The 120613-nt window shown below is 32.0% G+C and overlaps 4 protein-coding genes across 6 annotated transcripts; 2 read left to right on the top strand and 2 right to left on the bottom strand.

Annotated features, from left to right (window-relative positions):
• Window positions 1-18150: 18150 nt before the first annotated feature.
• Window positions 18151-109976, bottom strand: LOC139500052 (uncharacterized). 2 transcript variants are annotated; one of them, XM_071288763.1, is made up of 6 exons: window positions 109562-109976; window positions 107560-107715; window positions 105945-106068; window positions 21387-21575; window positions 20113-20361; window positions 18151-18492 (listed from the first exon to the last, which is right to left on the bottom strand). In XM_071288763.1, the coding sequence occupies exons 1-5, from the start codon at window positions 109951-109953 to the stop codon at window positions 20173-20175; spliced, it is 1050 nt and encodes a 349-aa protein (XP_071144864.1). In that variant the 5' UTR covers window positions 109954-109976; the 3' UTR covers window positions 18151-18492; window positions 20113-20172. The 2 variants fall into 2 exon arrangements, with proteins under 2 accessions (XP_071144864.1, XP_071144865.1); XM_071288764.1 differs by lacking the exons at window positions 18151-18492; window positions 20113-20361; window positions 21387-21575 and adding exons at window positions 101010-101040; window positions 103415-103663; window positions 104580-104768.
• LOC139500796 (uncharacterized) lies at window positions 43637-48695 on the bottom strand. The gene is made up of 2 exons (XM_071289657.1): window positions 48589-48695; window positions 43637-45203 (listed from the first exon to the last, which is right to left on the bottom strand). The coding sequence occupies exons 1-2, from the start codon at window positions 48599-48601 to the stop codon at window positions 43933-43935; spliced, it is 1284 nt and encodes a 427-aa protein (XP_071145758.1). The 5' UTR covers window positions 48602-48695; the 3' UTR covers window positions 43637-43932.
• Window positions 50288-56313, top strand: LOC139501180 (uncharacterized). Of its 2 annotated transcripts, none has more exons than XM_071290171.1 (3): window positions 50288-50385; window positions 52762-52960; window positions 55138-56313. In XM_071290171.1, exons 2-3 carry the CDS (start codon window positions 52777-52779, stop codon window positions 55845-55847), a joined length of 894 nt encoding a protein of 297 aa, XP_071146272.1. In that variant the 5' UTR covers window positions 50288-50385; window positions 52762-52776; the 3' UTR covers window positions 55848-56313. The 2 variants fall into 2 exon arrangements, with proteins under 2 accessions (XP_071146272.1, XP_071146273.1); XM_071290172.1 differs by having other exon boundaries at window positions 52765-52960.
• Window positions 72280-97203, top strand: LOC139500051 (uncharacterized). Its single transcript, XM_071288762.1, has 14 exons — window positions 72280-72430; window positions 73024-73077; window positions 74001-74199; window positions 76245-76547; window positions 78252-78312; window positions 80561-80631; window positions 81614-81655; window positions 82871-82921; window positions 83491-83730; window positions 88775-89374; window positions 89985-90094; window positions 93396-94610; window positions 95089-95125; window positions 96406-97203. Exons 2-14 carry the CDS (start codon window positions 73051-73053, stop codon window positions 97155-97157), a joined length of 3708 nt encoding a protein of 1235 aa, XP_071144863.1. The 5' UTR covers window positions 72280-72430; window positions 73024-73050; the 3' UTR covers window positions 97158-97203.
• Window positions 109977-120613: the final 10637 nt, after the last annotated feature.

Raw genomic sequence — 120613 nt, forward strand, 5'->3', positions numbered from 1 at the left:
AATCAAAGGAAGTATGCTAGCAGAAGTGGTATCATCGGACCAGAGAAATTTTTTGATAACAAAAGCTGATAGAAATGTTTACAGTATGTATAACCAAACAACATACTAGTATATTATATAAACAAGAGGCTGTCACAACGACAGCAAACCGGATTTATTAATATTTATTTGTGTCCTGGCAATATCACAAGAACCATTACTGATGAATGGTGAAAGTGAAAATCGTCAATATCAAATTTGACCTCCATTTTGTCATCAGTATCAACATCTTAAAATTTGAAAAGCTTTGATTGAATGGTTAATGAGTAAATGCAACAACGTGAATAGAAACGCCATTTCACAATCTTTCAAGAACCATAACTCCTGAACGGTAAAAGTCAAAATCGTCATTATTGAACTTGACCTCCATTTTGTCATCAGTAACAACATATTAAAATTTGGGAAGCTTAGGTAGAACAGTTCATGCGTAAATGCACGGACACGACTGGAAACTCCATTTTTCAATCTTTCAAGAACCATAACTCCTGAACGGTAAAAGTCAAAATCGCCATTAATGAACTTGACCTCCATTTTGTCATCAGTAACAACATATAAAAATTTGGGAAGCTTAGGTAGAACAGTTCATGCGTAAATGCACGGACACGACTGGAAACTCCATTTTTCAATCTTTCAAGAACCATAACTCCTGAACGGTAAAAGTCAAAATCGCCATTATTGAACTTGACCTTCATATAGTTGTCAGTAACAACATATTAAAATTTTAAAAGCTTTGTTTGAACGGTTCATGAGTTAATGCACGGACAACATTTGATTCCCGCCCGCCCGCCCGCCCGCCCGACCGACCGACCGCCCGCCCGCCGTACATCCCCAAATCAATAACCGACATTTTTGTTACAAAAATCCGGTTAAAAATCTTAAAGTTTTAAAGAAAATACTTTCATATGATCTTAAAACATATCACTGATATGATTTGAAAAATAGAAAAGACAGACCGCATGTGGCACCGGTAAAGGGGATGAAGATGGGAAGCATATACCATTCGTTTGAATGATATCATGTACATTACTGTTATATCATACACGTCATTTTAATATTGCATGCGCTTTCTTGATCACTGCATATTTGTATAATAATAACGTCATTGTGCCTGTTTGATATTTTTCAAACACCCGTCTTTATTTTTATTTATATATTGAAACCAAAGTAATAAACTAATTTTATCACTTAGCACCTGTATGTAATTAGCATCAGTGCAATTATCTTCCTTACAATATTCATCCCTACTCAACGTATTGACGTATATTTATGCTAAACATACAGTCACACAACTGACGTCAGATAAAGACATAATGATTTCATGATATCATATATTTTGAAAGAAAGTTACCGTAGATTTTATTCTTTTTTTTTTTTTATATTACAGTGGTTTCCACACCTTTTTAAATGCTTTCATGGATTGTAAAAAAAATTATAAATCAAAAATTTTTAATTTGTCCCGGTTAACACAGTGTTGTCAGAATGAATTGATCGGTTTTATTATTAGGATCGGGTATACACCTCGTTTTTCATCTTACTTCTGCATGTTTGTATTTAAAAAAGTAGACCTATTTTCTGCATATATTCATGTTCGTCATTTCTGCATGGAGTTATTCTGATGATTTGCACTCAATATATTCTACATCATAAACCTATTTCATCAGTCATTTTTACACACATGTTTGTGACTAACTCTGCAAAAAAATATTTAAATTTTGCAAAATTTCCAGTCGCGATCACTTTCCCTTTTCTTTAACTAATGACAAAGAATGATGTAATGTTTTCTGAATGGAGTTTCAGTAACATAAGAAAATATTTGTTAGTTCCATGCATTATTTGTTGAAAATACACAAATACGGATTTAAATAATAAGCATAATGCATACTATGGCTCTTCAACTATTTCCGATCGGTTCTTATACATCCATGGCTTTCAAATGTTCGGCCTTTAGTGTTCTATATCAAGGTTAATCCAGAAAAGCGCTTCGGAAGCTTGAAATTTAAAACATGTTGATTTCATTTAATATTCAGAATTTTTGAGGCCATAATGAGGTTAAAAAGAAGGACTCTCTAATACATTTTAACAAAATAGAAAAGATCAGAGTATTTGGTATAACTTCCCGTCGCATATATTTCAAACATATTCAAGATGAAAACATACACCTAATATGATACTTTTGAGATCGACTAACCTAGTGCAATTACGACAGGAACATACCCAGTACTGTTATATACAATAACATTGTGTATAGAGAAATGCTTTAAAATAGCAATGTATATAGTGTAATGCGTTTTATTAACTGGTGTAAAATTAATGATAAAGACTAAAGTACCAAAGGCGACCTTATGAGAATGTATCATGTTCGATGCTTTAAAAATTTACCTAATAAAATTTAATAAGAATTTACTCAGTGTAATACACGGCGATTATTCATAATGTATTGCTACACGGGTTTACCTATAGCGTAGTGCCGTACGAATATTGTCTCTGCATAATGCAAATGTATAGCTTCCCTACTAATATAATATAAAACAAATAAGGAGATGTGGTATGACTTCTAATGAGACAGCTATCCGCCACTGGTTAAATCAAGTCGATTTAAGCAAACACTATAAACAACCATACTGTTTTCAACTATTGAAGGAAAAAAAATAATGTGTAGGCCACAAAAGACTCAGCTGACAAAATCAACCGCTTCATATAAAAATATTTACAGAAAACAAATACCATGTTGTGAAGTAACAGAACTAAACCAAAGTGAATTACAACCAGCTCTATGCTTTCACCTAGTTCATGATCATACAATAATTGAGAAGCCTGTGGTTTACTTGTCCTATAATATAAGACTTTGGAGTTCATATCATTTACATTCAACGTTTTTTTATCGATTTGTTTTTTTTTGGGGGGGGGGGGGTTAAACATTGATAGTAAAAAAGAAATATTCATAAGTAACGTTATAAGACTAGTAAACCACAGGCTTCTCAATTCTTGATTGATAATGGACTATGTGAAAGCATAGAGCTGACCGAGTGCGAGATCCCTATGGATAATCATCGAGGTCGTTAAACATTCCTTGCAGTAAACTTTGGTTAAATTTAAAAAAAAAAAAAAAAATCTTTAAAATACTATCGAAATGTAATAGTTTGAACACATTTCACCTCTCATTCCACTAAATATTAAATTGCAGTTACAAGTGTCACAAAACTTTCTTGATCTCTTTTCTTTAACCGTAATAGAGGGAGGAGGATGGAGGGGTCCAGATCCCCAAATCCCGAGGTCCCGAATTTAAATAAATTTACATCCCGACATTTCGAAATTCGGAAATAGAATTCCCAGATCCCGAAAGGGTCAATCCCGAAATCCCGAGCTTAAAGACACCCGATCCCGGAGTTCCGATAAAGGTCCTATCCCTCCTCGTAATACTATATTCTTTTCATTCATAATCTTGAATTGAGACTTGTTACTTCAAAATAACATTCTCTAATTTTGAATGATGCACACAGGCACAATAAAAGAAAGCAGATTTCGCTACATATCTCTCCGAAATTGGAATTTGAGAAAGAAGAAATTAATGACATGTTATATTTCATCTTACATGTGTTCTTTCAATTTCAATTTGGTTCTAAATTTAGATTTAGTTATCTCATGAATTGCGGACGGAATAGAGGACACCTGTTTATTTTCTGCACATGTAGAAAAAAAAATCTTTAAAATGCTATCGAAATGTAAAAAAAATTGAAAACTGGGAGTTGAATGACATAGTTTATACTTATTCTAAGATAAATGTTAGAGTGAGACAACTTTTAAGTTACTGAGTAATTTTTTGGGCCTAATTTGTTTATTTTTTGTTTGTTTTCCGTCTTTGTCCTTCCGAATTGTAAGTGTTGCACTAGTGGTCAAATTATTCTCTTGGTATCGTCTTCTTTCTTATATGAATATAAATCATGTCCTTAAATTATCAATTGCACAAAATACGAACATGTCAACGTCTTTTTAATTCAACAATTAAATTTACACGTCTTTCATTAATTATTTGTAACCTATTATAAAACTTTACGTTGAGTACTGTGTTTTTCGTTCAAGACTACGGTTTTTTAAAACGATATTGTTGGGTCAATTCAGGTTTTATTTTAATTAATTTGATATCAAGAGATTGAAGTAAAATTGTTACATGTTTATTTGTTTATTTGTTTATAATTTTGTTGTGAGGCGTTTTTTCTTTCTGTTGATATCATAAACACGAAATGCCTTCTCCTACGCGTCTAAAAAAAAAAAAAAAAACAAAAAAAAACAGTGTTTTAAAGTCAGGCTGCACTTAGAACTAATTCAATCTGTTTAAACTAAACTAAAGTCAGGCTGCACACATAACAACGTAAAGAATGCTGTGATTTCTAATTGGAGAAAGTCTATATAGGAAAGATAGGTACGTCGATAGGCAAGTGTACCTTGCATCAACCGCACATGCGCATCAGAAGTCCGAGTAAATGTCGCAATCGAGGATACTTGAGTGACATAATCGGTTAAACTGTAAAGCAGGAATACCTTTTTTTCGTTTGAATGGTTTAACACTAGTAATTGTTTGGGGACCTTTATAGCTTGCTGTTTGGTGAAAGCCGCGGTTCCGTGTTGAAGACTGTACTTTTATCTTATAATTGTTTACTTGTATAAATTATGACTTGGATGGAGAGTTGTCTCATTAGCACTCATACCACATCTTCTAACATCTAATTAAATTCCTAAAAAAAAGTTATCTTTTTTTTTTAACTTGTTTTCGTAACATTTAACTCTAGTTAAGACTGACTATTATCCTGTGAAACCAGTAGCCAGTTGTATTTTTTTTCAGTCAAGACTTCAAAATATGAGTTATAGCTCACATTCTGATATATTTTTAATCCGCCGTATTCAGAACAATATTAACTGTTTTAAATTTACTGTACCATAACTTCCTCAAACATCGTTGGCTTCCAAATATTCGGCTTTGAGCGTTCGTGTAAATCTATAAAATCGCTTTGGACTCAACAATTTATAATATGTGTTTTTATAGTATTGAGTCGATACCACTGTTAGTAGACGATAACTTATCGATGTTGTCTTTAGTTTATTAGTCAGAACTAATTTATTACAAACCGTTGTAAAATTGTCCGTTTATAAATGAAAAAATTTTCATGAAACTTTTTTTTGTGTGGAATAGTGTTATATCAACTTGTTTTCGCATGTTTATGTTCATCTATTATATAGTGAAACCTGGCTAAACCGAATCTTGTATAAACCGAAAACCTGTACAGAACAAACATGTTCTTAAGCACTGTCATATCTATTTGTATGCGTTGTGAACCTGATAAAACCGAACATCGGCCAAAACCGAACACAATCTGAAATCCCAAAGCGGTTCGATTTAAACAGGTTTCACTGTATTTGCAACCTTGCATTTTATTTTCAATACTTTCTTATCGTTGTATCTTTCTGCTGATTATCCATCTACATAATCAATATATTGTGGAATAACAAGTAGAATGTATCAAAATAAATCCAACTCACTGACCTAGACTATCCAAGCTTTGAAATTCTTGAGCTTTTGATCTTAGAATGATGTCAAATCATTATTTAAAGTTTCAAATAGCATTTTATGCAAACTTGAAAAATTATCAAGCGTACTTTATTATTTTCTGGGTTTCGCACATGGTAATTAAAATTTTATTCTATCAGTTTTAGGTATTCTTTCATTAATAACCATGATTGATGTAGGTTTCAAAGAATATTTTAAATCGATAATTAATTAATTTTATATATATTGTTTTTGGATTGAAAGTTCCTAATACATTTTGGAAATCAGTCTTTTTTTCATATTGCCTTGCTGTTTTGTTACTTGTACAGATTTCAAATAAATTTCGATAACAAAAGACATTTCAAATATCGAACAAAAATTTTGACTGCTTTCAGCATCTTCAGTCTATATTTCTATTATATTTGCTGTACTTGTAATGTTCTTTAGCTTCATACTTTGGCCTGTTCATCTATAATTAATTAAAGCGTTACTGCTGAATTAATTGTATGAAAACAGCGCGACTAGCGTTCAACATTTTAATCTACTAGTATGTATGATTGATGCGTTTATTTAGATTTAATCAAGATACAGTATGGTTGACAAGTCCGTATGACATAAATCACATTGCTGAAGACGAATAAGGTTTGAAAAATAAAATTACAAAAAAAAAAAAAAAAAAAGACGAGGAAAATTCAAAATGGAAAGACCCAAATTAAACAAACAAAATCAAAAGCTGAAAGACTTCAAACGAATGGATGACAAATGTCATATTCCTGGCTTGGTGCAGGCATTTTTATGTCAAAATTGGTGGATGAAATATAGTTCCATAGCTCATGTAGCTACATTTTGTAGCTTCACCTCTCACTTGTATTGATGTCAAACAGTTGTAAAAATATAGTATTACAAATCACCAAAAGACATTTATTCTAAATTTGAATTACGAAAGAGGGGCGAAAGATACCAGAGGAACATCTAAACTCATAAATCGAATTTAAACTGACAACGCCATGGTTAAAAATGAATAAGACAAACAGACAACTAATAGTACACTAGACACAACATAGAAAACTAATGACTAAGCAATACGACCCCCCCCCCCTTTTAACAAAAAAAAACAAACTGTAGTAGTAAGAGATTATTTATAACAAACCATTCTGAAATTGTCCATTTATAAATTGCGAAGCGTTTATAAAACTAAAGTTTCAACCGCTTCAGACAAAGTTGACCATAGATGTATTTGTCTTTAATTATTAAGTTCTTTTGTGATAGTAAGTTCTTCAACTGTATCAATTCCTATCTATCACTAGCTTTAAAATATTCGATATATTTAACGTTCTCAAGCAGAGCGCATCTGATGCATTAATATTGAAAGTGTTGTTTTTACTGTTTCCGAACAAAACAGAACCGCTTGATAAATTAACCTTATCGTACTCTTCTATTCTTATGTTATTGAAACCAAACTTATCTTGAAAAAATGTAAAAGATAACAAATTGGCAGCCAAAAACAAAACCTACTGGGATTTTTCTTTCTTATAGTTTTTCAAACTCATAGATCGAAAATAAACTGACAGCGCCATGGCTCAAATAGAAAAAGACAAACTGACAAACAGACAAATATTAGTACACTAGACACACCATAGAAAACAAAAGACTAAGCAACCTATATTTCTATTACATTTGCTGTATTTGACGAGACCTTTCGGAATTTCTAATGCCCTTTACCTCGTTCTCTGTTAGGCCTATTCAACTTGTCTCTTAGCGTCATCGATGAGTATGTTGTAAACAAACCGTGCGTCTAGCGTTCAACATTTTAAGCTATGTATACTTGATGCGTTTTTTATAAAAATAATTCAAGCTCAGAGTTCTGTAAATGCAGCATTTCATTATAACGTAAAAAGTTTGTAATTTCTGTAAAATCAGCTACGATCAAGTGCTTCTTGTATGACATATTATTAATTTTGTCTAAAATTATTTGAACTTAATTGAAATAATTTTTTACTGTAACTTTGGAACACATTGTTTTTAAGGTTATCAAGGATTGCGATGGAAGTTATATTATCATGATCATTTTAAATTTTTGGTCTAACAAAACATGCGTGTCATTTATGAACATATGTATATACTATTTTATATATGTTTTTAAAAAAAATCGATTTCACTGCATTATTAACTAAACTCAACTGACACCATAAATTAAGCCTTGGCGTGAGGTAATAGTGAAAATTGTCGAGTAACCATAAAATATATCTGAAGCATTCAAAAATTGACGAATAACATTGAAAATATAAGTCACAATTCAGTTTTGCGATTATTTTTATTTTAAAGGTGATATAAAGGGTTTGAACCTTGTTTTCAATTTAGACTTGTTTAAATATATATATACGTAAGTAAAAAAATCGTTTGATATAAAGCAGTTTGACAAACACTAATTTTGATCAAAGAGAAGCTTAATATTTCCTTAACAATAGAATTGATTAAAACATTCAGCTGATAATTACAGAGTGATCTCCTTGTACTGTTATGTATATATAATACAAATGTACCAATTAAGAGGATTTTAGAACACAGTGTGTAAATATCACCAAGTTGAATACGTCTTATATTGTATTTGTTTATTTGTCCTTTTATAAACTAAATAGATTTTTGTAAAATTAAATATTCTTTTCATTCAGTAATATCCAATGATAACCGTCTATGCTTTGAAATTAACCAGTCCTTAAAATATTTTATAAGTGAATTCGCATTGAGTGCATACGTTTTTTTAATAAGATTTGCTATGAAGATTGCACTTCAAATATCATTTTTGCCAGTAGTTTTAATAATCATTTCAACTGGAAGTACAAAACGATTTACATTGACACATGATCAAAAATATTCAGAGACATTCATAAAAAATATTTCAGCAATCAACTATCGTCTGTGCTATGCAATGCATTGAAACAAGTGTGTGTAATGTTTATAGTTACAACAATGTTGGGGAGATTTGCTTGATCCATTCAACTGATAATAAAGTAACGCAGATATCGATGCAAACAGATTCAAAATGGGGAATATATGAGCCAGACAAAGGTATAAGACCTATGTATGCGTGTGCTAAAATGATTTCCGTATTTTTTAATAATTTATTAACACGATATTCATTAAAGGTAAATTTATTTTGAAATCTACACATATTTTCAATGGTATTGTATTCTACATTAGAAAACTATCCCTTTGGTATCTTTCGTCCCTCTTTTTAAGAGTAAATAGTAAAAATTGCTGATTGGTGTTTAATGCAAGTTTCAGCATTATTGTGCTATATTATGATGGCCAGTTTTTGTTGATGGAGGAAGCCGGAGTTCCAAGAGAAATCTACCTATCTTCGGTAAGAAAACTGACAATCTTAGTCAATCGAAATTTGAGTCACCTGCCAATATATGTATTTAATATTACAACTTCAGCGTTGACAAGCTAGTGATACTAAAACATCCCGACCTCTCTTTCCTGACGTGTTGATTATTTTTAGTTAATCAAAGTGTCGTTCGTTTTATCTCAGTTCTTCATTGGTCAAAACACTTCGGATTTTCTTTCCTTCCTCTAAATTTCTTATTGTGATGGCATGAAAAAAAGCGACCATGTTTGATGACGTCGCAAAGAAAGAACACATATTTTTGCAGATCATTTGAAAAGAAAGAATGAATTTGCGTGCATATTATTTAAAAAATTGAATAGAAATAGATCCCTAGTCCAACATTCGTGTAATACGATATTTATACACTCTCGAGAGTTAAATTTATATAATTAAAATTTGAAAATTTAACTGTCTCAAGTGGATAAATATTGTAACACACTAGATGCAATGGTAGAATCTATATATACATGCAACATCTAACTTATACCTTATATGTTAAGCAAAACCTGCTTTTCTTTCTAGCGCACCTGAGGACACCCAATATTTTGTGGCGGTTTGTGTTGCCTAATCTTTGTTTTCTAAGTTCAGTTTTGTATAACTTGTGTTCATGTTGTTTGTTTGTTTTTTCATTCTTTTTCTTTTTTTTACCTTGGTATTATGAGTTTGGTTTCTGCATATGAATATAACTTTTTATAAGTATCTATCGCTGTACAGTGAAATGTATTTGTTGTTAATGTCGTTGTCAGTTGTCTCTTGTAGAGAGGTGTATCCTTTGCAGTCATACCAAACCTTCTTTTCTATAATTGTAACACATTTTTGTTTAGTTTCCGTAAAATTATAAAATACCATATGAAGTCAAAGTCGCTCCTTAGCTTTATTCTATTCCAATTATTTCAGAATTTATATAGAAGTGTGAACTAGTAATGTCGGCATAAAGTTAAGGATAGAAAATTAATCTTTTTTTCAAATTTTTATTTTCTTTTGAAACGTACACTTATGAAATAAGACTACTCGCGGGAATCAAGTACTGAATCATTTCGAGCAGTAACATATTGAAAATGCATAACTTATTATGAAAAACCTGAAAAATTCGTTAATGCATATTTGATGGTTTTTATCAAATAACATGAATAAGACAAAATCTTATTATGTGGATTAATGTTTACATATTAGCTTCTTATCTGAACTAAGAAATAAGATTAATCCGGTAGTATTCTTATCTGAAGAACTCTACTTCGACAATGTAATGCTTCTTTTCGATTTTAAAAGCTTTGTACAATAGGGATTATGAAAACTTTGAACGATGGGAATTAACAAATGTTGAGTATAGAAAACTAATCTGACAAAACGCGAGAAAACAACTACAAAACAAACGGGAAATAGTAAGAAAAATATTTAAAATTCATGTCATTCTTGTCATTCAGGGAGATAGTCGTTTTGTATCAGCTTGCACGAAAGAAAAACATAGACAAAAGTTAGACAAATGCAGTCTGATGAAATCAGAAATATCCATCAACTTCATGACTTGTGTAATACCACCAAATCACTGTACGGTACATCCGGTTGCAGACGAAAAAAAGTCGAAAAAAAATATTCCCGTGAATATGACAGTTGTAGGAAATTAATCCTTCAGTTCATTGCAGTAAAACATTTCTCGGTCATCAGTATATATATTGGATCTTTCAAATCACCCTTATTACTTTTCTGTAGAACATTTTTGAAACTTGAGGTTACATGCATATTGTTTCTAAAGCTTTTACACAGGTAGGAAAGAGATAAAAATTTGTAAGGTTAATTTCCAGTGATGTTTTTTTTTCGTATATGCAAAAAGTAAAATCACAAAAATACTGATGACTCAGAGGAAAATCAAAGTCCCTAATCACATGACAAAATCAAATGACAAAACACATTAAAAACGAATGGACAAGAACTGTCATATTCCTGACTTGGTACAGGCATTTTCAAATGTAGAAAATGGTGGATTAAACCTGGTTGTATAGCGCTAAATCTCTCACTGTGTACGACAGTCTCATCAAATTTCGTTATATTTACAATGATGCGTGAACTAAACAGATATGATAAATGAAATAGTCAAAATGTTGGTACAGCAGTCATCACCGTGCTACAATTTTAAAAGAAATGCTATATGAAATTTTATCTACAGTACTGGACTGGTTAAAGTTTTTTTTACTCGTTCCAAGTATTACTTTATTTAAAACAAATATAAATTTGGCACAATTTATAACAAATGCAAATTTAACAATGACTATTAGAAAATAAATCAATGGCGGCGTTACTTTAATTCATATAAATTCTTAAAAAATCAATAAATTACTGTTGAAATATTTCTAAAACCAAACATTTGATGCATAATTCTTATTTGTAGTCTGTCCAAATGACTGGGACATATTTCAAAGCTTTTGCTACTACTTTAGCGCGGATGAGAGAAATTGGACTGATTCTAAGGTTTGGAAAATACTTTTATAGAAATTAGACTAAGGTAATGAAATTATGGCCGGCTTGTTGGGCATAACTCAATTTATCAAGCAATTTGAATATGGTAAAAATACCAATAAAACTATCAACTGTTACACTATTTTAAAATTCAGAAATAATATCCAAATTCTTAGCATTTTTTTACGCAAATTAGGTATTTTCCTGTTAACGTTTTAGTAAAGTTTACTACACTTCTATCAATAGCAGAATAAATGAATAAATAGTGCGAGATATAAACAGTGCCGAAGGAAACAGTAAAGATAATATTTGTTTCTGCATTAACAGGTCTGAAATGACATATTCTATAATTTATTACAGACATCGTGCCACAGTCAAGATAGTATGATGGCAGAAGTAGTCTCAATAGAACAGTTAGACTTTTTGACTGCAAAAGCTAGTGAATATGGATCGCGTATGTTAATTGCAAAATACTAGTAACACACAACACAATATCTTGAACTCCGCAAAAATTTCAAAACGGAAAGTCAATAATCAATTGGCAAACTCGTTTCGGGAATTTTCATAGCTGACTATTGGGTTTGCTCATTGTTGAAGGCCGTACGGTGACATATAGTGGTTAATTTCTGCGTCATTTGATCTCCTATGGAGAGTTGTTTCATTGGCAATCATATCATATTTTCTTTTTTTATATCAAAAGTTCAAACGTATCAAACGAATGATCAACAGGTGTACAGAATTAGCCCTGTATTACTGACTTGGTACAGATATTCTCGTATGCAGATAGTTAACAACAGATAGTAATCCAAGTAAATGGTCAAAAAAGTTATTCAACCAGTATGACACGCTACTGATGTAGATACTGAAGTTGCCATTTCGATACAAATTATCTTCAAGTTGATTAAAACTGTATCTACCACCCTCATATTGTTTCCTGTAGTATTATATAACTCTTATATTTTAGACACAAGATACAAACGCGATAATCAATATTCAACCGGTGCGACCGTCGACATCTCTGTTGTTTATTAAGGAGACAAACACAACAAAAACAATTCAAAGATCAGATATATCAACTACTGGAATACAAAAATATTTTTTCTATTTTACAAAATAGATAACTCTCAATTCGTTCACTTTAGAGTTTAATTCGTTTTGTTTTAGAATTCTATTTTTTGGGAGGATCTGACATTTTGACTGAAGGAAAATGGATATGGACAACCAGTCAAACGAATTTTACAGTGACAAACTGGATACCAGGCGAACCAAATAATGCTCAGGGAAATGAACATTGCCTTGCAATGAAAGGTGCTGGTTATCAATGGAATGATGTCAAATGCGCTATGATAGTTGCTTGTATCTGCCAAAGACCGTAAGTATCTAAACTTAGAAGCACATTTTCCATTCGGCAATCCTCGGTAGAATCCGCTACTCACCTAATGAGGGTACGGAATCAGCCGAGTTGAGACGAATGGCACATTTTTGTTGAAACTAAGGACTACTGTGGACTCATCTATGACAGATTAAAACATGCTTTTTGTGGATATTTGATTTCGCGGTTTTGCCAATCTCTGCATATAGATCATATTGAAAATAAGTAATTCGTTGACCATTTTAATTCGTCATTCGCCTGTACCTACGAAACCCACGAAATTTGGCATCCAACGAATAATAATGAATACACAGTAAGTTAATTTGGACCTTTAACCTCTTTTGATTTGTAACGTCGTTGTAAATGGAACTTATTATAAACCTATGGTCTTAACTTTTTTATATAGATATCAACAAATTGTTGAATCAGGGGTTATTCTGATAGTAAAATACAAATGCGAAAATTAAAATTGCAATTGTCAAATAAGTAAACTTTGCAAATCATTCAAAGTCAATGAACCATGATTATAAGTGCAGAGCCAAACAACCTTCATGAAAATGAGAACAGTCAATGCATGTAAAACTGCAACTCAAATATGATTGACGTAGCATTAAAATGCTTCCTTTAAAACTAACCTAAGTAACGTCACGGTAACCAAATTGCATCGAGTATCCAAATTGCACCTATTCAACACAAACAGCTGAGAAATTCTTAAAAGCTTTCATTGAGACTAAACAATTTGTATTTTGATTATTTGACATTATACACGTCTTACAAAATATGCGAATATATTCAATTATACACTAAACGTTCAAAGTTTATATCAACAGATGAATCTTTCACTGGAAAAGAAAAAAAATGTGCGAAAACGCCACCATGCGATGTTCACAAAAAGTCGTCTTTTAAAAATGAAAAAAAAAAAAAAAAAAACACGTTACATTCATCCATTTAAAAAAAAAAAGTGTGCATGTACTAATGTCAAATTGTTCTAAATATTTAAAAACTTAAAACAAAATATCTTTTATTTCATTTTTAATGGTGTTAATTTAAGCATGTATGCAATTTGGATACTCCTCATCACGGAATCATGGATTGTTTGGAGGTTGATTCAAAGCCATTTTTTATGACTCAATAGGGATTAAAAATCAAATTGGTTTACCCATATAATAAAGAAGGATACGACTACAAAATAAACATGGGATGTTTACCATAGTTCAACTATTTTAGAATTTGATCGGACCCGTGACTTTGGCAGTTCAACATTATATTCACAATATTTAACACGGTGGTATCATGATAGTTTATCAATATTTTATGACTTTTTTCCAGATTGCTTTAAGACTGGTAAAAGGACTTGATATTCAAAAATGAGGAGTACATCAGCATATGATTGTATAATTTAAAGATTGCTGCTTGTATGCTCATACAATTTATCTTAAAAACTATATTCAGTTTGTTTAATGAAAATAATTATAAAATTAAAGCTTATATTTGTAAATGGCTTGTTTAGATTTTTTTAATCTAATGTATAAGTTAAATATATTCCAAGAATTTGTCTGTATGCAGATTTTGAGAACATCTTTTTACGAGTAAAGAATGTAAAAGCTTGGAATGTTGATTTATCACTTGTATTATACATTAAGGTGGTACCTAACACTATAGGGAGATAACTCTGTAAAATCAGCAGAATATTAAGCATCTCAATGATCAAAATACGTGTTTGTCAAAATGCTATATAACCAGTGTATTTTTTCTGGATAAACGGTTGGTTCAAATTTTTTGATTTTTTTTATATTTTTGTTAAAGGGTCAAAGTAAATACTGTGTCAAAATTTTATGAAAATTAAACGAGCCAAATTAATTTTAGTGAAAGTGTTGGGTACCACCTTAAATAACTTATAATATAACTTTTGTTTATTGTTACAGTTGTAGCTTATGCTTAACAAATCTTTTGTGTAGTTTTTCTGAATTTGTTGAAGTACTGTCTTTATTTGATTAAATTGTACATTTTTGACATATGGTGAAGACTTATCTGATCACATTTACCGAAAATCATTTGCATTTTCAATGGCAGTTTCTACACATCCAGTATGGGGACATGGGGTCTGAAACCACTCTAGGTAACCATCACAAACAAGTGATGCAGCAATGTGTACGCCAGTTTTGCAGACTTTACAATTCCACTCTGCAATGTCCTTAATAGAGGTAAATAAAACTTTAAATGTCTTCCATACTTCAGGGGTAAATATTTGTTACTCTTGCAATGTTTATGTTTTTGTCTTATATTTTTGTTGGAAACATGCAAGGTCGTTTCATGTTTTTTCGTTTAAACATAATTGCTTTGCCGTTTTATTTTTTTTTACCAAAAAAAGTTTTGCAAATAGGAATCACTTCTTCAAATGTGTAAAGTATAATGACAGTAATAAGGGTAAGTGTGCAGTTATATAGATAGAAGTGAACACTTTTTCCTCTCACGTAGAACCATTGAACACCTGTTTATGTCTTTGGCACTACTAAACTGTAAAGGTATTTTGAAGAACATACAAACAACTAATAAAAATAATAAAAACAAGAGTTTACACTCTGAAATGTCTCGTATTCTTTACCAACCATTGAATTTGTTTATAGGCCTAAATATAAAACTTCATAACACTTTTCCCATAAACCTAACATGATCTAAGAAAATGAGGTCAAAGTTAGATAAACAACTGGAAATACATACACACCTTACAATCATTCCATACACCTAATATGCTTTAAATACAGTTAACATATTGCAAATATAACATAAGAAACAAAGCTAACCAGGAAAACTTAACATTGATCAATGAACCATGAAAATGACTCCACAGTCAGATGAACCCTGCCAGACAGACATTAACACCTTACAATCATCAAATGCTATAAATATAATTGATACATGTATATATTGCATATAGTATCTAAAAAACAAACTAAACAATAAACTCATAATGATTGAAATTTTATATTTACGCCAGACATGCATTTTCTACAAAAGACTCATCAGTGACGCCCAACTCAAGAAAAACTTAAGATTGACCAATAAATCATGAAAATAAGGTCATGGGCAATCATGCCATACACCAAATATGTTGACATTTTGCTTATAGTATGAGAAAAACCAACCAAATGCTTGACATTGAGTAATGAACTGTAAAATGTATGGCATTGTCAAATAAAACATGCCAGATTTACTTGTACATGGTTAAATATTTTCATACATTGTTGACCTATTGCATAGTGTTAGAAAAACAGACCATAATACAAAAAAAAAACTTTTACCATTGAACCATGAAGATGAGGTCAAGGTAAGATGACAGCTGCCAGTTGGACATGTAGACCTTACAATTATTCCATAAACCAAATATAAGATATTGCTTATAATATCTGAGATATGGACTTGACCCAAAAAAAAGTCAACATTGTTCACTGATCCATGAAATGAGGTTGAGGTCAAGTGAAAACTGTCTAATGGGCATGAGGACCTTGCAAGGAAAGCACATATAAAATATAGTTATCCTATTACTCATTTTAGGAGAGGAATTAAGATACTTAAACACTTAACTTGGCAAGTAGTCACTGAACCATTAATATGAGGTGAAATACAATGGAAATATGACACAAAGAAATGTCGTCACATAAGGCATCTATATACAAAAAATGCAGGATCAAGGTCTTCTACCTTCTGAAATACTAAGCTAAGCAGAAGTTAGTTAACGCATCGCCACCATGGGATCATTATCCCTATGTCAATCTGTCTGTGACAGATATCTCAGGCTTGACAATAATAATGATAATGATAATAATAACAAGAGTGCACAAACTTAAAAGTCTTGCCTTCTACTAACCTTTGATATTATGTTGATAGTCCTAAATGTAAAGTTTATTATAACTATCACATAATCTTAAAATGATCCAAAAAATAAGTTAAGGTCAGATAAATCAAATGAGAAATACATGTACACATTACAATTATTCAACACACTTAATATAGTTAATCTTTTGCTTATAGTTGTAGTACATGCACATTAAATAAATCCATACACCAAATATAGTTTACCTATTGCAAAAAGTATAGGGAAAAAAGACTAAAACACAAAAACTTTACCATAACAACTTAACCATGAAAATGAGGTAATGGTCAAATGAAAGCAGCCAGTTGGACATGTACACCTACAAGCATTCCATACACCAAATGTACTAGACCTATTGATTATAGCATGTATAGTATCTGAGATATGGACTTGATCACCAAATCTTAACCTTGTTCACTGATGCATGAAATGAGGTTGAAGTCAAGTGAGGACCTTACTAGTTACGCACATACTAAATATAGTTATCCTATAACTCATAATGAGAGAGAAAAAAAAACATTACAATAAAAAAAATGTTTGCACCCCTCACAAAATTGTGAAGGCCAATTGTAAATTTGAGATTTTTATTGTAACTAAGAAATTTGAAACATAACAGAACTTTAAAATCCTCTATTTTGTTAAGTTTTAAACTAGTTGTCCTTTGTTGTTGCAAATTCTGATACCTGTTTCTTGTCAAAATTTTTTTTATATTTCACACTTTCTCCTTGTTCGACTTCTGAGGTTATGACCCATTTGAAGATGCTTATCAAACTCAACCAGTAATTTAGTTTTCATTCTTGAGAAATCGGAGCTAAAAAAATAATGATGACCATGTCTGTTGTATTGTTGCTATAGCCTCCAGTGGCGGATCCAGCCATTTAAAAAAGGGGGGGGAGGTTCCCAACCCAGGACAAAGGGAGGGGGGTTCCAACTATATGTCCCCATTCAAATGCATTGATCGGTCAAAAAAAGGAGGGGTTCCAACCCACGGAACCCCCCCCCCCCCCCCCTGGATCCGCCAATGACCTCATCGACAATTCCAAATATCAGAAAAGTAATGACACCAGGTCTGCATACTTATTTTTTGTTGTTTGATTATCAATTTATTTCCTGATCACAGCTGATGTTGTTTTACTTGAAAATGTTGCTTCCGTCTTGTTATTTAATAATTTTTGTACTCATGAATCAATTTTGAGGACTTTTTGATATGATTATATAAATGGTCATTGTAATAAAAGTTTTTTTTTTCTTGTCAGCAGGCAACAAAGCCACAAACAAATATTTTGCCAGGTGTTAAATCTACAGTCAGGCATGATTGGCACAGTATTTCCACACCCCTACAATGCTACCAGTAGCTTTCTAGAAAAAAGCTTCTTAAATTTAAGCTATTTAGCAACCAGTTAAACATTTATCAATTCAAGTTAACTGTGAAGTGTGTAGATAACTTTAATAGAAAGTCTACTCAATGTAAAAAAATCTTTTTAGTACTTAATTCATCTTTCATTAAAACAAAAGATTACATGCACAAAAACATAACTTATCAATATTAAAAATTATTCACTGACAAAAGACTGGCAAAAATGTTCATATCAGTGTTCATCTTATTTGTTTTTAAATATGTGTATGATATATACATAAAAATCTCAGTTCCAAAACAAATTAGATGATATTAATGCATATCATGGATCATACTTCCAATGCACAAAATGGTACAACTTATTCATTCCGTTAGTAAGTTCTGTATTGTTTTGAACTATGTAGCACATTTCTATTCCTCAATGGCAGTATGCGTCTCTCTTAATCTTTAGATATCTTTTGACCTGGAAAATATCAAAGAAATACAAATATAATACATGTTATACTCAGTATGAGTTTAAAATCAAAACAATAAATAGGAGACCACAACCATATCAGGAGTTCAAATTTTTCTTCATGATCTAAATAAAAAAAAGGGTACAGGACAAATTTTTAAACTGATTTTTTTAGCAAGAGGTCCTCCATAAGAAATCAATGGTCATGTATAAAGAATCGTTGAATCAATGAATGATAGGTCCTGGACTTTTGATAATCATCTTTTGAAAGACCATTTTCTTAACAAAAGGTCAGAAATTTATTCTGATAAAGCTTGGTTTAAATTGTTTCAGAAAGTATCATGTTGAAAACTAATGCATGTCTATTGATTAAAAAAAAACATGGATATGCCATCTAACATCAGAAGTTGAAATCTTTCCCTTTCAATTGTCAACCAGGAAATTGCCTCACTTTAATGTTGCTTTGGTGTACAATATTTGTGAAATCTATTTACATGCTAAATATTTAGAAGTTGTACTCTTTAGGTTAGGTCAATAAGCAGAATGATTGATACGTCTTATATGCAAATGATCTCAGAACCAAATATTAGAGTCTTGAAAGGACATCCTCAAATATATATATTCCATTGGCATATATTCCAATAAAATCAATCACATCTATTCATCTATTTTAGCATTTAAAATATGATTTGGTTAATTAAAGAAGTTATGATTATTTCCCCTTAAGGATGTACTTAGGTGAGGTTAGGTGAAAATTAAGAAATTAGGAACTTAAAATTGATACTTATAGCTGCTAGAGCATTCGCTAAGGATAAAAATAAGCTAAAAATATTGATAGGTCATGGACCTCCTTTTCAAGATATATGAGATTTAAAATATGGCGGGAAAAGGCTGACTTGGACTTTCACCTTATGTTAGCATTGGTATTATTTGGGTTCCAAAACAAAAGAATGAAATTTAAGAATCTTCTAAAACTTTGTTAAATGACCTTTCATGAGCTATTTAGTTTTATATGAAAAAATAAATGGGTGTTATGGGGCAAAATATTGTACCTTGTTTTGTATGGAAAAACACCAAGGAGTCCGAAAATTTGACATGAATTCCAAAACCTCACCTAAGTACATCTTTAATACTTTTAATTTGAAATTAATGCATATTATGCTCAACCTTTATTATTGTAAATCACTGCTTCCTGGTTAAAAATAGAGATCTAATAAATGTGATTGCTAACATTTTGTTGAGAAAATCACTTTTTAAATTTTGAATACAAGTCTTTATCATTACAATCATGATACTGTCCCCTTTTTACCTTAATAAAACAATAATCTTAGATTTTACAGAACTAGAAAATCAAGAGAAACAGGCACTTTGCTCATTGTTGAAGGCCGTACGGTCACCTATAGTTGTTAATGTCTGTGTCATTTTGGTCTTTTGTGGATAGTTGTCTCATTGGCAATCATACCACATCTTCTTTTTTATACAATTGCATATTGTGTACATTATTTTGTACATATGAATGTCCATCAAACTCAAAGATTTTCTTTTACATCTATACTACTACTTTTCACAAAGGAAACACCGTAGTATTGAATGCATTAAAATATAAATTGTCTATATTAAAATATTTACTGGCAAAAGGCTGGCAAATATGTCCATCGAACTTGAAGATTATCTTTTACATCTGAACGACTACTTTTCACAAAGAAAGTCCATTAACTTTCCAATATCTAAGAATGTTTGCACCAGAAGTTTTCTGTCTTCTTTCCTTAGAATATTGTATTGTTCACTGTATGTTACAGACGCTTCTTTTTGATGCAAATATCCACTACATAAATTGTCATAATACCCATCATCTGCTTTTAAAGCTGTAAATGTCACCTGAAAAAATAAAATTTGTGTTTATTATATCTATGCATTTTCCATAAAGGAATTCCTATGTCCCCGTGCACATATTCTATATTTCAAAAAAGTCAATTGTCCATCATTATATAACTTATCTGAGATATTGCTGATAGTGCTGATATCAACGTATTGTTTCAGTTTTAAAAAAATCAGACAAGAATTGTACCTGTGAGAGCCCTAATGAGGGCATTTCCCATAAAATCTAATATTTCCAAGGGGCATAACCTCTTTTAAAAGAAGTTTATCTGCCACCTTTATAAAGGAGAAGGTTCAGTAAGACCCCTTTTTGGCCCCAAAATATAGCAGTTTTACAAAATTGGGAAAATGCGATCTTTTAGCTATTTATTTGAAAGTAGAATGCTTCTGCTACCCAAATATGGGCTGTTTTTGACAATACAATGCATATATATCTGATACTTTAACATCATTAAGTCATGCTAAACTACTGAAATCTTCACAATTTTAGCATTTTTGTTAAATCTTAGACGGTTTCCGTCTTAAATTAAAGTGGCCCCATTTGTGTTCATTCATAAAACTGAAATGTAAGTTGTATTTGATGATAATACATAACATATAAAGGTTGAGGATAAACACAGATGCGGCCACTTTCATTTTTGACAAAAACCATCTGAAAAGTGACTATTTTTTGCATATTTGATAGATTTTTCATATTTAAGCTTTAATCAGAGCATTTTTAATGACTTAATCAGTTAAAATCTTTCACATAAACTTATTGAATCAATTGAAATAGACACTTAAGTGTTTAAAAAGTGTCCAAAATATTTTGCGAGATGAACCTGAAATTTGAGGCCATAAATGGCCCTTACCAGACCTACTCCTTTGTCTGAATTATTGCTGATACTAACTTATTGTTTAAGTTTTATAAAAATATGGCAAGAATAGTAACTGTGAGAGTGGTAACAAGACAGGACAGACGTATGGACACACAGACAGATGGTATTTCATGGGTGATTCTGAGATGCTTTAAAAGGATTACTTACTTTTGTTCCTTGTACAATGAATCCAAACATTCCATTCTTTCCAAACACAGAATATGGTAATGTACACAAGAACTGTCCTGAATGTTGACCCTTGAGGTCGGATCCAATATGTTGAGCATTAGATCCTTTTGGGATATTTGTTGAATTTCTTGAGTGGTCACTGTATTCATCTTGCCTGCATCCTTTAACCTGAAAATACAAACCAATATAAATCAAGTGTAAATATGATAAAATATTAACTGGAGGCCCAAATTTTGTTAATATGTAATAAAAATTAAACATGCTAAATCAATTTAAGTCAAGGTGTTTGGTACCACACTAAATAAGTGGAGCTGAATAGTATCTTGCTAGTGATCACTTAATAGACAAACTTTTCAGACCACTTGGAAATTAATTGCAAGGAAGCTTCTAATGGACAGTCAATGAGTTGATTAGAACTCTGAGAAACCCATTATTAATTATATTCAATAATGTAAAATATTATTGCTGTCATGATTGTGACAAAGTCAAATTTTTTCAAGTTTTGTTTCATCAGATTTTCATTTCGGGGCCTTTTATAGCTGACTATGTGGTATGGGCTTTGCTCATTTTGAAGGCTGTACGTTGACCTATAGTGGTTAACTTCTGTGTCATTTTGGTCTCTTGTGGAGAGTTGTCTCATTGCCAATCATACCACATCTTCTTTTTTCATATTTAAGAAAATATTTTCACCCATTGATTATTACAAAAGTAGAGGGTTACCGACTGGTAACGCCAATGCTTGACCAAACCGGAAAAGTGAGTTTTGTGGTGTAAACTTCAATCTTAAAGAAAACAGATCTAGAACATTTGTTTTTCTTTACCTGTATTACAGCACAAATCTTGTCATCACCAGTTTCTGTAGGATGACATATGATAACATCAGGTATGGAAAAAAAGCCTTTCCATTTATTGCCATTGAGTATTTTTCAACACTTGGACTACTCCTGTAAAAAAAATATCTCCTTTTCTTTACTGATAATTTTATGATCCTGAATGACGCCAAAGAAAAAAAATATACATGAATCTGTGTATAGGGTTTTCTTTTCAAAAAATGAATGTATGTATAATTTTTACCAATTTTGCATTGAATGTCATGAGAGATACATATATTTTTGTCTAGATTCTCTACTACAATCAATATGAGTATTGTCTTAAAATATATATTTATTTCATTTGTAGACAAGCTTTTGAAAAACAAAAATTAGTGTGGCTTGCCTATTTCATAGTGAGTATAAATAGATTTTGTATTTTTGTTTTTATTTTACTCGAAGAAGTAAATATAAATATACTTAAGTAAATTGTTAGGATACTTGTACAAGTGTATTTAGGTAAATATTTTTTTGGCTCAGATATGTCCCTTAGACAATCAGATTTTTTATACTTACACAGGTAATAAAGTCATCCTATCCTTTTTTCTTGAATTCTTATGACTTGTTGCTCTAATATAATTTGTAATTGTCTGTCCTTTGCAAATCTATGTCTTTACTAAATCATTAAAGTGTAATTTTGTGGACAATGAAAATCTTATTTGTCTGTTTTCTTCAGAACAATGCTCATTTACAAGACCCCAAGAGGCATTTTTGAAGGCCTTGCACAAACACATTAGATCACGCAATCACTTTCTTTGTTGAATTAATGAAATGAAACATTGAATTTAATAAAAAATTATGAGCTTACCTGAGAAAAATAGTTAAAGACATGTGACCAGAACTCAAAACTTGAGATTTTTCTTGGGATTGTAAAAATATTTTTTTACACTATTTACAAATATTTTTTTTAGAAAATTAAGGGGAGATTATTCAAACATTATAATTTAAAACTTATATAAGTCTATTTCCTTAACTTATTCAATTATAAAATAAGGATTACTTGCAGTACCTGACTGCATGTATAAACAAAAAATATACATTTGTACTTACACAATATTTAAGCCAAATGTTCTAGCAAAAGCAACAAAGAGTTCCTGAAACATTCCTTCTGACAATTCTTGTGATGTGTTTCCTTTTACTCTTCGGTGCATGTATAAAAGTTGCCACAAAAATGTCTTCAGACTTGTTGACAGTTCTCTGCAAATTCTACAAAATAGACAACATAAATACATGACATTGATAATTGTATACTCTTTTTTCCAATCAACAACATGTACAAAGTTCATGAGCCTTAGGATACACACTATTTATACATTTTATTAAAAATAAATCCAGGAAAGAGCTTCAAAAATCTACACTCTTTTAATTTATTTCATGTACTAGCAGTGGGTTAAAAAAAATAATTGCTGGTTGACTTTTTGTCTTTGTTAGAAGTTTTTTTGCTGACATGAATTTTAACATGCTTTTTTTTATAACTTAAGTCCTCTTTGATAAATCAAGAAATCAAGGATAGTTCTAGTATGGTCATTAAATAAATTCATGCAGTTAGGTTTTTTTTGCTTGAGAGAGAATTTCTGACATTTTTCATTTCTAGTCCTTTTATCATGTTTATAGCTGACGATGCAGTATGGGCTTTGCTCATAGTTGAAGGCCAAACAGTATGTGACCTTTAGGTGTTGACTTCTATGTCATTTGGTCTCTTGTGAAGAGTTATCTCATTGGCAATTATTTTTGACATTTTTCATTTCTGGTCCTTTTATAGCTGACTATGCAGTATGGGCTTTGCTCATTGTTAAAAGGCTACACAGTGACCTTTAGTTGTTGACTTCTACAATGTATGTCACTCTAGTGAAGAGTTGTCTCATTGGAAATCCCAACACATCTTCTTTTTATAAGTTATGCAAAATTGACCTTACTCAACAATGCACACGGATATATGAATTTGGCTATTGGCTATTCTTTTTATTTCCCTGTTGATACATTTGTACATACATTTTATTGTACATTGCCATAATGTATATAGGCATATACATAAACTCCAAATGTTTCTACATGTATATATATATATATTTATTTATCCTTGGCTTTCAATTGTTTAGGCTTTTACTTTTAGTGTTTCTGATGGATGTTAATCCAGAAAAATGCTTCAGATACAATTTTGTTTAATATATATATGTATATATATGCAAGACTCAGAATTATGATGGTACTTCCAACCGCGATGGTCACACTGAAGTGAGATGGTTACATTTTGACATTTAGTAACCTTGTTGATAGCAATGCTGAATTGTATTAATGGTAAATGCTGAAGTGGCAAATATTGGTCTACATACACTATATTTTGAATGCTGTTCATATTGATGAATGTGATGTGTATAAGTCAACTCGTTTGTCCTCAGACAAAATTTTCATAAATACAGACTGAGCAATCACTGTTTAAGAATAGAAACTGGCAGACATGAACGATTTATCAATGTACATGTATGTGTAAGTATGAATATATGTTAATATTGTTATTCAAATTCTATTGAAAATGAAATGCAGTTTCTTCTGGAATGTCCTCTTTACATAATAACCTCAGAGGAAACATGACTGATTATATAAAAAAAATAGTATTATACCCCCAGTTTAGCTAATTTTAAAAACAGCAATGATCTTTTTACATGTATCATGAGAAATGAAGATAGCAGGTTTTTTTTATCTATTTTATGTGCAGATATACATTTGTACCTTGATAAAGGCCTGCAACTTACATGTAGAAAATCAGAAAATTAGTTCAATACTCTAATAGATAGCAAAATTATCTCCCCTTGACCACTGACCCTTTCCTCATGCATTTGAACTTTTATTTTATGTTTCTTTAATCACTCTGTAAAGTCTATGTCATGTTCGCGAATGCCACATTTCATCATGAAAAAAGATTCTTTTGTAGATTTCAAAACAAATCCGCTAAAGATGTTTATCCTCCCCCTGTACACGAATCCTGCAGTTTCTAGATCTATGTAATCTATGTAATACATTTTTATTTTTGAGGCTTAATTTGCCTCACCCGATATGATTTTAGTTGACATGATAATGGCAAAAAAGTGGTCAATACTTAGTATTGAACAGGCCAGCGATAATTACTGGGAAATTCTGGCAAATACCAGCAAATAATGGTTGATTGAATTTTTGGATGGACATTACTATAACAAGTTACAACCACTATCTACCTGGTCAATTACTGTCAGTAATGAAGTAATGAAATTCTTTAATGTGTGTACTATTGTTTTTCTGTTAGTCTTTTTCATTTTTAGCCATGGCGTTGTCACCCGTATGAAATTATAAGGCGTATTACGCCTGGAAATAAGGCGTAAACCAGGCGTAAGTGGTATTTACGTGTCTAGATCCAGGCGTAGAAAACGTAAATTTGTAGTCCTTACGGGCGTAGAAAAAAGCAGTAAACCTGGCGTAAATTGAAATAAGCAAGGCGTAAGTTTTCTTACGGGCGTAAATTGAAATAAGCAAGGCGTAAATTTTCTTACGGGCGTAAAACTGTTGGTATGGCGTAAATAGAAATACCCATAATGCTTTGTTTAAAGGATCATGGGATTTTTTTTCAAAATTTGGCTCTTTGGTTTTAGTTTGCAAGAGTTAGACACATGGCAGCTTCATATATTCAGGGATAATTAGCTTGTTTTGTGCTTTTTGGAAGAATTTTAAATTGGAAATACTGAATCAAATAAATTAGCTTCTTTAATGGTTGATATTTCAAGTTTTTTGTCAAACAATAAGAAATAAAATCAATAGTACAGAAGTTTGTATCAAATACACAAAAGTACATAGCTAGGTTAATACACTGAACTAAAATAAGTGTAGTATTATGTAAGGATATTACGCCTGGTTTATTTATTGACCAGGCATACTCATTTGCATATTACGCCTATTTTTTTGTGAACCAGGCGTACTCATTTAAATATTACGCCTAATTTTACGCCTGGTTTACGCCTAGTTTACGCCTCAGTTACGCCTGGTTTACGCCTGGTTGACGCCTGGACATGCATTTTGTAAACACTGCAATGCCGCCAGGATAAATATGATTTTTACGCCTGGTTTCCGTGTCGTATACGGGCGTCACAGTTCGTACAGGTAGATTGTTTTAGATTTATGAGTTTGACTGTCCCTTTGGTATCTTTCGTCCCTCTTTTAAAGTGATTCATTTTATTTTTATTGTAAATGCTTATAAATAAACAGATAAAGAGTGATTTACAATCATGACAATAACATTTTTGTACAAAAGATAAAAACTGTTTTGTCCCTGCCAAGGGAAATCATCAGTTGACTTTGACACTGACTATATATATCATTGCAATTATTACATTTTGCAATGGTTTTGTCGTTGTCTTTTTATTTATATGGTATAAAAGTTCCAAATATAATCTTCAGATTTCAGTTTGGAGTTAAAAGTTTATATGAACTGGTTATACAATGTGTATGTCCAAATTTATTGACTGTAAAAGTAAAATTTACAGCACATAATATATTTTTTTGTTTACACCATAAATTACAGCAAATGATCAATGATGATAAGAGAAAAGGTCCTTCAGCTCCATACTTATAACCTTTGACGTTTTTATAATGTTTTAAGAATATTCATTTATTTCACTTGTCTTCAGTACCTTTTCTGTTAAAGTTGTCCTGATTTATCATGTTTATGACAAGGTTTATAATTTCATTTGATATTCAGTGGGAGTCGGCCTTGCACAGGCCTCCAAATACTCGCCGGACTGTATCAGTCCACTCGAGTCTAGAGTTAGCCACCACTTCGGTGCAGTTCGCCAGAGTTAGTCACCCCTTTTGGTGCAATTTCTACTTTAAATACACAACGCGAAGCAAATTTACTTACTTTTAAGACTATAACTCTGGGAACACTTTAATTTTCATATTACATTTGAAATTACTCTATTTTTAACTTCATTTAAGAAAGATTTCTGACTCTTGTTTATATCGGACATTGTTTAATGCAATTATTGTACATTTGTGAATAAATATAGTTTCATTTGATTTATTGTCTGTTGTTCAGCCATAATCTGATATCAGGTATCCCGAGGATCGAATAGGGGCGAAGCACTGGCCACTACACGTCCCGGGAGGTGTCGTCACGGACCCCTTCGTTACACTTTCAATCCATGTTTTGTCAACATTTATCAGTAGGGGGCTGTTGTTTAAGTAATTAAAATTATCACACCTTGTAATGCCAGCTGATGTCATATATGACACCTGTAACTACATATACCTGTATTTTATACCTGTAAATATTATGCATTTTCAATAAAAATAATATCTGGATTTATAAATGTTGAAATAACTAATGATATGAATGTCTTAAATTATTTTTAGTATGCAATATCATAGTTAATATGGACTGAATTTGAAGGTATAAGTGTTAAGATGAATAAAACATATTAAATACATTCATTTATATCAGCTGAAACAGGCTTAAAGATAATTAATTCAATATACTTTACTTTTAATCATGATTTTTCTTCAATAAATAGAAATGAATAGTAAGAACCACCATGAAAATTTCAATTGACCAGTTTTCATGGTATTTGTCAGTATTGACCATTTCAGAAGAGTATTGTCATGATTGTCATGATTGTCCAGGGCGGTAAATACTGGTAAATACCGGGGGTGGTAAATACTGCCCAACCTTGCTGTATCATAACATTACGGTCAACGGTATACAATACAAGCATTGACAAGGAACTCATCATGCTCATAAAACATTTGTAAAATGAACAGAATAAAGATAAAAACTAATTTGAAGCCAATATCAGAAATTCAAATTATAAGGATAATAGCCAATATGTTTTTAACACATTTTATACGGCAATCAGCTATTTTACTATACAGATTAGAGCTATACATATAAACACTATCTTTATACGTCAATGACCTCAACTATATTCAAAATATCTTTAAAACAACAGAATGAAAATAATACATGTAATAAGGTAACCCAGGTGCTTTGGTGAGTAATTGAGCAGTTCTTTTAAAGCTTTTAAAAGAAGACAAAATTAGAACTGAAGGTACATGTAACCCAGGTGCTAGGGACTAGAAAGCAGTTCATATACAATGTATACTCTCCTGTTGAAACATATGATAAACATGATAAAGTGTATAAAACATGGCAAAATCCGTATCACATGCTGTATCACCCTCGACCAATATCATAAAGGCCTAAAGGCCCTCTGGCTGATATTGGTATCTCGGGATGATACAGCATATGAATGATACTGATTTTGCCATGTATTATTCTCTATATTATACATGAACAAAATATATAATATTTTAAATTTGTGATAAATCCTTCATTCCTTCATTTTCCTTTGTGAAATAAAAAAGTAATTAGCATTTTTTATTTGGGTCCTACATGTAGCAGTCTTTAGCGGTCCAGTCATAACTGTATCCCATAATAAATGTAATTTTGCCTCCAAATGACCTTAGATCTATTCTGTAACATGTTTTTGTTGTTGTGACATTGTATGTTTTGAATATGATGTCAAACATGTCAAAGTTTACAGTTACCATGGTTACCTGTGTGATTCTAAGTAATCAGTCAGGGGTGCTACTTAAACAAGTGATTTCATTATCACCTATTTCAGTGATTTTTTATATTCAGTTATCACCTATTTCAGTGATTCTTTATATTCAGTTATCACCTATTTAAGTGATTTTGGTGATCTTCAAATGCTAATTTCATTGATTTTCCATATTTTCACAAACTTTTCTATAATTTTCCTACATAAATCAATTATCCCTTTATCTTTGGGTATCAATTTCACCAGTGCCCTTGGGCAGTAAGTTAGTGCCTAAAGCTTTTAAAAGTACCCTTGGGAATTGTTCTGTAATCAAATATTCATTAATTATATAACTACTAATTACTATCAGACAAAGGTCAACAATATTAGGTGACCTGATTGGTTTTCTTTAGAATTAGAATGATTTATTTTAAGGTTATGTCCTGATCTACAAATTATTCCAGTTTAGCATATTCAAATAATCTGTAAAAACTGGCAGGCTTATCAAGCAAATGACAAATTCTGCATGTACATGATGTACATAGTTGTTTTTTCTATGGAATTCTGGTCTTTTTACCAATAAAAAAATCAAGCTTGTGGGAAAAATATCTAAAAAATGTTATAAACACTTATTGAAGTGATTAAATTTTAACTTTTCAAATTACTTGTTTCAGTGATTTTGAAAAGTCTGTGTGAAAATTTCAAATATTTCACAACCAAAATCACTCAAAGAAGTGATTTTGAAATCACTTGTTTAAGTACCACCCCTGACTGGTAATGGTGGAAAAAATTGCATACATTGAAGTGTAAATAAGTCTATACATGTATGTGTATATTACCTTTCTCTTGCAAAGCGTTGACATCTATCAGATCTTGTTACAAAGATATCAATCCAATTGGATTTCTCAATCTCCTTTATTTTCATAATGTCACTTATAGAAATATCGTCTATGTGATAACAATCAATGTCAAAAACATCCAGAACTGCATGTTGAAAACACTCTTTTTTCTCATCATCTTCTTCGCTTCGAAACCAAAATAGATTTACAACGTAAGAACGGATGGTCTCTTCAACAAAATGTAAAACACCCTTGGAGAAAACTGTGTTTATGGATTCTGGTGCACACGTGTCAAATTTTATTCCAATATTTGGTAGTACCATTTCTGTCCATTCTGATGTGTTTGTCCTCACTGTATCAAAGACACTAGTACTAGTTGCGACGTTAGACATAATAGAGGGGGGGGGCAAGGGGGGTCCCAATAACAGCAAAACAGCAAATTGATTTGGCTCATAACAGATAACAAGGAATTAAAATGGACAAAAACAGATAACAGTAAATGAAATATTAAAATAATTCGGTCGTTGACAAATCAGTATTTCTTATTACGGATATAATCCTTTGTAATGCATTCCATTTTTTATGACTATGTTTTTAGTATTAATTTATGTGTCTAGAATGTGTTTAAATTACTACTCAATATATTATAATATTTTTTACACGCTCGTTTACGGAACGTATTATGGTATATTGTTGTCCGTCTGTTGTCAACATGTCGGACATTAACTCAAAAACACTTTAACCATTTGCATTAAACTTTGGGAAATTGTTTATATCTATTGACGTGAGCTCCCGTTTTGGTTTTTTTTTTTTTATATATAAATTTTAGATTTTAAGTTTCTGGGTAATGGGTTTTTATTCAATAAAATTGGTGTTTTTTTCAGTTTTCTGATAATATCTCAAAAATGCTTTCACAAAGCAAGGAATTTTGGTGAATTGTTTATATCTATTAACATGAGGTAACTTTCAATTTTTATAAATTTTAGATTTTACGTTTCTGAGTTAACGGGTTTTATTAATTAAAAAGGGGTGATTTTCCAGTTTTCAGACATTAACACAAAAATGTTTTCAGCAGTTCTCATGAAACGTTGGTGTATTGTTTATACATATTGACTGAAGCTCCCTTTGTTGCTAATAAAAAAAGTGACCTAAAAGAGTTTGAATATTCAGACTTTTTCTAAATGACCATTTAATGAGGTGTGTGAATTTTTCTTAATAAAACTATGAGGCAAAGTGGTATATAGGGTAGAAAAATCAAAAGCACCAATTATAAGCATGCAATTTATCAAGTAATTCGAACGAATTTTGACACTCTAAAAGCAATTTATTCCACTATTTTCAAAGGCCTTATTTGAACAATTTTTTATCAGCTGAGGTTTTTGATTGTACCAAGTGTACTAGTAAGTAGAATACATAGTTTAGTAGGGAAACAATGGCTTGAAACGAAATAAATCTTTGTTTGTAATGAGTTATGTGCAGCTTCGGACCCAAGTACATGGTTGGAACTTTCATTGTACAATGCATTTGGTTCTGCTTTGAAAAGAATCACAGAGCTGAGTCTATGTACCATATAATATAAAAGGTTAAGTGGTTGTTAGGACCTAGTCCTTAATTGAGATCCTTGTAAGATATTCCTGGCCATATGTTTTCCTTTTTGTCATATTAAGAATTGTTTTAATTTAATATGTGCGTATGGAAAACAAGGAACATTATTTTCATACAAAAAATTAAGATAATTCTTAATACACATTCATAAAAAAAATGGAATTTATTACAAAGGATAATCATAAGATATACTTGAATTGTCCTGGACCTCACTTCTGTGATGTGTATATGTTAATGGAATCCTTCTCTGAATACGGGACAAACATATTAGTAGTGGTAGACCCCAATGGCCAATGATCTTCAATTTATACCGAATATTGACTGTCAAAAAAGAATGCTAACATTCCAATTTTCAATAACAGTTAACAGCAAATACATTATCACAATAACAGATAACAAAAAAACTAAAAGCTCAATAACAGCTAACAAAGAATAAGACAATAACAGCTAACAGCAAATATATTTTCAAAATAACAGATAACAAAGAATTAAATTGCCCCATAACAGCATAACAGTTAAACCCCTTGCCCACACCTCATAATAATTTTCGGGAACAAATATAGGGGAATAAAAGTCATGGGGAATGAAACCAATATGAAATGTGTGCATTTTGTTTATCCCTAGTATTAATTAGGAGAACCACCTTTAGGTATTATTTTTATAGAAGGATAATTAAACAAAAATTCCCTTGGCCACTGGGCCAGAGACATATAATACAATATTGTATTAAATGTCTCTGACTGGGCATATTAAATGAAATTTGCAGCAATAAGAACCTCCTATTTTTTTTTTAATGATCAAGTTGTTCTGATCAAACAGAACTTGTAGGATTACTGCATTCGGATATTTTGCGATGTCTAAACTCCTACAGTTTTGGATGCCAGCATCCAGCTTTTTCGGGATGCCAGCATCCCAGTAAAACGGGATGCCAGCATCCCAATATAACGGGATGCCAGCATCCCAATAAAACGGGATGCCCATGATGCCAGCATCTCAATAAAACGGGATGCCAGCATCCCAATATGACTGGATGCCAGCATCCCCATAAAACGGGATGCCAGCATCCCAATATGACTGGATGCCAGCATCCCAATAAAACGGGATGCCAGCATCCCAAAATAACGGGATGCCAGCATCTCAATAAAACGGGATGCCAGCATCCCAATATGACTGGATGCCAGCATTTCAATATATAGGAAATCCAGCATCCCCAAAAAATAAAAAAAAAATATTTAAAAAAAAATATATGCAAAACTAGCATTCCAGTAATCATGGTAATAGTAAGATGCTCCAGTACATTATTATTTTAACAACAGCATCTACATCAAATGTTAATGCTGGAAGCATATAAAATCAAACAGACAGCATATGTACTATAAAAAGATGCTACCTTATACAAAATATGAAAGCAATTAAAAAACTGAGAAATACTTTGACAAATTATTAAAAATTAGCATCTTTTCATTGACATATGCTCTTTCCTAGTTATTTCACGGAATGTATGAAAAAAACTGTACATGAGAATTTGAAATTTTAGTTGAGAACGCATTTTCACTGATCTTGATCTTAATCTCTCCACGGGGAACGAGTAACTATGTATGATACTTTTTTTCGACGATGAAGAAAGGACTTTAATTTCATGCAGCCGGTATATTTATATATCCCCACTATGGCAGTTACTGTGGAACTTATTCCCTATCTAGTAACATTAAAAGAATTAATCTAAGGCTCTTAGGTGCTATATATCGGGTTCCGGCAGAATAGCGATTTATATATCGATATATAGAGTTTTGCTATTTTGCCAGTCTTATTTCAGATTTTTATTCAAGAATATACGAAATATATTTTTTAAGGAAACTATTATTAAATGCATAAATGTATGTGAAAGATCTGTCAATAACTTTTTTGTTCGCCTTGCCTTCCTAGTCATTCAATTTTGGTGAACTGCACTCATTTAGGGACGACATAAAAAAAAACTATATGAATTACGTTTTTTAGTTTTTGTAAGATGTATGTTATTTCTATCCATCTGATGAGTAAATGCCTTTTTCAACTGATTTTTATAGTTCGTTCTTATGTTTTACTGTTACACCACTGTCCCGGGTTAAAGGGGGAAGGGGGGGGGGGGCGCTAATATGCCAATATCTGGCTATGCGGTATAGGCTTTGCTCATTGTCGAAGGCCATACGGTGATCTATAGTTGTTAATTTCCGTGTCAGTTGGTCTCTTGTGAAGAGTTGTCTACTTGGCAATCATACCACATCTTCTTTTTTATACCTACGTACGCAAATTTTTGTTGAACATTGAAGTTGGCGTTCGTAAATGGAAAACAACACATTTTTTATTACAAAAACTTGATTTTTGATGGATATGAAGAGCTACAGTTGGTTTTTGAGTACTTTCATACGTTAATTCGAAACAAGGACTATAAATTCATGAAAACCATACAAAACTTTGATAATGATCTATAGTCTATGGTGCAATAAAATACCATAAGATAAATATTAAACAAATATAATGTACACATGATGCATAGAAACCTAACTATTGACAGCATGTATTCTTTGAATCAACAGTGATGCAGACGCAAAATAATCCAATCATGTCCTAGATGTACCAAGATGTCGATATATCGACGATATCGGCAATGTCGACACGATATCAAAGTTTCATTTAAACACCCATGATATTCAAGACATACTCAGATGCCGATATCGTCGATATCGACAATGTAGACACGATATCAAATCGATATCTACAATGTCGACACGATATCGAATCGATATCGCTTTTTGTTAAAGACATCCATTAAAAATCCAGACATACCAGAGGTTGATGTCGGAGGCAGGGTAACATGTCGGATGTTACAACGGAAATTACGATGGAGTTTTCAGAAAACTTATTGGAATAAACTTAAAAGGAGTATAGGAACGCTAAGGAGAATACGAACACTATGTTGTTCCCTTCAAAGAAACAAAAAACATTTATAAATTGATAGTTTAGAGGGGAAAATATCTAATAACAAACATATATAATCATTTGTGTATTGATTTTAAACTTTTATTGTAGTCATTATATATGTTCAAGGTATATGAATACCAAACACGAAACAAAGCTATTTGATTGAAAAACAGAAAACTTAAATCTGTTACTAAACAGATTATTTAATTCATTCTCAATTCTGATATTGTAACATCGCTGGTTCCCTTTTTAAGGAAAAATGGGCAGGGTGGGGGGTCGGCGCCTTCAAACATACATTTCCCCTCCCGCATTATGTATGTGCCTACACCAAATAAGGAGCCTTTAATTTAGGGATTTAAGTTTGTTTATTTTTATGTTTTAAACATAAACTAGGCAGTTTGTTTTCACGTTCAAATTGATTTACATTACTTTTCTAATTTCTGGGCTGTTAATTATAGTTTACATGTACTATGCGCGATGCGTTATGAGTTTTTCTCAGTGTTAAAGGCCGTACGGTGACCTATAATTGGTAACTTCTATGTCATTTGATCTCTGGTAGAGAGTTGTAAATATATAAATGAATTTATGTACGGTATGCGGAAGGTATTTGAAAGATTACGCATTAATTTTATAAAGGAGATTTTGTATAAGTTGTATACTATTGCCGTTAACCGGTTTGGCGGTCAGTATAAAAGTAAATTACACGGGTTTTTAGTTATCGAGGACTGGGTAGTGACCACATACTCGCACGTCATATATATATAGGTAGAAGTTTATTTTCATCATGTCCGATATTGAGCCAGACAACTTATTGAATGATATTCAACCTGAAGTTCACATGCTGCGGTTCCTGATGAGGAGATTTCAAATGCTGATTTACTTTCTCTTATGCAAAACTACTTTGGTAAGAAATTGTCGGGGATTGAAAGAAATGTCGCTGGCACTACTCAGGATTTAGCCCATAAAGTCAAGAAGACCGAGAATAATTTACGATCTAAAGTTTGATCTAAATTCAGACATTTTAAACAATATTAGTGGCGCTTTAGACAACTTGCATCATAAGAGACATTCCAAGGCCGTTTCGTTGTTGGAGGAGTCTGAAAAGGTGCTAAAGAAGAGAAACAAATTGATCCGTATAGCGGACAAGTCAGAGTCAGGTTGGAAAACCGTTGACGAATATCTTTCTGACGAGGTAGCTAGCAATTCAGAAGATGAGAAGAAGATACGAGCTGCAGAGACAAGAGCCGTGAAGAAGATGAAAGTGACAAAGGGTAGTAGCGGTAACAGAAGTGTAAAGAAAAGACCCGCTGAAGCTGCAGGTGGCCCGTCTTCAGACGCTCGTGGAGCTGATGGTGTTGCAACTGTTTCACAGCCACCCTTTCGTATTGGCGGGGCATCGGGCCCTAATTCAAGATTCGTCAGATCAAAAGCCAGAGACATCTGCTACAAGTGTGGGTTGTATGGGCATTGGGCCAAGGAATGCAAGAATGGAGGGAACAGTAACTTCACAGCTTCCAGAGGATCTCCTGCATAAAAGAAATTAGGATATTTTACAGGTAAAAGTTTAGACAATTTTCAAACTTATTTTGAATATGAATCTGGTTCATTTTTGATTAATGTACATAATAGACTGAGGCATTCTATTTCTTTTTAGAAAAGCATCAATACTTCAGATTTTATTCTAGATGTAATTAATTCTGGTTATAAAATTCCTTTTATCAATGAACCTGAAAGTGTATTTTTGAATAATAATAAATCTGCATTTGATAATTCAGATTTTGTAGGGAAGGCTATACAGGATTTGTTAGATTCTAATTACAGTCGGAAACCAGGTTGAAATAGAACAAAAGAATCGAAGCTCTTTGTTAGAGAAGGCGATAACTGTTTACTGTATTGTTTACTATAGTGACAAATTTTTTAAAAGTTAATAGAAACAAACAAAATTGCAATTTTCTTCTCAATTACGAGGTGTTTCATTTTAAAAACACCATTTGCATAAGTTTTCAATTTATCTAGTACATAGTTAAGCAGATCAATTAGATATCAAGTCGACGACATGGGTATCTTTCAAGTTGGATGAAGAAAATGCATAACCTCCGATTTTTATGAAAAAATTACCACGGACGGAAAACATATCAATCTATTAGTTCAGTAATTTTCGTGTCTGCCCTTCCATTATGTGACTGAAGAAAAATTCCAAAACATGGGTAACAATTGTATCGAAAAGAGAAAATCGAGTGCACCTTTTTATGATAGGCCGTGTTTGATTTGAGTATTTTGTCTTGATATCGTACAAAGTAAGAATATTTCATACATCGTCTCGCTTCAGATTCTATCTTTTTATATATTAAAGCTACAGGTTGACTTTATAACACAAAAAAATCACAGTACTAAATATAAAAGATGAAATATATGGGTCAAGTGAAATACCTATCTAATGAGTCACAAAAACAGAGAAGATGTGTTCGAATAGCTATTTTTTTACTGAAAGTAATTGACGACAGTCTTTTAAGTTGGATGATGAAAATGCATATCTTCGAAAAATTCTAATTTTTTGTGTGTGATTACTAGGGTTTATAGTCTTCATACACTAAAAAAATCTAGTCTGCCCTTCCACGAAATATTTAATTAGAATTTTTAAAAATGTTTATGAATTTTCGAAAATTCCACCTGACAACCGATCAGACAATAGTTTTAAGTTGAATCAATGCAGACTAGATTTTTAACTGATGCTCATTAGCTAGTTAATACATTTGTCTTTTAAAATACAACTGACATATAAGGATCGTAATGGTGCAATGTGGATAAATTTATCGGTTTACAAGAGCAATATTGGTAGCGCGTCATCCCTACAATTGCTTCCATTTCTACGATTGTGAAATTGAACTGGCGTAATGGGGAGATAATTTTGACGAAGTAGACTCCTGACTGGGTACGTTATTGTAAGGTCAAGTTCGAGGGCTGGAAAACAGCTAGTCAATTTTTAACTTCGAATTGTTTTGGGTTCGTCTTTGATCTGAAATCTGGTTATCATCACATAAATATCTTTCCTAATCATCAAAAATATTTGGAATTTTCATGGAAGTTTGAGAATTCTGTAAAATATTACGTTTTTACTGTTTTGCCATTTGGGCTTTCATCAGTAGGGTACATTTTTACAAAGGTAGTTCGTCCTTTGGTAAAACATTGGCGTAAGGATGGGATTAAGATAACTGTTTATTTGGACGATGGCTTGGCGTTAGCAAAAGAAGAACAGGTATGTTCCCAACAAGCTATACGGGTGAAACATGACTTGATTTTGCCTGAATTTGTACCCAATAGAGATAAGTATATTTGGAGGCCTGTTCAGAATTTAGTCTTTCTTGGATTTATATGGGATTTGAAGCTTTGTCTATTTCAATTGCTTCCAGAGAAAGTGGCAAATCTTGTAGATTTAGCAGGAGTCATTTTAGAACAGCCTCACAAAGTGAAAATAAGGTTGCTGGCGAAATTTTGTGGTACAATAATTTCTTTTACCCCAGTTATAGGAAATGTCACACAGACAATGACTAGGTGCATTTTTCAGTGATGAACAGTAGAGATGAGTAGGATAAATTTGTAGATTTGAAGTTTTATTCAGGTTCTATACGAGAAATTTTATTTTGGAGACAAAATATCGTAAGTTTAAAGCCTGTGGCAATCTTGCGAGAAATTTCAGATTTTAAAGTGTTCACTGACGCCAGTGATGGTGCAGCTGCAGGTTTTGTAGCTAATTCTGATTATATCATGCATAAGCAGTGGTTAAAGCATGAAGCTAGTAAAAGTTCCACTTGGAGAAAATTGAAAGCTATTGAACTGTCTATAGATAGCTTTAAGCATTTACTTTCGAATAGTTTAGTTTCGGTTTTCACAGATAACCAAAAATGCTGTTGGCATTATTCAGAAAGGTAGCAAAGTACCAGAATTGCAAACGTTGGCTTTGTCAAATTTAGTATTTGTGTTTCTTTTAATATTTCGTTACATCCAGAATGGATCCCGAGGGAAGATAACGAAAAAGCAGACGCTTTGAGTAGGATCGTCGATATTAACGATTGGGGTATTTCGTTTGAATTTTCAACTTCATAGATAGATTATGGGGATTACATACAGTTGATAGATTCGCTAATATGAACAATGCGAAACTCCGGAGATTTAATTCTCTATTTTGGAATCCGGGTACGAGCGCAATTGATGCTTTACTTGTAATTGGAAGGGGGATAATAATTGGTTAGTCCCTCCTGTTAATTTAGTTGGCAAATGCATCAATCATTTAATTAATTGCACGGCAGTAGGAACATTAATCGTTCCGAAATGGCAATCGTCTGCGTTTTGGCCTCTTTTATTTAAGGAAAATTTAGAATATGCTTGGTTTGTCAGAGATGTTTTAGAATTTCATGATATTGACAGAATATTAGTTACAGGCAACAACAAGAATTATATGTTCGCTAATGGGACATTTAATGGGCTATTATCAGCTGTTCTTTTGGATGCTTCTCAGATGAATTAATATGCTGCTTATTATTTACAGATTGTGGATAAAGATGTTGCACCACTGGGTGTTATTTATGTACTGATTACACCGGACTGCCTTAACGGTTGCTGGACCATGTATGTGTTTAGAGGTCACTGGACCAAATGTTTAAGTGTCACTGGACATACATCTTCTAAGATGTGTTACCTATTTGCATTGTGTAGTGTTGGTCACAGGACCATATAGAAATCATAATGGTATATATTAGTTATATTATACATTTTTTATTGGAGTGTTTATTTGATTACAGAAAATATTTTCTACTGGATTCTGGTCTGAAAATGAAAAAGTGGCACATCCTGAGCTTTGTCTGCTTTTACATAATTTGCCAACAACTGTAACTGATGCTAGAGCTAAATCTACAGTAGACAAATATAGTGGTGGTTTTAAAAGATTTGTCAAATGGACAGAAAAGTACCGTGAAATAACTTGTATTTTACCATGCAAAGAAATTTATGTTTGTCTTTATCTGCAAAATTTAATAGAATCTGCAAATCATTTTAGTTTAATTGAGTCTGCATTTTATAGTATCAGATGGGCACACAATTTAGCTGGTGTAAAAAATCCTTGCGACTCAGATTTAATTTCTTCAATAGCTGACTCAGCAAGAAGAACACTTTCTAGACCTATTAAGAAAAAGGAACCTGTGACACTTGTTTGCTAGATATAATACTTCCAATAGCACACTCAAAGATTTACGTTTACTTACTATCTGTTCTTTAGCTTATACTGGTATTTTACGTTTTAATGAATTATGTAACATTAATGCCAAACATATCAGTTTTTGTGATGGTTATATAGATATTTTTGTCGAAAGAAGCAAACCAAATTGTTATAGAAAAGGCAACCATGTTTTCATATCAAAGCTATAGAAAGTCCACAATGTCCTGTTGCTTTACTTTCAAACTATTTAAATGTAGTCAATATAGATATGAAGTCCGATATGTATATTTTTAGATCGATCTCGTTTTTTAAGAGTCGTAATGTATTTTCATTAAGAAAGGAAAATGTATGTCTGTCGTACACTAGAACTAGAGAAATCGTATCTATGGCATTAGCTGATTTTGGCTGTAGTATAACTGATTTTGGTTTACATAGCTTCAGAGCTGGAGGGGCAACAGCCGCCGCTCAGAATGGTATATCTGATAGATTATTTAAAATGCACGGTCGCTGGAAATCAGATTTACATTACTTTTGTTATTTCTGGGCTTTTAATTATAGTTTACATGCACTATGCGCGATGCGTTATGAGTTTTTGTTCAGTGATAAAGGCCGTACGGTGACCTATAATTGGTAAATTCTATGTCATTCGATCTGAGGTAGAGAGTTGTAAATATACAATAATAACTGAAAACGACTAGTATATCAAAACATGTAAAAAGGTAAACTGGTAAAACATGTGTTAAATTTTTAACTGATGATTTGTTCATTGAGACTTATACATGGAGATTGAATGTATAATGACAATTTGGCCTAAATATCAATTATATCTTTATTGGTATACTGTTAATTTTCGTCGTCAACTTCTGAAGTGGAATTGTGTATTACCTTTAAACCATTGCTATCACATTTAGTGAACACTAGATGTTTCAGCTTTGAAGTTTGATATTTTGACAAATTAAATTTTCTATACCTGGGTCTCTAGAATTCTCAAGCCTGATATATCAGTGGCTGCTCTCCCTTTGGACTATTCCCAGTTGTTGTATGAATTTGTGGAGATATAGATCCAAGACACTGCTAAAAAATAAGACTTTTAACAAGACTTTCAATAAGTACCTCCTATAACTATTCTTTCTGACTATAGACATTTATCAATTACCTTCAATAACTATAGGACATTCACCAAGTACCATCTATGAATAAAGGACATACATTAATTATCTTGTCAAACTATATAACATTCACAAAATACTTCCTTTAACTATAAGACATTTATCAATTTACATGCTATAAAAATATTAGTTACGAGTTGGTTAAAATAAGGTACGACTTGGTTGAGTACGAGTTCGCGGAGTACCAGTTGTCTCTACCTGTGTGACGTTTACATTCTGGGGTCATGTCAAACACGCGATTCTACACTAGAGTTGATTTTAATCTAGCCATTCAAACACAGTAACTCCTTTATAGATTTATTAAGCATACATGCATACATACAAACAATAAGTAAGGAATGATCGTGGTTGTCAAATTTGATATATGCTTGATTGTGCTTCTTTGTTAAATAATCATTTGTTTGTTTTTGTTCTGATTGAGATTGTGACATGGTGAAGTTTGCTTTGTCCCTATTTTAACCATTTTACCTATAATGTCTGTTTCGTTCATGCATCATTGTCAATATAATGGGACTAATGGATTTTGATGCGACCAAATTCTATCCACCATTTTTCTACATAAGATAATGCCTGTACCAAGTCAGGAAAATGACAGTTGTTGTCCAATCATTTCATGTGATTTATCTTTTGATTCTGCCATTTGATTAGGAACTTTCCGTTTTGGATTTTCCTCGAAATTCAGTACTTTTGTGATTTTACAGGACATTTATCAAGTACCTACAATGACTATATATATGTTATTCATCAAATACCTACTATAACTATATGACGATGATCAAGTACCTGTTATAACTATAGGACGTTCATCGAGTACTTGCTATGACTGTAGGACATTTATCAAGTACCTGATATATCTATAGGACATTTATCAAGTACCTGATATATCTTTGGGACATTATCAGGTACCTGATATAACTATAGGACATTTAACAAATACCTCTAATAACTATATATATGTTATTCATCAAGTACCTGCTATTACTATATGACGATGATCAGGTACTTGCTATGACTATAGGACATTCATCAATTGCCTGCTATAACAATGGAATATTTATGAAGTACCTGCTATGACTATAGGACATTCATCAAGTACTTGCTATGAATATAGGACATTTACCAAGTACCTGCTATGTACATGATGAATGCCCTATAGTCATAGCAGGTACTTGATAAATGTCCTATAGTTGTAGCAGGTACTTGATAAATGTCATATAGTCGTATCAGGTACTTGATGAATGTCCTACAGTCATAGCAGGTACTTGATAAATGTTCCATAGTCATAGCAGGTACTTGATAAATGTCCTATAGTCATAGCAAGTACTTGATAAATGTCCTATAGTTATAGCAGGTATTTGATGAATATCATATATATAGTTATTAGAGTTACATGATAAAGGTCATATAGTTGTATCAGGGACTTGATAAATGTCTAATAGATATAGCAGGTACTTAATAAATGTCTTATAGTCATAGCAGGTACTTGATAAATGTTCCATAGTTATAGCAGCTACTTGATGAATGTTCTATATATAGTCATAGCAAGTACTTGATGAATGTCCTATATATAGTCATAGCAAGTACTTGATAAATGTCATATAGTCCTAGCAAGTACTTGATAAATGTCATATAGTCATAGCAGGTACTTGATGAATGTCATATATCCATAGCAGGCACTTGATGAATGTCCTATTATATATTTATCAAGTACCTGATACAACTGTATGACATTTATCAAGTACCTACAATAACTATGTATATGTTATTCATCAAGTACCTGCTGTAACTATATGACGTTGATCAAGTACCTGCTATGACCATATGACATTCATCAAGTACCTGATACGACTAGAAGACATTACTCAAGTACTTGCTATGACTGCTGGACATTCATCAAGAACCTGCTATGAGTATAGGACATTCAGCAATCATATACATTAAGATAAACAACTGGAAATAATTTTACAAATTAGAGCGCTACCAAGACCATACAGAACGACTGACGCCCTGTATTTGCATGTATTTGCATCGGGTTGCACGTAGGACAAAAAGGAAAATAAAGAGAAAAAGTCTGAATATGATTGCACTTCTCAGGTAAAAGGTGCATTGTTAGGTTAAACAAGACAAATACCATCGTCGTGTTTTCCTAATAGTCTTTGTGAAAATGGCGCAAAAGAAACACACAAAAAAAAAAGAAAAATGGTGCTTTTAAAGATAAAAGATATAGCTAACTTAATGGATTCGATATTTTTTCTGAAATGCACTATAATAGAGTCGTACGTGTGTCGAAGACAAGGTACAAAAAAAAAAAACAACGTTCGGTTCTATTTCTATATGTGAATGCTAGCTATTTTAGTCACAGACGCAATAAAAAGAAACAGAGATGCAAATATATCCAATAGGTGCATTTATGTTATGTACACTTGAAACACAACATTTGGTAACAAATATTATTGCATAGAATAAAAGAATGTTTGATGCTCCCACAGGGTACCCCCCGCTGGTCGCAAGGTCGCTTTTAAATTCGTCGAGAGGTCGTTTTTAAGGGAAATGTACAGGTCGCAGGTCGTTTTCCCAACACAGAGGACGGAAGTCGGTCAGAGGTCGTTTTTTCCAAATTTTACAGGTCGCAGGTCGATTTTAGAAGGCCCTCAGGTCGGAAGTCGCCTCTAAAAAACCCAGAGGTCGCAGGTCATTTTTGACCCTGCGGGATCCTCAGGTTTCACTAGGAGCTGCTTACTATGAAGCAGGAGTCAACCGTAAACATTTTTGAGAAGGCTTGAACATTAATTTCAAGCTTGAAACATCTCTGATTTGAACTATGATTTTATTATTTGACGCAGCATAGGTGTCTTATATTGGATGATTGTGATCAAAGGACTTTTGCCTACTATAGTTCAGTTTCCAAAATATAGATTCACGGCAAGATTTAAGTACACAAATGGCTCAGATTATATACTTTTAATGGACAGTTTTAATAAAATATATATATATAATAACTATGAATTCTACAAATTGATTAATATATATTAACAAACAACCATCCACGAAGTTCTTCAAATTATTTCCAATAAAAAAGGAAAAGAATCAATTTCAAAATTATCATTCCTAATTTACACAAAGTCTCTTAAAATCTGTAAATCGTATACCGTTTATCATATGTGAAGTATCAAATAATGTCCAGAAATGTTTGTTTTAGGAAAATAGATAAAACTCCCTCCACCGAAGTTTAATGTTCATTTTCCTATTCGACCGAAAAAACACAAGAAAATCCCGGTCGTAGACATAGGAAATAGACAATACATAATCAAGATGCTGCAAATGTGAGAAACCATTCGGTATGATCAGGAAAAGTCCCCCGTCTTTGCGGATGTTGTCCAGCAGCGCTCAACACATTTGTTATTTTATTATTCACACATAGATTTTTAAGAGTTCCTTTTCTCCAAACAAATATTGTATCGTGAATCACAAAATTTCGTACGGTTTTAATTGAAACCGACTGGTTACTTTTAAATCTTTCAAATATTACTGGAGCAACATCTTCGTCTTTCTGACCATTCCTCAGATTCATCTTTTGTCCTTTTTTCGAAATCAAAAAGTCTGAAAGTGCAAAACATGTTGGGTTCTGCGTACCTGCGTTCATGGCCTCCTTCATTACCTCCAAACCTTTCTCGTGGCAGGATATAAAGATCATATGGTATAAACGAGTATTATATATGTTTCTCATTTCAAATGACAGAGCAAATGCTTCGGTACCGCAATGTTCTTTTAATATATCCTTATACAAGGCCATTCCATTATCTAGCCTGTCGGATGTGTATGGTAACAACCGTGATTCTATATCGGCTTTAGCCATTCCGAAAAGCTTTTGCACCCCTTCTTCATCAACATTAAAAAATCTGTTGACGAACTGACTCATATAATTGATGTATATTTCTTTTCGCAAACCTACGAATTTTGAGACATGACTCATTGGTATATGTTTGTAGCCAAATGGATCAATGAATGCTACAAGGCGATCACTTGCAAATATATGTGGTGGATCAACATTTTCGAATTTTTCGTGCGAAACACGACAACTAATAGATATACTATCATCAGCACTGAATATTTCTACACAGTCTGTGGATCTTTTTTTGCGGATAAATTTAATGGCATATAAATCAAAAATTATGCCAACATTTTTAACGAGCTTGTTAAAGTTCGAAATATTTCCTTCTACAAGATAAACTCGGATGCTGTAGTTAGTCATGCGATAATCTGCGACTCCGTCATTTGGACCCACCTCAATTGACGCACGTGCATTAAATCTGTTAATTAATTTCCCCTTAGTGATAAAGTGCTCGATTGATACTCTTATGGCAATGAGAGGAGAACCATATTTTGCAATATCCTCATCCCATGCATTAGAATACACACCAGCACCAGCAAATCCGTCATAGATTATTGTATTTAATTGACAACTTTGGGTCTTTCCAACAAACGCTTGCAGATGTCGCATCCACATAAACCGTTTGGCATATCCATGCGGAGTGTCATTTTCAAAGAAATCAACAGCGAGATCAGGAACATTTATATCTGAAAGTAAATAAAGCGTAATGTAATAAAGATCAAACCAGAGACTTTGTTTAGTCACAACGGTGAGATACCTAGCTCGAAAAACAAATTCAATCATGCATGTTGAATAGGAACAAAAAATAGAACATTATGAAAATGAAAATCTCATCGTTGAATACGTTTAAACGGCTGTCACTATGACATAAATTGTTCCACTAGGCGAAGCTTGATACAACAGAGGAGGAACAAGCATAAACAGTTGAAGCAAGGGGATACAGTATTAAACATAAGAAAGGTTGCTAGTACTGAATGAATGTGTTGTAAGAATGTTACTATTTAAATTTTACTTTTACTTATGTGGTCAAATCTTCAAAATCTAATTTTATGATTAGATTCCGCATATCAAAGGGCCCAAAGAATTTTTAATAGTTTTGAACCCTTTGGAACTCTGAGTTTGATAACGGGTCCATTAATCTAAAAGAGGTCGAAACATTATTATTTGGGGCAAGTATGGACACTACATTCAAACTTGATAAAGGTCTGAATTTGGATAATGGTAAGATAATTGACACTTTACAAATTTCTGATACAGAATGAATAGGATATCAACAACACAAACATATCGATGCTAAAAAAAAAAGATTTTTTTTAGAAAACATTTATTTGAAGGTTAAATCAAATTCTATAAAAAAAACTTTTAGTATGACATTAATGAAATTCGAAACGGATAAATTCTAGGTTGTAAATAATCATTTCAGCCATAGAACGTTTTTTCGTCTTCCTTAATGAAACAATTAAAGGATGGGGATTTATATGACTAATGATTGTGATATAAAAATCGTTCTATTTATATTATTGGGAAATAGTGATACTCTATTTATAGACTGATTAATGTACATTGTTTCAATCTTACGGAAACATTGAAAGGATGAATTGTATGACTAATAGACATTTTCGAGAAGTCGTCAACACATAGAATAAGAATAAGAATAAGAATACTTTATTAATCCAATCATGGACCCTTGCGGGTTTTCAATTTCATACAATGATTACAATGATTTGTGTTATAACAATGAAATAATAAAATGAAATACATGACAATAGAACATTGAACAGTTATTGCATGCACATGGAAGAGAAAGTAATATGGGAGACAGGTTCTTCCCTCGACGGGATTCGAACCCATGCTACTGAGATATTATGACACCAAATCGCCTGCACTGTTACCGGTGCGCTAGACCACACGACCCCCTGGAATTCATATTTATAAAGCCTGTGTATTTTGTACACATTGAGATGACCCCTTCTCGAAAATGTTACCTGCTGGCAAATATATAGTTAACATCATTGGTTTGAAAATGACTTATAATCGATAGTTTGCTTTTTATAATGATTGCAAAAACGTATAATATTATTATGTCAAGAGTACTTTTTTATAAAGATTTTTGAAAATACCTTATGGAAACAGAAAGTAGAAGTACATTAGGTTACAATACACAGGCACTCGTCTCAGATTCCCCCCTATATACCTTTATATAACACAAGGTACTTAACTCGCGATTTTGAAAAATGTTATGCGGTGACGAAATTCCATTAAAAATGCCGTGTCTCCTCTGTCAACCCACTAAAACTTGTTATGCCGTAAATCTAAATTGATTGATCTTCACAATGGTGTATAACACGCCTACTGTTGTTGTCGGAATCATCCGTAGCAATCCTACCCAAGTATGCCAATCGTAATTATTTCGTCAACCTACACACAATTGACAATACAAGTCTCGCAGTAAACATGGTAAATGATTAATTATAAAAATTGTTTCAGAAAAAACTGTAAGTTTTCGTATGAATAGAACTTATCATACAGTTAGTAAAATTGTATAATATACTGTGAAAAAATCTAACAAGTGTTGTCTGTGGGATGTCTAATAAGTTACAAATTTTCTCATGACGTCAATGTCATGCAGACTTTCTCTTGACTTTACGTATGAAATGAAACAAGATCAGATAACTCCGAGAATCATTTAGACTTTCCCATAGAATTGACCAATCGGAAACAGAGATATACAAGGAGACGTGACGCGTTTTTTGCCAATTCTTCAGCGGTTTGCAAAATTATTACGATTGACATACTTTGATAGGATTGCTACGGATGATTCCGACAACAAATGTAGGCATGTTATACACCATTGTAAAAACAAATCAATTTAATTAGATTTACGATATAACAAGTTTTAGTGGGGTTGACAGCCTATAAAGCGGCATATAACGGATCTTCGTCACCACCTGACATTTTTTTCTAAAATGCAAGTTAAGTACCTTGTGTTATATAAAGGTATATACGGAAAAAAAAATTCTGAGACGAGTGCCTGTGTTACATTAGGGTCAATTACTTACAGTACATATTACAGTACATATTACATAAAGTACCTTGTCTGTTTGAACATGTTGAATCTTTATACTTTAAAAGTGCATTAATAAAAACGAAATTGATGTAAAAATATGCATTTTTATTATTATTTTATACTGCTTATATTTGAAAAAATAGAAAAAAATAGTTTGCTAGCAGTTGTTGTTTACTCATCCATAATCCATTCTTAATATTGAAACAGCAAATGTTCAGTCAATTTATTCCAACATGAAACAATAATACAGACACTCTCGAATACAATATAACAAATTGTTCTTATTTTAACACATACATGCAATTAGATGACTGATCTAACACAAAATAAACAAATTCAAAACCACAAGTTGTAAAAGTAAACTATCATAAGTCAAAGTACGGTTTTCATAATGGAGCCTTGTGTTACACCAAACAGAAAGATATGAATGGATACCACCATTCAAACAGAAATCCAACGATATAATCTAATAAAAAAACGAAAAATTATAAACACTTATGAACAACATCACACAAACGACAACCACTGAACATCAAATTCCTGACTTGGGACAGGTGCAAACAAATACAACGGGTTTAAACGTTTTAATCGCCCTTACTATTTCTTAAACCTGAAAAAATATTCATCTGGGCACAGATTAATAGTACCGTAGAGTCGAACCATGCACACATTGGCCATGCACAAATACTACATTTAACGACAAAGGTTTCTGACATAAAATGAATTAATGAGCATGGTCAAAGAACCTATTATTTTGGCAGTTTTTTCTACGATTATAAACAAACGATAAAGATTTGTCAATTAACAGTTTTATATTATCCCAATGTAATTTTAACAGGACATAGAAAAGTAGACACATACTCGATGACCATAATACCATCAATCGTCTATCCGAAACGGTTGCATAATAAAAAAAAAAAAAAAGTGTTTCTATACTTAATGAATATGTGTGAAGAAAAATAAGATATATCTTCATGTATCATGTTTATATATAAGTAACTCACCTCTTTCAGCCATGGCGCGTCATATATCTCCCATGCACATTAGCGAACAGTTTAAAGATGTGTTGTGATATGACGAATTATTTTGACAGATGTCTATTTATGATTATGATACTAATTGTAAAATACTGCTATACTATTTTTATATTAACGGTAAAATTATTTCTATTTATATTCATGATAATGATTGTGAAATACTGTAGTTATGCTATTTTTAGGTCAACGGTTAACATGGTTAACTATGATAACATTATCTCTATTTATAAGTACGATAATGTTATGGTATTTTTAGAACAACGGCTAATCATTGAAAGTATAACTATAATACACTTTTGACATTTCTAAAAAGCTATGGACTGCTTCGCTCTATCCTAATTTAAGGTTACGTAATATGTGTGCATGTAGCTGTTGATTTAGTATTAGAAATGTGGTATTTTTAGATATTGATTGATATGAAATGGAGTACATGTTATAAGTAAGAGTGTGGGTTATACACCCATGGTTTTAAAATTTTTAAATAACTTGTTCGAATTAAAACAATTACAAATAGGCACGACTCTAGAGGTGTGCTTAGATTGTCAGAAGTAATATAGCCCATACAAATACATTAGACATGAATCAAATACAGGATATAAACTATGAACAAGTGAAGAGTTAATTCATTCTCAAAAGATATTAAAAAAAGAACTAAGCGATAGCTTTGAAAAATTAAAATTAACTAATGAAACCAGTAAAATGTTCTTGTACAGTAAAATAAAAACATGAAATAGACAAATACATTTCTAAAAATAGTTTTGAAAATAGAAAATTAGTATGCGCTTCATACAAAATGTACTTCGGTCAACGCTTTTACACCCCAATGAAGTTACAAAAAGAAGCATTTAATTATTAAATAAATTGTTGTAAAGCTGAAACTTTTTTGTTTAAATGTAATCATATTCTAAAAATATAGTTTTGAGATAAAACAAAATAAATAAATCTCTTTCAAAATTTCTAATTTTTAACTTTATAAATATATAGATTTACAAATTAAAGTGCACATATGGTCAGTCTTGGTCGATGTGGTGAACTTATTTTGTTGTACAAGTCAGCATGAGGTATCAAAACTAGTGAAATTTTGTTACGTTTCAATATTTTGGATAAAAGGAGGACATGCTGGCATCCAAAATTTTTGCAAACAAAAATTTGTTGTTATTGTATTGCAATAAAGCTGTCCATTGTATTATACCTTGAATCCTGAAATTAAAAATATGGCTGATTTACTATGTTGGTATATAGATTTTAAATTAAAGTGCACGTATGGTCAGTTTTGGTCGATGTAGTCAAATAATTTTGCTGTACAAGTCAGCATGACATGCATGAGGTATCAAAACTACTGAACTTTTGGTAGGTATCAATATTTTGAATAAAAGGAGGACATGCTGGCACCCTAAATTTATGCGAACAAAAATTTGTTGTTATTGTATTGCAATATTGCTGTCTATTGTATTATACATTGAATCCTGACATAAAAAAATATGGCTGATTTACTATGTGGGTATATATAGATTTACAAATTAAAGTGCACATATGATCAGTTTTGGTCGATGCGGTCAAATATTGTGTTGTACAAATCAGCATGAGGTATCAAATTAAAGATATTTATATAAATAGTGCCGAAGATCTATTTATAGACGATTTTATCATTCAACGAAATAAATGTGTTGAAGTTTGATAAAGACACTTCCTGGTTGATATCTCTTTTTCCGTCCACAGAAAAGATTTGTGATTAAGGGATTACATAGGTGAAAATCAATTAAGGTAATTAAGAATATACATGTTACTATACGACTCTTTAAAAGTCGGCAAAAGTACAAATTTTGTAAGAATTTATCAATGCTTACTATAGGATTTGTTTTAAATCCTCGACTTGTTCTACGTGAATAATTAATAGTTATTCCCCACTGACACACCTAGGTCCGAGTGGGATAACTATTTTACATCCCAGCTGTTTTAGATTAGACGAAAAACTATTTACAATTAATAAAATCTAGTTTAGAACGCCACACAACCATTATAATATACTTTATATACTACTATATGATGCATACTCTTTATGCGCATGTTTGCGCCTGTCCCTCTGGCCTTTCTTATATTGTATTATTTTATTTTAGTTTCTTGTGTACAATTTGGAAATTAGTATGGCGTTCATTATCACTGAACTAGTATATATTTGTTTAAGGGCCAGCTGGAGGACGCCTCCGGGTGCGGGAATTTCTCGCTACATTGAAGACCTGTTGGTGACCTTCTGCTGTTGTGTTTTTTTCTATGGTCGGGTTGTTGTCTCTTTGGCACATTCCCCATTTCTATTCTCAATTTTATCTTTATGACCCCCGAACAGGATGAATAGATATCAAACAATGTCAACTCGCCCCACTTGCCAATCGACCCATACTTTATCGTCACTTTATAAAAAAAATCGCCCCACTCTTGTTTACCGACTCGCCCCACTTTTGAAAAGTGTAAAATCAAATTGAACACTCAGTCTGACAATTATTAATGAAAAAGGTTTAAACCCCACTTATAAAAAGATCTTGCTTCCTTTAAGTATGTTTAATTACTGTTAGTTCGTATCCAGTCGTCCTGGTGTAGTGGTATGTGTTGTGACTTGATATGCTAAAGGTCTTGAGTTCAATTCCCAGCATATGCACTGGATTTTTTCTACGTAAATTTTGATAGATAGTTTTTTCCGTATAATTAATTATTAAGTTTTATAGTGAATTTTACATTCCCGCCAAAATGTTACAGAACAAAGGAAAGCATGCATAACAAAGAAACTCAAACTGGGGTGATCTGGTAGGGGTGATTCGGCTCAGATCACCCCTGTTAGAACAAAGGAGCTGGGATGTAATATTTATTGAAACACTGTCGCATTATCAGTTGTGTGTATCTTGTTCCTGATTTTGTATACTATTAGTTCTGCACATTGTCAAGCGTTCTGGAATGAAAGAATCTGCTACTTTGCAGTAAACGGAAAGGCAGAAGATACCAAAGGGATATTCCAACTCATGAGTCAAAAACAAACTAACAAATGAATGCCATTGTAAAACAAAAACCAATCAAACCCACACAATAAAACACAACATATCAACTCTACTAGAATGGACATCAACGCCACCTTGTTCACCTCCCCCGAAAGAAAAATAAATAAATAAACAAAACAACCTTTGTATAATCAGTGAAAACCTTTTATATGCGTATTTACATTGTCTTGGAAAATCTGACAGTGAACATAATTATTATAACCTTTTTATACAACTTTTTAAAGGAGCATCATTATCTGCCAGAAAAAAAACCCCACATATCAGTGAAATTGTTTCCTTCTATTTCGATATTTTTCGGAATGATGCAAATAAGTAAAAGCATTAAATTGTTTGTAAATTATTACCTTTACTGTTTATTTTTGATAATATTCATTTGACGTGCATGGCTCGGTACTTATACATCCCGTTATTGTGTTATTGTGCTATGGTAAATTGTGGTATTCTTGTCTTTAGGTTTTGCTTAATTTATGTACTTTAATTTGTCTATATGCCTTTTTGTTTTTCTTTGTTACATGACTTGGCTCTGTACTTATTCATCCCGTCATTGTATTATTATGCTACTGTTAATGTTTGTATTCTTGTCTTTCCTTTTAGCTAATGTGCTTTGTCTATAGGCCTTTTTGTTTTTCTTGGTTGACATGTTTGTATGTTTTATAGTGATTTAGATAATAACAACGTTAACTGCTGTACCCCTATTATTTTCACCTATAATGTCTGTGTGTTTTGTTCACACATCGTTGTCTAGACAATGGAATTTGATCACTGTCATAAAAGTAAGAGGTTTAGCAAGCTTCTACATAAGAAAATGCCTGTACCAAATTATTAATATGACAGTTGCTATCCATTTATTTAATGTGTTCGAGCTTTTGATTTTGCAATTTGCTTAGGAAATTTCTGTTTATAATTTTCCTTGGACTTCGGTATTTTTGTTAATTTACTTTGCACGAGATTTTCTTTCCCTACCTAAATATTGCTATAAAGTTTTCCGGTACTTCTCCTCTTTTATATCATCTTTTTTTATTTTTTTGTCACTACAGTTGAACGCAGAGCATATGATTTTTGTGTTACAAAACTGTACTTTTTCGTATTTTAGCAGTGGTTAAATTTCATGTCAAAATATCCAAGAATGGAAGGCACATATCAGAAAATGCTGTCGTTGGTCAGTAAGTTTGGGGATGAGAATTATACAGATGCTCTTGAGTTGCATGTTTCGAGTCCAAATCAGACCAAGGAATTTTACAAGAAAAATAAAGAAGTGAAGGATTTCCTTCAGCAGATTGATCAAATTCAAGGTAAGATATAGTATAAAGAGTTAATCTACACTACGGGTGCCACATGTAGAGCAGAATCTGTTTACCTTTCGGGAGCACTAAGACCACCCCTAGTTTTTAGTTGTATTCGTATGGCTTAGTCTTTATTTTTCAATGTTTTGTTTTGTGTACCTTTGTCTTTTTCTTTTTTAGCCATAGCGTTGTCAGTTTATTTTCGAGTTATAAGTTTGAATGTCCCTTCAATATATTTCGCCCCTCTCTTATAAATAGTCTATGGAAATTAATCAAACTACGATGCAGAAACTAATTGCGCGTATGGAAGCAGGTTAAACTACTTAAGGTAGATTAATTGTATACCGCCATGTATGATTGTAAAATACCAGTTCACAATTGGTCTAGTTTTGTGTCTAAATTTGCAAATTTTAAGACAGCTTGGCAAATAATGTGAAAGACTGGTTTTTATTATTAAAGAAAAAGTAAGACTATTTTGAATTATTGGTACTGTTTAAACATATTACAAATATTTGGTGTTGTTTGAATCATTTTTAAAAACTTATTCATTAACGGGATAACTTTTATAGTAAAAACTATATAAAAGAATATTAAAGGCAATTTTTGTTTCTTTCTTGTAGTAAGAAAACACGATTGGTGGCATCATTTTTAATTTTTTTTTTCTAACAGCAAGCTATAAAACCTTTGATTTGTGTGTAATGTCCCTCGCATAGAGTTTTTTGCTCACGAATGATGTTTTTTTGTTTTTAATAATTTATCATGCAAAACTGGGCCATATTGCACGCATTGTAGCTTGAAAAATAACACGCTGACCCATTTGTTTTTAGTTTTTAAATTTGAAAAAAAAACATAGCTAAATATGCGTTTTCGAAAAGTTTAGAAAAAAAATGATCTGATGAAATTTTTTCAATTTGTCCACCTAAACATGTTAATTTGTTTGAAATAATGTGAACGGTTGATATTTAAGGATTTGTCTTGAAGATTTAAATAGTCGTGTTTAAACTTAAACAGTATTTTTTTCAATAAATGCATTGCAACAATTTCAATTTTTTGGGTGAAATGGAATTTTCGTTGGCCACTCTATCAGTAAGAAATGCATGTTTCCTAACTCGTTCGCCATGTCAATGTCAGAATTGGTGCGTTAGATTTCAGTGAACGTAATTTGTAAATTATTGAGAAATTATTATGTCAGAGAGTTTGTTTACATAATCAAACTGAATTTCCTTACCTAATCATGTCTTTGATAAACAGATTGATATAAAAAGAAGATGTGGTATGATTGTCAATGAGACAACTATCCAACAACGACCAAAATGACACAGACATTAACAACTTTAGGTCACCGTACGGCCTTCAACAATGAGCAAAGCCCATACCGCATAGCGAGCTATAAAAGGCCCCGATAAGACAATGTAAAACAATTCAAACGAGAAAACTAACGGCCTTATTTATGTAAAAAATGAACGAAAAACAAATATGTGAGTTTATAGTAGGCTTTATGTCAGCTCTAGTTATTGCATTTACTCATAATTTTTTGTTCTTCAAATACACACTGTGATATAATAGAAAATGTGGTACACACAAATTCATTTCTTTTTATGTCTGTGAGAAAACTTGTATGGAGATTTTTTAAATTTCAAACGGTCAAATGTTATATCTGAGTTTGTGATTTTTAACGTTTATAAACAATACATGTTTCAACGAATTTTTCATGAGTTAAACAATATTCTTTTTTCACAAGATTTGAAAATGACCGAGGTTGCCAAATTTTAGATTTTCCAATAACTTTAAATCGTGTATTTACATTCGTGCTACAATTATAGCATGACCTATCAACATGCCTTTGCAATATGTTTCTACTACGCATTTTAACCATCATAGGTATTTCTATAGAGAACAAGTGCACAAGAATACAATAAAATATGTCTGCTAGTGTTTACGATCCTTTTTTAATGGTATCCCAAGCTTATCACATTTGATATACCCGAAACAAAAATTCAACTTTGAATTTCAATAATATTTGGCAGATGATATGTTGTACTTTGTATCTTGTTCTCCTTGTAATTTGTATATGGGTTTATGACCGATCTGAAAATTAAAGCTTAGTTCAATTAATATTAAGAATAATTAATAATTACAAATTTCTACATGCTTTGCAAGTATCATATATTCTCTTTACATTACAGAAACATTTGAGCTTGTCAATTTCTATCATTATCCTTTTGGAGTACCACAGGATTACCCAAACGCTACAGAAATCAGAGATATTCTGCGGATAAGTTTTTACATGCAACATGTTTTAGAAGCTGAAAATGCTTGTGGTAAAGTATGTTTACTGCTGCATAAATGTTTTGAGTCTATAGGTGTAAGTCATAGGGTTGCCTACGGTGTATTCGAATGCGCAGGGCTTAAGAATGCTCATGTTTGGTTGTATGTTGGAGATCATTTGGTGGATAACACATACGTTAGTTTGACATCAATTGAAGATTTTGTGACAGTGAAAATGGCAATGAAATATATGGAAATCGATCCAGATACAGTTACGGATCTTTTCCTTGGCGACGAAGACACTCGAAAAGTAGGCATCACTGACCACACCACCAGAGCTTTTAAATGGGAATTACAAAATTCAGATAAAAGTCTTGCAATAATGAAAAATAAAATTCAGCTTAAACACTATTTTAGTGTCATGAAAGAATTTATGGCTAACAGTTATAAAGTAACAATTGATATATCTCCAATAGTTTTTGAAACATGTTGGAACTGCAATGACAAGTCCGATAAATTATTGAAGTGTGGAAAATGTAAAGTCGCCTTGTATTGTTGTAAAGAATGTCAGAAACTAGATTGGAAAAGCATACATAAAGTAATTTGTTTACCACCGAATACATTTTAGACATTATTTGAAAAATGGATCTACTCAAAACAATTTTTTTATGTCATTATTACATCATATATCCTCTGCGGCTACAGCTTACATTGCATACCACTTAAAGATGGAGATTCTTTGTGATAAACTTGTTTTTCTTTTCTATGAGAAATACAACCTTATAAATGCTTATAATAGACGTACATGATATATTACATGCATAATGAATATGTTATAATGTTTTGCCTATGTGTGCTGGACCTGCACCAATAACATATACATTGTATTCATTCACGCTTTAATAGAGTATTACACATATAGTTAATAAACGTATAAGATGAACTATTTTTTTTTGTATTTTAACCTGTTCGAACATTTGTCTAAATCTGGTTTAATAAGTCAGTTATAATGCTTGTATCACAAAGGTTTATTAAATATGTGTCGATATTGGTGGTTTTATTTTGTACAAAAAATAGTAAGATTTTTCGTTGTAGTTGTTAAATAGTTGTACGCATAAATATTGTAAATGTTTACATGAATAAAATCATTTCAAATGACAGATTTGTTTTTTGACTTGTCTCTTAAAATCATACATATTTTATTTACAATTTTAAAAGATAACATCACCTTTTTTATTTTGAGATGTGAGTCCGGTTTCAACCATATCCTGGATGTTATTATTAATGTTATAATATTTTAGTTTTCATAGTCTTTTTGTAGTCCCAATATTTTGCTTGTTTTTTATGTTGGTGATTCGTTTATTCATGATATAATAAGGACATGGAAGAAATTTTTTATTGTTATAATTAACTAAAAGGCACACAACAAAGAACAACATTTAATGAAAGCCTATACTAAATTCTTGTAAACTTTCAACGGTCCTGGCATGAAAAATGTAAAATGTTGTATGGTCATTACAGAACATCTTCTGACTAACAATAAAACCAAGGCCTACAAAGAGGCGTCCGTTTTGCTGTGTGGTCTGTACAAATACGTACCCTCGTCCTGTCAGATAGGGAAAGTTACATCCCGTGTACGGTGTTTATATAGAAAATGCCACGATTTACATGTTTACTAAGAACAAAACGGAAATAATAAAATTCATGATATTAGTTGTCTGTTAATCTTTATCATTGTCTTTTCAACAATAAATGTCTTCTGGTGTATATATTTGGTGTGTATCTGAAGTTTTGATTTTCCAGCCTGGCCTGCTATGATTTCAAATAAACCTCTTACATTTGATGTTGATAAAGCCAACTGTATGAAATAATACCATGCAGATAGTTTTCTGTATGAAAAGTGATGAGAATCGTTGATCTTTTTGATGAGGGAATTATGGGAACAATATTTTAAAAAATTTGCTTTGAAAGAATAAAATGTTTACATCAATATGTGTTCTCGTCAATAACTGCACTTTGAATGTTGATAATATAATAAGTTTAAGATGATATTGATTAATAATTGCAACTAAAACTTTAAACTAAATATATCGGTTGTGTATTTTTTTTTCATGAACCTCTCTGGACTAAATATTTGTAAATGTGTATTTCGGTGACGTATACATCCATTAAAACTTATAGGCTGTCATATGGATACTATTTGCAGACCCGTGTAAACTGGTGTTTTGAATACTTGCTATATTTACGGAATTGACTAGTTTCATAGCATTGTCAATTTAGTCCAGGTTTTTTAAAAAGATATTGACAGGTTTTCAAATCAACGGTAGGACATTATGTACTGAGTCATGTAAGAACAACTAAAATAAGTCAAACTACAGGACTTATACATGTTATAAATCGCTGCAATTTTGGAAGAACTAAATGTTTTTCGATTATTTTGTTAAGTATAGAAACATACAACTGTTTCGATACATTTTTCCACAAATTGCACCGACTGTTAGCTTAATTTTACTTGTTTAAGTTTATCTTTCTTGGCCGAGTAAAATAATGTTGTACCACAGATTAGACAACCTGTCAAAATAGTTATACATAGAGTCGTAGGTAATATGAAAACTTGACTCGGCATACCATCTAAGGGTCAATCACAGATGATGACATCATCGTCTGTGCGAGGCATGACGTATATGGTATCACCGATATATTAATGGCAAAACGTCCAGATACTGAACGGGCAGCCGCGTCATTAAAATGAATGTTCTGTAGAAAAAGCATGTTTGTGTTGTTCTTCTTGTTCCAATAATAACTATAAGAAGAAATGCCACGCATTGACACCATTCACTACAAACTGCTCAGAGTCTGATTTGACCAGTTTTTGTGCTCGACCAGTAAAATCGAGCACACATTTTACTCGACTAGTCTCGACATTGTCTCGACTGTACATAACTGTACTTAGTGTACTCGACTAGGTCTCTACTTTACTTAATTAGTCTGATTCAGTACTTGATGATCTTGGTGTAGTCTGAAATGGTCTTGACCAAGGCTCGACCTATCTGGACCTGTCTCGACTAGTCTCGACCTTTCTCGACCAGTCTTGACCTTCAAATTTAGTTTTGACTGATGTAAATCAGCCCATCTAACTAAATGAAATATTCATCTTACAAAATTCAAGCTTATTTGGTAGTTTGATTTATCATGTTTATTGCTGTGAAATGAAAGAATTTAATTTTACAAAAGGTAAAAATAAAAATTGTTATATAAATTCAGATAGGCATCTTTAATTTTTTTTATAACTTTTTCAAATCAACTTGGATTTTCATCAAGCTATGCAGCTATCTTAGATATTTTTTGTTGTTGTATTGCTGTAAATACACTGTGTCTAAACCACACCGGCAAAATTTATTCGGACTCGATGGTATCTAACATCGGGCACAATGACGGAACATCAATAGACAGAAGAAAGATAGATTTCTCCTTATTTTCTTATTATTTTATGATATCAAAGAATATATATATATATATACAACTATTTTCTATTGTGATATGCAATATTTTCTATAACCGTTCTATATTAACGGAGAAATAAGTAAAAATGCATGTCAAAATGACGAATTGAGTGAACCTTGCCTCGAAATTGTTTAATTTCTCGTTAAATTGTTCACATTGTACGAAAAGAAAGGTACGGGAAGATAGATACTGACACGTAGATTGCAAATTAAGTTATTATGAGCATCTCAATACTTGTATTTCTGTGTATGGAACGAAAGAAAAGGGTCATGTCAAATCAAAATAAACCGGTTTCGTCAATGTTGTTTACTTCACAATCACCCGGTTTCGTCTAAATATATCACCCGGTTTTTTTGTTTTTTTTAAACAAACAAATTTATAAAAAGCAACGTTGACACAGATCTGAACATTGTTTTTTCGAGAATTTTAATATATATTTATTGTAAAGTAAACTTGTCGTGTTTAAACAATCTATTTTAAACAGGCAAGTTTGGACATAGGTAATAATGGTTATACACATTTTCTAATGAAATGTGTATCCCTTATTTCACTTAATTTCAAACTAATTTTAAATTGTCAAAGAGGGAAATTTTGTACCATTATTGGCAATAAACAGCTGCGCCATAATACGCCCGTCTTGTGAGTGAAGTTGTATGCAATAATCAGAAATAGTTTCTGAGATAGGGCGCACCATGTGAAAACCTCTATTCTTTTTTACAAAAAACTCAATAACTCTAAAATAAAAGTTTGAATCATCACCAAAAAGTATAGAGATCTGAATATTAATATTAATAAGAAGTGAGTAAAATTTAAACAATAATCAAAAATAGGTTTTGAGATACATAGCAATAAGTGACCCCCTTTTTTGTTTACCAAAAACAATCAATCACTCTAAACCAAAATTTTAAACATCCCCAAAAACACCGAAGTTTAAAAGATTTATATAACTAAGAAGTATGTAAAGTTTGATGCAGTTATAATACTTCGTTTTTGAGATAAGGCGCGACATGTTAAAAAAACCCACATTCCTGTTTCACTTACATTTCCTGTAACTCAAACAGATTTAATTTGATTTTCACTAAAAGGTTTACAGATCGTTCGACCATTATAAGAAAAAAACTATGTTAAATTCTAAGAAATAAGATAAGCTGTCCTCATGTTACGGTGCGACATGTTTATGCTGGACAGACGGATAGACGAATAGATAGACGGACGGACGGACCAAATGACTGATAGATGGAGGAACGGATGGATGAAAGGACAGACGGCAGACAGGTGGGCGGACAGTCGGACAGACGGATGTATACAATAATACGCCCTGTCAAAATTGTGACGGGCGTGTAAAAACGCAAAAAAATTTAAAAAAAAACTCGTAATTAAAAGTCAATAAGTTTTATTAGGATGTCGGCCAAGTCGACTTAATTGTATATTGTGTCTTCCTTATCTTTTTTGCTATATAACTTATCTCCCCAAACACTGTTTTTCTTGTGGCCACTACTTCTTTGCAACCGTAAAAGATTACGACAAATTTATTTTACCAAATTGCTCATTACATCTTCAGGATTCGGAGTTTAGTTTCGACCGAAGCTATCCGGAGACTCCATATGAGAGTTATTCCCCCATATGTATTTGATATAAGTGATTTGCATTTCTAACTGGTAAACCATAAGTGATAGAGATCTAGACCTAGGGTCTTTTGATTTGAGATCCTTGGTCCAAAAAAATTAAAATAAGGTCAAGGTCAAAGGTCAAGGTCATATTCTAAATTTTTATTTTGGCTTATTTTTACTAACTTTCAAAACCGTATAACATATCAACATCCTATTTTCAATAAATTGTTAGTTGCGACATGCCATTACTTATAAATTTTAGTTGAAAGGGTGCGTAAACAATAAATAGGAGTTTTCGCCAATCTTATATTTAGAATTATGAGTAAAGTGATATAACTAATTAACCATACATAATAAAGACCTAGGGTCTTTTGATTTGAGATCCTTGGTTTATGACCTTGAAATCAAGGTCAAGGTCATAGGTAATTTGCACGTTCTAGATTTTGACCTTTGCTTTAAATTCATATTTATACATTATAAAGCCATAGGAACTGACATTTTAGATTGATTTTTAATATTTTGATAATAAATTAGATCTTTACTTGTGGAAAGACCTTCAATTGTTCTTCGAACAATTGGTTTTTAATTATTATTGAATTATGTCGATGACCTGAGACTATTATACTAATTTGTACATAGCAGTATAGTTACAATTAGTGATAAATAAATTATATTTTAATGCATGGTAGTTGTAGTCCTACATTCATTTTCTATGTCGATTATGCATGCATATACATTTGTCTTAATATCAACGTTTATCCTTTAGAAGATTTAATTTTAACGATGATAGAAAAGATTACACGCATAGAATGATTAGATTACTTATAAAGGTGCCCATCCTTTTGTGCGAGAAAATCACATATCAATTGTGTGTTTCGAGTTTTAAGACCGTAAAGTTTAATTTCAAGTTTAAACATGTTCAACATATTTTCCCATAACTCATATAGACAACGCATATTTAGAAAGTTTTAACCTCAATCTCCTGTTAAAAAATTTCGGAATACAAAGTAAAATTAAAATATTTGTGTTCTATAAGAGTAGGAATTCAAGTGTTTGCTTATTATTTATTTGAATCTGAGACTCTTATAAATAATAAGCCGTTGTCCGGTGAAAGAAGTTGTTTTCCAACGACCCACAAAACTCCTTTTCAACGCTGAAGTTAAATAATCAATTATAATGTAATGCGATTATGATTTTTGTATTTGACCAAACCGGGTTATACATGACGAAACCGGTTGGTGAACATTGACGAAACTGGCCAGTTCCATTTTGACATGACCTATTTCTTTCGTTCCATACACAGAGATACAAGTATTGCGATGCTCATAATGACTGGTTTTGCAATCTTCTTGTCAGTATCTATCTTCCCGTACCTTTCTTTTCGTACAATGTGAACAATTTAACGAGAAATTAAACAATTTCGAGGCAAGTTCACTCAATTCGTCATTTTGACATGCATTTTTACTTATTTCTCCGTTAATATAGAACAGTTGTAGAAAAAATTGCATATCACAATATAAAATAGTTGTATGTATATATATTCTTTGATATGAACAAAATAAGAAAATAAGGAGAAATCTATCTTTCTTCTGTCTATTGATGTTCCGTCATTGTGCCCGATGTTAGATACCATCGAGTCCGAACAAATTTTGCCGGTGTGGTTTAGACACAGTGAAATAGTGCGGTGACGGAAGAGAAAAAAGTCAATTATTAAAAGAGTTTAATTTCACTTCATGGTACACGGCTAAAAATTACCACAGTCATAGAAAATTGATTTTACTTGAATTTAAGTTGGTCGTCAAAAAGTCGTATGGTGCAGTTTTTTTTTTATTTTATCTATTAGTCAGCAAGTTTGACTTCAAATATAACTCACTAATGGCATGCAGTTTGGCTTTTTATTTAAAAGCTGCCCTAAAATATCTTTCTTGCTTGTTTTATTCAAACATCAGACATAATGCTCCATGCATTAGGCGAACAAGATAATCCTAAAAGCTTTTTGATGACAAATTATGAAGGTAAAAACTACTGTTAACAGGGACATTTTGTATTTAACCTGATTTCAACATCATGCAATAAGGCGCTGATGAATGGATTTTATCGAATCTACTATAAAGTCATAAAACTGCCATTTCTCTTTTCATGTACACATATTTTTATGAGGTGAGATTGTTTAAAACGACATTTTTAAAACTTTTAAAAATATCTGCTATTCAATTAATAACTTATAAAAATTCCGAATAGTTGTGTCCCGTCCATGATTGGGCTGCATACATAGTTTTCATGTAATATTTTGGACTTGATATTTCTTGTTTTTGCTGATGAGTTATTGTTTCGTTTAATTATTTGGGTGTCCGTAATTCTTTTTAAGGTTGTGTTAATATAATTTTATTCATAGAAGAGAAAAGTTATTCGGTTGTTTATTTAAGAAATAGGGATCCGACAAAATCCCAAAATGATAACAAAACTAGAAAGTCCGTTGAAACTTGGCTTTAACATTTCAAAGAAGCAAACATTCAGTTTAATTCTTTAAAAAATAGTTTTATTTCTTAAATGTGGAAGTGGAAAAATTAATCCTTTTTTCACCACTTACAGTAAATCGAGGTATTTTGACACAGTTGATTGGTGTGATGATAAAATTTCCCGAAACTGCGCGGATGATTGTTACTTAAGTTCATTCATAAATTTACATCTATGGCTCATGCTATTCGGTTAAAAAAATGTTTATAAATAAAGTGGATTCAAATGATGATCAAGTCTCATAACATAGTGGTATTTACAGTTTGCACTACAATTTGAAATGCAGCACCTTGTCAAAGACCTCAAGAAAACCATTTCGCTTAGTTCTTTGATTTCAAATTCAGATATATTGAAGATTTCCTGTGTCTCTTTTACCCACACACCAGTCAGTCAGTACTAACATTTCCCAGTTAGCTTGTGATAAGGGATACTACAAAAACTAGAATTTTTGCTTCATATCTTGACCTTTTTTTTAATTTTGAGACAGATTGACGTAAATGACAAATTAAAACAAATTTACAAAACTCTACATAGACCATCAAAGATCAACACGAAACATACTGAAAACTTGGGGTTATCTCGTGTGCCCCTGGAAGGTTTAGCAGATTCTGTTTCAATTGAGACACCTGAGTGTCAGAGTGGAAATTTGGTGACATGAAGTTAATTATGAAGAACTGGCGACTGAAATATACACAAAATAAGTTTTCATATCCCTGTATCACGAAAAATGTAATCTTTAAGCTCAGTCGTGACCCAGCTCACTAGCAACATATTTGTGCGGTTTAAGATTTTTAGATATTAAGTATCGAATCAGATTTGAAAATTATCAAATAATTTGTGTTCCATTCCTGTTTGTAACATATGATACTTTTGATTCGCATGACACGGGTTACATTTTGTTGACACAATCGAACTCATCTCTTTTTGAAGTTTTGAAATTCCCCTAGCTTTTGTTTAAAAACATAAACATCGGTGAAATACTGTTGCCTCTAATGTTTCTTTGAGACATACAGATAAAAGCAGCCGGCTCAAGTCAAATAATCGAAGTAACGACTATCTAGGATTGTGCTATGTGTACTATTGTTTGTCTTTGAGTGTTTTCCTTTATTTGGCCATGGCGTTGTCAGTTTATTTTCTACTTATAACTTTTATCTTTCGTCTCTCTTTCATATGCTTGCATTTGCTGTAAAAAAAAACTACAACGGAATTTCTTTCTCTAAAACAGAACATTTACATAAAGGCTGTTTAATGTTAATTTGTCATACAGCCACTATAAACCTTTACTTGGACAGAAGTCAAACTGTATTCTGAATTACATGAACATTCACAAAAGAATTTGTTTTACCATCCGCAGAGCGATATATAAAAACTGTGATATAAATGCTAACCCTAGTTCAGATATCAAATCAATTATACAGACCAGTCTGAAGGGCATAACGACGACGACAATTGGAAACATTCCGCAGATTATAGTAATGTGATTATAGCTAGTGTATTCTGTCGATCAAAGATGGGTTTTGTTCAGATATATTTTAAGTTGCAAGCAGCAGATTCTTTCAATACAGGGTACTTTCGACGTTTGTCCTAGCGGTGCACTGATGTTTCAGTGTTTTAAGTCCCCCATTTATAGATTGATATTGCTAAAGTGTATTTTCCAATGACGAAATGCTTTGATATTGATTTCCAATTATGCTTGATAAAAATTCGCACATTTGAACACCACTATATTGCAATGCACATCACGTTTCATGTCCAAAGTCTAACATTTATATCCACAATATTATTATAGAATTGGTGGCATAATAATTTTGTCGTGTTCTTTAAACACTATGGACCAATACTGACATTCGAGATTTGATCATCATAATAACGTTCCCACATTACAAAAGTCATTTGAGGTATGCATTACTGATTAATGTTACGTATATTTAGTGATATGTTAAACTATTCTGCATATAATTTCTTTTATCTTGCGTCACTTAGCTTGGGGTTGAATAACCGAAACTTTCTCTATTTTCAAACGAATAAATTTCTGTCATTAAACATATCTTTTTTAAAGTTGTTAGTTTGTCTTAAAATGATTTATATTCCTATTAGGGACTTATCATTTTTTACCTGGGAGAGGGGGCTGGTCATTTTGAAATCAAACATACAAAATTTCTTGATCCCCTCTATAACATGTCACTATTTTTATTTGACCCCCTCTATTTAACATGCCAAGATTTTAACATGCAACACAGGTTCTTTCACGAAAATGTTGAAAGTGAAAAAACATATTTGAGAGAAATTGTCTTGAAATAAGGCTCTTCATGCGGCCTCTTCCATGAAAATCAGTAGGTAGTACAAGCCAGTGCATTGAGTAGTTATTTCTGATTATTATTTTTCTAATTTCCTACATTGTGCTATTGAAGAAACTTGATCCTAAGTAACTCTAAAAAAAATACTTACAGTAACAAAACATTATTTACTAACAGGAATTTTGTATATGTCCCTCTCTTGAACACCGCGTAAGCTTAAGTTTTACGTAAGGCCTTATTGAAACGTCAATTGAGTCGCTAAAATTTTATATGGATAAGTTATGGGGGGTCTAATTAAAAAAGGGGGGTTCTGATCCCGGATCCCACTTACCATTTTATCAGATTCCCGTATCCCGCTTACACTAGGTACGTAAGCAATTCCATTTTTTGTAATTTCCTGCGTCCCGCTAGACTTCATTTCCCGTTTTCACGGCAAAATAATTTGACTTTCACGTGTGACTCTTACAAAAAAGGCAATCCAGTGTCACGCTTAGACCCCAATGAGACCCATTTTATGCTATCAGCTTGAACAATTCAGTTACTCATTTATTGTCACATTTCATTCATTAATGTGTGATAGTAATATCAAAATTTTGATTAATTAGCCTAAAAAGTACAAATTTTGCGGGAGTGAGAGGAATAAATTGACCCAAAGGGATCTTGTAATGAAAACAAAAAGATACATTAGTTGTGTTCATCATCTAATAATCATCTTGTGTATCAATATTCAACTGTTTGTATGCAGATTATATGAATATTTAATCATTTATTGGATAATTTATTGCTTTACACTATATTCTTTCATGATTTGGTATGCTTTGTATTTTTGGACAAAATTTTGCACAAATAACTGTAGAAATCGCTTTAATTTATACTTAATTCTCTTGAACAATTAAGCTTATTAAAACAAAACTTGGCAGTACTGCTTGTTTTAATTTAGTGATCATAGTGAGTGAAATACATCTATAACGACTGAATTATTTGGATTATGAAACACATATGCAGCTTCCTGTAATATTACCAAAATCTTGTGATGTTTTACTGATAATTAATTGTATATGAATGGTGCTAAAAATGTTTTTCGATTTGACTGTTGTAATGTTCTTCTTGACATGTTATCTCTTGAAGTATGTGAAATACTTATTTCCATGTGTAAAAAATATTGATCCTCCCACTTTGAATTTATTAAAAAAACTGAACCCCCTTTTATCAGATAGAGACAAAAACCTGAACCCCCCCCTGTATTGTGACCAACCCCCTCCCAGATAAGTCCCTTAATGCAAATGTATTTCATAGAAATCTGCATGACATTGTAAAAACTCAATTATAAGTTTTGAATTATTTTTTGTTGTCCGTTTTCCATGTACCGAATTCAACCTATATGGCTTAAACTTAACTTCCACTTTCATTGATGTATATTAAGTGGTTATATTAATAAATACATATGTGTTAATAATTTTTGATAAATTTTGTTAAGTTTTGACGGACGTTGTTCTCATTACTTGAAAAAATATACAGCATTTAAAAATGAAAACTACCCCCCTTTTTGTAAAGTCGCTGACGTGTCTTATAAAATCTCATTTAATGATGGGTTTCCACATTTTTGAGGTAAAATTTAATAAGGAAGAAAATAGATTCAAGTTTTTAATCATTTTACTGTAAAAGGGTATTTGAATTGGAGTTAGGTATTCCATTTTGTTTTTCTTTGAAAACAACATGTGACCTTTGCTCAAAATTTATGAAAAACTGCATCATATTTTCTTTTGACGACCAGAAGAACCTCAAAGTAGACATATTTCCGAATCAAATGATATATGATATAGCCGTGTACCATTTTTGACGAATAAAATTTCATAATTCCGACTTCGGTCACCGGCCTGAAAATTTAAGAATTATATTAATCTAGGTCAAAAGAGTTAGAATTTGCAGTTCAAACAAAATAGAGATAGTACACTTTAATTTTTTAATAACCTTTTCAAATCAACTTGGATTTTCATCAAACTATACAGCTACCTTGGTTATGTATTAATCTTACTGAATCCCGGGTTGTTATGAAGTTTGGTGTATTTCTGTCAAATTTAAGAATTAATTAAAACAAGGTAAAAAAAAGCTTGGTTTTGCAGTTTGGACAAAATAGAGATATACTGACTGGTTTTAAAAACGCAACACTCATTTTGTAGATTTTTTTTTTTTACCAATTCATCTTTGATCCTTATAAAACTACTATTCTTGCTTATCACAATTCTTTCTCTTTCGAAAAAAATCATCATCTGACTTGCCTCTGGTTATTAAACCTACGGAATTGTTGAGATCGCACGAATTTCAGAAAACGAAATTTCGATCCAATGAAAGACTTTTTCGTTATTTTTTCTTGGTGAAATAATTTTTTCAATCCTTGGCTACACTTAAATCAGTTAAAACATGTTGCATCTCCATATTGCCAAGACTGAGGAAAAAAAAAAAAGAATCAACTCATTAGAATACTGCAAACAGTAAAACGTGAAAGTGCTGCAACCAGACAATTTGCATCAGAAACTCGTTTTACTGTCCTTTCAACAATGATACCTGTAGGTACAATCACATGAGACTTTGTAATATACATTTCAACTCCTTTATAAATAGTTAACCTAGTTGTGCGTTCATCCGTGTATATAAAGTAAGTTTCAACGAATATGTTCAAAAATTATGAATGGGAGAAAGAGGGAAAAAAAGGTGTATTAAAAAGATACCAGAGGAACAGTCAAACTCATAGATCGGAAATAAATTGACAATGCCGTGGCTGAAAAAGAAAAAAAAAGACAAACATATAACTAGAGGCTCTAAAGAGCCTGTGTCGCTCACCTTGGTATATGTGAATATTAAACAAAAGAAACAGATGGATTCATGACAAAATTGTGTTTGGTGATGGTGATGTGTTTGTACATCTTACTTTACTGAACATTCTTGCTGCTTACAATTATCTCTATCTATAATGAACTTGGCCCAATGAAAATTGTTAAAAATTGACTATAAAGGACATTAACTCCTTAGGGGTCAATTGACCATTTCAGTCATGTTGACTTATTTGTAAATCTTACTTTGCTGAATATTATTGCTTTTTATAGGTTATCTCTATCTATAATAGTATTCAAGATAATAAAAAATTTCCTTAAAATTACCATTTTAGGGGCAGCAACCCAACAACGGGTTGTCCGATTCATCTGAAAATTTACGGCCAGATAGATCTTGACATAATAAACAATTTTAACCTTTTTCAGATTTGTTCTAAATGCTTTGGTTTTTGAGTTATAAGCCAAAAACTGCATTTTACCCCTATGTTCTATTTTTAGCTGTGGCGGCCATCTTGGTTAAATGGCCGGGTCATCGGACACATTTTTCAAACTAGATACCCCAATGATGATTGTGGACAAGTTTGGATTAATTTGGCCCAGTAGTTTCAAAGGAGAAGATTTTTGTAAAAGATTACTAAGATTTAAGAAAAATGGTTAAAAATTGACTATTAAAGGCAATAACTCCTAAAGAGGTCAACTGACCATTTCGGTCATGGTGACTTATTTGTAAATCTTACTTTGCTGAACATTTTTGCTGTTTACAGTTTATCTATATCTATATATATATTCAAGATAATAACCAAAAACAGTAAAATTTCCATAAAATTACCAATTCAGGGGCAGCAACCCAACAACGGGTTGTCCAATTCATCTGAAAATTTCAGGGCAGATGAATTTTGACCTGATGAACGATTTAACCTCCGTTAGATTTGCTCTAAATGCTTTGGTTTTTGAGTTATAAGCCAAAAACTGTATTTTACCCTTATGTTCTATTTTTAGCCATGGCGGCCATTTTGGTTGGTTGGCCAGGTCATCGGACACATTTTTTAAACTAGATACCCCAATGATAATTGTGGACAAGTTTGGCCTAATTTGGCCAAGTAGTTTCAGAGGAGAAGATTTTTGTAAAAGATTACTAAGATTTACGAAAAATGGTTCAAAATTGACTATACAGGGCAATAACTCCTAAAGGGGTCAACTGACCATTTCGGTCATGTTGACTTATTTGTAAATCTTACTTTGCTGAACATTTTTGCTGTTTACAGTTTATCTCTATCTATAATAATATACAAGATAATAACCAAAAACAGTAAAATTTCCATAAAACTACCAATTCAGGGGCAGCAACCCAACGATTCATCTGAAAATTTCAGGGCAGATAGATCTTGACCTGACGAACGATTTAGCCCCATGTCAGATTTGCTGTAAATGCTTTGGTTTTTTGAGTTATAAGCCAAAAACCGTATTTTACCCCTATGTTCTATTTTTAGCCCTGGTGGCCATCTTGTTTGGTTGACCGGGTCACCGGACACATTTTTAAAACTAGATACCCCAATGATGATTGTGGCCAAGTTTGGTTAAATTTGGCCAAGTAATTTCAGAGAAGAAGATTTTTGTAAAAGCTAACGACGGACGACGACGACGACGACGGACGACGGACGCCAAGTGATGAGAAAAGCTCACTTGGCCCTTTGGGCCAGGTGAGCTAAAAAATAGTACACAAGACACAACAAAACTAAAGACTAAGCAACATGAACCCGAACAAAACTAGGAGTGATTTCCTGTGCTCCGGAATTGTAACAGATCCTGCTCCACAACTTTTGTCAATTCTTTTGTCGATTTTTGTAAGCAGACTCAAAAATAACGGATAGCATCAATTCATTAATTTTTACACGCCATGGAACAATGCATTTTATGCTCTCTGTCATATAGGAATTTTGGTAAAGAATCTTTTGATCGTTTATGTATTCTTTACTTTCTAAAGTTCTTTTCTCTCAATGCTTTAGATTTTTTCTCATTAATTCCTAAGCATTCAATTTTTCTCGAATCTCTATTTTTTGGCCTTTTTGTCTCTTACCTTTATATTTTTGGCCATTATTCTGCACTGTTAACCCACAATTACATATACTGTACTGTCTGATACAAACATGATACAAAACTTACCAGCTGGATCTGAAAAATATGTTAGAAGATCTTTTCGGATCTCAGTTCAATTAAAATATGAACATTATTTGTGTATTTATAAAACCGAATAACTGTACGTTATTCCAAGTATTAGATTTTGCTATTTCATCATCAGTTTCTGTTCATCTTACCTACAAGGCATTTAAAGTAAGACATACGGCAGTTGCGATAAAGTCTTATTTATCCCAACATGAACATTACTATTATATATGTTTTTCTCTTATCATGACAGTTTGAATAGTCTGTTATACTTCTGTAGAAATGACATTGGTGTTGTTATAACAACAAAAAGACAAGGGAATTATATTACTTAACATGTTACTAATAAATAGTTATCAAAGGTACCAGGATTATAATCCTTATTTTTTCGAAAAATTCAAAGTTTTGTAAACAGGAAATTTATAAAAATGACCACATTATAAATATTCATGTCTACTGGGCTGGTATTACGCTCGTTGACGAAACGTCCACCAGCAATGGCATCGACCCAGTGATGTAAATAGTTATCAAAGATACCATGATTATAATGTAGTACGCCAGACGCGCGTTTCGTCTACATAAGACTCATCAGTGACGCTCATATTAAAATATTTAAAAAGCCAAACAAGTACAAAGTTCAAAAGCATTGAGAATCCAAAATTCAAAAAAGTTGTGCCATATACAGCTATGGTAATCTATAATCCTTCGTTTTTCGAAAAATTCAAAGATTTGTAAACAAGAAATTTATAAAAATGACCACATTATTGATATTCATGTCAACACCGAAGTGTTGACTACTGAACTGGTGATACCCTCGGGGACAAACGTCCACCAGAAGTGGCATCGACCCAGTGGTGTAAATAGTTATCAAAGGTACCAGGATTATACTTTAGTACGCCAGAGGCTGGCTTCGTCTACATAAGACTCATCAGTAACGCTCATATCAAAAATAGATATACTTACAATAACATTCGGTGAAGTTTTGGGGTTAGATAACTACATACGTCACCTTGTATTTTGTCTAATTGTTAGAGAAGAGACCCTAACCTGATTTATATTGTTGAGTTATTACCGATTAACAATGATTAAGTCATGTAAAAATAACATTAATGGGACAACATGTTGTTTATCAAGGCGCATAGGTCAATTCACGGTTCACGAAAGGTATCGTATACCTTTTTAGTATAACATAGTCACTGATAGTGTGGTCTGATCACTTCAACTGATTTAATCAAATGTCATTAAATGAAACCATGACTGTCTAATTACAACTACATACTACTCTATCGTGATTCTTTCTAATGGTATGTGTGTATGATTTAGATATATATATAACATGTATAATGTCATGTATTGTTGGTTTGATTGTTTGTGTCGTCATTCTATATTAACAACTTTTTTTTATAAACATATGCTACATGTATAAGTAATGGAAAGACACTAGGATACGGATTCGGTACTTATACATTTTCGGATTTCAAATGTTTGGCTTTGAGCGTTCCTGATGAAGGGGCATCCAGAAAAGCGCTTCGGACGCATGAAATTAATTATTAAACGTGTTGTTTTCCATTTTTGAACACGGTCAGCTGTGTTCAACTTAATTTTTATAAAACGTTTTCCTCACAATGAGACAGTTTCGAAATTATTGTTCAAGCTTGTTTTTAGAAAAAGTATATATACTTCTTTAAGTGAAAGTAAAACGAAATGTTACTGAAAAGCAATATTAAATATAGTCTAAACAAAAAAACAAAAAAATAGATAATAAGTCGTTTCAACATACATATAAAGGAAACAAATTGAACCATTATCTGTAATAAAAGGTCTTGAAACTTAATGTTTAACTAATACTTTTCACAATGACACGGTTTCGAAATATGTTTCAACCTTGTTTTAAGAAAATGTTTTCTTTTTTTATAAAATGAAAGTAAAACTGAAAGTAAAGAATATATTTTTACGATTATTCTATCAATTAAAAAAATTCAAATGTTAAATGAAGCTCAGGCAAACATTTTGTCATAATGAAATATATGGAACGAAAATATATTCCGCTAGAGTGAATCAATTCAGAAATGGGGTCATGTTGTTATCACGGTTATCTATTTTTAAATCTCTAGTAAAACATGTAAAAACGTGTTTAACACAAGTGTATGTGTATTATTGATTGTTACACAACATGTTTAACTGAAGTGTGTCTTATTTAATTTATGCAGCAATTGAGTTTCTTTGTTTTGAGATGAATTTAAACCAAATCATTTGTTTTTGGAATAATCAATATGGGCAACTGAAAAGGTAAGAGAAAATAAACCTTACATTTTATTTCCAATAATTAAATAGTGTTTGAAATTTTTAAGTTGATGATTTCATGAACCTACATGCATGCATGGTATGTTCTTGCATTGGCGTATACATTAATGTTAACACAGAAGAATTTATATTTACATTTAAGGCCACAGTCGACGGTTCTCACGATACGATCGTTTAGTACGATCGATGCGAGCTCAAAGAAGATCGGTTATATAGATATTTTGATTTGCTATGATTGCCATAGAGCCACTTATCGGTCAAGCAACAAAATATAAGAGTATCAACAATTAGTTTGGTGCATGTAGTGTTAAACAATGAGCAACACCTATCTAGTATGATACAACAAATCGACAACAAAATATACACACAGGACTGTATAAGGAAATACGACGCATAATTGCAACGAATAACGATCGATAATACTAATATGATAGACATGATACATTATATCAAAAACAAAAAGTCGGATATAACTGAAATTTGACAAGTTTTGTCGTCAACCTCAATGTCATTGAAGTGAAAAAATCCTATAGATGTAGTAATGTTTTACATTTTAAACATATACATTTCATCTTTAGGTAAAATTGTAAAAGAGAGATATCTTAATGATGTCAAGGCTATGGGTACTTCAGGTAAGCTTTCTCATTTTCTGGAAATGAACTTATTGATGGTTATGAACATGATGCAGTGTCGGATCCAGGTCCAGGGTTGGAACCCCCTTTTTTCAACGATCAATGCATTAGAATGAGAACATGTAGTTGGAACTCCCCTTTACTCTGGGTTGGGAGCCCCCTTTTTTTAAATGACTGGATCCGCCTATGATAACAAACGTTAAACAATCTTCCACGTGAAAAAATAAACAAAGTAAAGAAATTTTCACTTTGTATTTAATATTCAATTTTAATTATATTTTAATATATTCTTTTTACCACTTTCTGTAATTCTGTATTCAGTTTCTGCGACAAAAGGGCGCTAAACGTGTGAACATATATAACTGTACAGGGAGTAGCTTAAAGCGAGTAGTTATTTTTTTTACAAATTTGAGCAATAGGAAAAATCTTAGATATTATTCTGCTGGGCTTGTACTGTTTCTCCAGCTATGAATATTATTCACCTATTAAATATTCGGTAAATCAACCCCACATTGGAAGATTTGTTTGTAAAATGGCATTTACTGTAGACTTTATTCATGAGCGTATAACCATAATATCCATTGTTGAAGATTTTTTTAAATGGCTTATACATTACATTTTACAATTATAATAAACACGAGGATCTAAATAAAATGTACAAAATAGAACATAAAACATAAAAAAATAGAGAAAATCGATATGAATATAATAATAGAGACTATGTCATGTACACATATTGAGAGATTTCAATATAAAATGAGCCAATTTTGTTTTTAAAGAAAATGCAATGAATATTACAGCCTACATTAATCAAGAACATCTATCCAGGCACATATACATACTAACTTCTGAAAATTTAAAAATAGTTATATTCGAAGTCAAATTACTGTTAACAGACAAGTACATTTGCATCAATATTCTAGCTTCAGATATTTTCGATTTGCTATGGATATGACATGCAATGTCCAGATCAGACACAAAGGTCAACACGTGCAAGTGCAATTTGTGTTGACCCTTTAAAATACTCCTGTTTGGATGACTCATCAAAAACGTATTATGTAAACAATACGAAGATAATAGGTTATTCTGAGAACTGCACCAGATTTGACAAAGAAGGAGCAGGTTTGTTATGTAGACAAGCTTTTTTTTTCTCTGATGTCTTTTTTTATTAAGTCTCCCAAACAAAGTTTGGAGACTTATTGTTTTTGCTCAGTTCTTATTATTTTTATTATTCTTCTTCTTCTTCCTCTTCCGCCACTTTAAAAAATGAACTTGTCCGCAGCGTTTCTCCAAAACCGCTTGTCAGATTGACTTAGAATTTCATAAAATGGTAGACTAATATGTCTAGGTGAGCCATCAATCTTTCGTTTGTGCATTGGGGTCTATTAAGGGGTATTTTTTTTGGGGGGAGGAAGGGGTTTACTATAGAATCCTATGGGATTTTATTTTCTAAAATTTTCAAATGAATATAACTTGAAAACTGTAAGTGATAGATACATGCAGTCTTCATAATTGATTATAGGACAATAAAACAAATCACATGAAATATAGGGGGAGTCTCTGGGAGTTCATCCCCACCCCCTTCAATTTGAGAATATGCTTATATTTTGTAAACGGTCCAGATCCCCACCCCTAAACCATATATATTCTTGAATGGGACGATAAAACAAATCAAATGAAATTAATGGGAGGTCCCAGGGGGTCATCCCCAACCCAGTCAATTTGAGAATATGCTATTATCTTGTAAACGGTCCAGATCCCCACCCCTAAACTACATATATTCTTGTAGGGGACAATAAAACAAATGAAATGAAATTAAAGGGAAGTCCCTAGGGGGTCATCCCCACCCCCTCTTGTTTGAAAACTTGTAAACGGTCAACATCCCCACCCCTAAACCATATATATTCTTGTAGGGGACAATAAAACAAATGAAATGAAATTAAAGGGAAGTTCCTAGGGGGTCACCCCACCCCCTCTTATTTGAAAACTTGTAAACGGTCAACATCCCCACCCCTAAACCATATATATTCTTGTAGGGGACAATAAAACAAATGAAATGAAATAAAAGGGAATTCCGTAGGGGTCACCCCACCCCCTCTTGTTTGAAACTTGTAAACGGTCAACATCCCCACCCCTAAACCATATATATTCTTGTATGGGACAATAAAACAAATGAAATGAAATAAGAGGGAAGTCCCTAGGGGTCACCCCACCCCCTCTTGTTTGAAAACTTGTAAACGGTCAACATCCCCACCACTAAACCATATATTTTCTTGTATGGGACAATAAAGCTAATCAAATGAAGTTAAAGGGAAGTTTCTGGGGGTTGCCCCACCCCGTTCAATTTGAGAATATGCTATTATCTTGTAAACGGTCCAGATCCCCACCCTTAAACCATATACATTCTTGTAGGGGACAATAAAACAAATGAAATGAAATGTAGGTAAATTCCCTGGGGGTCACCACCACCCCCTCCTGTTTGAATACTTGTAAATGGTGGAGATCCCTACACGTAAGCCATATATATTCTTGTATGGGACAAAAAATCCAAATCAAATGAACATGGGACCATATGAATGGCGAGTTATGGAAGCTTTGTTTGGGAGACTTCGTAACAGCATCCTGTTGCAATTACTTCTTGTTTTTACATGGAAATATAAGCTTGTCATCATCATGGTCATCGCAGTATACTAATGCATTTGGGTTAACTTATAATATGTGATAACTATGACCCTAATAAAAATATAAAACGTAGAACTAATGGCATCTCTTATGTTTTAACAATGTTTTTGAGTATTACAACTGAAAAAAGATTATAATACACATTATGTTTTTGTGCAATTCAATTTGCTTCTATTGGTCATTGCATGTGAATGTTTTCAACTAAAATTGATCTATTCCTAAGCTTTGTTAAGACAAACATAAAATTCTGGATATTGCATCTGCTGATATAATTTTGTTAGCTGTCATATATTTTTATAAGCTGAAAAAATAGTAAAAACTATACGTTAAAGACCAGGCACACATACATACCAATAAAAAAGCATCTGTTTGAATAGTTTGATATTAAATGAAGCTTCATCGACCATTATTTTACTCAAAATTGTTAGTGGAAACTAATTTTACCGTTAAATGACATCGGCAATATTTTTCACATGTCCTTTCAGGTAAAAAGATTGTTGTTCGAGGAGGTTTGGATGGTATTAAATGTGACAAATATCGCTACCAACCGATTCCTTTCCTCACAAATGTAAGTCATCAGTGTTTGTTTCAAAAGTCTCTGTGCACGGAAGAAGGGCAGGTGGTAGTAAACGATTCTAAGACGAAAACAGATGTTTCATGCAGATGTGATTATACTAAAGGATATGGATTTTTATATAGACCAACGGATCCATGCTTTTGTATACCATCAGAAGAAGATTGCTCTTGTTACCTGATGAAATGCCACAACAATGAAAAACTTTCATCTGGTGAGTAAATGATGGATAAAAACATCTGTAATATCATGAATGCTAGTTCGTCTATAGTGAGAAAATTGGCCGACAACCATTTAAAAAGTTATTATAAGTTTGAATCTCTTCAAAGACATCTGCTGAGATAATTATATATCAGACGCACATTTTGTTCAAAATGTTTTCAATAAGAACTTGCTACTGATAGGAAAGCTGTCGATTCAAAAGATCTTACTAATCTGAAATTATTTTTCAAAACATTTAATGAGATTTGAAGATTAGTAATCTACATTGTTTTACCAAAACTATCATTATATGCATTATTTAGGTCCATTTATGTCACTTCAATAAGTGTAGTTCGATCGGTGTAAACCTTGAACCGGTTACTACATTTCCCTTGATTTCCTAGCGGTATTTGATTTGTATCTGATTTCATTAAGATATTTTAGTTGAATCATATTTCATTAAGGTACTGGTTGGTTCATCTGATTTCATTAAGGTATTTTAGGTGCATCTGATTTCATTAAGGCATTTTAGGTGCATCTGATTTCATTAAGGTATTTTAGGTGCATCTGATTTCATTAAGGTATTTTAGGTGCATCTAATTTCATTAAGGCATTTTAGGTGCATCTGATTTCATTAAGGTATTTTAGGTGCATCTGATTTCATTAAGGCATTTTAGGTGCATCTGATTTCATTAAGGTATTTTAGGTGCATCTGATTTCATTAAGGCATTTTAGGTGCATCTGATTTCATTAAGGTATTTTAGGTGCATCTGATTTCATTAAGGTATTTTAGGTGCATCTGATTTCATTAAGGTATTTTAGGTTCATCTGATTTCATTAAGGTGTTTTAGGTTCATCTGATTTCATTCAAGTATTTAAATGAAGTTTGTAATGGTAATTCCTTATTTTCGTTCAACAACATATTGCTCATTGTTAACAATTTACATCACAAGTGCAACATTCTGGAGAAGGGTCCCTACATTTGTTACCAAACATCGAGGGTTACTCGGTAGTAATTATTTTCATATTACTTTACAGCTAAATTAATGTTTGTATTGGTCAGTTCTTAGTCTTCTGTTTCGGGTTGTTGTATTGATTTCTGTCCGTTACACTTTTATGTATATTCTTTTTTTTATGTTATACTGTTATATCTTCAACTTCGTACTTTATTTGGCCTTTTTAACCTTTTTAGATTCAATCGTCACTGATGAGTCTTTTGTAGACGAAACACGCGTCTGGCGTATATACAAAATTTAGTCCTGGTATCTATGATGAGTTTATTTACATATAAAGGCAACAGTAGTATACCGCTGTTCGAAAGTCATAAATCGATAGAGAGAAAACAAACCCAGGTTACACCACTGTTCGATGTTGTGGGAGGGTTTGAATCCCGCCAACATGTTTAGCCCCGTTATATGCTGTATGCTTGTGCTTGTCCCTGTCGGTAGTATTTAACTCAGTGGTTGCATGTCGTTTGTTACTGTGTGACATATTTCATTGTTTTACAATTGTCATTTCGGAGCCTTTTATAAATGACTATGCGGTATGGTCTTTGCTCATTGTTGAAGGCCGTAAAGTGACACATAGTAGTTAATTTTTGTGTCATTTGGTCTCTTGTGCAGAGTTGTCTCATTGGCAACCACACTACATCTTGTTTAGAATTATGGTTTGCTTTATTGTTTCATTTAAGCTATCATCGCAGTATTTACTTTTGTAGAATACAGATGCGTTAACGCTTCCAATGAAGAAAGCGGGTTTAAATGTTTGAATCAAAACAAGTAAGTCTTATAATTATTTTTTTTATCATCACTAGTTTAGCCCCATCTAAGCTTACTAAGCGATGTTTACCAACAGGGTATATTTTAAGTCAAGTCGTTGTCGACTAACGAACTTCTCAACTGTTGATACAATTGGAACTGATAGTTCTCCCAGCAGCAGTATCTTCCAAGTGTTACAAAAAAAAAAGACAATACCAATTTCTATGTGTCTTCCATACTTTTCATACTACAGTACAATAGGAAGGCTTAACATTTTCCCGTTTTCGAACCTATTACCTAAAAGGAAATAATAGTTTCACTACACAAATTTAGTTCATTTTATGTTTATTCCCACAAATGCACATTTGTAGATTTGGAATTTTCATGGGAATATAAGTATATATTGGAAAAAAGATACAAATCCTTGATTTTTGGAGGGGTTGTGTTGTGCAGTATACGACATTCTATGTAGTGTTTAGTTGATTTTCCCAGTTTTTATTTGTCTTTTTCCTTTTGTTGTCATGGATTTCATCCACCGATTTTTAAAGTCCCATTTGGTAATTTCAATTTTTTGTTATTGTTATTATTAAAATTAGAAAAAAGTTTATACTGATATTCACGCTTATGTATACTGATAATGGAATTATTTATCATATAAGCGTCACTGATGAGTCTTATGTAGACAAAACGCGCGTCTGGCGTACTAAATTATAATCCTGGTACCTGATAACTTTTTTTGTAAAATATTACAAAACTGTACGATACGTTGTTAGACCTAAAAGGGCAATAACGCCTTGTGGAAGGACAATAACCCCTTATCGGGTCATGTAGACTTAATTGTAGATATTACTCTGCTGAACATTATTGCTGTTTACAGGTTATCTCTATTTAAGAACCCGTGGTAAAATCACGATATATTCAAGCCCCCATGAATTATTTCGATTCTAATCAGACAAGTAAGGCAATTCTTTTGGATCGAAGCGCTCTAGGTGGAGGCATATTTTTGCCGTTCCCATAAATAAAACGGAGCAAATTCAATTTGTGAAATGCTTAAACTATTTACAATAACGTATTTAGATAGTTTTGGGTGGATTTAAATGATAATTCATTCATACGTATTATATGTATATAAACATATGACTTATACCACATTTTATCATCGTTTGTTTACGTTTCCTTGTTGTGATGATTTTCGGTTTCACAATTGTGTATGTTCCCGTAAAAAATTTTTATTCTTTCGTCATCGTTCTATGACGTCGGGTACATCATTCACAAAAAAGTATTTGACGTGAGAGTACGATCGGAACAGCCCTGGCAATATATTCATATTTTACCACAGGTGCGTACTCAAAGGTTTGAAAGACGTATGCTAGAATTTTAGTTATATTCAAGATAACAACCCAAAAATGCTAAATTTCCTTAAAATTACAAATTCAGAGGCAACAACCCAACAACAGGTTGTGTGATTAGTCTGAAAAAATTTAGGGCAGGTAAATGTTGATCTGATGAAAAAATTTTATTTCGTCAGATTTGCTCTAAATACTTTGGTTCCAGGGATATAGGCCAAAATTTACATTTTACCCCTATGTTCTATTTAAAAAATATGGCAGCCATCTTGTAAGGCGGACTGGATCATAGAACATATTTTTTACACTAGATACCCAATGATGATTGTGGCCAACCTTGGCTGAATTTGTCCAAGTAGTTTCAGAGGAGAATATTTTTGCCGGGCGGCGGAAGACGACGGACGACGGAAGCCAAGTGAAGAGAAAGGCTAACTGGCCCTTTGGCCAAGCGAACTAAAAATGAAAAAAAACCTTATGTATGTATAAAAAAACAAATATGGTACACAAGAACAAACAGGATTAGCTGACCTGTGACTTGGAATCGACACAAACAGAATGAGGCAGGATTAAACCTGCTTGTGGGAACCTAATTATACCTTCACATATGTTGTGGATGTTACAGCACAATATAAGAAAAATATCAATAAATAGAACTTGACTCATAAAAATAATCATGTTTATCTAGTTTGATAAAAAATCTGACGACTGAATTCAAAACTAACGTTTGACATATGTTCGTTTGTGATAATTAAAAACACAACAGAATGTCACACGATTGTCTGTGAAAAAAAGTTAATCTTTATGGTATCGCGTCTAAGAAAAATGTAAAAAAAAACAATATTTCACAAAAAAAGTTATTAGGTTTATCATATCTATCCAATTGTCTGTGTGAAGATCTTTTCACATTTCATGAAAAATTCCAGAAGAGTGATTCCAGATATTGAGGACAAACCATCTGTACAAAATGTGGATCAGAACAATAGTTCAGAGTTAGGTATGTTAGAATGGAAATATAAATGTTTTTTGTCTAAAATATTTAAATTTTGACAATGTAATTACATCATGACTAAATGCAAATTACAAAACTATAACATAATTTAATTTGACCAGATGAATAGAACTGATTTGAATTTTGTTGTGACCAGTTACACGGTTAGGAGCAAAGCATACTTAATTGAGTGATATTGATTATTTTGCAATTGAAGATGAAGTGTTGACACACCAATCTTAAGAAGAATGTTTGAAAAATTCAAATTGAAGAAATAATGCATAATTTTCAACTTTTTCAATAAAAAATCTTCAATCATAAAAGTTACAAAAACAAATGTTGACCCTCGGATGCAGCTGATTGAGGTTTTGGTGCATACACAATTTCATCAAAATCCCGAATGCCACTCAACAAAATATTGCTTTGTCACTTTCACAATAAGATTTTGAAACGATAAAAATTTTGCAGTTCATTAAGATCCCCAAAAATAAATCGAGGACATTTTGGGAACAAGTGTATTCTTTTGTTGCATTGTGTATCAATTACCATGTTTTTAGTGTGATATTATGTTTACATGTTTGTGATCACTACATATTTTAGATTTATCGTTCACAGTAATTCTCCGTTAAGACTGAAATCAAATCAATAAAACTCATTTTTAGAATTTAGTATTTAATGTGAGTTGAATAAGATGAATACAAATTTCTGATTCAGAAGATTACCAATGTAGCGTATGAGGCAAGCATATTGTTTTAATAGAAATCAAAATATATTGATAACAAAATGACACTTACAGACACTATGTTCAATTGTCTCCGCTAGATGATAAGGAATGATTGTTAACATGTCATCATTGTGTTATGCTATACTTTTTGCAACTTGAATCACGCATGTTGCATTTGTGTTTCTCTCTTTATCAACACGATTATGAGGTAAAATATAACAAGTTTTCATATAAAAATTGTAGACGTCAAATATTATCTTTCAGTTGATATTAGAACCTACGTGGTATATGTTACTGTGTGCGTAGGTAAGTGATTGAAATCATCAATTTTCATATTATCTCATAAATATAATGTCCAGATTTTTAATTTGAATGCAGCAAGAACTAACAAAAATAAACAAATTTTTAAGGTATGATACTATAACAAGGAAATTTGAATATCGCATGAAATTAGAAACCCAACAATATCAAACCTTAACCAGATATCTACTAGAATTAGAAAGAAAAAGTCTGTTTTAACGGCTTCAAACGAGACAACAATATATATATTTCCCATTAAATTGAGATATAATATTTGTACATTTTGCTTGCATTTTTTCATTTTTGGTCGCGGGAAAATGTAATGTAAATCTTCATGTAACAAGCCTTGTAATTTTAAATCGAAATAGCCATTATTGTCCATGTACCGTTTTTATGAGCCATAGTTAAATGAAATGAATCATTAAAGGTTGTTGACATTGCAAAACATATAGCACATTTGGTTTCCATTAGAATGCCGAATGTTTGTTGAAAAACACGTCTTTTTATTACTAGTATAAAGTTTCAGAAACGTGTTTGCTTTAATTTGAATGATGTTTTCCTACGATTTTCCTACGACATTGTAAGACATTGTAAGACAAGATACTTATTTCTACGTTAATATATTTTATGAGACAAAGGAGGATATAATCGTTCAAGGTATGCTTTAATTTATAATGGGGAATACTTGTCTTAACGACAAAGAAAGTAAAAATTTCAAACAATTAAGCTTTTGCAAGACTTTAATTTAATATACTCGAACAGGTCTTTCAAACTGACACATGGAGATGTCATGTAATCCTTATTGCTTTTATGATACTAGGTGTTCTATCATAAACAATCAAACGTAATTTTAACCATGGTTGTTTGCAAAGATACATGATATATCTAGCTGTTCGTTAAGTTTATTTATCGTCCCCAGAATGATTATACAGTGTTCTCAAACAGATTCACCGCCAAACGGTCGAAACAATGACACAGCAGAAAGTTGTTTAAAACAAAACAAACAAACATGTATGCGTTTTGATTAATCTACAATTATAAATATCAGAGAAAACTAGGATCTTGGTCATGGTATTAGTGTTTTATGCTTTCAAAAGTCTTACAATTGAAATGATAGACGAAATAACAGTTACAATTCAGATTAATTGACAAATATGCCCAATACTTTATTTAACGTTGAATGTGTATTAACCTATACACCAATGATGTGCTCGATTTCAGTTATTTTAAGTATGGTTTTCATCGCTACAGTATGTCGAAGCATTTGGAAAGGTAAGTTTAAAATTCCAATTCCGTCAGATATCTTAAAAAATGTATTTATAAGTGCTTGAAAGGAACTAATATTCAGTAGTCTATCAATATCGAAATGTCATAACTCGACCACAAAGACAAATAATTATTATTTACACTCCATTAGCATGCTAAGGGATTCGCATTCAATAAATGAAGAGCAGGCCTGGTAATCGTCTATAGGACATGTAGGATGTATGTATCTCCTGCTATAAGAATTCACACACAGGAAAAATTTCATCACCAGGAATCGGGCAAAATTGATAACATTATATACATGCTATAGATTAGACGGTTTCTATCAACACACACATTGAAATTATCAGGTGCTTTTCGAAAAAGAATGCGGATATGTGGTATGATATCCAATTGGTTGTTTTTTCTGTTTCTATGTTCATGTGAAATTTAGGTCTTCAAGAAAACCTGTATAACATATTAATTATTAATATTTATATACGTGCACTTTACTTAAAACATACTAAAAAATGAACGGAAAAATAAACTTGTATAGTAATTGTATTGTATATATTTTCGCAAATTGTATTCGATAGAAAGTCGTTATCTTGATGAAGAAACAAAAGAAACATATCTTAAAGATATACGTTCTGGGGAGGAGCGACATCGACATATTCGAGTAGCTATTATAGGAGAAAAAGGTGTCGGAAAGACCTGTTTATTACGAAGATTACTAAAGCAAAGTATTGAAGGTGTTCAAAGTACAGATGGAGTCAACATTGAAGTTTCTAAATGTAAAATAAGATTGAGAGATGGGAAATGGGAATCATATAAAGGTATGACAATATAAAAAAACCCAACATCCTAGATTTTTAGGTTTTCTTCAAACTTGAATAACATATACAAATTGACGGCGGGTCATCGTGAAAATAAAACAGCTGCAAATGTAATACACGATGTTTAAGTCTAAAAAAATCATTTATTGGAGAGGCAACGCAATGTTTAATCAATAACTGAGGAGATTTCGTGAGCTTAATAAGAGCAACGCAATGTTTAACCAATAACTGAGGATATTTCGTGAGCTAATTAGATGTAATTTCAAACCCATTTTTCAATGACTCTACATGGACTCAAAATTAAAATGGTGTATCTATATTGTAAACAAGGATAGTCTACAAAATTAGCATAGAATAAACTTTTGTCTGGTACATAAAAAAAAGTTGGTAAAAAACTGACAATTTAGGTGCAATTTGGGTATTCTCATGTTAGCAACTTCACAACAGAACTACAAATTTGTTTTCATGACCAAAACAAAAAAAAGTACAAACATAAAGGCAATAAAATGCTTCGCCATGCACAGCCTGATACAACCTTAGATGTATGTTTAGCATATAAAATATATTTATGTCAGTTAACTTAGAATCAAACATGTTTTAATTTTGGATCCTTTAAACTTCAATATGGACTAATTTAAAAACAGGTATCAGGTGAACCCACATATTTCTATTCAGCAGCAGTCTCTAACTACATATCTCCTTAATTTCATATGATAGTAAGTCCTAAAAAAATATTGAAAATGTGTACATTTAATTTTTTTTCTAGCTTCTCTCATGTGAAAGCAGTACCTTTTTGGTCACTATTTATGTGTTGCGTCTAAATAAGAATTGTAACACTTTATAGTGACTGAACAGGTTAAACAAATACTTCTCAAGAAACAGAAAAAGAAGAGAACTTAAAACAGCACCAGCCATGCCAGTATATGTATGAATAAAAACTCAGATCAGAATAGCATGGACAATATGTTAGTTCTAATGTACTTGTGAATATATTGTGAGGAAAGATATCAATAATTCTGCAGATAATGCAATTTTATCAAGTGTTTTGTACATTTTCTGTTAAAAATGTTCATAATCAGTGAAACTTTCAAACAGGCTAAACTAAATTTTTATTACTGAAAGTTTCAAACAATGACAAGTGTTTTATTTACCAAATAACTCATGTGTTTCTGTGAGAACAAACAATCATGTGTAATTTTTGGAATTAAAGGGAAAGAAGATCCTTTTGCAGTGCACTTGAGCAGGTCAATTGTGAATATATACTTACTAAATATATTTTCTTCATCATGATACTCACATAGACATTATCAAGAAGTACATATCATTGGAAAAGTGCACAAATTACAGATAAAATATTAAATAAAAAATACCCTATTTTGAGTGCATCTCCTGCCAAATCACTATTTGTTGCATCTATATATAGTACTAGACGAGTATAATCAATGTAAATAAGGTAATTTTTGGAAGAAAACCCCAAAATTTGGAAAAGAACCCTCCCCAATAATGTTGTACCAAAATCAATTCTAATCTTCCTTTTGTGTATTAAAGTTTCATAGAGATCCATTCACTTATACTCAAGTTATTGTCTAGAAACCAAATGTGTCTTCTTGAAAACAACTATGACACAAAAATATGACATGATTACTTTTGTATGCTTGTATTATAAAAAAAGAAGATGTGGTATGTTTGCCAATGAGACAACTATCCACAAAAGACAAAAATGACACAAACATTAACAACTATAGGTAACCGTACGGCCTTCAACAATGAGCAAAGCCCAAACCACATTGTCAGCTATAAAAGGTCCCGATAAGACAATGTAAAACAATTCAAACAAGAAAACTAACGGCCTTATTTATGTAAAAAAAATGAAAGAAAAACAAATATGTAACACATAAACAAACGACAACCACTGAATTACAGGCTCCTGACTTGGGACAGGCACATACAAAAATAATTGTATTTCCCATTTCCATTCTCAATTTTATTTTGCTGCCATTTAAAAACTTGAAAAGTAAGCTACATCCTGTACATGTAACAAAAAAAAGTACATATATGCAAAAAATAACATAAAACCGACTCTTCATTAGTACAAAAAATTGATGTAGAACTCACAAACTGACGATGATCAGAATTACAAATGTTTGTTTATTAGAGTCTGATTTTTTTTTACGAAAGCCCTTCAGCGCTATCAATTAAACTTATTTAGTCAAAATTTAACACTAGTTTACAGGTATATCATAACAAATTGGCAAATACAGCCTTATTATCACCTAAAAAACTACTGTGTACGGAGTTACATGTGCGGTTTGGGAAGTTTTATGTTTTTAGATATATAAAAGTTCAATTTATTTTGCATTTCTGAAAGATAAAATCATTTTTTGTCAATATCAAAATATTTTTTTTGTCGTATGCTTGAATAGATTTTTTATTCATCAATTTGGGAATCAGAATATTTTTTTCAGGAAAAATACCATTACCCCTCATGCCTTTTCAAGTTCAATGTTCGTTCCCTACACATTTTCCATCTGAACTTATAATTTTATTTTAGACATAAACAATATATTAATGTAGCCTAGGACATTCGTTCTGAACATGCATGAAATATTTGCCACTGGACGTTAAACAACCAACAACCTAATCTATATTTAGGACATTGTCTTAGTACAAAGCTGGCATTTAAGGTAGCGCCTTCCTCATATTAAAGTACAAAGTTGAAGAGCATTGAGGAGTAAAATGCCTTAAAGTTTTGACAAATCCAGCTAAAGTAATCTAGGCCTGAGGTAGAAAAGCCTTAGTATTTCAAAAATTCAAAATTTTGTAATCAGTTGATTTATAAATATAACCATATCAATGATAATTCTTTTCAGCACAAAAAGTGCTGACTACTGGGCTGGTGATACCCTCGGGGAAATAAATATCTATCAGCAGTGGCATCGACCCAGTGGTTGTAAATAAACTCATCATAGATACGAGGACTAAATTGTGTATGTACGCCAGACGCCCGTTTCGTCTACAAAAAAGACTCATCATTGACGCTCGAATCCAAAAAAATTAAAACGGTCTAATAAAGTACAAAGTTGAAGAGCATTGAGGAGTAAAATGCCTTAAAGTTTTGACAAATCCAGCTAAAGTAATCTAGGCCTGAGGTAGAAAAGCCTTAGTATTTCAAAAATTCAAAATTTTGTAATCAGTTGATTTATAAATATAACCATATCAATGATAATTCTTTTCAGCACAAAAAGTGCTGACTACTGGGCTGGTGATACCCTCGGGGAAATAAATATCCATCAGCAGTGGCATCGACCCAGTGGTTGTAAATAAACTCATCATATATACAAGGACTAAATTGTGTATATACGCCAGACGCGCGTTTCGTCTACAAAAAAAACCTCATCAGTGACGCTCGAATCCAAAAAAGTTAAAAAGGCCAAATCAAGTAAGACATTGCAGAGCATTGAGGACCAAAATTCCTTAATGTTTTACCAAATCCAGCTAAGGTAATCTATGCCTGAGGTAGAAAAGCCTTAGTATTTTAAAAATTCAAAATTTTGTAAACAGTTGATTTATAAATATAACCATATCAATGATTATTCTTGTCAGCACAAAAAGTGCTAACTACTGGGCTGGTGATACCCTCAGGGAAATAAATCTCCACCATCAATGGCATCGACCCAGTGGTTGTAAATAAACTCATCATAGATACCTTGAAGACCTAAATTTCACATGAACATAGAAACAGAAAAAACAACCAATTGGATATCATACCACATATCCGCATTCTTTTTCGAAAAGCACCTGATAATTTCAATGTGTGTGTTGATAGAAACCGTCTAATCTGCTAGATATTTGCCTAACAACAAAATGGAATCGACGAGAATAGTTATGCAACAGTTGTAATGGCATTGTGTGTTAAATAGAGTAAAATAGGTTGACAATATATTAATCAATGAGGTTTTTCGTATATGTTTCGGAGAACGGTTTCTTAGAACCATATATTGTTTTACTAAGTATGATATCTCCCTGCCTGTTCCTATATATGTTAGCTTATTCTGTCAAGTCTGTGATTTGATTTACAGTAAACAATACTTACATAAGCAAACAATCATCAGATATTTTATGCTATTCAACGGGAGTTAAAGTTGTACGTTGAATGATACTAACTACCTACATGTATATCGGATTTTCCGAACCTGTACATGTTGGTAAACTCACAATTACAGATCAACTCGGCCTTGGTTGCTGATGTTTATCTTACAGGGTACGTGAAATTATATTAATAAAGCAGCATCCATGGCATGGTAATTCACGATTAATACTTAACGAAAAAAAAAAAAAAAAAAAAAAAAATAAGTCTCTTAGATTATAACATGCCCTTTTCCATATCAGCCCTGGTACCATATCGAGACTCCCATATCAGCCCAATGATTAAGCTGATGATTGATTTGGGTAGAGGAATGATATCAGGGCCAACATGGAAAAGACATGTTTTAATCTATTTATGACATATCTAAGTTTTCAGGAAAGAGAAAAGCATTCAATTATAACTATTTTTAAATTAACCACAACAGGTTAATCTTAAAAGATTCATCATACTTTCATTTAATCTTTAATATTTCCTTTTTACATAACTTGGGCCAAATCGATAATATTTGATTTGACATTGTTACTAGTGGCCATTGTAGCATAATTATCATAATTATTAATACAAACACTGTCATTGTTCGCCATTGTCATTTAAGACGCAATGACATCATTGGAATCAGAGAATAACGTCGATGAAAATTGTACTAACATTGCGTATGTGATTCATAAGATAAGAACTACTTTAAATATTTAATTTTTGCTAAATACAAAAAAAAATTGATGATGTTCTCTGTTATGTGCCTGTTTGACTTTTTTATTTTTAGCCATGGCGTTGTCAGTTTAATTTCAATTTATGAATTTGACTGTCCCTCTTTTTCTTACCAATGCTGCCAATATATACATATTTCAAATATATTCTTTTAATAATTTGTACTTTATTATTTTTATCCTACAAAAGAAAAGGAACACGAATTAGTTCGTGCAGATAGATTAAAAAGAGCCCTTGCAAAACTAAAAGGAATAGAGCAAAATCTTCCAACCAACGTGAGTGATTCTGATGCAGATGGGACTGAATCCGACAATCGATCTGATTCATCTATTAGTGGAGAACGACTTAGTAGCCATACAGTTGTCTCATCTGATCAAGAGACGGGAGAAATTGTTTCAGAAACACACATTTCTACCAGTGAAGATATAGGACATAGCCCTATCTCTTTGTCCATAAAAAATGACAATGGAGTTCGAAAGTCAGTGAGTTTTGCTGAGCAGCAGATCGGTACTAAAATACAAACCAGAAAGAAAATTGACATTAACAAAGTGGTGACCGGCAAACAACGTCTATTAGACCAAATACACAAACAGATGATTTCAAATGATGATAATATGGAGTATGTTGACTGTGATTTATGGGATTTTGCTGGAGAAAGGGAATACTACGCAACGCATCAAGCTTTCATATCAAGCAGCTGTATTTTCCTCCTTGTGGCAGATATTTCAAAAGATGTTATGGCCTTTGCAAGTGACTCTAGGCCTAAAAGCGGTTTTGACAGCATTGGAGGTAACAACAATGTTTAAGTTCTATTGGTCTTTTAGTTTGGATTGGGAAATACTATTGTGAAAGGTGAAAAGTCAAAGGTTTTAATTCTATCGCAAAAGTAAAAATAAGTATTATAGGGCGTTGCGAATTAAAATTATCCCCGGGTTTGTACTTACATATTAGCAACAACAGTACGATAGACACATAGCATGATATGTTAACCCTTTTGGAGATCACCTCTGGATTGTTCTGGGGTTCTTGTTGATCAGTCTTTAGACTTCTATGAAGTGGATTGAACTTTTGTTATTTAAAGGTGTCATTTGTGTTCTTATCAAGTTTTTAACGCATTAGTTTGATTATTTTATTGATATCTTTAGCTGCTCTTTTTCTCATTCTCGGCTCACAATTTTGTATTTGTAAAGCTATTCATTGGCAACATATTTGTTAATATAAAAGATAATCGGTAAATGTTATTTCCAAACGATGCTCATTTAACGGTGTTTGATACATGCATACTTTGTCATAAAAATCTGAATGGCAACAAGGAAGTTTGAAAAATGTCACTGCCAAGAGACAAACGTTTGGTTTTATCGCAATTTCAACAACGTCTTACCATTTTTTTTTAATGCAGAATACATCGACTTTTGGATAAACAATGTTCACTGCTTTGCAAAACCTACTGTTGGAGAAAAGTTACAACCACCAATTATAATCGTAGGTACAGGCACAGACAAAATCAAGGTAATGTTTAAACACGAACAAGCATTTAATGGCATAGGTTTCTGAAGTTTGATGAATTTCTTTGATTTGTAATTATAGTTTATTGTCAGTGTAATAAAAACTATATAACCTTTGTATACAAAATTCAATGTTCACTTTTATCTCGTTTATGTGTTCATATATTTAAGCGTTCCTAATGAAAGTTACCAAACCAATTAACTTCGACCAGATGCTTCGATCTTGCTTTACAGTTTACTTAAACCGTCGTATAGAAAGTAAATCCGAACAATACATACATCAATTTAGAGGATCTTAGATGTTAGTGAAGTAAAAGAGAAGAAATGTGAACTAATCATTAGCAAAATGTCTCACATGTCTTAAATTAGCCTTTTTATGATATACTTAGGTAAGGCTGAAGGATTTGCATTCTTTACTGATATGAACATTATGTTTAACTAGGATGTTGACTTTCTCCCTACATGCAATTTGTCAGTAGAAATTACTTTCGGTAACTCTGCTTTGTAAATGCGTACGGTTTAAATGCAGCCTTCCTTAAAAAGAATAGTTCACAGTAAAACTGCAGTTGTTCAAAAAAAAAAAAAAAAAAATCATTGAAATTAAAAATGCATATGCATTTCAACATATCTAAAATAAGTTCAGAAGTATTGCTAAAAAAAACCACCATGAAATATGATGATAACAATAAATCAATATAAACAAAAGAAAAATGGCGGATATGATAAAGTCACAGTTATCGAAAATAAATGGGTATAATAAATCTGCTTTGCCTCAACATTTGCATGTCTATCAGACAATAATTATGGATGATCGTTTGTCATCTCAAAAAAATTGACTTTCTCGCTTGAGCCGGTACGGCGACAGTGAGAAAAGCAATCGAGTTGAGATAACCAATGTTAATCTGTTTATCGAATTTTATCTATTCTACGCTGTTAATTTAATTGACAATGGCACGTGCACCCTTAGTTACTAGCGATAATTTTTCATATCACCTGTGCTTTTTTGTGCACATATTTACATCTGCATTTTAATGTGTTGAATGCAGTTTAGAATTACAGCCATTCCATAGATTCATATTGAGGGATAATGTTTACATACATCTGCAGCCTACGTAAATGTTAAATTTTGCTTACGTTAATGGAACAATTTAAACAACGGTAGTTTACTTCCATTTTTTTCCAGTACAAATACAGTGTATGAAATGTCTTTAAAATGAGATGATTTTTTTCTATAAGCAAAATGCATTCTTTGGAAACGTTCTCGTCTGAAAATACTCCTTTTTAAAAAGCTGACTTTATACATCAATTTTGATGGTTCATCGTCGATACATGCATTTCCATTTGTACACAAACGCCTGTTCCTTTGGTCTTTGGCAAAGGATTGTATCATTGACAACCTTATCGCATCTACTAACTTAATAAACTAATATAAAGAATAAGTATAAACGCTTAATCAATACCAATAGGGCGTACATGTACATAATGTACGATAAATAACAGTTTTGTGAACATTTTGGTTAAGAAACAACCACATATTCGTTTTGTTGTGGTTTAAACATTTTGACAACAATCATATTTTGTAAGAACTGAGAAATTTGTATTCGTTGTGGAACACCATAGTTTTGAGAAATTTCAAACATAAACTCAAAATAACTAGTATGTAGATTACAACAAAACAGATATAATATTATTCATCAAAAATGAAAAGCTGATTTTTTATAGAAAACAATGGGAGCACTTGTAGAAAATGTACATAATTTCTTAATTCCTTGACAGTATTTGTCATTCATGCAACTAAATATATGAAAATACTAGTTTTGTCAACGGTTAACCGATATCGAATACAAAAAACGTTAACCGGTTAACCGGACTTTAAAAAAAAAAAAGTTTAATAGACTTGATATAAATGTGTATTGCAATCAATAAATACTTTTGTTCTACATAAAACGTATCGTCGTGATAACTAATTTGACAGATCATTTTCCAGTCTATTGATTGCTATTGTTAATCCAAACAACATACAACTAATTAGAACTTAGACAGCATATATATTAGCTCGGGGCAAGATCTTCAGTAAACATAATTTGTATACATCTTTTTTTAAACAGTAACCTAATACAGGGTAGTGGCTGTTCACAAGGAAACTATTAATCCAAGACTTCCAAATGGTGAAGTTGAAAGCATCCCTTTGTAAATTTTACGGACGCCATCACGAGTTGGTTGACCGTTATGAAATAACCGTTCCACAGAGGATTTCGGATATGTTTCTTAATTACGTCGTAACTGCAATCCCTTTCCCTTTTCATGAATGTGACCTACCAAATTACACACGAGCAACACGACGGGATCCACATGTGGAGAAGGATCTGCTTATCCTTCCGGATCACATGAGATCAATCCCAGTTTGTGGGGTTTAGTGTTCTATGTAGTTTCTTGTGTACTATTGTTTGTCTGTTTGTCTTTTTTTTTATTTTAAGCCATGGCGTTGTCAGTTTATTTTCGATTTATGAGTTTGACTGTTCTTCTGGTATCTTTCGCCCCTCTTTTGAAATCAGTAATCCGAATAAAGTTTACAATTTACCTCATTATTTTGATTTTTGATCTAATATTGCGTAGACCTAGAATTCAAATCAACGTGAATGTAAGTAATCATGTATACTTTATGGTACGAGAATCAGGCTAAATAATTTCAAATTGAAACACTCCACATTACATTTTTTTGTATTTCTAGGACATCAAGAGAACAAAAAATCATCGGTTTCCGACATTTTCAATTCGACGAGATCAAGAAGGTTTTATTTTTTCAATCTGAAGTTATAACACACGCCTTAGTAGATACGATGTGTTGGATTATTAAAAGTCAAAGTTCGCCAAGTATACTCACAGACAAGCCTCATGATGTCAAAGGACAAACTTCAATTCATCGTCTCATAAAAACTTACGTTTGTAGGGTACTATAGATAATACCTCCAAAAACCAACCTAAACTACTGTTAACCGGATGATCGGTCGAATGATTATCCGAGTAACCGGTTAGGCAAAACTGTACGATTTGACAACACTAGTAAATACATAAACATAAAGGACCACATATAATTGCAATGGACGGATCTAAAAGAGGATCATAAGTTTGTTTTAAATCAATAATACCGATATGCTAAGGAAAACATCGATGTGAATATGAGGGTAATTTATGTATCAAAATCACGTGATGTGTTAAATATTTAGTTAAGCCAAACATACAAAGCACTGTACTTAAATATATAAGCCATTTTGTTGTGTTTTTAATTTCTTTAACTTTTGTAGCAAGAATTGTTGGAAATAAAGAAAGAAGAGTTTAAAACAAAAATCGATAATCATTTAAAGTATCAGGAAAAAAGAAAACATATTATGGCATATTACTTTCTGTCGAATAAAGATTCAAGCAATGATAAAGTTGATGAACTGAGGACCAAAATCTTCAGGGAAGCCAAAAAATGTACGACATGGGAAAATCCAATTCCATTAGAGTGGACTTTTTTAGAGAATGCAATAGAACACTTACGTCAGAACGAAAGTATCTTAGATTTTGCGGATATCATCTATTTGGCATCGATAGTTTCAATCAATGAGAAAGAAACTGTGGTTAGTTTTCTAAAGTACCAACATGAAATAGGAGCGCTTATTTTCTTTGAAAATATTTCCGACTACATCATCATTCAACCTAAATGGCTTGCTGATGCCTGTAGATGTTTTGTTACCGATAAAGTTGATGATGACATAGAGACCTCTGACGATTGGAGAGAATTAAAAGCAACGGGAAAAGTTAGCCTTGACCTGATGTCTAAACTTTTGAAAAAGGTTCCTGAACTAAAATCAAAGAAAAAAAAACAATATCTACTACGTATTATGGTAAACTTTGATATAATAATTCAACCAAATATCACAACTGAAAATATAGATCATCGAAGTTCAATACCATATTATATACCTTGTATGATTACAAAAAAGACATCAATTCAAGATGTTCGGATCGAATATGGTTTACAGGCGTTATCTCCATGGGTTTTATTTGAATTCGAATTTCTCCCACTCGCTTGCTTTAATCACATTTTCTTCCACTTTGTTAGAAAATACACGGTGTGCACAAATAAACAATCTAATAATGTTGCTTTCTATCATGGAATGGGAGTATTCTGTCTGGACGAATCCAGAAAGAATGGAAATTTAATGCTCTGTTTCTCAGCAAATACGATAGCAGTTCAGCTATGCAATGTGAGTCATGACATTGGAAATATCTGTTTTCAAATTCTGACCGACCTTAAAGAAAAAGCATCAATTCTAAAACATCAAGGTAAATTACTTAATCTGAAATACACAATTAAGTTTAAGTGTAAAAATGGAGATCCCCATGCTAAGAATGGCAGAGTAACAAAGGAGGATGTTGAAAGTTCTGGCGACAACAAATACTATTGTTCAGAACATGACAAAGATAATTCTACAGAGGGACTGAAGACGACATGGTTTAAAGATGAGCTTACAGTAAGTTTGATATCAAGAAAAGACAAGAATATGACAAGTGTTTATCCATTCGTTACATGTGTTTGAGCTTTTAATTTTTTAAATTAGACTTCTCATTTTCAATTTTCTTGAAGAGGTCGGTATTTTTCCCTTTTTGTAGACACTTTATTATTACAAGAAATATTATGGAAATGTTTAAGTCCTAGTACAGTTTACATTAATCAAAAAATGTCTATCGCTAACGCACCAGCGGTTAATTGTCCGTATTCTGCATAAGCTGTGGAAAAAAAAACAAGAATTACGAACACAAAATCAATTGACACTTGTTTTTACATATTGCATCAATGTGACTATGATTTATGCAAACACAACAAAAATACAAATAAGCGAATCTAGAGTTTTTGACATCTTGTTTGAAACATACATCTTCGAATTCACATTATTTTGTGTTTTGTTAGAATTAATCTTGGAGTTAATGATAATTGTTTTACTTTTGCAGTGCCAAGACCAAAATATTAACCCGACAGTTTCGACAGGTAATTGTATACTTTGGTAGGATTTAATGTTAGTGTTTTCGAGTATATTATGTTTACAACACATACTAAGCAAATTATTGAATATCTTGAAGGAAAGTCGTCACCGACAAACTGAATAACAAAATAAAACAAAAACAAAAAAGTAATGTTAAGGTGGCTCGGGCCTATTCGAAGTTTCTATCAGAAGTGCCGTATTTTTAGTTATTTTATTCTTTAAAGAAAATGAATCAAATTGGTCGAAAAAAAATAGGGGGTCACGGACCATTTAAGCTCAAAATTTTACTTTTAAACAGGTATGTAAAAGGGACCATTTTTCAATGAAATGATAGGGAAAATAGAGGTGTTGCCATATTTTTATCGGAATATTAAAAAAACGTTCTATGACAATTGGTCCAAAACTGTAATATGAAAAGCTGGAATATAGCTTCAAAGAATGAGCCAATAAAAAACATAGGTCACCGATAAGGAAAAAAAAATATTTTGCCTTAAAACCCCAATTTTGGCGGGAAAATGGTGAAAATGGCTGAAATGTCATTTTGACCCTTTAACAAATACGGATAATAACGAAAATATTCTATAAGTCACATAACTACAACGATTTAACATTTCTAATCAATCAAAATATTTAAAAAAAATATTTCGAATTTACGACAAATACTTTTGTAATTCATGCGTGAAGTTATGCGCAGTCGAATAGTCCCGAACCACCTTAAATACGCATGAAAGCCTTTTTATGTTATCAGTCTTCAATGATATACAATGTATAACATTATGAATCTATTTAGCCTAACCTTATAATTGGTTAACTTAACCATCCATGAACTTCATTGAAACCAATTAAGGATGTGAATTCCATAATACTATCTTGCTGAAATTTAAACAGGTCTTGTATAAAGCAAACTATATAACAATAAAATTCAACTGACCAAATCTCTGCATTACTGAAAAATTATTACACTTGGGCTTCCCTGTATCGCAACTGATATGTCGAAACTTCATTATCGGTACAAGGACATCATTCGTAAATATAAATCAATATACAGACATTTTATATGTTCAGGTTTTTACATTTCATCCTTTATGTGATTATTCTCTTTTTTTGTTAAGTGACCATCTGAAACCCGGCTTCGGGTGTGTTTTTTTTTCGCTGTGTTAAAGACAAATTAGGAGTCTTGGACTATATGTTTTCTATCCTCAGTTGTTTCTAGGAAAATTTCCCCGTTTTGTTTCTCAATTATATGTAAAAAAAAAAAAATACCGATAATTTTTTTTTTTTTCAGTAGATGAAGTCATTCGGTACGATGAACAATCTAGTTTCAAGCTGAAAAAGAAAAGAATACATGACATCCAAACTAATAGCAATGGGCTTCTTATAATCGCCGACGGAAAACAGAATCAGATTTTAACTTGTACGTTATCTGGTGGACATCAGAAGAAAATAAAATTACCTGGAAATCCAGATAGCTTTGCAATAATTAACAATGAAAATATTGCTGTGACTTTACCATATGAAAAAGACATTGTGTTCGTAGATATTAGTCAGGGGATAATAGTTAAAACAATACACATGGGACTATTTTGTACTGCTATTGCATACTTCAACAGCAAGTTTATTGTTTGCGTCGAAACCACAATCAAAATATTAGACATTGATTGTAAAGTTCAATCAAGCAAACCATTGCCAGGATTTACGACGGACGGATTCAGTGTAGGAAAAAACGGAAACATTTATTGTACAGACTACAATAAGTTGATATGCATGGACATGCATGCAAATATTCTTTTCATTTTCACTGGTGAAAACACTAGGCGGCCTAGAGGGGTGACAACAGATGATGAGGGATATGTTCTGGTAGCGTACGACCATTCCCACAATGTTCACAGAGTCAGTCCAGATGGTTCGAGTAGTCAGGAAATAATACCGGAGCTACCAATAAGTGATTGGTCTCCTTTCATATGCTTTGACAGTGTGACAAAGTCAATAATAATTGGTCGTAAAGACATGGTCATTGTTTATACTAGATCAACATAACTTTATAATATTTATCAATTTGTGTAGATTAAACCTATAAATTAGATCTCATTGTTCATTGCACTGTAATGAAACTTCATACATCTGGAAGGTCAAATATGTTTTGGATGCACCTTTGATATTATCAATTTTAGGACTCAATGTAAAAGAATTTAGTTGCTGGTTTTCAAGAGGTGTACATAAAAAAGTTTAAATAAACTAAAAGAATCAGTAGATTTCCAGTTTAATAAAACCCTGATCCTGTCTCCGGACGTAACTTTAGATATTTCTGTTTTTCTGATCCGATTTATGTCATTTCAACTAATGAATAATCGGCCTTGAAATGGTCAAAATCAAGGATTCCAGAAAAAATCTTCACCATAAAAGGTATCGTCAATATAGACAAATTAAACAAAGTGTCTATTAATTTAAATACTAGTTTATCTCAATCTAAAATAATATTCAAGATAATAACCAACTAGAGGCTCTTAAGAGCCTGTGTCGCTCACCTTGGTATATGTGCATATTAAACAAATTACACAGATAGATTCATGACAAAATTATGTTTTGGTGATGGTGATGTGTTTGTAGATCTTACAAAAATCTACCAAATTAATGAAAATTGATAAAAAATTACTTTAAAGGGCAATAACTCCTTAAGGGGTCAACTGACCATTTTGGTCATGTTGACTTATTTGTAGATCTTACTTTGCTAAACATTACTGCTGTTTACAGTTTATCTCTATCTATAATAGTGTTCAAGGTAAAACCAAAAATGGCTAAATGTCTTTAAAATTTACCAATTGTGGGGCAGCAACCCAACAATCAGTTGTCCAATTCATTTGAAAATTTCAGGGCAGATAGATATTGACTTGATAAACATTTTAACTGCTTGTAAGATTTGCTCTTAATGCTTTGGTTTCAGAGTTATAAGCCAACATTTACATTTTCCCCATGTTCTATTTTTAGCCATGGCAGCCATATTGGTTGGTTGGCCAGGTCACCGCACACATTTTATAAATTAAATACCCAACTAATGATTGTGGCAAAGTTTGATTAAATTTGATCCAGTATTTTCAGAGAAATGATTTTTGTAGAAGATTACAAATATTTACGAAAAAAATTGGTAAAATTACTATACAGGGCAATAACTCCTTGAGGGGTCAACTGATATTTTTGGTCATGCAGACTTATTTGTAGATCTTACTTTGCTGAACATTACTGCTGATTATAGTTTATCTCTATCTATAATAATATTCAAGATAATAACCAATAACGGCAAAATTTCTTTAAAATTACCAATTCAGGGGCAGCAACCCAACAACTGGTTGTCCGATTCATCTGAAAATTTCAGGGCAGATAGATCTTGCCTAAATTAACAATTTACCTCATATCAGATTTGCTCTAAATGCTTTGGTTTTAGAGATATAAGCCAAAATCTACATTTTACCCCTATGTTCTATTTTTAGCCATGGCGGCCATCTTGGTTGGTTGGCTGGGTCACCGGACACATCTTTTAAACTAGATACCTCAATGATGATTGTGACCAAGTTTGGTTAAATTTGGCTCAGTAGTTTCAGAGGAGAAGATTTTTGTAAAAGTTAACAACGACGGACGAGGACACCGACAGACGACGCCGGACGCAAAAGTGATGAGAAAAGCTCACTTGGCCTCTCGGGCCAGGCGACCTTATAAAGGGGATGGTTGGACAAAGTCAACTATGAACACAAAAGGTCTTGTTTAGTTGATTTATATGGATAAGGGGGACCTATATAAATAGTCTTCAATATATATTCAACAGTTATTGATATGAAAAGGGTCTTGCATGTTCCCTTTCTTATCAAGACAGCTTTTTTTCTTTCAGTATTATATAGTAAATAGATGACTATATTTAATGGATTTAAAATAGAGGGCTGAAACAAAATTTGAATTGAAAAATAGTTCTTACAGCGTTTCAAAATATATATTCACTTTGGGGTGGGGTCATGACAATTTTTGATATTTAAAATATTTAGTAACTAGTAAACATGTATTGATATAAGAAAACTGTGTAGTGTGTATTAACTTAAAATAAAGTTTACTTAGGATTTCTTTTCATTACTTAATTCATCCCCCCCCCAAAAAAAAGTAGTAATATAGGATGCATAACCAGGTGCTCCGCAGGGCACAGCTTTATACCGTATACGACCCCAGTGGTTGAACCCTGAACAGTTGGGGCAAATTTGGTCACAATATTCAAGCTTGATTCTGTCTGAATTTGGATTGTGATCAAATTTTGACACAGTATAGGTTTTTGTAACAAAATTAATGTGGTCAAAGATCTAACATCTAACAAATCTATTGCACAATACTGTGCAATGAAGATTTCTTTTTGAAACTTTTCAAAATTGGAAATTTGAAAAATTTTGAAAAAAAGGAAGCTCTTCAAAAAATGGTAAACAAAAAATCCCCCACCCAACTTTTTGAAACCCCCTTGGTGCAATAACCCTTAAACTCAATCCCATGCTTTCCTGTGGTGTTGAGTTGTCATTTTAATGTTATATTTCACATGGCTATAAAAGGGAAGGTTTGGCATGCCACAAAACCAGGTTCAACCCACCATTTTTTCCTTTAAAAATGTCCTGTACCAAGTCAGGAATATGGCCTTTGTTATATTATAGTTCGTTTCTGTGTGTGTTACAATTTAATGTTGCATCAGTTGTTTTCTCTTATTTTTGAGTGTAAATTGACATTGCGATAAGACGTGTCACAGTACTTGTCTATCCCAAATTCATGTATTTGGTTTTGATGTTATATTTGTTATTCTCGTGGGATTTTGTCTGATGCTTGGTCCGTTTCTGTGTGTGTTACATTGTAGTGTTGTGTCGTTGTTCTCTTATATTTAATGTGCTTCCAGCAGTTTTAGTTTGTTACCCCGATTTTGTTTTTTGTCCATGGATTTATGAGTTTGAACAGCGGTATACTACTGTTGCCTTTATTTCCATTGCAGAATTGAACCTTGTAGTACAATTTCAGAGAGATCCATACACAAGATATTGTCATTGTTGTTTGGGAACTAGAAACATGCTTCTTTTTGCCCCTAATTCCAACATATTTTGGGCAATTAATCCAAAACTTAATTCTAGCCTCCCCTTTGTTATATGGTACATTGTGATACAATTTCAGAGATACATACAATAACACATAAGTTATTTTCTTGAAACTAGAAAAATGCTTGTTTTGACCCCTTTTTGGCCCTTAATTCCTAAACTTTGGCCCCATTAACCCTAAAATGAATCCAAACCTTCTACTTGTAGGTTTAAACATTGCAGTATGATTTCAGAGCAATTGAAATACTTCTACACAAGTTATTATCCTGAAACTAGAAAAACGCTTGTTTTGGGCCCTTTTCGGGCCCTAATTCCTAATTTGTTGGGAACATCATCCCCGAAATCAATCCCAACCTTCCTTTTGTCGTATTGAACCTTCTGAAAAAATTTCATGAAGATCTATTCTCTTAAACTAAAGTTATTATCCAGAAACCAATGTGTCTTCGGACGACAGAGACGCAGACACCACAGATGAAGACATCATACTATTATACGATCCCAAAAAAATTTTGGGGTCTTATAAAAACACAAGTTATCTATATCAAATCATTTACTGGCAAAAGACTGTCAAAAATGTCAATATCAATGTACATTTTATTTTCTGTAAAAAATTGTGTACAATATTTATATATATATAGCCATAAAAATCTTAATTTAAAAAAAACAAACAAGATGGTATTAATTCATACAATAGAGTATTTTTCCCATTTACAAAATAGTACAACTTCTTCATTCCTTTAGTCACTGTATTGGACGATGTACAACAAACCATTCTGTTCCTCAATGTCTCTCTTCATCTTTAGATATCTTTTGACCTGGAAAATATCACAATTATCACATTAAATCAAGAAAACAATTAACCAGGTGCTCCACACGGCACAGATTTATACAACTGCAGAAGTCAAACCCTGAACAGTTTGGGAAAGTATAGACACAACATTCAAGCTTGATCATTAATCTTGTGTTTAAATTTCATAGATTTCTATTTACTTATACTTAAGTTATTGTGCGAAAACCAAGAAAAATGCTTATTTGGGCCCTTTTTTGGCCCTTAATTCTTAAACTATTGTGACCACAACCCCCAAAATCAATCCCAACCTTCCTTTAGTGGTATTGAACCTTCTTTAAAAAATTTATAGAGATCCATTCAATAAAACAAAAGTTATTGTCCAGAAACTAAATGCGTCTTCGGACAACAACAACGACGCAGACAAAAACATCATCATACCATTATAAGACGCAAAACATTTTTGGGCTGTCATATAAAAACAAATGATGATAATGACTTTTTTTTTAAATCAGAAACTCATTTAGATGCAGCTTGGTCTAAATCATTTCAGAAAGTATCATTTTGCAAACAAATGCATGTCCAGTTATGAAAAAAAAGCCATGGATATGCTTGTTGAATTATCTCCCTTTAAATTGTCAACAAGAAAATTGCCTCATTTTAATGTTGCTTTGGTTTAACTGTCCCATAAATATTTTAGTTAGTACTGTTATGAGAGTATTTTTACATATATGTCTTATATTGAGTAATTGATATTTCATTTTACAAATGCAAAATAGGATATATATTATGCTGTAAAAAAAAACAAACTTGTATTTGTATAATATTTAAAAAAAAAGTTGTTCATAGAGTCGCTCTTGTGTAAACTTGTGTTTTGATATGCTGTATAGCTTATATGTTTAAGTACCAGTTGCATTTAAAATATGATTTGGAGAAGTTCCAATTATCTCCCCTTAGAGCTAGTTTTATAGATATTATTTTACGTCAGAAACATTATATTTATCATCTGTTGAACTTCAACTGTACCAAAATCAAACACAACAGATAGAATGAATGTTGCATAACTATGCTGATTACATACATGTATAAAGGTATATATAAATATATATATCTTAAAAAAATTATTTGCTTGGATTTAATTATTATCAGTCAGGGGTGCTACTTAAACAAATGATTTCATTATCACCTATTTCAGTGATTTGATAAATTCATAGTTTCCTTTGATCTTCAAATGCTAATTTCATTGATTTTCCATATTTTCACAAACTTTTCTATAATTTTCCTACATAGATCAATTATCCCTTTTTCTATGGATATTAACTTCACCAGTGCGCTTGGGCAGTAAGTTAGTGCGCTAAAGCTTTATAAAGTACCCTTGGGAATTGTTCTGTAATCAAATATTCATTAACTACTCTGACTATCAGACAAAGGTCAACAATATTAGGTAACCTGATTGGTTTTCTACAAAGTTAAAATGATATACCTCAAGGTTATGTCCTGATCTACAAATTATTCCAGAAAATGCATATTTTAAATAAATTGTATAAACTGACAGACTTATCAAGCAAAAGACAATTTCTAGATGTACATAGTTGTTTTTTCAATGGAATTCTTGTCTTTTAACCAATAAAAAAATAAAGCTTGTGAGAAAAATATCAAGAAAAAGTTATAAACACTTATTGAAGTGATCTTCTCAAATTACTTGTTTCAGTGATTTTAAAAAGTCTGTGCCTATTTATAGAATTTTTAAAAATATTTCACAGCCAAAATCACTTGAAGAAGTGATTCTGAAATCACTTGTTTAAGTAGTACCCCTGACCTGATTATACTGTAAATTCAGAAATTAATGCATGCCTTTATTATTGTGAATCTGTTACTACTCACTGGTTAAAATAGAGATTTATTTAATGTGATTGCAAACATTTTGTTAAGAAAATCACATCTGAAATTTTGAATAAAAGTCCTTATTAATACAAACATGTTACTGTTGCTTTATTTACCTAAATAAAAACAATAATTTCTGATATTACAGAACTAGAAAATCAAGAGAAACAGACACAATAACATACTGTGTACATGAGAATGTAAAAGAATTCTTTTACATCTAAATGACTTCTTCTTACAAAGAAAAGATAGTAGTATTGCATGCATACAAAATATAAGTTTAAACTCTGTTTGGTGAACCAACGCCAATCGATACAATCCCTGAATTGGATACCTTAGTATGCAGGATTGTCAAATTATGCAAATGAATGCAACATCTAAATAATACTCCAAATTGACATCAGACAACAACACTTCAAATGGTCTGCAATTTTATTTGCTATGGTCTACATGTTTCGCCTGCAAGCTGTCAATTTGGAGTATTAAAATATAAGTTTATATCTATTAAAAACATTTACCAGCAAAAGGCTGCCAAAAATGTCTATCAAAATGGAAAATTTTCTTTTGCATCTGTACAACTACTTCTCACAAAGAAATTCCATTAACTTTCCAATATCCAAAAAAGTTTGCACCAAAAGTTTTCTGTCTTCTTTCCTTAGAATATTGTATTCTTCGCTGTATGTTACAAATGATTCTTTTTGATGCAAATGTTCACTACATAAATTGTCATAATAACCATCATCTGCTTTAAAAGCTGTAAATGTGACCTGAAAAAAATAAATTAGCTTTTATTATACATGTTATATATATACATGTATATGTATTTTTAATAAAAAAAAATATATTTGTTCCATTGTCCCCTGCCATGCACATGTTTTACATTTCAAGTGGCATAACTCTTTCAAGAAAAATCAATTTTCCACCATTATAAAACTTGTCTGATATATTGCTGATATAAACTTATAGTTTTTAGTTTTATAAAAAATCTCATAAGAATTAGTTTTCTATGCTGTTTCTAGTGTACTATTATGTCTGTTTGTCTTTGTCTTTTTTAGCCATGACTTGGTCAGTTTATTTACAATCTATGAGTTTTAATGTCTCTCTGGTTTCTTTTGTCCCTCTTGAGTGCTAATGAAGCCATTTTCAATAAATTTAATATTTCCAAGGGACATAACTCGTTAAAAAAGTTGATCTGCCAGCATTATATTACTTGTCCGAGATATTGCTGATATTAATCTATACCTATAGTATAAGTTTTATAAAAATCTGGCAAGAATTGTACCTGTGAGAAGGGTAACAGAACAAGACAGATAGAAGGACACACAGGTCGACAGTATTTCCATGTTCTCAAAAATGTCTTAACCAGGGGACAAAATGTATGCAAAATGCCACCATCTGAGACTTCCTAGTCATCACTTCCAGTAATCATTACCCGGAGATGAGGAAGTCATCTTTGAATGACGATGCCAAGGCAAAAAACAAACAATGAAAAGGCAAACAAGTTCATTATAGTAAACTGACTATGCACCAAACCAATTATTAAACAGGATTCAGTGTTCCAAAAAAATCACAACTAAGATTGATTCTAAGTCATGAACAATTCAGTATACTTACGATTAATCTTAGTTTTTTTTTAGAAAATGACCCCAGGGTGATCTGAGGTGCTCTGGAAGGGTTACTTACTTTTGTTCCTTGTACAATGAATCCAAACATTCCATTCTTCCCAAACACAGAATATGGTAATGTACACAGGTACTGTCCACAATGTTGACCTTTCAGGGCTGATCCAATATGTTGAGCATTAGATCCTTTAGGCATATTTGTTAAATTTCTTGTGTGGTCACCGTCTTCATCTTGATTGCATCCCTTAACCTTAAATACAAACCAATTTAAATCATGTGTGAATACTGTATGATAAAATATTAACTGGAGGCCCAAATTTTGGTAATATGTTACAAAAATTTAAAGAGTCAAATCAATTTAAGTCAAGGTGTTTGGTATCACATTAAAAAAGTGGAGCTGAATAGTATCTTGCTAGTAATCACTTAATAGACAAATTATTTAGACACTCACCAATTAATTACAAGGAGGCTTCTAATGGACTGTTAATGAGTTGATTACATAATTATATTCAGTTTTGGGCCGCATTTCTTTCTAATTGTACTGTTATACCACTGTCCCAGGATAGGGGAGGGTTGGGATCCCGCTCACATGTTTAACCCTGCCACATTATTTATGTATGTGCCTGTCCCAAGTCAGGAGCCTGTAATTCAGTGGTTGTCGTTTGTTTATCTGTTACATATTTGTTTTTCGTTCATTTTTTTATATAAATAAGGCAGTTAGTTTTCTCGTTTGAATTGTTTTACTGTGTCTCATCGGGGCCTTTTATAGCTGACTATGCGGTATGGGCTTTGCTCATTTTTGAAGGCTGTACGGTGACCTATAGTTGTTAATGTCTGTGTCATTTTGGTCTCTTGTGGATAGTTGTCTCATTGGCAATCATACCACATCTTCTTTTTTATATAATTTTGTAAACGTTGTGTGGCGTTTGTTGTTGTTTTCTAAATGCTACAAAAGTAGAAACAAATACATCGTGTAATAAGACTTTACTGACCCTGTTTGAACTTCCAATAATGCATGCAGATGTTGTTGGTAAACAGACGTTTTACAAACGTAGAAACAAATACTTCGTTTAATCAGGTTTAAGTTAGAAACAAATGTAGCTTTTGTACTAACAAACGACAAACGCCAAAATGCAGACGCATCTTTTGCGTGTGTATAGTTTTTCAAAGTGTGTGTAAACTTTGCAAACGTATGTACGCTCTTAGACGTTTGCATCGTTTGTGTTAGAAAGAAATGCACTCTTGAAAAAGTCATTTTTTTGTTTCTGAAGCAGACAATTAAAAAATACTTTCTCAAATCGATTAATACAAAAATACAGGTTGACCTGCTGGTAACTTGTAACCCCAAAGCTAGACCAAACGGAAAAGTGAGTTTTGAGGTGTAAACATTTATCTTAAAGAAAAAAGAACATTTGTTTTTCTTAACCTGTATAACAGCACAAATTTTGTCATCACCAGTTTCTGTAGGATGGCATATAATAGCATTAGGTAAGGAAACAAAATCTTTTCTACCAATTGACATTGAGTACTTTTCAACACTTGGACTGCTCCTACAAAAAAAATGTTTTTCTTCACTGATAATTTTATGAACCTAAATAAGGTCAAAGAAAAAAGAACTGTATTTTTTTCTTTACTGTTAATTTTATGATCCTGAATAAAGCGTGTACGACAAAGAAAAAAAAATGAATCTGTGTATAGGGTTTCCTTTCAGAAAAGTCATGAAAGTAGGGTTTATGTAGATATTTTTTTCAATTCCTTATTGAGTATCATGAAAGATACAATATAAAAAAGAAGATGTGGTATGATATTGCCATTGAGACAACTGTCCACAAGAGACCATAATGACACACACATTAACAACTATAGGTCACCGTACAACCTTCAACAATGTAAATAGCCCATACCGCATATAGTCAGCTATAAAAGGCCCTGATATGACAATGTAAAACATTTTAAACGAGAAAACTAACGGCCTTAGCTTATTTATTTTAAAAAAATGAACGAACAAGAATGTGTCCAAAGTACACGAATGCCCCACTCGCACTATAGTTTTCCATGTTCAATGGACCATGAAATTGGATAAAAAATATAATAAGGCATTAAAATTAGAAAGATAATATCATAAGGAACATGAGTACTAAGTTTCAAGTTGATTGGACTTCAACTTCATCAAAAACTACCTTGACCAAAAACTTTAACCTGAAACATGCACTTTCATTTTCTATGTTCAGTGGACCGTGAAATTGGGGTCAAAAGTTTAATTTGGTTTAAAAATTAGAAAGATCATGTCATAAGGAACATGTGTACGAAGTTTCAAGTTGATTGGACTTCAACTTTATCAAAAACTACCTTGACCAAAAACTTTAACCTGAAACATGCACTTTCATTTTCTATGTTCAGTGGACCGTGGAATTGGGGTCAAAAGTTTAATTTGGTTTAAAAATTAGAAAGATCTTATCATAAGGTACATGTGTACAAAGTTTCAAGTTGATTGGACTTCAACTTCATCAAAAACTACCTTGACCAAAAACTTTAACCTGAAGCGGGACAGACGGACGAACGGACGGACAGACAGACGTACGAACAGACAGACGTACGAACAGACAGACGAACGGACGCACAGACCAGAAAACATAATGCCCCTCTACTATCGTAGGTGGGGCATAAAAACAAATATGTAACACATAAACAAACGACAATGTACATCTAATTTTGTCTAGATTCACTACCACAACTGAATTACATTGTACATTTTTCCTTTTAAACCTATACTTGTTTCATTGATTTGAAAATTCTGTGTCTATTTTTGCATGTTTTGTGAATTTTCAACTTAGCAAAGCCAAAATCATTTAAGGTGCATGTAAGTGTGATTCTGAAATCACTTGTTTAAGAAGTACCCCTGTTAAATGTATGTATATCATAATGTATACCTATTTGTACACATACATGTACATGTATGCATATGTTCTCTCTTTGACATGTTCCCCATTTCCATTCTCAATTTTATAACAAAATATACATTTGTACTTTATTGTACTTACACAATATTTAAGCCAAATGTTCTAGCAAAAGTGACAAAGAGTTCTTGAAACATTCCTTCTGACAATTCTTTTGATGTGTTTCCTTTTGTTCTCCGATGCATGTACAAAAGCTGCCACACAAAAGTCTTTAAACTTGTAGACAGTTCTCTACAAATTCTACAAAATAGCCAACATAAATTCATTACCTAATTGGGCTATTTAAAAAAATATGATGACTTTCCTTTAAATCTTAATGTCAGTCTCTTGTTTGATTTGATTTATGGTGTTTTTAAATGCCACTTTTCAGCCTCATTTCGTGAGGTCAGTTTATATTGTTGAGGGAAACTGGAGTGCTCAGAGAAAACCATAAACCTTTGATAAGAAAACTGATAATCCTAGTCAATTAAGATTAAGAGTCGACTGCACCCAGTCTCTTGTTTGATACTACATGTATATATATGTACATGTATATAATGTCTAAAAATAGCAACAATCAACACTCAATCTATTTAAGCGTGGATCAGTTTGTGAAAATAAACTGATACAGTTACTGAATTAAAATTATATAAATGTCTAAGAATATAACTTAAACACACTAATTATATAACTAATACATTAAAAAGTTCTATTAGATGTTAAATAGAAATACGCAATATTTCGCTAAACAAATTAGCTTCATCAGGCATGTGCATCTCTCAAGGTGAAATCGGATGCATGACGAAAAAATATTTTTGTAGCTTAATCTATACAAGAGTTGAGAAAAAGTGTAACATATTGATTGATGTTGCATAAAATATGTTTGTAGCTACATGTACAACTACATGAAGTTGGAATAAAAGTTTAACACATTTATAGATGTTCTATTAATATATATCATTGTACAATGTTGTATAATATGTCAATGTATGTGATGCATTAGGTCAGATAATGTATTAATTATGATAAGGCCAAATAAAATAATATGTGTGTTTCCTGTTTCATCTTTGAAAAAAATAGGGTAGGTAGGTAGGGATTTTTTTTTATTTTACCATTTTTTTTTACATTGAGTCTATGGGAGAGAAATCCTGACTTTAACCATGTTAACAGTGCTTATTGAAAAATGACCAAAAAAAACTTTAGGGTATGCTATTTCTAAGCTTAAAATATAGGGTAGGTAGGGAAACAGGAAACACACATGCTTTTTTATTTGGCCTAAACATAATAAGTTGGTTCTTACTTACCAAAGATCATAGTAATCATGGTAGTCATGGTAGTATGTGATTTGTATGAACAACAATGTGTTGTTTAATTTTTTTCCACCAGTGGTCATGGTGGTAAGTTTGATTGATTTGATTGAAAATAGATTTGCAATGCAATGACATGCATGACTTAATTTTTAACAATGTTGTCATCATTTTATTTTTAAAGCCCAATATGCATGATATGTACATTAATTTTACATTGTATATCATTTTAGTAAATAATCAACACGACATGGTCTACACACATAATTGAAAAACTTATACATGTACATGTACTACATGCAATGACATGCTTCACATATATATATATTCAAGTTTTGGCTGCTTAGAAAATTCCTTTGGACTCAGAATCCCAAAAGGGATTAGTCGTAATGTTAACATATACACTGTTTACAAGCCCACCATTAATAATCCATGTCATAATGTTCATGAATATGCCAGAGGGACACTAACAATGTATGTCCATGTTTTAATTAATTTATGCAAAATTCTCATCATTGCTGCACCTCTTTCAAAATAAAAGACAGAAAATTAAAAAGTGTAATATGTTTCTACAATGGCTGTCAATTGTAACAGTCATTACGGCATGATGTCATATATCAATGACGTAATTGTTTGGCATGTCTTGTCACAAACGTCGAGGATATGAAATGCAACCCTGAAAAACAACTGGCAGCAAGACATGCAAGAGGGACATATTTGTTCTATGACGAAATGTCATGACTTCATGTCATTGGCAACATAAATTGGGTGAGATAGGGGAAACTGAATATTTGTATTACCTTTCTCTTGCAAAGCGTTGACATCTGTCAGATCTTGTTACAAAGTTATCAATCCAATTGGATTTCTCAATCTCCTTTATTTTCACAATGTCACTTATAGAAATATCGTCTATGTGATAACAATCAATGTCAAAAACATCCAGAACTGCATGTTGAAAACACTCTTTTTTCTCTTCATCTTCTTCGCTTCGAAACCAAAATAGATTTACAACTTCAGAACGGATTGTCTCCTCAACAAAATGTAAAACACCCTTTGAGAAAACTGTGTTTATGGATTCTGGTGCACATGTGTCAAATTTTATTCCAATATTTGGTAGTACCACGTCTGTCCATTCTGATGTGTTTGTCCTCATTGTGTCAAAGACACTAGTATTGTCTGTTTCGTTGGACATTCCGGGAAAATCTTCAGGGGAATAAAAGTAATGGGGAACGAAATCAATATAATGTGGGTTACACTAAAGACCTGAAAGTGGACCTGAAAAGACCTGAAAAGACCTGAAAATATACGATTAAAATTATTCAAATTGCAATAACTTTTTTATTATTGGATAGAATTTCTTCAAGTTGACATTTTATTAATTGTTAATATCCATATTTCATTAAAATTTAAATATTTTATATCAAAAACATTTTTTTGATGCTAAAAGTTGGACCTGAACGGAGAAATGAAAAGACCTGAAGGGACCTGAAAATATATGGTCGGACTAATGTTAACTTCAATAACTTTTTTAAGGCTCAATGTTTATCTTTCAACTATGGATTTTATGAAACAAAAAATTCAGTATAATGATAATATTAAAACAAAATATTGAAAAAATATCGTCGAGGTGTCAAAACTCGGACCTGAACAGAAAATTAAATAACATAAATTTGCTTGAAAAGCCTGTGGTCAGATTTATTCAAGTTTTTTAACTGTTTTCAATCAATCTCCTTGAAATATGAAATTTGTTATAGGAAAGGTATAATATATCATTGAAATGATAAAGAATTTTATCGAAATTAAAAAAATATAATGGTTGATTTACAAAATTCGGACCTTGTCGGGGAAGTAAAAGACATGAATAGATCATAGAGGCAGATGTATTTAAATTCGTACAACATTGTTTTTTCTATTTGTTTTCATTTTAGACAAAAGTCTATTGAAGAGAACGAATGACTTTATATTTATACAGAAACATATTTGAATACAAAATACCTTTTTGATGATGAAAAAAAAGAAGATTGCCCGTTGAAATTATTCAAACCAGAGACATATAATAAATAGTATTATATGTCTCTGTTCAAACTAATTCAACTTGCTTAAACTGCATTAAAATATATTAAAGCAGGTCTTAAACATAAAAATGAAAATAATAGTATTGCTTCCCCAGTAAACTATATGTTATTTAGAGACGCGTGTTCGTCGATTGGAATGTTTTAATTACATGAACGTGTGCCGGTTGTAATTCAAACCTTGTATTGATATTAGGTGATAATTGGATCATTAGTCTAAACAAACATTTCACTTTAATCTTTTAATTGGATTATCACTATATCTTATTACACGAAGAATGCATTTATTTATAAGATTTTCAACCAATTTTATAGTATTTCATACTTCATAGTTAACATATATCTTTTTTAACCTAAGAACTATTTATATTTTAAGCTACTTGTCCCATTTTGAATATAACTTTTATGAGATTATTTACAAGTTTAAATAGTATATTTTGTATATATTTTGGTTTTAAGGATCAGTGTCTCAGTAATTTTTTGGCTGGATATTGATTGTTGTTTGTGTGTATATGAATATTTTGTGAATGTCTTGTTTCAATCAATATGTGACACTATAGTAAACAATTTTATTTTTTATTCTCTTCCGTCAATTAATAAAGGGCTGCGCTTTAGCGCATGATACGTCCGTTGCTCTTTTAACTTGTCTTTTGTGCTTTAAATGAATTTATATGATCAACTAGAAATATATATACAAATCAAAACGGATGTTACATTAATATATTCACCAAAGTTTCATAAAATCCCCCTTTTTTAAGTATAAAAATTCATTACTTTTTTATGAATAAAGCCCCATAAATCCAAAACTTAAAATCTGAAATTTATAAAAATTGAAAGAGAGCTTACATCAATAGATATAAACAATTCACCAAAGTTTCATGGACATTGGTGAAAGCCTTTTTGAGTTATTGTCTGAAGTGTTGAAAATCCCCCCTTTTTTATGAATAAAGCCCCATAAATCCAAAACTTAAAATCTGAAATTAAAAAAAAAACGAAAGGGAGCTTACGTCAATAGATATAAACAATTCACTTAAGTTTCATGGAAATTGGTGAAAGTGTTTTTGAGTTATTGTCCGAAGTGTGGACGACGGACGGACGGACGGACAGACGGACGGACAGACGGACGGACAACGGTATACCATAATACGTCCCGTCTAAAAGACGACGGGCGTATAAAAATTAAAAAGAAGATGGGGTGTGATCCCGGCAATGAGACAGATCTCCACAAGAGACAAAATGACATCGAACATGAAAAGTTTACAACCATATTTTTTGTCTTTGCAATGAATTGTATAGTTAGACAAATCCTTGGTCTATGTTTATTATTTTTCGTTCAAATTTTTTTTAGCGGAATTTTAGGCTCATTCAGATTTTTAATTTTCCGTTCAGGTCCGCGTTTTGACACCCCAACAATATTTTTTCAATATTTTTTTTTAATATTATCATTATATTGCACCCTTTGTTTCACAAAATCAAAAGTTTAAAGAAATCCACTGAATAATAAAAAAAGTTATTGAAGTTAGAATTAGTCCGACCATAGATTTATAGGTCCCTTCAGGTCTTTTCAATTTTCCGTTCAGGTCCAACTTTTAGCATCAAAAAATTCTTTTTAATTTAAAACATTTAAATTTTAATTAAATATAGATATTAACAATTAATAAAATTCTAATTTGAAGAAATTCCATCCAACAATAAAAAAGTTATTGCAATTTGAATAATTTTAATCGTATATTTTCAGGTCTTTTCAGGTCCACTTTCAGGTCTTTAGTGTAACCCATATAATGTATGTATGTTTTGTTTATCTCTCCGTAAACTAGGAGAACCATCTCACGGAGGGAAAAGGGAGACGAGGCAGCGTCGGCCACTTTTTGTCAGAAATTCTCTGTGGGTAATGAATGTAGGGAAAACAGTCACAATATATGTTTTGTATGAAAACTGGCACATATACATTCATTTCTATATAGGGGAAAATCCAACTTCGTTTTGCATGAAAATGGTCATTTCATTTTAAAAAAATGTCGAATTTTCAGTACACCCAAGCTATTTTTTTTTAATTTCTAATGGAAATTTCAGTTGTAATGGTTTAAATGAAAGCTTGTCGGATTTGTGATTCAGAACATTAATAATAAACACACCTTACATCAATTTTGATATTAAGATTAAACTGCATTTAAGTCCGATTTTGGGGGTATTTGTGTGCGTACATTGTCAGAAAAACACTTTTAAATGATTTTTTTCCGATTTTCTGATCGCCTTGATATCTTCAAAAGGGACTTTTTAAGAACGTTAATTATAATTCTAACGAAAAATCGCAGCTTCTTTATCATTGTACTGTATATATGTAACAGATTATCTACAAACTAAATTCAATCAGCGTACAGGAGGTTCATGTCTATCCTGTTACCGCTACTTAAATCAGTCGTTAAATTATTCTCCCTATGAATATTGAATCAGTCAGTGTTGATTTCTAAAATGCAAAGTAATCTTTACATTTAAAGCGCCTCGTTTCTTGAACGACAGTGTAGAGAAATGAAATTTCAAGACATTTAGTGAAAAAAATAGAGCGTACTTTTTTCATGTCAATGCTGTTACCAACCACTTTGATTAATTACACTAACAGTATGGTTGTAAAAAGTGCAATAACGTGTTGGAAACCAAATTCACAATAGAAAACCATAATCACCATAATCACTTCACCAAAGGGAGTAGTTATTTCACAACAGCAATCAAAAACGAAGAAATGTGTCTATCCTGTTACTATGGTTGCTATGGTTACAATAACAGGATAGACAATTGTAGACAAAAACGTCGTTAATTTTTTTATCTTAACATGTAGGTGGAAAACGAATGAAATATTTCATTGTTTAAACTCATCTTAAGGTTATAACGTCTTAATATTCCCAATTAAGCATTTGTAGGTGCAATACTGATATCGGTAACAAGATAGACAAAAAGGTAACAGGATAGACTTAATTTATATAGTGATATCAGAAACGTACGTTCCTATGTTCCTATTACCAACGAAATAAAGAGAAAAGTAAATTAAATTATGAGGGATTTACTTGATGTTGGGTTTATCTGAAAGGGTGAAAAAAGGCCGAACAATATAAATTGCTATCTTAGACTTGCATTACTGGTGGTAATTTTTACAACCTTTGAAAACCAATTTTTAGAGCCATTTTTCAGTACAACCTAGAAAATTGGCAAATAATCTATTATTTTACAGAATGAATTATAGAAGTTTATTCTCTTGAAAACCATCTAATTGGTAACGTAAACAAGCTTAACATTTTATCTAAACCTTTTCTTAATAACCCAAAATTTCTTTTGAAAATGGTAACAGGATAGACAAAATATTGGGTACCAAAATATTGTACCACCGATCAAAAAATGTTTCAAGATATTCTTGTATGACATCATTAAGATTGCATCTTTTAATATGTTGTTCTTAAAGTACTGTTTGTTTTGATTTGCTTATGTAGAGGTTGTTTGAATAAGTAACTTTTAATAATTTTTTCAATTTCAAAATTCGACATTTTTTGAAAATGACCAATATAAATATATCGTATATATAGGGAAAAAAATCCTAATACTTATTTTGTTTGGAAATTGGCTATAATTTTGATTGGTTTTACACTTGTAATTTTTTGGGCCCTTTGTAGCTTCAAGTTTCTGTTCGGTGTGAGTCAAGGCTCTATGTTGAAGACCGTACCTTGGCCTATAATGGTTTACTTTTATAAATTGTTATACTTGGATGGAGAGTTGTCTCATTGGCACTCATACCACATCTTCCTTTCAGTATGCTCTTTAATTTTGAATATTTAGATATAAATGGAAAAGCAAAAGAACTGGAACAATCTGGTGTACCATCTGTCTGTCTGTCTGTCTGACCGTCTGTCCGGCGTCCACATGTCGCTCCGTAACATGTTTCTTTTGATGGTCAAACGATCTGCATACTTTGTGGTGAAAATAGGATTTAAACTTTTTGAGTTACAGGACTTTCTAACTAAAACAAGTGTGTGTTTTTCTCACATGTGTATTGCTTTAAACTTTACACACTTCTTAGTTATATTAATCTAAAGATCTGTATACTTTTTAGTGTTGATTCAAAATTTTATTTCAGAGTTATTGAGTTTTTTCTAAAAATAAAACAGGGGGCGGGGGTCACATGTCGCACCGTATCTCAAAAACCATTAATGATTATTGCTTATAATTTACACACTACTTAATTATATTAATCTAAAGATCTGTATATTTTCTGGTGATGATTCAAAATTTTAGTTTAGAGTTATTGAGTTTTTTCTAAAACAAAACAGGGGGGGGGGGGGGGGGAGGTCACATGTCGCGCAGTATCGCAGAAACCCTTAAAGATTATTGTATAAAACTTCTCACACAAAACGGAGGGCGTATCATGCGCTCATGACGCAGCTGTTTATCAAAGATAGGATAATCCTTCAATTTAGTATTAAACAAACGAATTATCCCCATAAAAACATGCATGCAATGTTTTGTGGCATTTTTTCACTACATTGAATTTCTAGATCTCACTTTACGTTTTGATGATGTATACGACAAGAGTGCACACGCTGAAATGTTTCGCCTTCTATACTAATCATTGATATTATGTTGATAGTCCTTAGTATAAAGCTAAGCTTTATAACAACTGTCACATAAACTTAACATTAACCAAGATAACTAAACATAGACCAATGAACCTTGAAAATGAGGTCAAGGTCAGATGAACCATGCCAGGCAGACATGTACAGCTAACAATGCTTCTATACAACATATATAGTTGACCTATTACTTATAGTTTAAGAAAAATAGACCAAAACACAAAAACTTAACACTGTGCAATGAACCGTGAAAATGAGGTCACGGTCAAATAAAACCTGTGCGACTGACATAAAGATCATAAAATATTTCCATACACCAAATATAGTTGACCTATGGCATATAGCATTAGATAAAAAGACTAAAACTCAAAAACTTAACTTTGACCACTGAACCATGAAAATGAGGTCAAGGTCACATGACATCTGCCCGCAAGACATGTACAGCTTACAATCGTTCCATACAACAAATATAGTCGACCTATTGCATATAGTCTGAGAAAAACAGACCAAAACACAAAAATTTAACTTTGACCACTGAACCATGAAAATGAGGTCAAGGTCACATGAAATCTGCCCGCTACAAAAATCACCTTACAATCATTCCATACTACAAATATAGTAGACCTATTGCATATAGTATGAGAAAAACAGACCAAAACACAAAAAATTAACTATAACCACTGAACCATGAAAATGAGGTCAAGGTCAGATGACACCTGCCAGTTGGACATGTACACCTTACAGTCCTTCCATACACTGAATATACTAGCCCTATTGCTTATAGTATTTGAGATATGGACTTGACCACCAAAACTTAACCTTGTTCATTGATCCATGAAATGAGGTCGAGGTCAAGTGAAAACTGTCTGACAGACATGAGGACATTGCAAGGTATGCATATATCAAATATAGTTATCCTATTACTTATAATAAGAGAGAATTCAACATTACAAAAAATTTGAACTTTTTTTTCAAGTGGTCACTGAACCATGAAAATGAGGTCAAGGACATTGGACATGTTACTGACGGAAACTTCGTAACATGAGGCATCTATATATATACAAAGTATGAAGCATCCAGGTCTTCCACCTTCTAAAATATAAAGCTTTTAAGAAGTTAGCTAACACCGCCGCCGCCGCCGGATCACTATCCCTATGTCGAGCTTTCTGCAACAAAAGTTGCAGGCTCGACAATAAAAACGAAGTTGGTGTCCCTAGCATTATTATTTTACATCATCAAAACGAAAATTTATGTATCAACAAGAAACATCTATGAATTGGAATTAATGAATTCCGTGATAGAAGGTTGCAGCTCACAAGGAAGCTACTTAGCCAAGAGTTCCAATTGCATGACGAAAGGGAAATTGTCCCTTTGTAAGTTTTGCGGACGCCATCACGAGTTGAATGCCCGAATATGGAATATCCATTTCACAAATGAAGCTGATATATTCCAAACTACAATCCCGTCCCCCTTTCCCAAGATTGACCAACCGAATAAGATTGATTACTGTGTTTGTTATAACAATAGCAACACTACAGTTGCTATATGTGCAGCAGGATCTGGTTACCCTTCCGGAGAAAATGAGATCAGCCCCAGTTAACGGTGGGGTTCGTATTGCTCAGTCTATCTATTCAGTCGTTTTGTTGTCAGTTTGTTTAAACTTATGAGTTTGAGTGTCCTGTTGCTATCTTTCGCCTCTCTTTTTGAAAACAATCTGTAATCTTTTTACAATTCACGAAAATAAGCTATCATCACTTATCATAGTTTCATCTTCTAGTATTATCAATTTTTTTTGGTCTAATATTGAAATTTGAAAAGTCATGTTTTAACTGTTCTCCATCTATTGCAGTCAGCACAGGTTGTTGAAACGGCAATTTTGTTTTTTGACAAGAAGTTTTAGTTTTCCAAAAAGTGTCACTCAATCTATCCCGTCCTCCTTTCCCTAGAATGTCACCTACCGAATTTATCTCATCACTGACGAGTTCAACATAATCTGCTTACCCTTCTGTAGAACCTGAGATTATACCAGTTTTTGATGGTGTTCGTATTGCTCAGTCTATGTAGTCTCTTGTGTGTACTCTTGATTGTCTTTTTTTCCATTTTCTTCTTTTGCCATAAAATTGCCGTAAAGTATATTTCCGACTTATTAGTTTGGATGTGCTTTCTGTTATCATTAGACTCTCTTATCCCGAAAGTCTTTAAACCGTTGATATTTTCCTTTTAAAAATTCAACAAACATTTCCTCACATGTTCAGATAATGCCTAACTATAAAATTTGGAAGATTGTTTAGTTTAAGTTACTGACCAAGCAAGCCAGTATATATCACTTAATCTGCACAGACCTCCCTTTGAATGTACTTGCATACGGTATTTTTAAAGACCTGACCGAGGATAGACATACATCCTATTCTTCTTGATGTCAGCAGGAGATCACAGAGGCGGTTAAAGAAGATTTAACGGTTGCCTTAAAAACAAATTCGAAATCTGAAAATTGAGAAAACATATTTGAACTTGCTACTAGGACATATTATTTCGCTGATTTCATGGTTAATCTAGGTTTTCGAAATCATATAAATAATCTTGATATAGCTTAAAAAACACCCGACTTAAGGGGTAGACCTTGGTTCAGGGAGATAACTCTTTAAATCAGTTAAGCGTTTGTAAAAGTCAAGTTCATCCATGTATTTTAAGCATTTACCTGAAACAGATTGAAAATAATCTATGTAACCTAGAAGCTTAGAATATATTCTTTAAAAATGGTTGACATAAACGTACTGATGATTTTAAGAGTTATTTCCCTTAACCTAGGTCTACCTCCTTAATTGTTAACCATTGTAGCAAGTTCAAATATGTTTATGCTGTCAACCAGATTACCTTCAAACTGTATACTAGTACACTTACGAAAGCACATAATCAGTATAATTTCTGTGTTAAACATGTATACCTTATCATAGTTCAGAAATTGCTGATTTTGAATATAACACATTTTGAATTAAATGCGTTTGAAGCATTTCTCTTGATTCACCTTTATTAGAAACAGTACTTAACATCTTAATCTTTATATTGACCTGCTGATTATTCTGACAATGCTTGATATAAGTGTGATTTTGTGTGTCATAAAATAGCTGTCTTACTGATAGATTCCGTTTATCTTCTTTTACCTAAATATTTGGAACATAAATATAACAATACATTAGGATACTAACAACCAATCTACTATCATGCATATCAGGTAAATAAACTCATCATAGATACCAGGACTAAATTTTATATATACGCCAGACGCGCGTTTCGTCTACAAAAGACTCATCAGTGATGCTCGAATCTCAAAAAGTTAAAAAAAAAAAAAAAAAAAAAAAAAAAAAAAAGAACCACTTCAATTTTTATTTTACTTGCTATATTCAATGCCAATGCTGCACTTGAGTGAAAACATAAATAAATATACTGCTATTAAAAAATGTAAGTTTATTGATAAAGATCTCATGCACTTCATTTATGAACAAATCATATATAAAATCAATAAAAGTAAACAAAATGTATCGGTATTCCTTAACCAAGTGAACCTGTTAAAAGATAAAATGAGCTTTAAGTAAACACCAACTAAAAACTGTGAACTCTATATAAAAAAGTGATTTGGAAGAAACTCTTTTCTTTATAAACTACTGGTGAATGACCACTCGACTATATCTAATAATTGTTCTCAATAGTTGTGGAGCATACAATAAAATTGGGATAGTTTTTTCGCCAATATAATTTAATTACATTGATATTTTGTCCCAGCAGTTATTTTATAATACAATTGTAAGAAGTGCTTTCTTCAGAATTCAAATTATTCCTTTTTTCATCAGTTAAGCTACTATCAAAAATATGGTTGGACATTTTTATAGCCTTCTATATGGTATGTGATATGCTCATTGTTAAAGGCAATATCTTAACCTATTGTGGAATACATTCACTTCATTTAATCTCTGTCTCTCCTCTAAAGTTTACTAATCGCCTTTCAGACTTTATCAAATGCAGCTGGAATTTTCTTAAAATCCATATTTAATGTAGATGGCCCAAGACCACAATTAATGACCCCGCTTTTCGTTGTCCACGAATATAGTTCCTTTTAATTAGAGTGTATTTTTCCTTAATTTTTTTTCTTTCCTTTCCTCACTCATTCCTTAAATCTTTTTGGGTGGAAATGAAAGAAGAGAGGTCAAATACATTTTTGGAGGTTGTATTTTAACTGATTTTGATATGGAATGAGTGATTAGGTCAAGTGCAAAAAGGTGATATTTACAGTTTTCGGAACATCTCTTGACTTGTCAATAGGGGTATGGATGTGTATTGGCTAAATTTGTAAAAGTGATTGCTTCAATCTTTCTGAATTTTGGATATATATTTGGACTAGGACAATACATTACACACACAAAAAATTGGACAAAAGTGCATGGTGCAATTTTTTTAATGATGCAAAAGGTTATAAAGAACTGATAGAGGAATTAATTGTGGTCTGTGGCCAGATAGGGTGTCTTCCTCCATTTTGGATTTTGAAATACTAGAAAACAAGGTCTAGATCTTTGATGAAATGTGCAAATTTTTATAGCAGTAGGTAATTCATGTGTAAGAATTTTCATTATAATATAGAAAATGCCATGTTTGATCATATTTATAATTGTATTTTACAAAAAAAAGAATTCTTTTGTTTGATTCATATTTTTCCAACTTTGTCAAATAAGGGGAGGCAACTCAAATGCAAGGGCAGATAATTCAGATAGTGTTAATTTTACAATAGAATGTGTTAGGAATTTACCCATTTTTACATGCAGCAAGAAAACAAGTCCGGTGACCCCATTTTTTCTTTTTCTTACCTGAAAGCATAATATTGGAGCTATGATCGTCTCATATTTTATCTCAAAATTCTATGGTGTGGTTTGCGTTTTATGGCGGAAAAATGGGTTTTCCATGCATAATCTATACAAAATCTTGACAATTTTGCACAACCTGTAGTGTGAAAATAAGTCCGGTGACCCATTCTTTTTATTAATGTTTTTTACAAGCAGGATATGAACCACATTTTGGCAAATTATTAAAAGATTCTATGGATTATAATTTAGACACCCCATCTACCTTAAGTTAGAAAAACCATCTGAATTTTATAGTTAAATAAATGTCTGGT

Source organism: Mytilus edulis, chromosome 13 (genome assembly GCF_963676685.1).
Source record: "Mytilus edulis chromosome 13, xbMytEdul2.2, whole genome shotgun sequence".
In the NCBI taxonomy this organism is placed as follows: Eukaryota; Metazoa; Mollusca; class Bivalvia; order Mytilida; family Mytilidae; genus Mytilus; species Mytilus edulis.

Coding starts and splice junctions, on each gene's coding strand:
- LOC139500052 (XM_071288763.1), bottom strand. CDS start 109,953: ATGTCCAACGAAACAGACAATACTAGTGTCTTTGACACAATGAGGACA. Junction 107,716..109,561: donor CAACGCTTTGCAAGAGAAAG/GTAATACAAATA, acceptor GCTATTTTGTAG/AATTTGTAGAGAACTGTCTA. Junction 21,576..105,944: donor AAATTTGTGCTGTTATACAG/GTTAAGAAAAAC, acceptor TTGTATTTTCAG/GTTAAAGGATGCAGGCAAGA.
- LOC139501180 (XM_071290171.1), top strand. CDS start 52,777: ATGTCAAAATATCCAAGAATGGAAGGCACATATCAGAAAATGCTGTCG. Junction 52,961..55,137: donor GCAGATTGATCAAATTCAAG/GTAAGATATAGT, acceptor TTTACATTACAG/AAACATTTGAGCTTGTCAAT.
- LOC139500051 (XM_071288762.1), top strand. CDS start 73,051: ATGATGTCAAGGCTATGGGTACTTCAG. Junction 78,313..80,560: donor AAATGTTTGAATCAAAACAA/GTAAGTCTTATA, acceptor GAAAAATTCCAG/AAGAGTGATTCCAGATATTG. Junction 89,375..89,984: donor CGGTTTTGACAGCATTGGAG/GTAACAACAATG, acceptor TTTTTAATGCAG/AATACATCGACTTTTGGATA.